At 33.4% G+C, this 138,119-nt stretch overlaps 1 protein-coding gene and 1 long non-coding RNA gene across 5 annotated transcripts; one reads left to right on the top strand and one right to left on the bottom strand.

Annotated features, from left to right (window-relative positions):
* Positions 1-3,975: 3,975 nt before the first annotated feature.
* On the bottom strand, positions 3,976-70,820 carry LOC123564767 (extracellular serine/threonine protein CG31145-like). Of its 4 annotated transcripts, none has more exons than XM_045358570.2 (10): positions 70,679-70,820; positions 50,731-51,010; positions 28,381-29,206; positions 16,591-16,715; positions 15,685-15,763; positions 10,981-11,073; positions 8,419-8,531; positions 6,799-7,089; positions 6,087-6,168; positions 3,976-5,607 (listed from the first exon to the last, which is right to left on the bottom strand). In XM_045358570.2, exons 3-10 carry the CDS (start codon positions 28,959-28,961, stop codon positions 5,325-5,327), a joined length of 1,647 nt encoding a protein of 548 aa, XP_045214505.1. In that variant the 5' UTR covers positions 28,962-29,206; positions 50,731-51,010; positions 70,679-70,820; the 3' UTR covers positions 3,976-5,324. The 4 variants fall into 4 exon arrangements, with proteins under 4 accessions (XP_045214505.1, XP_045214507.1, XP_045214504.1 ...); XM_045358572.2 differs by lacking the exon at positions 70,679-70,820 and adding an exon at positions 64,067-64,182; XM_045358569.2 differs by lacking the exons at positions 50,731-51,010; positions 70,679-70,820 and adding an exon at positions 49,918-50,229.
* Positions 70,821-119,810: 48,990 nt separating this feature from the next.
* Positions 119,811-125,901, top strand: LOC123524400 (uncharacterized). The gene is made up of 4 exons (XR_008369982.1): positions 119,811-119,942; positions 121,988-122,125; positions 122,800-122,889; positions 123,239-125,901. It is a non-coding gene; the product is annotated as an uncharacterized LOC123524400 (long non-coding RNA).
* Positions 125,902-138,119: the final 12,218 nt, after the last annotated feature.

The raw sequence follows: 138,119 nt of genomic DNA on the forward strand, positions 1-138,119 counted from the left end.
GAAATATAGTGGGAATAAATTCCAGTTTGGCTGCTATGAACTGGAAAGACATGGAACTTTCGCTGGAAGTCCCTACCCTTCACATGTCTGTTATATTTGTCTGCCTAAACGAGTTATTACTACTCTTGATACGTATCAGGCGATAGATCTTAGTTTTCTGACTTGACGTCTTAAATTTAAAATAGTCCATAGGTTTAATATGCGGGTTTATCGGCATTAAATAAGCATTTCGTCGGGGCATTATAATACTTAAATAAGGATTATAGTGACTTTTGTTATACTATATAAACTAGAAGTTTTAAGCAAGAAATGCACAGCCACATGGGATTAATGAGTCAATGGTAAGTACAATATTTACCTACGTACGAATTAAACAACAATTTCGGTATAATTGTTATACACAAGTATACAATTTTTTTACACATGTTCTTTTCTCTTTAATTTTATATCATATAGCAAAATGGCTATATGGGGCGGTTTCAGACCTTTTTCAAACAATTAAAACTGCAAAAAAACTGGAAATTAATGCAGTTTTATCAGATTTATCAGGATTCCATCCTTTTATGTTCAAAAGTCCTGTGGCTGTCTATATTAATTTTTGTCCACCGCCCTGTTGGATACAGAATGTTCTGCCCACCCTGTTAAAACAACACTGTTGCCATCCCCTTTGCTATCATTCGTCCTCTTTGCACCTCAAGGACCGGCAGTACCCTAACTTTTTTTCCTCCTGCCTTCGGTTGTTGGCATTAACAGCCCAAAATTGATTGGCAACCGAAGAGTTACTTAAATTTGTAACACGTGATCCTCGAACACTAGGGTATCACTGTTGAAAGGCTTGGAAATTGGATGATTACTGTTGAGGGTAATTAACATATTTAACATCATTTAACATATTCTGTCAGTTTTAAAGATAGAGATCATTTGATTTTAGTCATGAAACCAATTTCAAGAAAATATTTACGTGTTAAAATTGATCTTCTTAAAATCACACGTTATCTTAAAGGATAGGTAAGTATTGTATTTCTCATTTGTTTTAGTATTTATCAATGTACTGATTACCAGTTCTTGAATTTAAATTGCGAATAATCATCTTTTATTTTAAATAATTATTTCTAAAGGACCTCCGCTGCCACGTGGTTAAGGTCGCTGCCTTTCACTTGCTCTTGACCCATGTGGGTTACAAACCTCGCTTGTGACGTAGATTTGTTTTGGGTTTAACGCCGTTTTTCAACAGTATTTCGGTTATGTAGCGGCGGGCAGATAACGTAACCAGTGTTCCTGGAATTTCGTACCACTACAAACTTGTTCTCCGCGAGTAACTGCCAACTTCCCCACATCAATCAGAGGTGGAGGAAGAATGATATCAGACACAATTTCTTTTATTAAATCGTCACGGAGAACATACGGCCCGCCCGAAAATCGAACTTACAACCCCGATGGGCCCTCTCCCTATATTTCATGTGAGGAAGCCATCCAGCTGGTTTGTTGACAATTTAATCTTCTGTAGGTAGTAATATTGTAAACATTTACCTCATTTTTCAGTACGAATAAGTACCAACACCGCACCAATAAACTCACCTTAACAGAAAGAAGTCAGTCCTACATTTTACGGCCTGGCTCCTGTCAATGTTGCAGTGGTCAGTCAATATATACAAAAACTGTTAAAATGTAAATAACTGGCATATTTCTGATATCTAAAGGGTAGCATGCAAAAGCTGATAGTAAGGTAAAATGTCACTGTTGTCGTTACTTTTTAATGATATGACTGCTTCACCTTTGAATGAAATGTTATTCGTTCTGTATTTAAAGTCTGAAAATCTTTTACTCAAGGCATCGATTTGACCACAGGACAAATAAGCGCATTTTTGGAAATACTGATGCTGTTCCAATTAATGTTAACTAACATATTTGCAAACATACCAACAATAATATTTTGTTAAATCTGTAAAATAGCCATTTTTTCTGCCGGTAGGTTTTAGGAGCCATTTCTTTATATGATTATAATTACTGATAAGCAATACTAGCCTTCAATATCAATAGTTATATTTTCTTAAATTATTTCATTGTTTTACTGCTTGTATTAGATCAAGTTGTCTACCTACCCGCAGGGAGACAACTCATACGAGCTTACATTACAGAAATATTACTTTCTTAAATTGTACAATATATTGATAAAGTACGTAAAAGAGCAGAACTGTAACATCAGCGTCATTAATTACTTAGCTGCCCTCCCAACACAACTACCCGCCACTACCCATGTGTTCAAACAGTGCATATTATTCTTTCCAAACATACTGTGACAAATGTGTGGTATCTTCAACTTCGTGTATCATCTGCCTATCAGTTTCCCCTGCTCCAAATAATCAGCATAACTTTGCAGATAAAGCTCAAAGCATTCGTCTAGTGACACCATAGTATTATTGTCTCAAAAAGATACCTTGTCAATTCATAGAAGTATCAAGCACATGTGTGCAGGGTGAAGCTGTTTATAAAAGATAAATCATGTCACTATGATAAAGCCTTTGAACACTCATTTGTCACTTAAAGTGGAATTATACGCATTTTTCAAGTAAAAATACAGCACAAATAGATATGTGTGTAAAAAGGGTGCAGGAAATTATAGTTTTTAACCCAGTATACCAAACTCTTCCTGTTACCATTACGAAATAATAACTTTTGAATTATGACTTTTCTTATTTTGACTGGGGCAGTCTTTTTAAGAAAAGTCAAACTGCTTGCAGGAGTTGCTTCCCTTCAACCTCAGAAATCTCTACTTATAGGTAAGGGAGATCATTGCGTACAAGACTGAAGAAATGAACTATTTTTTATAAGTCCGATTTCTTCATTTCTAAAGCATCACTTTCAAATACTTATGCGGCATTATTGTTAATTAAACACATTTAAATGCACAGCAACCGAAAACTTGCTTTTATAAAACATTCACCAAAAACGCACTACGTGCTGTAAGATGCGCATAATGCCACTTTAACATGCCACTCTGATAATTTTAATCGCAGACAATTTTATACCACATAAATGTCATAGAATAAAATACTATTTATCTGTATTTATGTTAGGACAAAGATGGAATAGCATTAAGAACACAAGACGGGTTCTCTGTATAGCATCGACGAACAGGTACTGTTTTGAATTAGGGAGTACTTATTTACGAAGTTATCTAACTTGCATTTTTTTCATTTTGCTATAAACTGGACGAAACGTACAGCCATTGTTATTGTGATCATTTGCAAAACATTTAAAGACATCTGAATATGAATTAATACACCAATCTACCCGGAATATTGATTGGTTGACTTTAAGAACGTGTGTATCAACCTCTTTGCTTATACAGGCAGTAACAAATTGACGCATCGACCTTACTTACCGTTGTGATAGTTCGACTGAAACGTAACCACAGATTTTCCAATTTTAAGTTCGACCACTGTCTGTATTCTTTTGGCGGTTAAATCTTAACATAAACATGGCCAGTTTGCCGAACAGTTTTGATTCAGTGTCAATAAAAATGCTTCAAAATTTAGTATTAGAGAAACAAAAGTTTCGCGAAAACCTACAATGACCAACAATTTCCTTTGCTGTACAGTAATCTAAAGAGAAGTTGATAAAAGTAAATGTAATGACAATGACAGAAAGTATAGATAGCAAAATCCAAAACTTTAGATTGGATACTTTTTAGATAATCTCCATTTTTATGTTATTTTCATTTCCGGGCAGTATCTTCGTAACTTCTTTAGGTATTTTTAAGGACGGGTGGCAATGAGAGAGAGAGAGAGGGAGAGAGAGAGAGAGAGAGAGAGAGATAGAAAGAGATCAGCAAATATTTAACAGAACTAAATGACTCGCAGTGTGTATATGTTCTATATATACTTACCAACAAATGGACTTCCGTACTCCGAAAGTGACATAAAATGGAAGCATGTCGTTTAAGTTGGAAAGGGAAAGAAATCAAAATACAAGTATTGTATATTTTTTATTTATTCTAAAGTGCACCATGAATCATTGCACGATATTCTCAAAACATATTTTACATAATTTATATATAATTTATGGATTTCAAGAAATGACAGACTTTGATATTGATCATGTAAAAAGTCATGAGATCAACGTCTTCAGCGATAACGCACAAAAATATTTCTGCGTAGATTTGAAAACGTAAAATATCTGTCTCAGAGTCTAAAACATATGTAATGAAAAATTAAATTTGATATCAGATAATTTAGTTAATTTCTAATACGAATGGCCGCTTAAATTTGGTGACTTTTCTCAATTATATCGTTGTTAAAGAGGAAAACTAGTTGATACTGAGAAGTAAAAGTTTGTCCAGCAACATATGTGGTACATATCTCAAACAATGTTACTCAAGTGGACATCTTTTAAGCAACTCGTCCAGAAGTGAGATGCATAACAATATATCAGTTAGAAACATTAAGCTATCCGTGGGGCACCTGCTGTCAAACCTATGTACATTGTAAAATCAAAATATTTCCTCTATCGAGTGAGCACCAAATGCAATATAATATATGCGCGATTGGTAAAACTATTTAAGCAATGTGACCCTGGTGTTATTTTAAAAACAGACGATTAATGTTGAATTCCATCCATAAAATAGCCTTATTTTGCACTAAGAATATGTTATACCTGTACAATTTCTATACTGAGGTATTATGTATGTGTCCTGACCTCTTGTAAAATTGTGTAAAAATGTATTGCTCATTTAATGTCGTCTTTAAATACCTTCCGTTAGAGGTCAGACTAACTACAAACATCTAAAAATATGCTTTATATATCATAGTATAACAGTACTTGAAGCTTAATAAATTACAATTATCAGTTATAATCAATGTACAATTCCAAGTCCTAAAAAGAACAAAAGATCCATGAACGATGCTACACATGTAAATACCCTGTATGTCCGTGTAACAAAGGTGATATGAACAAAAATGTAAACATAAACATACAAATATTATCACTACTCTTTCTAAATAGTCATTTACTTTACATAAATAGGCAGTAACGTATCACAAATTTGACAAGACTGCTATTGTAATAAACTGAATTAAAAAAAATCCTTATTTTGTCTAATAAATACCGATTGTCTTCTTCTGTCTAACGTTAAAATTCAAAGACATGATGCATAAATCAGCAACGAATACACATATTATTTAAAAGTACGAAAACATAATCTAAAAAAAAACTAGCCCATAAACTTAGCACTTAAAATTACGATTTTTGTTTGAAAGCACTGAAGCTGAATCACAGGGTAACTCCAGACAGACTAATCGAACCATTCACTTTTTTAAAAAACTTTAAAAGAAATCATCGATAATAACGTCTGTATAAGGGTTGGTTCTAATGCAGTCGTGTACAGCAGTCAATATCTTAATCACTCTCCTGTCTAGAGCATGAGTGTGTTTTTCATTTAGAATAGGATTCACTCGATCTTTTTTCATGGAATCCCGCATTAACATACTGAGTTTTTCTGGTCCCAGATAGAGTTTGACTAGCTTCGTAAATGTAGAATATCGAATCATACAGCACTGAAAGACGGGTGCAAGGATTGACATCTCATCGTGTCCAGAGCGGCCGAATCTGAAAAGAAAATGTCTATTAGAATATATGCATACTAGCTGCTGCGTCAAAAACAACAAAGTTAACAATAGATTAGAACATCTTTTAAGTATATATAAGTGCAATTTTATATATCAATAGAGTAGTTTATCTACAACAAAATATGGATATTATGAAAATTCCTTGATCTGTAATGTTGAATTTGACACCAGCGGATTTTGCCAAGCCTTGATCCCACAAGGAGCTTGCGCCGAGTTTGATCCGGAATGGCAAAATCCACGACAACCGAATGCATAATTGCAGATCAAAGTACTGTTTTAACGACCCTTTCATTATATACATATACCTATTCATAGCGTAATATCAGTCGTTATGACTTCAAATTTAGAGAAATAAGGCTGAAAACTCGTTTGGAACGTTGAACTATTTGACGTATGGAATGTCGCGACCCCGTCATTACGCCATTTCGTATCATATATTACAAATACGCAATTACTTACCCTCGACCGTTATCCAGGTGCAAAAGGAATGTTTCATTACCGAAGTCGGTGAACGTCTCATAATGATGACGGTCCATATTACCTGGAAAAATACATGGAAAATACGTGCATGTACATATTAATTAGTGTCTATATGAAAGGTGAATCATGATTTCTGAAACAATGCCTAAAACAGCTGTAATTATTTTCATTGTCTGTGGCTGCTTCACAAATGTCCAAACTTTTATCTTTAGACCGATCATTTAGTTTACTGAAATAACAATAAAAATGCAAATGATGCTCTTGTAACCAGTCGGAACATTCCGGTATATTTCTGTCACATTTGACACAATATTCTAAGAAAATCTGTGAATTAATAAAGACAGAACAGGAACGTAAAAGGGGTGACATTCATGCCAAACAAAAAATTAGCAAACCACGTGGCCCGAGAGCAAAATGTCTCTAATAAACAAGGTTATTATTAAATAAAATCGCCAAGTTCTAAAACTGACTTCTTTCGTGACTGATAACAACTTAACTGATTCGAATTATCTGACACTCTCCTCACACTGAACACTTTTACAAAGGGAGCTTATCAACAAGTAGTATTGTTCCAATATTTAGGCTATGCATTGAAACATCTATACAGTCAATCTTTGTTTGAAGTATATAAGCTAGAATATGACCACCAAACCTAATGAATACTGGAATTATGTACGACAGTCTTACTAACCAGTAAGAAAATCAAAGATATGCATATCTATGACATCAAGTAGACGACGTCCACTGCTAAAGGGTTCCTTTTCCTGGACACGCCCACACAGGTCGTCATACAGCTCCCAATACGCTTTGCGGTGCTTGCTGTAAGACCGTTTCCATGGATTCCGCCACGTTTTACGCGGCGCTACTCGCTCTGGAGGAAGGAATGTAGCAAAGGACCCCTCTAACATCACAGGGTGGCCACAGACAGCATGACCAGTATCACAATAGTAGGAACAAGTGCCGTGAAAACACACGTTGTTAGCTGTAAGCAAAAAATAACCATTACATTACTCATTATATAGATCGCTGGTCCATAGTTAGTACTACTGACCAATTTACAGTTGAACTGAAAAAATGAAATCTGTGAAAATGCATTTAGGCTACATGTAATAAAACTTAAATGTTTTTGTATATTAATGTGATTAATACTACAGCTAATGACAGACTTCATGCATGTAACGGGTGAGCGCATTTGGAGCATTGTGTTTCGTGTCAAACTTGTCAATACATTTCACATGGTTATTTCAAATTTTAATATATGATATTGTAAACATAATACATAAAACATAAATTTGAAAATAAATGAGTATATAAAGATGAGTTGAAACAGCAAACACAAAACTGAAGTTCTATCAGTATGTAATCTAATTCAGTTCAGATATCATGAAAATTGTTCAGTATTATTTATTTCAAAACCTGTGTGTTACTGTAAATGAACAATTTTCAAATTGTCTTTATTTATCTATGGTTTTCAGGAATTTATTAAACGTAAAGAGATGAGATATGACATTTTGACTGACGCAGTTTTTGTTATGAGATTGTAAATTGTTGGCAATTGCCAATTAGATGCATTCATCACGGTGTAACCTTCATTTTTGATGTACCTCGTTAAATAACAAAATCTGACATTTTCCTTTTTTGTTCAAAGCAATATATTCAAATGCATACTCTAAATACCTATGTTATTTGAAGGCTATTCATATTTAAAGTAAAACCTGCACACTCCCGATTCAAGTTACTTTTCATTATATCTGCCATTATAGGTTTACCAATCTGAATGTACACGTTGTTCTTTTTATTCTCCTACATAATAAAAACAGACATCGTGGTTTTGACTGGCTCTTTCGAGTTACAGCGTAAACAGTTGCCCGCAAGTCGTATATTCCTCTTTAAATATACAACCAGTGATATATTTTCGCGGATGCCATATTCAGTAAATAACAGAAAAAAGTCAAACAAACTACTTTTAATACAGTAAAGAATTAGAAGGAAGTGTGAGAATTCAGAAATACATTTGTATTTCAATACGTTAAACGTGTTGCTTTTTTTCGTATATTAGCTTCTTTGAATCGAGAATAGACTAAACTAAACAAAACAAACAGGAAATATTAAGATATTTCTTGTTTTATGCGGTTTTAGATAACAATTACAGGACGAAATGTTCTACAACTACGTAGTTTTGAAACGCCATTTAGTTACATACAGGGGTTCACAGATGCTGGAAACTCCATGTTATACCCAGTGGAAAACCCCCATTCATTATGCAAGAAAGATAAGTCCCTCAGAGCTTTACAAAAAAGGTTTCCGTTACCTGGAGATATGAAAAAAGTTCTTCTTAATTTTGGCTCGGCTAGCATCTTAATTTCGCCAGTAAGATTAACCTCCCTTCCTACCGTTGGTGGAACACGATAGAAGCCAAGAATTCTGAAAATATACAGTAAGCATGACGTTAGAAACAACTTAAAACTGCTTCAAATTACTGGATAACGTTATAACGTTTTCAACAATGTACTAGTAACTAAAGCTAATCGACATCCATTCAGAGTTTTCCGGAATGAAACCAATGTATCTACATGTAAATCTTTAGTATTCATATTTATTGTTGTGTTGTAATGTAGTCTAATAAAGCTGCACAGTCTATGAAAGTTTGTACTAGGATAAACTCTTCATATAATGTTCTCGGTTAGGGTTATACAAATACCGAATTTCAACGAATAAACAATATAATCTACAGGTCATTTAATTTTTTGTCCACTGATAAAACACGCAGTTAAAATAACGATCTAAATGACATGAAAAAGCGACCTAGTTATATACCATATATTTGAATTTAAATTATCATGTTAATAAACATGTGTTTTCATAGTTGCTCTGTAATCAGACATAGTGACTAATGCAACAGAAGACACTTGTTTATTGACAATCTTTTCAAAATTACATGATTATTTTAACATGTTTGAAATTAAATACATGTCAAAGAGTAATTTAGCTATCTTGGAAAATAGCCTTACTCATTTTGACAATTTCTAGCCTCATATTCCAGTTGACCAGGGTCAGAACTCAAAGCAGAGTTATGATGTGTTCTAGAACAGCCATTTTTATACTTTTTACAAGAATGCATCAGACCATAACAGAATTAATGTTCTGAAATCGCTCAGATGTAAAACTGCAATTGTCAGAACAATTACAAACAAGAGTACTGAAAAATCTAATTAATTTACTGTTAATTATCTTATTCTGAATAGGCAGATTTTGTTTGTTTGCTTTGGATTTAACGCCGTTTCTCAACAGTATTTTAGTAGAGGAGAGCCTTGTGTGCAAGACACTGTGTAATGTTTGATTCCTGCTTTTCCCCTAGTCGTTTGTCATCATGTAAGATAATAATAATGCTAATATTTTAGCGGACCGTGGTTTCACTGTTAGCTGTGTATAGACTACAGAGTCTTATTAATGACAGACATTTGCTTACGGACTTTAAGAAAACCAACAAATACATGATTACTATGTGCTTTATTTCTTTCAGGTATCTGTATTTTGGTGATTTCTGTTGAATCTAAGGAAGACGGTCTCTGGCCAGCTTGCAAAAAGTCAAACAAATTGCCAACTGCTACAAATCTAACTGAGGTCTGTAGTGACTCAAAGAAAATACACCTCTAGAGAAATACATAAATATTGTGCCGGTGTATCTTCTTTTTTAAAACAAAATAGAGATGCACATTATGTACGACGATCGTATTTATTTTAAACAATATACTTTTATGTCTAGAAGCAAAGAATCGCTGATTTCAGACTGATTCAGTGGATGCCCGGAGAAATAAATCGTTCAAAAGGCTGCCAAGAAATATATGTTTATGTGTTAGAAAACTGGTATACAAGAAAAGCGAATAAAACATGTGAACTAAAATTGAACAGACTATATAATCTCTGGCGAGGAAGTGACTGTTACGAAGGCCCTTCATTTACTGGTCAAAGTTTGAGTTTTATCAGCCTGTCAACTACTCTAGAGCCGTATTGCATGAACAAACAAACCCAAACGTCTGTAAACACCCTTTAGCGACAAAAATTAAGTTACCAATGTTTTACGTCTCTGATATCTTGAAAGACTTGACCTTCCCCGTCATGATATTCTTGGGCTTATTTTATGAAGCCTACTTAAACAGACAAAGTTACAACTACTGAATAAAGTTTTTCATGAACGTCATTTTATGCACTCATTTTGACATTTTACTATTTGGCTTTTCTTTCAATTAGAGCCGAAGAAAAAAATAGAATAAAACTGACAAAAAATATTTAATTGCGCCTATCTGAAGTTATACATGTTATATCCTATGAAATAAAGTGTTTTAATGTCCATACCTTGGTGAAAACTAAGGACGAAGCTGATCAACATTTGGAAAGTAGCACCATGCCCACTTTAACTGTAATGTGGATTTATTCTTACCTGTCTTAGTAGAATAATAGTGCATACATATCAAATATTAAGAGACCCGCCTATTTTATCAATATATAAAACTGTAACAATGAACTTTATTTACCGACGAGTAAACGCAGTGGCCCAGTGTCTGACAACGAAAGGATCGTGAGTTCAAATCCCCGTTCCAGCTAAATAGTATTTAAGATTTGAATCAAGAGTCCCCTGTATGTGTGCTTCATACCTGGCACTCAAAAGAATTGTCGTTACCGTGAAACTTTTTGATGGTGTGTAAAAAATGAGTCCCCAGTGGCGGTTTTGCCAATGACAGTTCCAAGGCGGTGCCCCACTGTGTTCGTTTTGCCCTTGTATGTTTGCCTTGTGTGAGCGTGTGCTTTGGTCGAGTGCTTTTCCGCGTGCTGGGTTTACGTTTGGGGAGGCTGCAGTTTTAGAATTACCTACCTGTCTAAATGGAAAGCAGCAATTTCGGCATTATGTCTCTCAAAGTCAACAAAGTAGAAGTGATCAGGCAATGTCTCTTGATCTCGGGGATACCTGCAAGTGATAACAAAAGGTAAAAAAACATATGCACTATTGGTAGTGGTTTGGTGCTTTACCCAGCTTTTGGCCCAAAAATCTTAATTTACCTATAAAAAACTAGTTTACACAGCATGCAGATAAAATTAATTACTTTTAACCAGTTTATACCCTTGGATTGAAAACACAGAAGTGTTTGGAACCTTTCTTTAAGTGTCTACCTAAACTACATTATGCATTATGTACATGTTTCTTCGTGGGAGTTATGCTGGTGCGAAATTCTTAGGAATTTCATCGGAAAATCGTTCCGTTTGATACTGTTACATCTATGTGCAATTTACATATGTTATAGCCTAAGGTTAGGGCCTGATATTTCATCAAACGTTTAATTAGTCTGCAGGAACAAGACGTTACCACATAATAATTCTAAACGAACTCTGTTTATTTCGTAACGGCTTGTGAATTCTGGGTATTTGATGCACAACTGCTGTTAACAATAATTCTCTAATTAAGAAAGGTTTCGTAAGCATGTGTTCTAACGATACATAAAGCAGGCAGCAGCTGGCAAGTTTCGATAAGGATTAATTCATGGTTTTCAGTTGCTATTTTGCCAAATGATCCAAGTGTTTCAAATCATCCTTTGTTTCCTTTTGCAAATAGATAAAACAATTTATGTCCATTAGGAATAACACGGCGTTAATTGATATGACAAATCATGGTATTTTAAGATGACATTTCATTGCTAGTAATTTTATTTTCCTCATTATTTACAAAATAAGAATAACAATATGTCAACTTTTATAATAGTGTTTTTTTTCTATTTTCATTCAAGATTCAAATTTATTCAGACTTTGTATGAAAATAGAACTAATGAGACTGTTTTTGCACTGTCGTGCGACAGCTAATTATCAAAATAATTCCCATTTTTAGACATTTATATCAAAATAGATATTCAGGTGTGCAGATGAAAGCCCTGAGAGGGACACTACGTTACAAAAATGGTCTGTGTATTTTCGAACTTGAACGTTTTTTGTATATACATCTTATTTCAAAATATCTGTTTTTATACTCTATTATTTTATAAGGTCGTTATATATACTCGTTAGAAACTAAGTTATTTTAAGGGCATTCAGGATGACAGTACGCTGTTCTTAAAAGAATTACAGGCTAAAGGTGTATGCATTAAAATACAGAATTTTTTGGCTCAAGATTTTTTTTTACTGACTTTTTATGACATAATGAATACTTTGGATTCTGCACAATTTTATTAACACATTGAAGTTAAAACTGTATTTTTAGATTTATCCGATCGCCAAACTGCCGGTACTTCTGGGTTATATGTTTTAAATAGTTTTATATATATATCTTTATGCTTCTTATGTAAATGGAGATATGATGTGATGGGAAAGATCTGCCTGTCCAAATGTTAAGGCAGTGTGGCAATAATATAATTACAAATGTCTTGTTATATTGTTGCACGAATGTGAGCACGGAACATAAAATATCAGTGTTAGACCTGCTAGCTTTACGTAAAGACATCGGTTAACAGCTCACAATTTTTTTCTTTCGATTTGGCTTCATACTACTACAATTTTAAATAGCATCTGATATCTAAATAATTCTACCTTAAATTAAAATTGTAGTTCATTTTGAAGGACTATTCTACTTATTAATGATGATAACACGATTCCTTATTTACTATATGACTGTTATATATTCAACACAATTATGTTAAAGTCAAATATTTAAAAATAAACCTATGAAAATAAGTTTCTGATCTCATGTAAAAGAGCACTTATTGAATGGCGTACCGGGTCAATAGTGGAAACTTAAACAAAACGATGAAGACGAGACAATTTTCTTTACTATTAACCGGCGTGTATTATATAAACTCTTATTGTTCCTGTTATTCGGTTCAATAGCTAAAGTTTGTTTTAGCAGTCATGTGCACCCAGTAACATTTATTTAATAGGCAAATCTCTTGTTTTCCAACTGCTGCAGTTTTTTTTTTTTCGCTCTTGATTCTTCAAATAATTGAGTTCATTAACATTAATACTTGCATATTTTCTTTGAGATGTAATCTTCTGACTGTAAGCAAGATATTAGCGAACTAAATTGAAGCAGTTGCGCAGTTAACTACTGCAGAAGTTGATAGAACATAAACAATTGCCCGCAGCGCCTTCGACTGACTACATGAACAACGATAAGCTGTGTAATTCAAGATTCTTTGATGTTACAGAAACATTCAACAGAAAAAAAAAATAGTAAGATAAAACTTTATTTGAAATTAGGAATTCTTTCTCCAATTCGCATGTTTGTTGTTGAAGGATCTAATTTAACCCGTGTCTTTGAATCAATCAGTGTTCAAGTAAGCACAAAGAAGAGACTTATGTTGGAAGAACAGACGCCTGAGAAATAACATAATTGCACAAAGATTCTTTCTAATCAAAGAGGTATCCAAAAACTCAAAAGTGTGCTAATCTTGCTAGTAATGAATTACTTTGGTTTATCATACATATAAGTGGCGTAGGTGACGTTGATCATTAACGGATGTAATTTCTGAGGCAGTATTTCGAAAAGGTATGATTCCAGCAAAAAGAAAATCAACATTTAGATGTATCAAAAGTTGACACGTTGGAAGCATTGATCGTAGCAACATAGCCAGAGGCACACATTGCAAAGTAGACAATTAGAAACTGTAGTGGAAAGATACAGACAACGAGTATCAACAAGTATATTCAAGTTATATCAAATATATCAAAAATTGGGACGGGGTAAAATTGGGAAATGGTAAGTAAAATGGTACAGGAGGCATAAGCATGAGGGAGGAAATACGAATGGAAGAAACACCACAAACGTAACAAAAAAGTCATCAATTAAGTATTATCAAAGTACAGCTGATTTCCTACTAATTTAAGTTGAGTTACGAGTTGGACATCTCATTTCTACCATGATATCTTACATCATCTCATAATTTGGAAATAGAAAAAGGTAGGCATGAAAATGTCCAAAGAGAAGAAAGAAAGTGCCGAAACTGTTCTATGAATTTGATAGAGGACGAATACCATTTTTTATTAGTATGTCCAAAATACTATCAATTGCGTCGAAAAATTTTCAAGCCGTATTTTTGTAGGTGGCCTACGCTACAGAAATTTGAAACCCTCATGTCCGCTACAAATAATAAAGTACTGATCAATCTAGCAAAATATTTTTACTATGCATTAAAAGAAAGATTGTGATTTTGCATTTTCATTGCGAATCCATTTTATATATTCTATGCAATTGCCATTTTTGAATAAGTATATGTTTTGCCTATTCATTCATTTACTCATTGTTCAAAACAATTTTTATGCAATGTACTTCTTTAACATTGTCACCACATTTATTTCCTAGTAGCGCTGTATCCGAGGTAAATGTGTCTCAAATATTGATATTCGTTCATTTATTCATTTTTCAAAACAATTTTTACACAATGTACGTTTCTTTTTCTACATTGTCATTACACTTACTAGTAGCGTTTTATACGAGACAAATGTGTCTCAAATATTGATACTTCTAATAATGTGTTATTAACGGCTATTAGAATAATGTCAAATTTTTCACACTTTGTACTTGTTAAGGTGTACAATATTTCTCTGGGTAAAATTCTCACGCTTCATACTCTGTACTGGAATTGATTATCGACTATGAATTGAATGACAATTTTATGTCGAATAAACTATATGTTATGTTATGTTATGTTATGTTATTTGTATACAAATACTGCCCACAGCACTCTATACCAGCTTGAGTGTACTGTATACTAACTATGAAATGGATATACTTTGTATTAAACTTTGAAGGAACAAAAGCTTGACATAACTCCAGAGGTGTACCCCTACCTTTTACAGAGCTAAACTATGCTCCCAATGTTCGATCCCTCGTAGGCTTGAAATAAAACATATAATCAAATAATCTGGTTGTTGCTTTTTTTCTTTCTACCAGCATGAAATACTTATAAGAAAAATGGCCTCATGTGTCCTTTTCCTGCCTCGCTTCAAAGTTGTCAATGTCAATTGGACTGTTTTATTGTCCCTTATAGTTGTATCTGTTAAATTGTTCTAAGCAAAAAAAAAAAAAAAAAACTTACTGTTGACTTTTTAAAATATTTAATTCTAATTCCAGAAATTTTTTTAATGTCACACCGTAGATAATAATAAGTTGTTTTATAATAATAGTTTAAAAAACGAAAAAACCGTTCTAAGCCAAATGCTTTGCTAAGTTGAGATTTTTTACCACAATAAAAAAATGAATTTGAAGGATAAATTTGAAAATAACCAAGATCAAGAAAAATAAAGACAAGACAGTACCATCATGACTAAACCATCATTACTGTGCTCGGACAGTAGACTGTTTCACTCAGTAAACGCGTACGCTCTGGAGTAGTGGAACCTTTACGGCAACCAACAACTTCCTCAAAGTCAGAATCAGTTTTGTATTGTTTAGTGTCAACTGTACTATTTAGTGCTGATTTTATCAATTAGTGAAATTTTACCATGTAGCGAAATTGTATCGTTTGGCGAAATTGTTTCATTATAAAAGCGTCACCGTATCCATTTATATAAAGGTAAAGGTCTAATACTGGCTTACCTCATTGGTTTGAACAAAGATTGGCCCTCATCACTGAAAGTTATCATGAGCTTTAGCTGGGTACCTCCCTCTTTTAATTCTGTAAAACAATAAAAGCGCTAATACAGCATCATTAACATTTTGTTTATAATTGAATAATTTTAGATTGCTTCTGTTCTAATTCGTTTGTGAAGAAACAAGAAATTGTTCGTGAATGAATAATTAGGTCCGGATGAGCAAAAACCGCATTTGTTCCACACCTTCGTTTAAACGAAAATTCCATTTTCAAGTTTCAAGTAATTTAATTCTTGAAAACGTGTTTTTATAATTTTTCCTGACGTCATAGTATGTCTCGTTAGATCTTGAAAGAATATAGTGATACTTTTATTATATGTTGGTCAAATCTAACACGACAGAAAATAGATTAAAAATATTTAAAATACACGTGCTGGTATAGTGAATAAATCTTACAAATCTAACAGTTTCATTGCAGGAGACCGTATACAACCCTTCCGTAACCGAACATGTGGAGGTTTTATGCATAAAAATATTTGCATGCATCGTAGCTACATGCTATGTTTGATAGGCAAAGGTTGAGTATGTTGTCTATTTAATTTTTACACGTTGGAAATAAACATTTAAAAAAAATACTTAGAGAAAGGAAGACAATGAAGTAAAATATTAATAAGATAATAATAGCACTGACGCAAATAATACAAGCCGCGCCATGTGAAAACCATCATAGTGCGTTTACGCCTAGCATGGATCCAGACCAGCCCGTGTATCTGTGCAGTCTGGCCAGGGATCCCTGCTGTTCGCTAACGGTTTCTCTAATTGCATTAGGCTTTGAAAGCGAACAGCATGGATCCTGACCAGACTGCGCGGATGCTGTATTTATTTAAAATAAATGCAGCATGTAACTCTTACCTATGTCAATAATTTGTTGAGTTGACATATCTTCCATGATTCCGTCCACAGCAGGGTCATCGTCCATGTACAAGCCAAACTGGTGTATTCCTTTGTGAAACTTTTCCCAGTTGGCTAATACCGGTCTGAAAAATTAAACAACACGAAATAATGTTTCCTCAAGTTTTATTTTGTTGGGCGAGGAATAGAATCTTTTTCACGCAGTATCAAAAAATAACCGCTAATTTAGCTTCATGTGGCAGGATAATAAAGACATATTACAAGTCTGCAAAATGTCGTAAGTTCCGCCCGACACTAAAATTAATTTAATTTTAGATCATATGTCTAAAAATAACTTCATAATCAATGTCATAGCAACAATCAATTTAAAACATTTTGCAAAATGTTTCCGCATGCGTACATTTCTGATGCCGTTTAGTAAACCAGTATGAATAACAATGTGTAATAAAACGCGGTTTATATTATTCTGTTGTGTTTTATGTAAGACAGCTGTTCTCACTTTCATACAATACAAACATAAAAGGAATAGTTGATGTAATTTCAAAAATGTAAAGAGCAGCTAAAAGAAACAATTCTAGTTCAGTCGAAAAATACCAAAATACGCCTTATCTGAAATAATGCCAATAAAATATTTTAAATTCAAGATACACGAAGTGTATTTCACGAACATGAAATGTTGATGGAGAAACGTGTCTTGGTTAAGATTCTGCCAGTGTATGACAGAGTGTGAGTCAATAATTTCATTCAGCTGGCAACTTAAAACAACACATCACATTATTCCTATTTTCTCATGACACTGAAAATGTTTCTTAAACTTTCTTTATAAAATAAGTAGATTAGCTTGCTTAAATGGCAATATTTTTTTAATTATAAACACAGTACAGCATTTTGCTTGTTTCAAGAACCACCAAACCATGAACCTGAAACGGGCAAAAATAAGCAAGGCAAAGTAATATTGGTCATGGTAGGTTTGACAATTCAATACTATTGACGGTCTTCGTTTTATTAAAGGAATTGCCCCTTCAACAAAATACACATATTCTTTTGGACCAAAATTGTCAGGTGTTTGAATAAAGAGATGCGGACAAACTAGAACTGATGGGTGATACACCAAACTCTTTACAGGGGTTTCGTATCTTTCGGCTTTATTTTGCAAGAACTACATATAAAATAAGGCACAGCCACAAATGTTGTTTTTATGCTTACTTAAATGACTTATTAAATTTATAACAATCTAGCAACACTGATAATTTAAAACAGGCTAAAATTTACAATGGAAAAAAAATTGTATGATGATAAAACAAAAAAACTATTAAATATATTAGCAAGGCTAACTGTTTGTTTGTCAAATATCTCGGGATGGACAGGAAAACAGAAATAAAGGCTGGTTACATAGAGGAGCACTTCATTAACCTTTACCCTGCTAAATTTCTAAAATGGACTGGTCTATCATTCAATTTGGGCAGTACCATTGATCATCCGAAGGGGTGTTCATTGAAAATTCAGTGACCAAATAGCGAACAGTGCATACTATGACCAGCCAGCACAGATGTGCAACCTGATCTTGGTCTGCACTAGTCGCAAAGGCAAGATCAGCAAGCTATAAAGTTAACTCAGACTAAAACACGTCAGGAAAAGATCGTTACAACCATCAAAATAAAACATCATAACATCTTCTTGTATATATTTTGGTACCGTGAAGAAAACCAGTCACGTGACATTATAAATAATAAAACATAAAGAGTTCTAAAACGATAAATTTACAAGGACACTTGTTTTGCCGTATGATAAAAACATTTTGCCTGTTCTATGGGAGTGCTTACCGTTAGAAATCTTTCAGTGGAACAAGGGTTCTCAAGGAAGAAATGTTTTGTTTTGGTTTAAATTCTACCTCGGTGGGACAAATTAAGGTTCTATTAAGACTAGTTGACACGCACCGGGATAGTTTAACCATTATAAAACAGTCTTACTGGAAAAATGCGTTTTAAATGTTGTCAATTCGCTGTTGAGTTTGTGTTAAGACGTTATAATTACACTTCACTAATTTTCAAAATTAAATAAAGATTAACAAGACACCGAGTTTTAAAGTAAACAGACTATATTTGTAGTCTTATTTTGATACAGCTAATTAATGTCAACTTTTTAAGTTTCATTTAGTTTTTATTTCAACTTTGTTTAACAACACAAACAGGCTCTGTCCCGTAGCTTTATCATGTAAATTGTTTGGTGTTTTGTTACTTTATATGAACATAGTTTCGTATGAGTCTGTATAGAATGACCATACAGATGCATTTTTTGGTATGTAGTACACTACTTTATTGATCATGTATAACCACGGGGCTTGAATTAATGAAAAAATGTATGCAGACCGTTTGCTGCACCCGATTTATACATGTTTCAAAATAAAATATGTCAAATGTGTTTTAATATTAAATAACATGATCCGGATTATGTCATGAAATATTGCTGATAATTATAGGTGCTTAACCCAGGCTTAAGCTTTTTGTTTGTTTCAAAGTTAAAAATCGTTTTTTATCAGCATACCGTACAGAGGTATGACTGAATATGATTAAGTAACGTAAACATATAAACAACGTTGTATGTTTTATAATGACCACATGGAGACGTACACCTTTCAGATACTAGTAACCACGACCGTACAAAGTCATCAGTATGGTATGTAATTTCATCTTACCACTTTAAATAGGAATGGCAAAACAACTGATATCTTGGCACATCTGTAATTCAAAATTATCTTAAACTATAATTATTATATGGTTAGATGTTATGTTCGTTGGGATAAAAAAAAAAATAAAGTAACTATGTCTTTGGGATGTAGTGTCAAATCGACAGCTTTTCTCTCTAACTTGTCTGCAGCCCAAAACAAAACCCATTATATTACAGAATCTGTCTAAGATTTGTAATTAGAATTGCCTGCTAAAATAAAGACGTGTTTTGAGATTTTTGTTTGAACTTGAATTTTAAATTATAACTGAATTAGCGTAATCAGAAAATTGAGTCAGTTTGATTTTATCTTGAAAGGCTGTCTTCTAGGTAAATGTAAACAATGTAGATTATTTCTCAAAATGAAGTTCGCATATTACCGCTGGTTAGAGTGTTGGAATAATTCTGAGAGGAAATCTGACTGGTTAGAGTGTTTGAATAACTCTGAGAGAAAATCTGGCTGGTTAGAGTGCTGGAATAACTCTGAGAGGAAATCTGGCTGGTTAGAGTGCTGGAATAATTCTGAGAGGAAATCTGGCTGGTTAGAGTGCTGGAATAATTCTGAGAGGAAATCTGGCTGGTTAGAGTGCTGGAATAACTCTGAGAGGAAATCTGGCTGGTTAGAGTGCTGGAATAACTCTGAGAGGAAATCTGGCTGGTTAGAGTGCTGGAATAATTCTGAGAGGAAATCTGGCTGGTTAGAGTGTTGGAATAACTCTGAGAGGAAATCTGTCTGACTGGTTAGAATGCTGGAATAATTCTGAGAGGAAATTTGGCTGGTTAGAGTGTTGGAATAACTCTGAGAGGAAATCTGACTGGTTAGAGTGCTGGAATAATTCTGAGGGGAAATCTGACTGGTTAGAGTGCTGGAATAATTCTGAGAGGAAATCTGACTGGTTAGAGTGTTGGAATAATTCTGAGAGGAAATCTGGCTGGTTAGAGTGCTGGAATAATTCTGAGAGGAAATCTGGCTGGAAATCTGGCTGGTTAGAGTGCTGGAATAATTCTGAGAGGAAATCTGGCTGGTTAGAGTGCTGGAATAATTCTGAGAGGAAATCTGGCTGGTTAGAGTGCTGGAATAATTCTGAGAGGAAATCTGGCTGGTTAGAGTGTTGGAATAATTCTGAGAGGAAATCTGATTATAAGCTTTCTCCGAGTTCCGAGTATTCTGCTGAAACTTTGCAGAAATTTGGACATTATTAAGTTGTAAAACACAAATCATTTTTCATATACGTATTTTGTTCTACAGTAACGTTCTAATTATGCTTTTCAGTGCCATAACAGGAGCTGAAAAACACCGAGGCAGAATTGTTTTAGGAGGGTCAGGTGGAGGCAGGGGTAGAATGGTTAAAGTAAAATATTAACATTAATTTTGAACATTCTTTTAATGGATATTAGATAACAAATACTATGTATTCAGGTCTTGCTCTAGAAATATGGGATATTGTGGTATATACTAAACTGGCTTTCGGGAGGGTCCTAAGGAAAAGAAATGGAATTCTACTAGATAAATTGCTGCATTTTAAGCCATTTTCAGAAAAAAACCTCAGCATATTAGCTTTAAAAGTACGCAGTACCAGCTTGGACAACTGGAGTATAGATAGTGGTAGGATATTCGGGATCCCCTTCCCTAACCCCTAGGGAGAAATTCTGAAATTCTGCGAAACAAAATTGTGCATTTTAAATAAGTCATCGGGTCATAGAAAATCAACAAGTTGGACTGAAAGGTACACACACTACTAGTCTGCATAATATCAGTACAAGTACGGGTGAGGGCTCAACTAATCTCATAAAATCTCTTCAACACGCTACATCATGTGTACAAAGGACATAGGTGCCGTTGGAGTTTGAGGGTCCTCCCTGAGACATTTTGGAATTCTACTGGTCTAAATTGTTAATAATAAGCCACTTCAGACATAACAAATATCAACAAAATCTGACCACTCTGCATAATTGGTGGTGGGTTAGAGGTACTCCGCGAGAGGTTTTGAAATACAATAAGACAAATGTGCATTTTGAGCCATTTTAGACAAAAATGTAAGAAAAGTGACAAATTACGCGAAAAGTAAACACTTCCCGTAAATAAAGATGTCTGGGCTAACTGACTATTACACTTTGTGGAAGTTGTACAACCCACTTAGTCTCTATGTAAGACTAATTATCACCGACCAAAGTAAAGCTGATTTGCCAAAATGACATTCAATAAATCAGAACACAGGAAGCATCTGCGGTACATTCTGTATGAAGTCAATTGATCAATCAACAATAGAAAGTGCAGTTTTTCAAGTTACTGAAAGAACATGGCATTTTGTCAATGTACAAATCCGCTAACGCCTTGAACACAATATTTCAGTGTTGGGTCGTGCCGATTTACCGCTTTACTATCTTACGTCCCACTGAAGTTCTTAGACATGGATGACAAATTAAGGCGAGCTGATTTCTTTAAAAATGAAATAGTCGGATTTAGGCTTTCCTTTATATATTGTTTTCAGTGTAAATGCAAATGTTTGTCTTCTCCTTGCAAGTCTGAAAACTCGTTTTAAATGGACAAGGTTTAAAGGTGGTTAATCAGATTATTTTTAAACTTTACCAACTGATCATTTACACATATTTGTGTTCATCGAGTTTTTAATACACATCAGATTTTCACTGGAAGTATTTTTAAACTTTGATTTTCCTATCCTGGTTGTCCAACCGAGATAGTGTTATTTTAGCATAAATATAAATTGAATAAACATGTTTTGTCTAAGGAATGTTATGAATATAAGCACTACTGTATTAGAGTTGTCAAAGATATTCATTGACAAGAACATATTTTTGCCAAAATTAATTAGAAATGCAAGTTTATAAAATTATTATTACCTCCCTTTTTCTATCTTGGTTGCGCAACCAAGATGGATTTAAAATAAATTAAAAAATTCCGAAGCTACACGTTGTTTAAAAACTTGCATTTTGTTTCAGGTAGTTGAAATATTCCAATATATATATAATGCAAATGTATAACTAGAAATTATACTGCAATTAGAAGAAATAATCCACTTTTTAAACACTTTCGTATTAAAGGGAGATAATTATAAAACTTTATAAAAAGTAATAAATCATACATTTCCAATAAGGATCTAACTCTATGTAATAGGTATTTCTGTTCCTTAAATAAATCTTTAACAGAATATATGAAAACTGAAAAATGTCAGAAAATGAGATTGACCACCTTTAAGATATTTAGACTATGCCATTTGTTTCGAAAGCCTGAAAATACATACATCTAACCACTTTGTTCAGCGATAACTTTCTACTATTACATGTATAAAATCTGCTTCTTTTTCACTTAATTTAAAACCTTTGCTCAAGGGCTAGAAATACTCCATGTAATCATTAATTGCAGGACATTAACGAGGCGAATAATTTTATCTCTTGCTCCTGGGAAACAATTTTCATAGAGCTGTTGGAATATTTTAAAATCAACATCAATTCATTGTGCATTCTACGGTTATATCAAAGACGCGTTAATATATTTGGTAACATAATTATCGAACTGGTGATAAAACGCCCAATAAATGCATCATAAAGACATATTAATTTTACTTCAAAAAGGAAAATGGTGTATTAATATACCTACGCGAGACACGGTGCACTTGAGGACGTTCCCGGTAATGTTTATTAACTTGCTATTTCATGCATGAAGTAATTAAAGGAAGTCAAATAAAAACATGAGCAATTTTAAATGGAAATGAACTTAATTTGAGCCGTGCCATGGGAAAACCAACATAGTGGGTGTGCGACCAGCATGGATCCAGACCAGCCTGCGCATCCGCGCAGTCTGGTCAGGATCCATGCTGTTCGCTTTTAAAGCCTATTGGAATTGGAGAAACTGTTAGCGAACAGCATGGATCCTGACCAGACTGCGCGGATGCGCAGGCTGGTCTGGATCCATGCTGGTCGCACACCCACTATGTTGGTTTTCCCATGGCACGGCTCATTTGTTAAAGTAATAGTACGATTGCACGTGCTGCATGTTTGCATGTCATTTTAAAAGACCCGATATTTAATTTGGAAACATGCGTGGGTTATCCTTTTTTTAAGAAAACATACCGCATAAGATTGTTATTTTATTAGTGTGTGTGTTTAATAAAATCTGCCGGTATGCGTATCCATAAATGAATTATAGAGCTCTATCACTGGGTTGTATATTTCTATATCGTGATGTTTACAGCAGATTTTCCACCTGCACAAATACTAAAAGTAACGTTCTTTCCAGCAAGTGGAACTCTTGGTATGACAGGAAATCTGCAGCATGTAAACATTTTAAAACTTGATTATGGAATAGGATACTGACTAAAATCCTTAGAATGTTTTCTTTGCACCCGTATTAACATTTTTCAGCCTTTGATAATGAAGTAAACATAAAGAGAATGTAACTAAACCGTATATATGGTTCAAATCATATCACTAGGAACACTCAAGCGGTTTGTTTTAGCCACAACACAAAGGAGGTATATTTTACTTGCGTCACTAATAACCAGAACACTCAGGTGGTATGTTTTGTTTTTACTTCTTATAGCAATAACACTCGGGCGGTATGTTTTGCTTATGCCCCTTATACCCAGAGCAGTATGTTTTGTCTGGGCCCCTTATACCCATAACACTCGGGCGGTATGTTTTGTTTGTGTCCCATATACCAATATTTCTCAGGCGGTATGGTTTGTTGTGCCCCATTCACACGGTGTCTTTTAACTATCAATAAAACTCAGGTGGTATGTTTTGTTTGTGCTAGATATACCAATAATACTCCGGCGATATGTTTTGCCTGTGTCCCTTATACCTGTAACACTCCGGCGGTAACATTCCGGCGGTGTGTTTTGTATGTGCCTCTCATACCCTTAACACTCTGACGGTATGTTTGTTTGTGCCCCTGATCCATAAGATTCAGGTTGTTTGTTTTCTTGTTTCTTTATACCAATAACACCAGGCAGCATGTTTGCTTATGCCCCTATACTCATTACAGAAATTTAACTCAAACATACTTCAGGAAAATATCTGCAGCAGTATCGTAGTAGTTTTGTTGACACACTAATTTTTAAATGAGTAATGGTAGTTTCCAAAATAACTACCGATTTTGCTCTTAAAATACCTTTAACTAAGTGTCATGTGTATAATTGGTCATATGGTGTAATTTTATTTGAAAATAATAGTCATCAGAATTTGCCATGAACAATATGTTACACATTATAACTACTATTTAGCTATGATATCTGACAGCTGTCGATGTTTTTGATTAAAATAGTTTCTTGTATCAAACAAGACCCCTGCTACCTTTCGCAATTTATATACCTTACACGCTGTCGGACACTGTGCTGAGATGCAACATGTTTTGCATTTGTAATCCCGGTATATCTAGCCACGGTACAGTGGAAGCAGCATTTAACTTTTACAAAGCAAAGAACATTGCGAAATAAATCGTGGTTTTGTAGTCTTCATTTGGATATAATAACAAGAACTCAAACAAAACCTTTCCGTGACGGTTTATAATATTGCATACTTTCAAAGTAATAAAGCCAATTAAAGGTAAGGAAGCTTCAGCGGAAAACGAACGCTAAAAATAACGTGCAAACAGATTCAATCAGGTATGTGTTGTCTGGTGTAATCTATATAAGCGGTAAAATACGTTAAAATAAACTGATATAATCTAAATGTCCAGTAAAATGCACGCCATGTCAATGAAAACACGTGCGGCCAGTCGGGTGCTGCCACAATGGAAATACTCAGTCTCCGTGTCAGAAATTCTAATATAGCGTATGTATTAACTTACATATGGAAGCACATTTTTACAAGGAATATTTTACAATCTGGTGCATTAATGCAGAAATACAATAGAAATTGGTTTATTCTAGATATAAAAGAGTTGTTATTTCTTTATTATGGGAAATCATTACTGTTTAGGAATTTATCGTTTCATACTGGGAACGTTACAATTAAATTGCCATTAATGTTGGAAATATGCGTTGATATAAAATTCTAAAACATCTGATATGCAAGTAATTATGGTAATTGTTAGAATAGTTTATTTTGATATCAAAACAGTTTGATATTTTACATAGCTGGCAATGGATAACAAGACAGATAACATAATTCCTCACAGATTTAGTTTGATCCCTCCTCGACAGTCTATGTCTTTCATCATCTTCGCCTAGCAGTGAATCAAGGTTTTTCATGATGTATTTTATCAAAAGTTTAGAACAAAACAAATAATGGCACAAATGCTACGGGATTTATGCATTCAATATCAGAAGAGGTACAGAAGACAGATAGAATAAACTGTAGTATATACTCGATGCAAATAAAACACAACTTCGAACAAAATGACTACTCATTCATGCGAGGCGACTTGATGATTTTAATTCACCAATGAAAAAATTGTATCTTTTTTTTTTTTTTAAAGTACGACGAATTTTTACCTCTTCAAACCATATTTTAACGTTACATTGCTTTATCAATATACAGTTGAGTCAACAGCACGTGCTTTTTATTGACATTGGAAGCAATGGGAATGTGATACCCTATCTCTGGACACTGACAGTTCAGCCGTAATGTGACAATGCTTAACACCCCTTACTGGGACTGGCTAGTTGTGCCGTATACCAGAACTGACTTCTAGTGTTATCTGTCATTCTGCCCACTTGAGCAATGGTATTATTTTAAAGGTTATGGTACGATATTAAATGACAAATTGAACTGACAAAAACAGTGTATAAATCATGTGACGCTAAATACAGTTTAATAGTTTAATCCAGTTAACGTCATTCAGTTAATAATCCGATAAAATGATACTTGCACATTGTAATCTTGGTAAGTTTTGTTTCTTTAAATATATTCTGCCGAAATGGATTGCTCTTTTATTTTCATCATTACTGCCTTCACAAGCATTAGATTTATACATTAAGACTTCCTAGTATTACACAAATTTAAGTTTGATACAATTTTACGCCATAAATGTTAAACGATTTATTCACTGATGCCCATTTCCGGCCAGAAAGAATACGTTTCTTAATTTTGTTTTGTGAAATTATTATGGATATTTTGTGTCTCTACTTCATTTGTAATTAACTTGGGCATATTTTTTTGTTTACACTATGTTTTATGTATGTTTAAATGTCTTATTTGTTGTTGAATGTATTGTATGTTTAAATGGCTAATTTATACTTTAAATGTTATATATGATTCAAATTATCTTCAGAGAGAGAGAGAGAGAGAGAGAGAGAGAGAGAGAGAGAGAGAGAGTATAGGGTAGTTTCAATTAAAATGACAGTATAATTATTGAGATGTAACGTGACGAGACAGTGGAATGAGTCAATGAAATTGTGTAAAGTAATAAGTACTTTCTATTAAAGAGAACATATAAATAAACTATTAAAAGAATACAGTTAGAGAAAAAGAAAATACTTGTGTTGGTAGAATATTAATTCATTTCTTTCTAATTAGCGAAACGACATTGCATTATACATAGACTTAAGCTGTTAGGATATTTCCAATTAAAGCGAAAATATAAATAGAGAAGAAATACGACGAAATAAGAAAAGATTCAAAGAAAGACTTTTGTTGGGTGTATTATCTTCTAGTAAAATGGAAATATAGTTAGAAGAATGCGACATTGTATCCATACAAAGACTCACTTTGTTAGAGAACGACAATATAGTTAGACAGTCTGCATGACAAGACTGTTTCAATAAAAATGAAGATGCAAGGTTGGGTATACATTTGAACAATTACAATTCTTAGGAAAAATCACTGCCATTCTGTTATTATTGCAGTAGAAATTTTAATATGTATTGATATCAAGAATACAAAATCATTATTCATTATGTTGAAACTTTCCAAAGTGAATATATATTTTCTTTATTCAAAATGTTTCTTTTTTAACTTCGAAGTGTTTCCTTCCAATATCCGTTTGGTTATAAGGAATATAATTATCTTACATAAATTTAAAGCATTAGTTCTTAATTAACATTTCATCATTACAATTAAGATATATATAAAATTACAAGAAGATATTTCTTTAGATATTTTAAGGATTTTCTTGAATTCTAGAAGACTATACATTGTACTTTTTCGCAATGTTAGTTACATACAGTGATATTTGTACAATTGTTTCTCTTTGTACTATGACAATACGTAGATAGAAAAGAGTAAACAAGTAATTTCTGATTTGCAATAGTTCTCAAATTAACAACCCAATTTTTTGAAGAAATAATTTCATTTTTTTCATTATTATTATTAAACGTGCAACAGTGAGCCTGAAAACTGGGAAGAAACGTTGCCGTCTATGTGACCCTATACAAGTCGGATAGTATTTAAACAGCTTATACGCACGGAATTTCATTCCTAAAAAACACACATGACTTAGTCAAAAAGTTGCCATCTGTGTACTAAAAAAAAGTTGTTTGAAGTTACATTATCTGCACATTATTTGTACTTCGTTCATTAATTTTCATATTTATGACTGTTTGCAGTCTATACCCCTGTCATTAACTTTGCTATTTATGTCCTTTTAACAGCCAACTTCGCACGCATTTTCTGCAGTCTTTATTGTGATATAACTATCCTCATTTTCATATTTGATCACTCATAAAAAGATACTGTTTTCTTTTTTTCCATTTCGAGTGAAAATTGCTTTGAGGTGTAGAAAGTACAAAGAGTACTGGGTTTATTATGTCTATTGTTTGCCGTATCACAAATGTTATAATGCATACGGCTCACATTTTCATTTGCTATTCTTGTTTCGTAATATCGAGGGAATGTGCTTCAAATAAAGAACTAATTAGCTAAAATATTCAATTATTGCTTATAATTGAATATTTCTCATAGATCTGATGTACTTAGTGAACTTGTCAAAAGGTTTCTAATATCATAGTTAAAAAAGTAATAGATATAGTTTTAATAATCTAAATAATTTTCTATTCTTGAAAATAATATGTTACTTTCAACTGTAATTTTGTACATTTCTTTCAGTGGAAACAAACGAAACTAACTCAGTTAGGGACAAGTTATGATTATATAACTTAAACTTACCCGCCATTGTAGTTGATGTAAATTGGCAAACCCATGCCTTTCCGTCTTGTTCTCTTACTTTGTAACTTGAGAAAGTTTTTATATGGCACATATTTAGTCTTTTCAAAATTAAATTTTAATCCATTTGAAGTTTGTAACGTGTGTAACATTTTATCAACGTATTCATTCGTGACATTTAGATTATCAACTGCGTCTGTATCTGGCTGTTTCAATGATCTTTGGTTTGGTTGGTCAAAATGTGGATTTTCCAGATTAATACTGTCACTTTGGTCTTTTATATCTTCGTTAGTTTCATTAGCTAAATTTTTGATTTCCAAGGGGCGTTTACCCATTTCAGGACTAATATTCTCACTGGTATAATTGCTTTTATTGAGTCTTTTCCTAAATGTGAAAATATGTGGCATTTCAACCGGCTCCTCGAAGCTTCTTCTGCCATCTTGGGTGTCCAAGTTCCTTGTACGTTTGTCATGAAGGGTTGGAAGTTGGTGAAAGGTAAGAAATATTGCACAGAAAGACAGAGCTCCGCAGACCAGTATAGCTGCGCGGATTTTCAGTTTCATATTATCAACACACACACTCATTTAAATGTTTTTCGTAACATTTCACCATTTCTTCCCTCGCTGTCCTGTCATTCACTTATCATCTTTCGTCAGGAGCATCTTTGTACAATCATTTTGGTATAAGATTTTCCTGTCCTTTCACTTGTTAACTGTTAATAGTATATCAGTCAGTAGAGCTGTTTCATTTTGTTTCACTTAAATAGTTTATAAAATAATACTCCGATCTGTTGTCCTTTCACAATTTGTCTCAGCACCAATTCCACAATCTGTAATATAGCAACGTTTTCGTGAGCAATATATTTAAAAGTAAAGGGAAAAAAATCTTTATTCAAGTGTTTTCTAACTAAAAATAAAAGTCTAATTACTTCCTATCTCTGCAATAACTATACCAAGAGAGATGAGAATTAACTAAATGAAATGATTCTGAACGAGATTGTCAAAGAATATGGAGTTCTAATCAATCAGCGTAAAGAATTTATCGTCTGCTGTTATTGAACGGAAAGAGCAACTGCGCATGCTCCAGGTGGGCAGGCGATGACAAATCTGAGATGCACCATGATTGGTTGCAGATGCTTGTTGCATACTTTTTATGAGTTCCGTTCTGCATATTAAAAGGCGGAAATACTGCAGTATTATGAAAATTTGAAGTAATTATTCAAAAATACACATAAAATAACTTTCAGATTGTTCCTGTTGTAAGTAAATTATGCCATTTAACTGTCATCGGTTATTTTTTCCAAGCTGTGCTGCACATATATTATTTTCCTTACAGAATAACGTCCAAGTTATTCTTCAATAACATACTGTCCAGTTTGCTGAAAGTCCACTTCATCTTAGAAGTTTTGAAAAATCAAGGCGATTGATTTAAAAATGACAACAAAAATACCAGATATTTCACTGACCAACAACAACTTATGAAATTTAGAAATGTTCTTTTTTCTTCCTTTCATCTCGTTTAAATATTAATACCTCCAACATATATCAAAAACATGGAAATAAGTTTACAAATAGATAATGACAGTTAGTCACTTTGTACTTTTAACTGTAAGCCCGAGGATGCCTGTTCGGTCGTGCAACATGCTGGTAACCCACCTGATTTATATATTTGATTAAATATACCCTATGACTAAACTATAGCCTATGGATATTTCATATATTAAGAAATATTGAACAAATATACAGTTACAGCAAACTGTACAAACGTGTAAGTTTTGATGTAATTATCTTAACCCTTAACATGCTGGACACGATTGATTCTGCCTTTTCGACAAGTGTTTATCATGATCAGCCTGCACATCCGTACAGTGATATCCACTGTCCGCCATTCAGTCAACATCTTTTTAGTATGCACCCTTTTAACATGCACCCCTTTTAACACTAAACTGTACTGTCCAAATTGAAACAGAGACAAGTTCATTATAGAAATTTAGCAGGGTAAGGATTAACAGTGTTCAAAACCAGAAATACTTTTCCATGCGAACTTAGATAGAAGTGAAATAATTTTAGAAGTATCAAAAATAATTCGTTTTATAGGCTTTAATGCGTTAAATATTTTTTTTTTAAATAATGTCTTTACCGATAGATATGGAAATTAAAATTACTAGGATCATGAAATTAACACAAATTGTGGTTTAATAGCTACATTTCTAGACTAAATTTATTCGTTTTTACTGTATATTGTTTTTATAATGCTTGTTCACGCCATTAATTTTTATGGTAAATTCAAACACGGCTCTTTATTTCACTTCCTGTTCTCCTCTTCTAATTTTCTAAAACTATTTTAAGTTTCAACCAAGACTGTTAAGAGATATCTTGTAATTTTAATGAATATCTAAATTATTCGATTTATACATTTAATGTTTTTTGCTGTAATAATATATAACGGTTGCGGACTATTATTGAAAACTAATGTCAATACATGTATGATTCAAAGTCAAAGAAACATAGACTTCAAATTACTTCCAATATGGTCTGCTGCGGTAATGAGGTAATGAATAATTTCTAATTAGTGAACGTTAATTTCACGGCAATTAGTAATATTCAGACTTTATACATGCCTGTGTCATAACTTGTGACCATAAAAGTCTCCTTATATAGTCAGGAAAGTCACTTACTGACTATCTGTATGTTAGGTCTGACATTCAAACATCTACTAGCGTTGACATTAACTATTCTTTATGTAGAAACATTGTGTGTGAAAATCAAACCCGTGTTTAATGGATTCTGTGTGCGTTCAAACGTTTTACCCATGCATTTTAATTGCAAGTAGTTGTCAAAATTGAAGGTCATTAATTTTGATCTTAAATGTAATTATATCGTACAAGTAAAATACCATAATATAATATATGTACTTGCAGTCATAATATAATATTTGCAATCCAAATAAAATACATGCGCTCAGAATATAACACATGTAATCAAAATATAATATATCCATTCATAATAGAATACTTGCAATGAAAGTATAATACGTGCATAAATAGTATAACATATGTAATAATAATATAACACATGTAATAATACAATAATACACGCGCATATCATCAAAATAGGCCTATAATACATGCATTTATAATAATATGCACGTAACCACACAATGATACTAGCATAAAATTATATATTATGTAAGTATAGTTGATATAAACGGGCATGATTTTGCATTATATTGAAATTTCTCCAGATTTTTTTTACATTTGTTTTGAAATGAAGAAAAAACTTATTTGTTTGCAGTTGACAATAAAAGCAATAAAAAATAAATAAATGAAAATAAAGCGAATCCGTGAAGCAATATTAGTGGATAATATATATTTCATGCAGTCTGTAAAATAGTAACGGGACACTGTTTGAAAAATGATGAAATGTTCAATTGTTTTTACCACATCTTTACTGACTTTAGTATCAATCAAATAATATATTACAGAGGTATAACTCCTTAATTCGTGAAAGACTGGCTCCCTTTTCATATCTACGCCAAACTGCTTCTTGATTCTTTTGTCACAGAAACATATTCAAGTTCAAGTCTGTAACTAAGATCAAGCGATAAGCAAATTCATTAATGTCCCTTGCAAATCGAAAAATGGTACAAATAACTAATTTTATGTGGCAGGCAACAGAGAGAGGGAGAGAGGGAGAGAGAGGGATTAGCGCGACTCTTAATATGTCTACTTCTTGTAAATCTCGGAGATTATATACTAGTATGATTATTTTGATATTCCTACATTGGGTGTCGGATACATTCTGGAAAAGGAGTAATTAAGCAAGTGCAACCAGAGAAAACTGACATCAATCAAAATCCGTAATGCACTGTGTGGAATTGCTATGCCTCGATTGCTTTTATTTCTTTTTCTGACCCACAAAATCGACGGTTCTTTTTTCAAATGGGTTAGCAATCATTTTAGTTTTGATATAAACAAAAACAGAACTACGAGGAGTTATGTAACAAAAAAAAAGTTGTAACAGTAGTTTGATCTTGGGTGTTGTATTGGGCTCTCGTCCTTTCTTCCTGTGAACCAGGTCTTGAAAATTCCACTATAGTCCAACAACGCCCAAGATGGTAGACGCGTTACTGTTAAAACAATAATCCGATTGTCTGTACAGTGTTTGCATTTCAGAATAGTAGTTTTTGCAAACAAGGCATTGTATTTAGCTAGTCAAAATCGTCTTCGATATTTCCTCAAATATTTGATGTTGGCATTCCTACAGCTTTAATGGTTAGCTTTCGGGGAAAAATTCATAAGGTAGGCGGCTTTGGGCAGATCTTCATTTCTATGAAATTAATAATGATGTAATTAGATCTGCTATCGTTGGCAAATTTAATCATAGATTAATATATCATACATCTAAGTGATTCTATGTCATAATTTAAACTTTCCTAGATCTGGTTTCAATTCCGATTGGAAGTTATTAAACATCTGCATCTAAAAGGTATTGTTTTACATTTAGATAATTAAAATTCTGAAATAACGTTGAAGGATTATAATCGTAATGAGGGTTGTCGCAACATGCAGAAGCGTAATGCAGATTAAATAAAAGAACTGCTGTTCACACCAATGTACAACACCGGACAGAATGTTGAGATATCTGTAAAGGCTGCTGGTTCAGTTATAGCCGACAAACATTGTAAGGGATCTCAGGGTAGGGTTTGACTCCAATTTAGGTATGAACCTAAAGGTCAAATCAATATGACGACTGTATACGCACAGCTATATAGAACACATCAAGCACCTAACCAGTGACGCCGTCAAAATCCTTGCAAATGAAAACCATTCTGAACAATCCGCTAGATGTCTAGAACAGAGCAGCATGTATAGGATGGACGTCACAGTTTGGTACTAAAAGGAGCTGACCGACTTTCTGAGGTAGGAGAGAACAATACTACATTAGGAATCACGCCCTCGCGGCTTTCCCTGTCTATATAAGGAACATGGTAAAAGTCTTCTAGACGGCTAGGAACCGAAAATAAAAACGGCCGTTTGCATACACTGCTCCAGGACTATGGAACTCTCTGCTTATGATTTGATATGGTAACACACGGAATACTTTGAACACCCCCTAAATTGACCGAATAATCTTGTTTTATAGAAGTGTAAAAACAGTATTTATCCTGTAAGTATTATAACGTTTTACGCCTGTATTTATATTCATGTTTATTTTATATTATGTACCAGTTTATTTGCATTTGCTTGTATTGTTTTTCAAAACTATTTTGCAAAGCACTCATATACACGTATAACAAGAAAAGCGTACTTATTTACACAAGGTATGGTGATTATAATAATTAGAATACTGGAGCACCATACATGTATATACAGGGATCACTGAACCTGTGTACAGTAGTTTTATTTCTAACGTATCAAAGTATGCAGAATGTTCTCAATCTACATCTATCTAAGAATGATGTTTGTTACAGCAAGAATATGCTCGTGTATAAATTTCTATGACCAAGCTTTAATTGTGAAAAATGTCAAAGTCCTTGGGGAAATTTCATTATGTAACAGATTGTAGATAGAATCGATGATCAGTTCTATTCTACGAACTCATTATATCTTATCTTTGTGACAAATAAAATCAGAGAAATATCTGAGATTATACGTAATATATACCTTTTTATTGTAAATGTCAAGGTTATTGTATAGCCTAATGCAAAAACTAAAACTGAAAGACATGTATGTGATATCAGAGCAGGAGATATTGACCTCAAAAACTACGTAACTTGTGACATTAGGAACAGACGGCATTGAACGTTACGTATGCACGTCAAAAACTACGTAACTTGTGACATTAGGAACAGACGGCATTGAACGTTACGTATGCATGTCAAAAACTACAAAACTTGTGACATAAGGAACGTCAAATAGCTACTCTTATTTGTGTTTAATAAAAATATATGTAACCTATTTTATGACTTGAATCTACACATTAGGGAATTTCTGAAATGCATTTTATATGTACCAGAAGAACATTTTTGTCTGGAATTTTCAGTTCAATACAATTACACAACCCACCAATGTCCTTTTTATAACACTAAATTGGACACGATTAAGAAATTTTATTAGAGAGAGCCGGTTCTCATTTACTGGTTATGTACATCTCATAACTTTATAACTTGTGGCAAGTGAAATGTTTATATCAAAACCATCCTTGGTCAGGTTCCATCTGGTAAGATGGAATTATTGCACAATTTTAATCGGAAGACGCTCTATTATTTTAATCTAATTGCATTGGCAATTTACGTAAGTAATATAAAATGGTTCAAATATGATATGAAACTATCAAATGTCAGCCATATGACAAGTTCTTTTCTTCATAAAATACAGAATTAATGATATATATTGCAACCAGCCACCTGCAAAATAATTAGCTTTTCTTGATGTCAGAACTATTTTACGACACAAAACATCACTAGTGCCTATATATCCGTTCTTATTACATACTCGTTTCTATTCCCTGTTACGTTACACTGGTACCGGAATTATGTGTTTATGATATTTACATAATATTTATACGTGTAAATGCGTATGTAATAAAAAGGTTATTATCTTTGCATCTAGAAATATGCACTCGTTGATTCCGCTGAAGAACTCGTGCATATTTCCCGATACAAAGCTAATAACCTATAATTATTCCAAGGGTAAAAGTGTATGCTAAACAAATCGGCATAAATAATTTTTTAAGCACGACAAAAGCTTAAAACACAAAAGTTTTTCCCGTTTTCTTGTAAAACCTGACACCTAATTCTGCAGTTACGGTCATGTAATATGTTCAGCCTCAATCAAATAACTTTTTTTTCTGCATTTCATATACTATTTTAAGGAAAAAGGAGCATCATGGCAACTATACGTTTTACTGTCTTTTATTTATTTTTGTAATTACTGTCCTTTTAAAGTGAAACTGTCTTTAACAATTGATTTCAGTAGATTTTCCAGTTTTACACTGATATTGTGGATATTTCAACAATGTGAACCAAAGAAAAAGTTTTAAGATTTACTGAAGCTAAGATGGACAAAACGAAGGTAAATGGTCCGCTTTAAAAGCGTACGACTGTCTATTCAATTTGTTGACAAATGGAAAAGTATTGTCCTTATGTTCCCATCATTCCTTATTCAGAGTAAGTAATCAAATTTAAACATATCCTGGTAGGGCAACCAGGTTACAAGACTCAGACTTTTATATGTGAATAAATGAACACCTCGTCTGCTCTAAGCGCGATATGAATACATTTTTAAGTGCAAATCATCTGTCAAAAAGTTTCAAACACATCATCAGATCAGATTGACCAACTTTGAAATCATATTTCTCACATGTTTGGAAGAAATACAACATAACTATTTTGACTTCTATTCGCAGTCTAAGTTGGAATGTTACGGTACAAAGAACAATTGTCCCTGGGGAAATATCATTAGATAAGAGAAGATGAAAAAATTCGATGATCGGCATCAGTTCTACTGAATTAATATGCTCCTTATTACATCTACATATTGTGACAAATTAAATTGGCGCAATCAGACGATTTTATGTGATTATTAAACCCCTACTAGATCTGATTTCGCCGGAGGTAAGAAGCTAAGCATGTTCTAAAACGAAAACACCCAGAGCAAGACGCACTGTTTATACTTTACCCTGAATGCTGTTACAATTGAGAGCCTCTTTGTACACAAAATTGAATAAGTTGATTCTTTCTTCAGTGGTTGAACTGCAGCCACGACAAACTAATAAGTTCATCTGAACAGAACATTTCCTTTTCAAAAGTACCAACAATTCCATCGATACTCAAATGAATATAGTTTCTAGGTAACAGAAACGTGTCCTTTGGATAATTCTATTAGATATAAGACTGCGCATACCGCAGATAAAGACCCGCAGTTTTGCCGAATTAATGACTTTCCAATTAGCGGAATCTGAGCTGTCTGATTTAATCGTTCAAGCCTTTCTGGATCCGGTCTTCTCATACTGTATAGGAAAAAACCGGCTAAATACGACTGTCATTCAATATATAATGCATCCATTGCTAAAAATATTTTACAGTCTTTGACAAACATTAAATTTCGTTATTGGAGTTACGAAAGAATGCACCTCGAGGGAGCATAATAAAGGTTTGATAATAATTTATCTTAAATTGATATGGAGTGCTCTTCCATCTGCAAAAAAGATACATTCATTAATGGCCTAAATACTCTCCTTTCAAAAGCAATATCTGTGAAATAACTGTCATCTAGTACTGGAAAAATTATGATAAAGTTTAAACTTGATTTTTTGGAAACATGTCTACGTTGCAAAGCAATACAAAAGAAAATTATCTCGATTGTGAATGACATAATGACTTTTTTCTCTCAAGTTTATAAAAAAAATGATTATCTAAACGTGTTATTTGCAACTGTTGTTATAAAATAAATAATGCAATTTTGGTCACTGATACTAGCTTTTCGTTAAATTTGAGAATATTGCAACAGGTATTAAACTAAAAAGTTTCGTTATACTGAAATATTGTGCTAAAATACTAACCCATGGTATTCGATCATACTTTTCATGTGTTTCCTAGACAAACATCCTTCAACGTAATGCATTTACTTTAATCAAAGCTTTACAGGAAACAAGGAAACTCAGAAGAAAAATAGGTTAACAACCTGCGTAGAGTTGCATTCAATTTTTGTTTTGAATGTATCTAGAAATTAGATTTACCAGCTTATTGTTAATACTGGTAAAATTTTAAGTTATTTCCCTGCATTACAAAACAATAAGATATTATTTTGAGTAAAAATTATTCAACAATGTTCGTTTGGACAAACGAAACCAAGCGATATATACCGGCTCTGATCTCTGAAACATTTACGCTACTTTTTCATCTGATACTGTTATTTTGTTAGAAAATGAAAGTTGTAGTTACTCTTTGATAAAGTAACAGACCTATGTTCGATATATCAAACTGTATGTGAAAATCATACATAGTGAAATTACCTAGACCCAAAAACTAGATATACGTATATCTTATTTGATTAAATTTATACCCGCAGACAGCCCTTCATAATCTGTGAAATGCATTCACAGCAAAACTCAATGAGATTAAAGAATAAGATCTACGTATATCCTAATGGATCAAAGTTTCACCCCAAGACAGTACGAGTGATATATCAAGTTTTATGTAGAAATGATTCTCACTTGCCTCGGTTGTCTTGCAATGTATATCTCCAATATTTCCAATTGGTATGATCACTCAACAGAGAAAAAAAATGATTAGGCTAAATAAAAGTAAGACAGTAAAACTAGATCCAAGTATCGAATTTCTATCACATGTGATAACTCCTCATTTTATGCCGGAAAGTATATAACAGAATGAGTCTCGACCACAAATAACATGTTACACTTCACTACAGAATGGTTTACAAGAATCGAGACAAAATTTGCCAGAAGGGAAACCATTTAACAGTCGTCTGATGTGAACGAACAAATAACTTTTCTTATTGCAATTCAGCAGAAACAGCCGTGTGACAAGAAATGTAGAACTATGGAAAATAAAATACATACGAAAAGGACAAAGTGGCTTTTTTATTCAAAACGAAGAAAACGGCATAAGCCTATATATGAGCCGTGCCATGGGAAAACCAACATAGTGGCTTTGCGACCAGCATGGATCCAGACCAGCCTGCGCATCCGCGCAGTCTGGTCAGGATCCATGCTGTTCGCTGACGATTTCACTAATTGCTATAGGCTTTGAAAGCGAACAGCATGGATCCTGACCAGACTGCGCGGATGCACAGGCTGGTCTGGATCCATGCTGGTCGCAAAGCCACTATGTTGGTTTTCCCATAGCACGGCTCATATGTGAAAAATATGCATGACATTTCGAAGTCACTTATGTTTATAAAATGAGTAGTCTAAGCAAACCTTTATTATTCTAACGACCGCTGTTAATGTTGATGTGATAAGTAACGGACTCGTGGAAACGATCTCTATCTGCTACAAGAAGAGTGGCTTCCGCCAGGGAAGCTCATATTCAAACTTTATATTCGGGTATGGAGATATTCGGATATTACGTACGATTATCTTTTACACGTAAAAGTCGTGTCACCGTTAAAAGATTACTAAATTAAAAAGAAGGTCTAATTTTATTTTGATGACTGAATAGTATTTGATCCTGTCGCGTTAGAGCTATTATTTTTGATATACCTAATGCTTTACAGTAATTTGCCCATGAATGTACACAATAGTCATAATAGGTTAATCTGTCGCATTCAGCGAAAGAAACAAAGGCTGGTTTGGACGCTGCCCCATGCTTAATCATTTACTGCATAAAAAAACAAACAAGGTCCATGAAAAGTGCATACAGTCTAATAGACATGTGTGTTATTAGTAGCATAAATGAATTACTTTATAGACAAAATGACAGATTATTTATTATTACATATTAAACAATAAAATTTATTTAGAATTAATCAGCTGTCTGACATGCCGGTATGCATTTGATAAATGTTTATGAAATATGCGGTCATGTTATTAAATTTGTTATCTATTTATTTGTCTCTTCAATAAACATTCCATGAATTAAGACTGATATTTATAAACAAAAAATAAACAATAAAACATGCAATTGTAACCACGTGACTTCTAAATGTTTAAGATTATTAATACTTAATTACTGTAATTTACATAATTAAAATTTGACTTAGTTTCATTTTAAAGTAAAGGGTCTCATTTAAAACAATGCTCTTTATATTTTCATTATTAAATGAACTTCTTAAATACGGAATTAATAATTCCAGTCAGGACAAGGATCTATTTTATAATAATTAAACGGAGGAAATAAGATTATATTACATATCATTTTTTTTCAGACAGTAAAAACTACTGCATTAAATTCATCAGATCAGACGTACCTCGTTTTTTTTTTTTTTTTTTTTTTTTTTTTTGTATAAAATGTTTTTGATGACGATACATAACAAAGTGCGTTTGAATTGTGTTTGTATACACCATAACACTACTTATTAACTTATTTGCGACCAAAAGTCAAGGTCCGAAGGACTGTTGACCAGTAGGCCATATCAGGACGACATTTTTTTTACATTTGTCTGTAATTACGTTATGTCATGAAATCATTTAAGAATGTGACCTGGCGACCTTTAACATCTTACGGTTTGTTGGTAAACAGAGACCTGATGGCGCAGTACGACCATGTAAATGAGCAATAATGATGTCGTTATGGCTGAGATGCCGTCCAACCTGTAGCATTGTTATGTATGTTTAAATCACCACAGTGAATATAAATAATGATAACTAAGGAAAGCCTAAGTACGTTTCAGCTGATGTATTAACCCCAAGACCTGGTATCCACGGCTACCCTGGCATTTGTTAAAAACACCTTTATCATATTTCGGAAAAGCGGTTGCCTCGGATAGCTGTTTTTGAACAGGGATGTTGTTGAACATTGGCGTGTTATATTATATACTGGTGAATTATTTACTTTCAGTTTTTTTATTACTAAAATTGTTTTACCGTCTCCGTATCTTACTGTAAATATAATATCTAACATGCAAGCCAGATCATGCACTAAATGTTGTTGAAACCTGAGATGGACAGGGTCAGCGAGTTTTGTAAAGAAAGTGGATATGTAACCTAATATGTTACTGCAATATGGACAGTTGTTCTTGTTGTTGTCAGTAAATGACCATTTCCATGTACAACATGACAAGTTGAAAGGAGATTATACAGCAAGCACCTGCCAGTGATGAGTCAATTAACACTGAAGGACGGTTTAACTGACAGGTTATAAACAAGCATAAATTCAGCATAAAACAAACATTCGTTTCTGAAAAGGGTGCATACAAATGAGTTATAAACAAACAATTTTTCCGTAAATGACAAGTTTATATTGTCTCGTTGCTATATTGAAATTTCTGACTCATTTACTGGTTTAAACGCGCACCTTGAGTGGAATATGGGGGTGTCTTTTTTTATTTGTCAAACTATAAATAGGTTACAGACAACGTTTGTACCTTATATTGAATTAAGCAACTGCAAAACTTAACCTCAATAGGACAACAACTACAGATTAGATCATTTGAGCCGTGCCATGAGAAAACCAACATAGTGGCTTTGCGACCAGCATGGATCCAGACCAGCCTGCGCATCCGCGCAGTCTGGTCAGGATCCATGCTGTTCGCTTTCAAAGTCTATTGCTATTAGAGAAACTGTTACCGAACAGCATGGATCCTGACCAGACTGCGCGGATGCACAGGCTGGTCTGGATCCATGCTGGTCGCAAAGCCACTATGTTGGTTTTCTCATGGCACGGCTCATTTATTGACCTTCTTAACAAATAAGGTTTTACAGTTACAGAGTTCATGCGAATTAAAGGAAAATATCTGTGAAATTATTTTGAAATAAGGCCAGTGTTTCCTGACAAGATTTTTTTTTAATTTCAAGTAAATTATATATGTTTCAAATGAATGTGTACACGTAAACATGTTATATATCATAACATTATATCATTTAAATATGCACAATTCACATGGTCGTGGGAACTGTTTGTTCAATTTCAATTTAGAATAAGGCCATGCATCAAGAGCGGAAACAAATTTTGTTACACGGCTGTCTTTTTTTTTGCCACAAAAAATTAAGTGAAACTATTATTTTCAATTACGACAAAAAAAAAGTTAACTTTTAAAGTCATACCCGACTTCCGACTGATTACGTCATCCATGAGAGGCCTATTTAATCATTTAATACACATATTTTTGTACCAATGAAATAATAATTTCATCTACTCGATGACACGATAAAATAACAATTTCATTAACCCAGTGATTAGACAGAAATGTAAAAAAAACTCTGTTATAATATGATGAATATTTATGCATTATGCTATATTGCTACGTGACAAATACATAACAAATACAAATGTTTTGTCTGGAACAAACTAACGCACGCACTTCTCTTGCACAGTGTTTACATTTGAACTTCTTTTGATACGATTGCATGATAATTATCTTGAGTTCTGAAAAGAAACATACATTATCAGGTATATTTTAAATGAAGGGTGCAAAGACAAAGATTATTTCTAAAACTACAGCAAAACTATTTCCAAGTTTTAAAAAATGTATCTTTGTACGTCGGTATTTAATGGGATACAGATAAACAAATTCCAAATTAAATAAAATGCACATTTGTTATCAAAATACAAGATAAGAAGTTCTTTATATAATGCTAAGGACCTGTTAAATTACATAATCATACACCATGTGACTCGCCTCGCGGATGTACATGTATGGATTTTTCTCTCCCTAAGAATGAAATGTAACTAAAATGCAGATCTGTACATTGTGTTGTGTTGTGTTGTGTTGTGTTGTTGCGTTGCGTTGCGTTGGTATTGGTATTGGTATTGTATTGTATTGTTGGTACTGGTATTGGTATTGGCATTGGCATTGGCATTGACATTGGCATTGGCACTGGCATTGGTATTGTATTGTTGGTATTGGTATTGATATAGGTATTGTATTGTTGGTATTGGTATTGGTTTTGCATTGCATTGCATTTGACTACATCATTATAGTACTCGACAAAAAGATACAAACTAGCTTATAAATATACTTTTTAAATATAAACGATACTCATCTTTTACTAAAAAAATGTTTGAGATATTTACTTCAAATGTACAGTCTTTTGTTAAAATGATTCTAGTCTTAATTGGTACATACAGTACATATTTATACTATGTTTAGCTATACATGTATTGTGTACTATTTTAAACTTACTGTTGATGTACTGTGACACAGACATTAACCTGTTACTTTTTTTACATAAACTATATGTAATATTTTTTCACATTTTCGAATATAAAATTTGGTCTATCTTGTATATTGTTTTCTAATTTGAGCACTGACATTTGCAATAAACAACACACATATCAGGTATGAAATTGCTATTTAAATAAAACTGATTACTAGTATTCTAACCTTCATAAATAAATGCCTCACAAAATCGGCAACAATCTTAAATACCATAATTATTGTTCATTCATTACATTTAGAAAAAATATTACATGACAAGCATTTTGTAGGTCAAAGGTAACGTAATTAACAAAAAAGGCTGCATACCTTAATACAAATGGAATATGGATTTGTTAACTTAATGAAATCAATAATCGAATAATCGAATCAAATTGCCATCAGTTATATAACTTGAAATAATTATATACAATGCTGTGTCATTATAATTATATGTACTACGTACAAGTCTGTAATAAAATTATGATCTGGTCTGTTCTGTTCTGTTATCGTACGACACTTGAAAAGAACAATAATCAGATCATCACGCCCAGTGATTTAAGTATTCAGCGTTACATTTGCCTTTATCTGTCATTTATTTTTCAAGCACCCAATTTAGAAAATAGAAGACGACCAATCTACTACAATATGAACTTATTTGTTCCTTTTTGCGTGATTAGAAACAAAAATATTCCAGAATCTAAATAACTTTGAATACAGAAAATTTCAAATTCTACATAATTATGCATTGACTGGTATATTTCAAAGACAGAGTCAGTTAAAAGATATGTCATTATGCACGACATTCTCGTGAATAAGGAGAATGATTTTGTAAAAGGCCTTGCACCATGATCGATCATATAAATATTTCATACAGAAAACGGTCACGATAAAATGTAAATACTAATGAAAAAATACTGATTATTTATCATGTCGTTTATGTTTTACATAAGCTGATATTTGACAAGGAAGGCACATTTTCCCGGTGTAAACAGACATATTCATCATCTAACTACAAAAATGTGGTTTTATCCCGTTATGTTAAAGAAATAATATAGACGCTATTTTGCCGTTCATTAAAAAACATTGTTTGCAGTTTAGATGTAAATGTTTTATGTCATCAGGGCGCAGCCCGTGTGATATAGAATAACACGCCTCTGAACCACAACGAGTTAATTCCACCAAATATTTGCCTATTTCGCGCCGCTTTGACATTTGGCACTATGACGTAATAACTGTGACGTAGAATGGTAATTTAGTTGCATAATGACTTCTGGGTCGTGCTAACAAGAAAAATGTAACAACGCGTTTATTACCATTTTTTGTAAATTAGTGGTCATGTCACTGTCCTTCATTGTTCTACGTGCGTCAGTACATCTAAATTATTGAGTTTCACTATCCAAGAATACCGTAATATATTTAATTATTTGATTGGCGGACCTTATCGCTTTGAAAGCACTGTAAATAATTTTGCATTATCCATAATAAAAAACAAATATATGATAATCGACTAATCAATTACTTTGTCACGTATTTTCATGCGGTTTACCAAGATGTTTCATTTGTTCTTTACAAATAACTAAAAGAAGCATACTTGTCTTTGAAAGGATGCGTGCAGAGCTTCATCATATGTGATTTTGAATTTCGGAACAATGTGAGTGCTATGTCACGTTAATATAGCACTTGTCTTGGAGTTAGAAATTTCAGACACAACCGATAAACGTTCGGGATAGTTTCGCAAGCTCGGCTCAGCTGCATATATTCATTTGAAATATATGATAAAAGTGACAAAAGAACAATAGTTTATGCTAAAGTTACTTGTATACTAATTTGAAATATATGATAAATGCAATACTAAAGGTTAAGCCAAGGTAACTTGCTTGTCACTGATAAAAATGGATCTGGTGTAATAGTTAAATACATCTCATTTACTTTACTTATTAGATTGTTTTCATTGTTAAACCGATGAAAAGCGATGTTTTTACTATTCAAACTTTACGTTCCCGAAGTCGACATTCACCTCTAGGACACATGTTTCACTAGTGTTTACTTTACTTTACGTTTTAAAGTCGATATTCCCGACTAGAACACTCTACATTCACATCTAGAACACATGTTTCACTGGTATTTATGGGACACCATAAACATGCATATTTACCAGGCTAAGCATTACGCATCAATAGATATATTGACAAAAGGCTAGACATAGCTTACATCAAAGTAAGCATATAACAAGCAATTAATGTTTCAGCATCAAAACCTATACACACATGAGTAATATCAAGAAAATGCTGTTATTAGTTCAGCCTCGTTTTGGTGTTAATAAATGAATATAATTCTACTAGTTAAACTGTAAGAAATAAAATTCAAGTTTTATTATTTATCACAGTCTCATCAATGTACTGTATACATGGAATAAAAACATGTTCAAATGTTAAAACATGTTATATTCAAAAAACACATATAACCAATGTACATTGCCATTCAGAAACGAATCACAAGAGACTTTTAAAACTACTTATTGACATCTAAATAAACAGTCAGATTTTATAGTTAAACTAGATTGTTATTACGAATCTAAGGTTTAAATACTGCATTATAAAATACTTAGAACAAGACCAAGAGAATAGAAAACGCGTGCAAACGCGCACTATCGAAAAAACTGGTGTAAAAATCAAAATCCCTTAAGATCAGATCATAGAGGAACTGATTAACAACAGCATTGTAGGATTAACATAAAAATACTTATACATCAAAGAGAGAAAAAGAGGGTACATAATGTACATAGTTTAATGATATTTACCGTTTTTTTTTTATATTTTTGACAAATTGTGGATAGAAACTTCCTCATTACAACTTTAAAGTATAAATGTTATATATGTTATGAACATTTTTGATATATTACACGAAAAATGATAGGCAAACGTGAAATGTATGTTTTACAATTATGATTTATTCAATTGTTACAGCTGTAGCTGCCACTAATATATTCACCGCAAAACATACTTGATATAAAGGTTTCTTTTTTAAAAATATGTTTACTGTATTGTATTGTGGTCATTTATTAACAAGCTCTTTTTACTTGCAAAGTGTAAAAAAATCAGAGTATAGGCAGTTTCCTTTCAACGTGAATTAGATATTAGAATCTACATAAGTATTTATTTTCATTCTCCGTGCATAAATGTATGTACAAGGTTTGTATCATTTAGAGATTTTGAAAGCTTTACAAGTATCTAATGACAACTGTTTATATAGCCCATCAGTAAAAATATTTGAAACTTGCAGTGGAAGTGCACTTTCCCATAGCTTTATGGTTAATGCATACAGTTATAAATAACGAAAATGTTTGTTAATACTGTTACTAAGGACATAAAAATGTCTGAAAGCGGAGTTCAACGTCCCTGCAAAATGTTGAATAAGTCGGAAAAAAGAAGCCTATTTTTTGCTTGAACGTCGCACCGTCATTATAGGCCATATCGCGACTTCCCAGCTTTGATGGTGGTGGAGGAAGACCCCATGTGTCTCTCCGTGACACGAGCGGACACGTGGCTAGAACCACCGACCTTCCATAAGCCGGCTGGTGGCTTCCTCACATGAAGAATTTCAACGCCCCTAGTTAGGCTCGAACCCACACCAATGAGGGACAAGTGATTAGAAGTCAGCGGCCTTAACCACTCGGCCTTGGAGGCTTTTATTTGAATAGTATTTATTTTATATATCATATATAGGTATGGGCAACATCTAAAAAAATAATGGTACGACTGTAAATAAAACGTCGCAATCTGACATCCGTATTGAGAAGAAAAAGAATGAAGATAAGTTCGTACTTTTAATTTTAGCACATCGATTGCTCTTTTTGCTGAACTAAATATTTACTTGTCATGCAATATGTATTCATTTAAAGGTTGAACTTCCGGATTCTAATAACATCAGCACTGTAATCTCATCTACTTTAGTTTGCTGCGACTTGAATCAATTGCTAGGAAAATTATAAAAGGCAATGCTGCGACTTGAATCAATTGCTAGGAAAAGTATAAAAGCCAATGTGTGAAGAGCGGAAACCAGCTGGGTTGTGATCGCAGTGCGGATCAAAGCCATGACATCCGGATTGAGAAAAGGACCGTTTTAAAAATAGAAGTCCCAGGTTTTCTACGCTGTAACTCAAATAAGTACACACAACTTCCTTTTAATGTTTCTGTTTACTAATGGTGTAATTCACACGGCTGCACACGACTTACTTTGCATTAATAACCAGATGTAATGCAGGAAGTTTGGTCCTGTTATTTTAAGGCTTTGGCACTGGTTGTTCGGCGATATATGACCATTTTGTGTCGATTCGCCGTAAAACCCAACTCACTCTCTCACTTGGCACTGGTTGTACTTATATGCTATAATTTAAGGATCAAAATGACTTTCTTTATACAGTTGCGGCCATATTTTGTGTATAGAGCATCAATTATATTAATTTCTTGTTATTTCCTAATTTCTGGACACTTGTTACAGAATTGAATGTTTGATTAACATAGTTGAAAATATTATTGAAGACGCCCTTTTAGTTACCTCCCAATGTGACTTTGATTGTATAACTTCACACGCACCATTAAAAATAATGCGTTACTAACTGTAGTAATTATGAGTATTCTATATTTTGCCAGCTACTTTATTTGTAGTCAAAACTGAAAGAAATATATTTGCTTCTATTTTGCAAGGACTTTGAAAAAGACCTTTTATTTTGCGACATTTAAATCCGATTTAATTCAACAAATGCAACTTCGTTTTATACAGACTATGCTCATTAATTTAATTTAATAAGCGTTAGACAGATAAAGGTTATTGTCCGCTAAAATTATTCACGTGAGTCATTTTTATTTCGATTATTTTCGTCATAATTATATACTGTTGATGGTTTGTATATAACTTTTATAACAGCTTTTAAAAATGAAAATGTACATACATTTTTGTTCTCCCTGTATGGGAGTTCCGTCCAAAAATCTGTAGAACGATATGCAAATTATGATTACATCCGGAAACGCCCTCGATTATAACCGTGCTGCTATTTAAAGTTTCAACGGGAGGAATATTGAATTTATTAATCATATAATTGATAACACATAAGGTGAAATATCACTTTCAATTGCTTCAATATAGTACAATTTCTTCACACTTGGTTTACATTTTTAGTTTCATTATTTGATAAATGTCTATAAAGCTACAAATCAAATATGACATACGTTGCCAATTTTATGCTACATTTAAATTCAGTTAATAAGATCTGACATAGCATGGAAAAATGTAAAAAGTAAAACTTGATCAGGTTTAATAGTTAGTATGTACTGTTATTGAAATAAATATCAAGACACTTTTAAGCAAATTGAATAATGAGTAACATAATTTGTAGTTTATTAATAAAATGTGCAAGGAAATTATCAAATTACCGCTATTGTTCTTAATTTCATGCACCTGCATGTGGTTAACCAAACGTTTGAAGAAAATGTGCAGACTTTTATGAAATAATGAATGAAATAACCCATATTAATGTATTATTATTAATGCACTTGAAATAGAATTCAGTCACAAATAATTCTACAGCCGCGCCCTGTCTGTTGGCATTCAAACCAATTTTATGACAAAAATATCATGCTTGTTGTCAAATTATCTAACATGCAGAGGCACTTCACAAAGAATGCGCATGTGAAACAAAAAGAAGTCCATAAATTTGCACCGTAAACACACATGCCTTTTGGTGACAGCATGACAAGATATTTAGAAAGAAAACATGTGCTAATTATGTAACAATTAATTTTCTAATTAACGATGATGACACTAGACAAGTGACATCTTCTACGTATTCATTACTGTCTGTACATAAGTCGCAAGTTTAACTGATCTCATTTTTGTAATATCAGTATTACTTCTATTTATTTACAACCCTAACTCGATGAAAAAGATATGAATATAACAAAGACATTATTAATGACAGTAAAAAAACAACGCAAGCAGGCTGTCTAATATTAACATTTTTCATGTTATTCATTTGTTTTAAGAATATATAGGTTCATTCGCTCATTATGTAAATTGGAAAATGCAATATATGTAACCGTTAAGTCTTTACATGGAACCAACTTTTCATTATATGATAGCAAAACATTATTATATATATTCGAGTTCCCTTTATATGCATTCAAAACGTAATATATGGATCAGTTCTGTCTTTATATGGAATCAACTCTATTATATGACAGCAAAACATTATTATATAGATTTTCCAATTTATATAATGAGCGAATGAACCTATATATTCTTAAATCGAATGAATAACATGAAAAATGTCCATATTAGACAACCACAGCGTTCCATAAGGAAATATTTTTTCAATTTAGGGTTAGTTAATTTAGGGTTGAGTTCCTCCTTCTTTTTGATGACTTGTTATTCTACTTGTATCATGTAATATGATTGAATCTAAACATCATTTCTTATCTATAAGATGTAACTAATTAAGATTTTTTCATGATGTTCATTTCTCTTATGTCATTTAGAAATAAGAAAACCGTGTTAAATGCAGCGAAATATGTTAACGTAGCTACGAGTAGAAACCTTTGCTTTTTAGTGAAAATAATAATTGAGCCATGCCATGGGAAAACCAACATAGTGGCTTTGCGACCAGCATGGATCCAGACCAGCCTGCGCATCCGCGCAGTCTGGTCAGGATCCATGCTGTTCGCTAACAGTTTCTCCAATTCCAATAGGCTTTAAAAGCGAACAGCATGGAACCTGACCAGACTGCGCGGATGCGCAGGTTGGTCTGGATCCATGCTGGTCGCATACCCACTATGTTGGTTTTCCCATGGCACGGTTATCTTCTTAGCTTGAGTTGGTCATGCTGCCATTTCTTGATATTGTGTTATGTCTCGAATATATGCAGGCAAACAACTTTCCAATATTGCTTAAACTGTTAAATTAACTGTCCTGTTTGTTATTTAATACTGAAAATGGCCAACTTAAGATAGTGTAATTAATGAAGTGTTACCACTTGTCGAAGCATTGTTTACATTGATTAAATGGGAAACTGTGTAATACATATGTTACATTATTGTGTTAACAGTGGTGAAATGATGCAATAATATAATATTATTTAATTCAATAAAGGACTTAAATATCTAGGAGTCTTGAATGTCAACAAAATGTTTATTAGTATCATTAAATAAATAACGCAGCGGTTCGTCGGAAACATCAACACCGAACATTATTTATAAACGCCGCTTAGGTGAAAAAAAAATGCTACTTTCTACTGTACATATTTGTTTACATTTCTATCAATAAATATGCAACTTCGGTTTACTTATTCAACGTTTTACGTGAATCATAATTAACAATAATCATGATAATGTATCAATAAAGGCAATTTTATCAACCGTTTAAAGAAATATTTAGGCTTCATGCGACAGAATCAATGGTGACGGATAAAATCTACATGGGTGATTAACTTCACAAGTAAATGGGACCAATATTCCTTCGCAGACATGCTATACGAATCAGGAAAATAAGAAGTAAACTGCATTAAGGTTCATCACGGTAACAGACCATTTCAGTATAATATGCAGGAATGAATTTGCCAGGTAAATTTAACACAATTAAGTTTCTGCAAATTCCCTGAATATTTTGTTTTTATTATTTCCACAAAATAATAAAAAATAAAACAGTTTGATTTTAACTTTACTCACATGTATATCCAGGTGTTTAAACCACTATATCCAAGAAAAAAAGATAATAGACTGTGTTATTGCGCTTCCCCTGAATAGTATCTGTATTGAAACACAGTAGCTCACAGCACATATAACAAATTTACTATCATTAGCATTCACTACACTATAAATTGTTTCTCACATGGTATAAATCATTTAAAATGTGGGAAAATTTACAGGGTATAAAATCCATACGCGTATTACCGCACAATTTTGAAACGATATGAACGATACCGTCTCTCTGGCCCGCCCACGAGCGCGTTACATCAAGAGGTGCATGTTCTAGACCAACGATCATAGAAATAGAGCCAGTAACACTCTTGCTGGCACACTAAAATATCGCACGGTTCGTTAAATGTTTTACGGATGCAATATTTGTTATAATTCAGCTGTTTTATATCCATATCAAATGCACGCAAAGACCCTGAGAGGAAAGTAGATTTAGAGTTTTCTGTAGCCGCAAAACCACTTAAAAAATAAGTAAATGCAACCTGTGGTAACGATTGTTGTCCTTAACAATAGAAAGAGTCAGTTTTGCAAATTTGCGGTCTGTAAGAAAGAAATACAGGTAAAGGTAATTTCAAAATCTTATAAATTACACAAAAATACATTATTTGATTCTCAAAATATTGCTACAATGTATATGCGTTTAGAACAAATTTGTTGTAACTGTCGTAATACGACTAAATAAAAAAAATGTGTAACATCCTAATTTTATGGCAGTACGTAAAACCAGATGATCGCTACAAATTATTATTTAAACTTGTATAGGTGTAAGGTTAAAGTACTTACATTTGAAGATCACACAGAATCCTACGTTTTGTATCTCTCGCATCAATTCTGCATGTGCGTATGCATGGAATGATATTAATACACTGATCAGTCGTCACTTATGATTAATTAATCCGCATACATTTTTCTGCATCTATGATATTATTTCGGCGACTCCATTGGAATATTTTAAAATTGAATCTATCATGGTACGCCCTGGGTATACCTAGTCGCGCACATAGCAGGGTAGCCAAGTTGAACTAATCTCCCTTGATACGTATCAGAGGTAAAGATGGGGAACCTGCAATGTAAATATAATGATAACTTTGAATGAGTGATTAAGTGAGTTTTGCGACCTAGCTGACTAAATCCGCATAGATTAAATAATTTTATCATAACGAAAATCAAATATATTTTAACCTGTTTACCAAAATTATTATTGTTATGTATCGAAATGAGGAAAATTCTGTGGGTAAGTGTTAATGTAAATTTTACATTAATTACATCTTTTTCAGTGAATTATCGGAATGTTAGGGTGAGATATATCTTGTATTTTCACAGTGAAAAATATCGAATACCTTTTACACTGAACGGGTAAATTTGGCCAAAACATTGACATTGGCTTTGCCACTCATGAAAATAAACATCCTATCTATATTCCTTCCAAAAAGCATAACATGAAGAAAGTCAAATATGTGTGGTCAGTGATACTTCTACCAGTCCACTTCAAGCACATTACTAAAGTTTAGTACTAAAGGAAATGGCGCGGGCGTATGGTGGCTGATTTATGCCATTTCGTTATTTCGTTCTGTCGCAGCGGGTGAACGACAAACGTCGTTAAGGCGCCGAATAAAACGTGGCCCCGCCGAACGTCTTTATGGCGACCCGTCGAATGTTGCCCCGACAAACGGCGGAGCGTCATTCGGCGCGGGGCGACGTTTGACGGGGCGGCGTTCGGCGTGGCGCCATAACGATATTTGTTGTTCTGTCGCTGCGACAGAATGAAATAACGAAATGGCACAAATCAGCCACCATACGCCTTCTTTTCTAGTCTCCTCTAATCACATTGTGTCTATTTGGACTACCTTGTGGTGGACAGGTTATTGAATACTAATTCTTTTCTAGGTGTGGTCACAAAGGTGTAAATTAAAGCATGAGAGGTAATTTTACATTACAATGCAGAAAAAGAATGTTATATAGGAGTACTTGATCCCAACGCTAAGAATACGCTAAAGTCATGCTGTGAACTAAGTGTTTTAATAAAATAACAACTTAGATAATATTACATACGAACATAATGTCTATGTGATATGCCAGACTATAAACATCTGAAGCTGCGAGTTTATCTGAAACAGTTAGAGTACAACGAAAAGTGAACAAAAGAGAAAATAAAATCATTGTGGAAATACACAAAGGTACAATAATAGTGCTGTTAAACAGACTTTTAGAGGAGAAAAAAACAAAGTTTTAAACCTGAACGAAAATATGCCTGATATTTAAAGTTTATTGATGTAGTTCTGTTTAAAGTTCTTTTATATCCGAACAGCTGAATATTTGAAAGGGAACTTAAACATAAAAGAATAATGAAATAAAGACCGTCTTTGTATACCTTCGATTAATGCGTGGCTTTGAATCTTTTAATTTGCTTTATATAAACAAAATCAATGATATAAACATCTCTGAACAATCGTGTTTAAAGTCCCTATGTATGAAATTCATACCTTTTTTGCTTTGCTACTGAATGAGTTATTTGATTGAGGTTATTAACAAAATAAAACACTACATTGTTGTTAACATATTTTTATACATCAAATGTACAGAATAATCATCTAAAGTTGTAACTTATGTAAATGTATTTATTCTTGGGAAAATACTTTTTATGTCACTGAATAATAGCATGTTTTAATCTAAAAATTCGATAAGGAAAGGGCCTTATTCTATTTCCGCATTTTATAGTGTGTTGAAATTCGTAAATTTAGCATTGTCACAAATTTACATTACTGTACAGTAGTTTTATTTCATGTCATGTTATAATAAAAAAGTATCTACCAGGTTTTTTAAATATGTTTTCATTACAGTTATCGCATCATAGGATCAGAGATTATCAACTCACAGGTTTTATAGCCCGTTTTATTTTTATAGATCCCAAATTAACCTTTGAGTTTTTCATACCCTGCTATCTCATAACTGATAAGATCTACTTCTATACCATGTATCAGTAACGAGATCGCAATATGAAGTATATTCAAAAATAAAACGACATACAGGATGATCATGATGATGATAACAGCATTAAGGAGGATGACTGCAATGATGGTGCTGATGAAGGTGAAGATGTTTATGCTTATGTTACTGCTGCTGATGATAGCGACTACATCGTTGATGAACATGTTGAAAGTGACGATGATTGTGACCACATCGTCGATGATGATGTTGACGCTGATGATGATGATAAGTGTGACCGCGTCGCTGAAGATAATGTGTCTTTGACAATACAAACTGAGTTTATAACATCAATTAAAAGTTATGTCAAATACAAATGAAGGTTATAGTTTACAGTAAATACCCCTGTAGTCACACAGACCATAAACGGAAAAGGAAAGATAAAGTTACCAGACTGTACGTTTCTTAATATAATCTGCCTTGATACATCACTTAAATATCAAACTTCTATTTGTACGTAGGCAATATACAATAGACAGTCTCTCCATTTTTGTGCGAGATTTTCACAAGATTGTCTGGTTGTCTAGTTATATCTCAACTGTCAGAATATTGTATTTCATTGACTGTTCGAAACAGACAGGACACGGTTAAGAAAAAGAGAAACAACATGAAACAAGTTCTAATTGATTGTTTAACAAGACAGCAAAGATCTCTTTACTTGCTAAAAGCTACATTAGTCGACATATTATTCCTTTGAAACGATTGTTTTATCAGTAGACCAGGGTTATCATTAATGAATACAGATGTCAAAATATCTGCCGATCACGTATACGAGAATTATAAAGATGGGAAAGGGTTATTAGACGTAGAACACAAAACAGCTGAAATATTTTGAAAATTATATGTATTTTGTGGACTTATTTTCACAATGCATGGACATAATGATATACATATATTACTTTATATGCTCAAAGTAACCATGGCTAATAGGTGAAGTCTGATGTCTGCTATCAATTAGGATGACGGAAAACACAAGAAACTGAAGTTGCAACGAGGTTTTGATGAGTCAATAATAAATACATCATGTACATCTCCAAATTTTGATTATCGAAAGTACACGCGCCTAACCCAAATGGCAGCATTTGACTGTGACGCCTGTGAGAGACCGCATATTCACAAAAAAAGCTTCAAGGTCATTTATAACTCTACATTTTGTACTAATACACAAACTGTAACATGTATGCTATCTTGGAATTATAAAAAACATTTTATTCAGTGATATTTAATTGATTAGAATATTACGTTATTGGAACATGAAAATGTGTATTTACAGAAACAGTATGTAAATGAACTGCTGACAAATTGCTAAGCATTGCAAATTTTAAGAGAGATTTACAGGATAGACGTACCTTCATGCAGTTACATATTTATCAAATAATAATGTAGGAAACTTTAGCTACATGCACTCATACATGCCTTTGGCAACATTTTACTCTAATTCTTCTTTGATATTAATCTGTCTGCTGTATTGCAGTCTTTAATGTTCCTAAAGTCTTTTTCTGCTGTAGACAAAAGTACAAAGTTCTGCAGCTCTGGTTTTAAAATTGTACCGTTTTTTTAAATGTTACAAACTAGGACAATGACCCAACCAGAAAAGTCACATTTAAGCAAAAATATATGAACGAAGAAAAAACAAGAGACAATATCTCTCTAATACGGCAACATCCTAAGGCAATGCACAAACATAACCATATTACATCCCGAGACTTTCCAATCTGTCCTATCAAGCAAGATATGCAGTAGACTAAGACTAATTCTGATATATTCAATTCAAGTAATGGACTTTCGCATGACTTCTGATTGCGCTTTATAAAATTTTTATGCTCTGTTTATACAAGTAATAAATTCAATTGACTGCAGATTAGTCTCGGTATGTTATTGAACGACTGACTGGAGCATCGAAATTGGGTTTGAGTGCTGTTTTATTGCGAAATTTAAGTGAACTGGTGTGGTCATAAAAATGAAAGTTTAAAGTCATAAACAGAGTAAATGGTGTTTAAATTTTGCATGGTTTTAGAGAAAACGCATGCTAGTCGGTTTACAAATCATAGAGAAGCTATGTTGTCGTTGTAGATTTACTCTGTTTCGAATTCGATCTAATATCTAATATTCAGATTGTATCATTAAACATTTAATACTTAATATTTATATTGTTGTTTTTGTTTGTTTCATATTTACAATGCATAAAACTCAAACTTGATAAAAAATATGCGTAATGATAAATTTTATTGCAACTTGTCTAAATTTTAAACTTTTATGCCTTCTGTAATGATTATTTGTATTTCAAAAGCATGTCTGTCTGTCATGCAAATTTTCATTAAAACATGGCAATACTGACATGTAACTGCATTTACATATGTACAGGCACCGCGAAAGAGTGCTGCAACATTTGATCTACTATTTTACATGAAAGACGTTTCAGAATCGAAATGATAGTGCAGAACGATGTTAGACTGAATTCCCACACTCTAAATGGATTATTAGATACTCGGAATGACTCACTAGACGTCTATGCATTTCTAAGTTATTTCGCTGGACATGTCTCCCTTCCTCACCCCATACTTTAATACATTTAAAACACGGGCCCTATTTCATTTTCCTTTATACACAAAAGACAAATTATAAAGGAAATGAGCTATAACAGGTCCAAATTTTGATATATCTTAACAATTCGAACCGGTTATACGCCGCGTGTAATAATTCACTCGGGATTAATCGAGCCACGCCCTCGCGAAATTAGCCCATAGGCGTATAACCTTTTCGTATTGTTTAGATGTATCAAATCATTGCTTAAGAAATATTATAACACAAACAAGGATGTTGTCGTGGAATAAAATCATGGTCTGGAGTTCACATGCGAAGGAAATTATATCACGAGAGCTCAGCCATGGCGATATGATAATACACATCTAAACGACAAACAACGGTCTTATTCAAGAGCAAATCCCTTTTGAAATATATTATTTCGTATTTAACACAATATAAAGGATTTTTATTTACATCCTTCCGATATCCGCAAATAACTGCCTGTTTTCTTTGTTTCTTTTTTTAATTTCCAGCGCACCGACATGATGTTTGACGCTATGACGTAATAATTGTGACGTACAACCAGTGATTTTGATGCATAATAACATTCTTCGTTCAATAAGAAAAAAATGGGATCGTATTTGAATACGCTTCATACTATTTTTTAAATATTAGAGATAATGATGTTACATCATGGTTATGTTTTATTTTATGGTGGTAACAACGTCGCTGGACTATTTATGGGGTTACTTTATGTATTCAACGTTAAAAACTCTGGCCCACGCTAAGCAGTTTATTACTGCCTTTTGGACATTTAATGCATTTTTGTTGTAGTCAGGTGTAAAATGCTGTCATTTGCAAATTTAACATCGCTTTTATCCCAGAGCTTGTTTAAGTTTTAACGATATCTACGCCAAGTATCTTACATGTGACAGGGAGACATAATTCTTATAATTTTAAACATTTGCATTAACGTAACTTATATATCCCCGTGACATCGGTTTTCGACGATGCAAGGGATCATATGATTGCTAAAAATAGGAAAGGAGAATAATTAAATTGCCTACTTGTCAAGCGACAAAACAATACAAGACCTTCACTTTTTGTGGTGTTATTATCCGGAAAACTGATTTTTGCAAGTTCAATTCGGATAAAAACGGAAGTTAGTTGAAAGCACCTGCGCGCACTTTACGACTTACGTATTCGACGGTTCCCGCCAATCACGCTAAAAATCTATACCGTACATTGAATTTGGTACAAATTATCACCTATCACGAGAAACAGTTGTTGTTTTGCATTTAATCAACGTTTTAACCGTATTCAACGGTGTTTGATATATTTTCAGTGAGTTATTGGTAAGTCCTATTCAAATTTGCATTTATTAAATATTATTGATTGTTAAACTTGGGGCACCTTACATAAATCGGCTCTGCTCAGTGTTACTCATGTAGACCTTTGCACCCAACCATATCATTTATTAAGGAACACCTATTTAACAATGTAGATGGGATTTTGTTATCAATTTCTGCATGAATTGTTAACAAATAGCATGTGCAATGTAAGTACGTTTTAAAGAATGACTTAAACATTCTTAATTTATTCTGCAAGGGAGTCCTCTAAATCAGATTGTGATATTTTCACTGTATGGTATAGGCTCTTAAAAAAGCATGACACGACCAATAACAATAAAGATGGCCGTGTCTGCAGACGAACATCTAAACTATTTCCATGCTTCTAAGTGAATAAATGAGAGTGTCACTGAAGTACGAGTTTTGGGATTAAATAAAAGATGTATAAAACGGTATGTTGATATTAATTTATCATTTTACTTTCCATTATTATTCGATTAAGTCATGAAATGTGGACACATGTAGAACTTTGTTTATTCTACCAAAATACCACGTGATTACCACTTGACATGCGCGGGATATGCAAATTAAACGGAAATACCAATATCGTCGAAAACGTATGTCCGTCGGAAACGTAAGTCGTGGGGATACTGTCAAGTAGAAGTATATCATTGAATGACAGTAAATCGTTCTAAGCATAATGTAAATTAATAAATGTAAAAGGCCTACAATACATTTGTTTTCATGCCCACTGAAGCTTTAAACATATAACCTGTATTAATTTCCTTTCGCAGGCCTGAATGCGTACTTCATAATAACTACGGACAGTGTAGTCATGCACGTTTCTTTCTTCTTCTCAGTAATGTATTTGGATGGTATGTTGGAAGTTCTGAGAACGTTTCCTTATCTTTTGAATTATGACTAAGCCATATATAAACTCATTTTAGTTAAGATTTGTCTTATTGTAGCATGACCACTGAGTATTAACCTTTAGTCTGCAGTATCTTATTTCCCTATCCCATCTATCCCATTAATGTCTTTTAAACATGTACGCGTGCATTTTTTCTGCAATGAAGCCAATGTCCTAGGGAGGCATTTTACTCCTTTATTTCCCATTGGTTTAACCCAGTACTAGACCTAGAACTTTTTTTTATATATTACTATAGCATGCAGACAAATTCCCCCATTAGATAGTATCTTCTCAACGGTCTGCATATTCAAGCTCTTTTATATTGACTGAACAATCTACTTGTGTTTTCGGACCAAATAATATATATTTTTGACGCTATCATACAGAAAAAATAGACAGAATATAAACAACAAGAGTATCTTGATCTTTTCGGCTTTTGTGTGAATACCTTAACATCATGTATGGAACGCTGAGCTGTATTCGTATACACATAATTGATCAGCATGTCTTCTTGATTAGGTCGTTAATAGGAAATGGGTCCATCTTAAAACGTACGAAGCAACTTAGTGGTTCGCAAGTGTAGACCACTAACACAATTATTTAGCCCGATCCACCTAAGTATATGATCCATATTAGATACTGGTGTAGTCCAGCGGCCTTCTGGAAATACTGATGCATTCAAAGAGCCCCTACCGAGCGCTCTTTTGGAGATGCGAAGGCAATATCTTAACAACGAACCTTTTGCCATACTATCGGACGTTTATATCACTGGCGCATGTTCCTTTGATTTGCTAAGGGCGTAAAGATCATGCATTACATGCTTAATTAAGATATACAGATAGAAACGCTCACTGAAAATATGTACATTTTCTTTAAATGAATGCATCAACCCATGTATGTAAAGACTACTTCATAAAGACAATAAACGGTCTTTGTTTGCAGGTCGTCGTTATATACAAGCTATTATATCTAACAGCGGAAATGTAAGAAGTGGATTTAAGAGAGACGTGGTCGGCACTAGCAAGGGTTTGACTATATTTATTTATGCAACATGTTTTCTCATGTGTCATGTGTACTTGCGACAAAACGCGCAAGCGCAGTCAGTCATGGGATTCAAGAAGTAAATGAACATCAATAGTTAATGATTTTCGTTTGATTATTTAAAACGCCTGCATTAACTTCGTGCATGATGGATCAAAAGGATGCAGCATTTGTGCATGTATAAATAATTTCGTTTGGTTTGATTCTGTTTCTTTGTAGATGCATTTGTAAATGCAATAAATATAACAAATGTTTATGTAATGGTAGTAAATAAATGATGAATTTGTGTTTATTTCTCCTAGCTTAATGCTGCAGCTGTATATAGTTTGAATAGTTTATTGTTTTATTCTGTGACAGTTTGCATCAAAGAACGCACTTAGCGACTGGCTAGTCTCACGGTTTTTGTGAGAAGAACACCAGTTATTGGAAAAATGCAAGCCGGGCATAGTTATGAGCTTGTCTTTATTTGCGATTAACGATGAAGATATCGGTCTGTCTGCAGTTTTTTGCGGATGCTTTAAGTGAAATGACGTCATTTTGTCAAAATATATTATCACGTTATATTATCATTTTCTTTTCTTAAAATATCAGAGAAGTTGTAAAAACTCCCTAATATGGTAATATAGTAATAAGCGTTTCCTGAAAGTGATCTTAATGTCGTAAAATTCAAATCTTCGGGTATATTTTGAACATTTTCGGTTAGCTTATGCCAACAATAATGGTCTGAATGTTGACAATTCAGTCGCTTGGTGAGATAAAAGGAAATGAAATTCTAGAAGTACCCTTGCATGTACCTGTACAAAACTTCTAATCTCTCACGAAAACAATTTTTTACTGTAGGCTCTCTTTTATTTCTCTGAAATATTAACATACCGAATAAGCTAAGGTGCTGAGGAAAATGTGTATGTACGTCATTTTAATACAATGTCACGCTACCGGTTTAGCGTAGAAAGTTTTCATATGTCCCACACAGATCTGTCGTTCTTTTACATTCAAAAACAAACAACCTTTGAAAACATATGACATTTTAAGGACGCGGCAAAATGATCATCCATACCATAGATAGGACATTGGTAGAATATTATCTAGCATCACTATTACCCCTAAGTGAAAATCAACAAATCTGACGATTTTCTGTGCCGCCATCATACTTATAGTCAGCTAGATATTTCATGTAAGTATTTCAATAGATGGGCAATTTTGTGCTTTTATCCTGCATATAGCCTATAAAAATTCAGCACTAACCATTGTTTTCTTTCATTGTCATCCATCGGTTAAAATTAATGAAGTCGGAATTTTTACTTTTGTTATGTGAGCCGAACGTACGTTACTATGTTGACGTTGACGGAGATAAAAGAGGGGGCACTAAACTTGGCGAATGAGATTGGGACGCTGACGTAGTTAAGGTATATGAATCCATTCCCTGCTTCAAAATATTAGATACACATGAAATAGGTCGTTTCTTATATAACTCGTGCATGAAAATATTTACCCTGGTCATGAAATAGGAATAAAACAGAAGATTGAAATCTAAATATCTAGTTCAAGGAAAAAAGTCTCATAGAATAAATGATATAAATGATAACATTAAAGCCAATGCCCTTTGATTGTAACTACTGTAACCTATTTGTAAAATAAACACAGCGGGGACATTTTGTAACTCTTGTTCATGTTCGGTATTTACGCGGGAAATTAATGACTATAGCAGAAGTTTCGTACGAGGAGGATAACGTGTAGATCTATTCGCAGCATGTTCATATCCTCGTGCTTGCAGATAGGCATCTTATAATGATATGCCTCATGTAAAACATATTAGCAAATATTCCACTTGATTCCAAGTGATTTATGTGTTCTGTTTGAATATACATTAATGCTAGTATAGTTAACAATGGTGATGCTTACAGATTGCAATTTATGAAATTTTTATGTAAATTAGTTTGAGCCTTGAAAGCATTTTAAGCCACTACACTGAATCAGTTTCATATTAAGGCATCATGATGCAATTGGCACAAAAGAGAAAATTACTTTTGGAAATGCAGTCAACGGTGTGTATTCAAATTATGTGATGTAGTCAATGAACTGAACAAGTTAATGTCTTTACTCCTTTAAAATATTGACAAAGAAATTTATTTAGTAAAATATTCCTTGACTGTCACAGTTATGAAATTTCACTGCAGTGCATACACCGGTATCATGTGCCAGTACTGATTGTTCTACAGCTATTTTTTTTTATTCATTTTGGTTTTACGGCGCACCAACACAGTATAGGTTACAAACAGGACTACAAATTTTGGTTTCATATCTTATTTACATCGAAATAAAAACATGAGGTATGGAATCAAAATTTGCAGAGTTACAGCAAAACCAAGTGTTAAGACCCTATTATTCGCCTCTTACGATCACGCAAGGGTAAGGCAGTGGTTCCAATTCTTTTCATACACAGATCGTCCCAGAACCACATGGGGCTGTTCTACAGCTAACACCAGTTTTGGTAAATAGTCGACTGTGTGACTATATCATATACTTGTTGTATTTTGCTCAGGGAGAAATTCTCCAGCTTAATCTAAAGTTTTACATTTTTAAAACAAGTATATGACGCACAATACCTTCGAAATTGCCTTTGATGACACTAATGATCGACCAATATGTTTACTTATATCACTTCTTGGGGTCACCGTGGCAAACTGGTTAAGATCACTAACTTCAAATCACTTGCTTCACACCGATGTGGGTTCGAGCATCACCTGGATGTAGAATTCGTCATGTTAGGAAGCCATCCAGTTCTATCCAGGTGCCCTCCTGTGATGAAATAATGCCGGTAGCGGCACCTGGGGTCTTCCTCCAACATGTAAAGCTGGAAGGTCACCATATGATGACCTACAATTGTGTCGGTGCGATGTGAAACTCAACAAAGTCAAAAACAAATACATCACTTCTTATCAGCAAACGTTAAATGTACATTTTATAAAGTTTTGCAACCCTTGAATTAAATGCGTAAATGAAAATATCAACATCAATGTACATTGAAAAACGACTGATTACTGTAAATGTGAACCTTAGTGGCTATATTTACTAAGTAGAGTATATTCAAACATTTTTGGCTTACTTTTGGCTTATTTTTGGCTCATTTTTTCCACTACCGTCCATGAACAGGCTCAATCAAACCAAGCCTGCAACATTTTCGTTTTTGTCGTGTTGAGCGACCTGTGAAGTTTCAACTTTTTCTATTTTACTGTGTCAGCCGCATCATGAACCATGATATATATGTGATGCGAGAGTCAACGTTATGCCCTGTAAACGTTTGTATTGATAACTGAGTCGTACAGATGAATCTCAATTAGTGTGTATTTCTAAATTAAAGCTCTAACAATCATAAAATTAAAACCTGCAGATAGCGGCATGGTATCACAATCAAAGTGGTATTTACAACTGGAACAAAACATACATGAGCCGAACCATGAGAAAACCACCATAGTGCATTTGCGACCAGCATGGATCCAGACCAATCTGCGCAACCGCGCAGTCTGGTCAGGATCAATGCTGTCCGCTAACGGGTTCTCTAATTGCAATAGGCTTTGAAAGCGAACAGCATGAATCCTGACCAGCCTGTGCGGATGCGCAGGCTGGTCTAGATCCATGCTGGTCGCAAACACACTATGTTGGTTTTTTCATGGTGCGGCTCACATTAGTCTCTGGTTCCAAAATGGTAAGACGTTTTAGATTACAGTGTCAATCTGTTCTTATATCAACGTCTCAATATACCAGACGGCAATGATTGTACTTTTAGATATCCAATACATATCTTCATTAAAACAACTAACTTTTAGATACAGAATTTAAATTCTAGATATCCAATACATATCTTCATTAAAACAACTTACTTTTAGATACAGAATTTAAATTCTAGATATTCAATGCATATCTTCATTAATATAGCATACTTTTAGATACTAAATTTAAATAAGAACATCTTTATCAAAGGAATTTAACCTAACAATTTATATAACTAACTGCGTTTGTAAATAAATATTTACAATTAAATGTCATTAATAACAGTCTCCGTTAAAAATCCCCATTATTTTAGCAGTAACAGACGCATTATTACATATATATTCATTATATCTGGTATGCACTATTTCAAATTTAACACACGGTGCTGTGCATGCTCACAAACATATTATGTTAAGAGTAATTGTTTATGTTTTCAAATATGTCATTGCATCTGGTATATCTATAACAAAGGAAAATACTATATTTCTGTGATGGAATACGATCTACGATCCTTTTATAGACGACAAAGCAATAACAAAGACTGGAAGTATATACTCGTTTTACCGCGGTATGTATATATTGTTCCGTATTATGTTGTAGTCATTTACAGGCGTACTCAAGTGGTTAGTCGCATTTAAACACAGCCCTGTGACATTTTTCACATCTGTGTATATTCTCCTAAAGAAACATGATGGTAAAAGTTTGTTAACCTTTACCCTCTTAAATTTCTAAAATGAACTGATCCATCATTTAATTTTGGCTGTACCACTTAATCTTCAAAGAGGTGTTCCTGACAATTTACTGACTGAAAAGCGGACAGTGCTGAGTATGATCAGCCTGCACAGACGTGTAGGCTGATCTTGGTCTGCACTGGTCGCAAAGGCAAAATCACTAGCTATTGGAATATTGCCACAGAAGCTTTAAAATGTATTGCTGTTGCGCAACAAAAATATGAACTAGTATATTTGTATCGAATTGCCGCTGTGCAAAATTTTGACTTAAGTAATGAAATGTTCTAACAATACCACCATTTCTTATGCTAAATCTCGTAGTAATCATATTGCTGACAACTCTATATGAGCCGTGTCATGAGAAAATCAACATAGTGGCTTTGCGACCAGCATGGATCCAGACCAGCCTGGTCCGCGCAATCTGGACAGGATCCATGCTGTTTGCTAACAGTTTCTCTAATTGCAATAGGCTTTGAAAGCGAACAGCATGGATCCTATGTTGGTTTCCTCATGGCGCGGCTCATATAATAACTGACCAACGAGTATATAGAAATAACTAAAATGAGCATGTGCTCCAAGAAAAAGATGTAAATGAGTACACGCGAAACTTTCCGACAAACCCATTAAATCATCAAAACACTCTGACTGCCATTAAAACAAAAATCAGTTTCACTTTTAAATGTTTGTGTGAACCAATTACTTTATACGGATGACTACTGATTTCCATGATATTTTTGCTTATAATTTAAATTTGAATGTGTATATAAGTTATCTAACAAACTAATGATAAATGAAAAGCTATTTACCTTTATGTATAATTTCCTTCTATAAACTACGTCCAATTGAACAAAAGGTGCCATGAATATTTTTTTACAAACACGACAAATAAAGGGCAAAACAAAAAGAATATATACTTCATATTGACGATTGATCACTCCAACTGTGTTTGTAACATTTATAGGACGTTACGGTTTTTATATATGACTAAGACAAAATGCATTTTTGTGATCAAATATAAAAAGCGCGTGTCATAGTATTTGTAAACAAGTTGTAGTATCAAACGTTGAACGATGTACCTTTTAGTTATATACCAACAAAAGAATCCTTTCTTGGTTGGTTTCATATAAAATTCAGTTACTTCAGATCCATTTTCTAGATTTTCACTGCATCATAGAGCCATCCATACATTTGCTTCATGGGTGTTGAATAGTGTGCAGTGAATTTCAAGTCAACTGAAGTCAGGTACCCTCATATTGCCGCATTTCAGAAAGTGGTCCGCAGAATAAACACCATACTTTCTTTTGCAAGTAAACAACTCAAAAACATGTGAATATAAGCATGAAAAGTGTCTTATGTTATGCTATATACATCCCACGAGTGAAATAATGCCCATTTGGCCCAAGGTTTAAGCGCAAATGCGCAAAATAATGGAACAATTAGGATATGTTTATCTGGGACTACTTTCGACTACATCATGGAAGCATATGTTTGACTGTTATAGAACCTTTTTGGTCAAAAGTCTACATTTTACGTGTACACCCAACTCACATGCAAGTAACCCGTGCACGTATTTATCATGCATTATTATTATTAAGTTAATAAAAGAGGCTAGTTTATACAATTTTTCCAAACTGCGTAGAAGGTAATTGAATGGACACAAAGTTAAGCCATTTGAACTATGAACTGCAACTGTGACCTTGACCTTGGACCAAGTGACATGTGTTGTGCGCTATGTACATTGACATAATTAGGTAAACAATTGATGCAAGTTTTGGGAAAATTTATCAAGCGCTTAAGTCAATATGGGGCGGACACGAACTTAAGCTTTAATTGTGAGCTTGACCTAACACCTAGTGACGTGATTTGTGTGCTCTGAACAAAGTTTTGTTGAGGCTGATGATTGATAAAACTGATATACAGATTATGAAAATCTTCACGGTGCTTAAGAAATGTTTGGAACGGACAAAAATTACGGACGAACGCAGATGCATCACCCCAATATATTATCCCAATATTACCCCATTTTCGTTTTATCTAAAGGTATATGTATAGGTCTTAGTTCATGAACATTTTATAAAACTACCTTCAAAGGTTCGTTGAAATATAAATGTTCCTTACCGTATATGTGAGACCTATCTTTTGAATAATTTTAACAACATTTATATTTGTAATTTTTAGAGTATATCTAGTGCCCACTAGCCTTATTTCAATAACACGTATTGTGCGTTTTATTCGACCTGGCGGGGCGGATTTAATCTCTGACTTAAATAATGGTAATCTCAAAAAACGAGCAAAATAGGTAGAGCAATATGATTGTTTAATTCCGTAATCTTACGGTAACCAACGAATAAAATTCAACGCTTTATTGGTTACAATGTAAGGCAGATGGCCACTGACTAAGAAACAGGTTGCCGAATATACTACATATCCTGCACAATAACGCAGTGGACAGTCGCGAAAGCCCGCCCTCCAGGTCGATTAAAACGCACAATAACCATTAAAACGCACAATAACCTCACATAATACTTTTATAAATACAAAGACAAAATTTATAGCTGTCACCAAGCTCATTTGGATTTAAATATACCTCAGAATGGATAACAATGTGTCCTGAAAATTTCATGGAAAGCGGAGACCTTACACGCCACACCCTTCTTTAAAACTTGGTTGCTTACAGAGAATTGTTCTTAATATGCATCTGATAGAATTTGTGTGTGTGTTTTTCACATTGAAAAAATACGTTCAAATAAATGTTGTTCGATACGGTTAAATATAGTATATATGATTATGATGTATAAATGTTTTTCTAATTACAACAGTGCATGATTATAATTTTGACTAAACCTACTGAAATAAATTATTCAAAATTCAAATTTATTATATTAATCATAAGAAATTCCTTATTGCATAATTAAAGTGAGCATTACATTCCTTCTGGGGGCGATGCTTAATTCATTTTGTTTTGTTGTAAAAGATAATTTAGGTAATTGCAGTTTTAAATAAAATAGCAATGAAAAGTAATAATTTACACGGACGTAAACAGACTGGAAGAAATCATGTAAACACCGGTATAGTATGCACTTAGATATTTCAAACAATGATGACGCAACAACCATATTTTAGCTTCAAGATTGTCAACAATTGTCCAAAGTTTCTTCAGATTTGTCCTTTCGTTACAACTTAATATTTTCATAAGACGAGCAGTAATGAGTCCATGCAACAATTGCATTAAATTACCAAAGAATCTACTCAAGAAGTACATAATAAAATTTTAGTGATTCTATTGCAATTAGCAACTGAACTGTCTTAAAATATAACAACACTAAACATTCAATTCAATTTAATGTAAATTGAATTGATAACAAAATATACAGTAATCAGTTAATTACGTAATAGCATACAAATTAACAGGAAAGATAAAATTGGTTGTATTACATCCGAGCATAACAACAAAGTCATTCACACGTTCTCGGAAAGATCTGCAGACATTACAGGCATAAAAATAAGTTCTTTCATTAAAGATCAAAGAAATATACGATTGTGGTATTCCGTGCAACAGATGCACCGTGTTTAGCAACACCAATAACAATGCCATAAAATATTCGTTTATAATTTTTCGTAGTTGAATATGTAGCTTGAAGACATTTTCTAGCTGATTGCAATAAACAAATTCTCTTTGATACAGGCAGATAAATTAAATACTTGGGGGTATAAGCATATGTTCGATTGCTACAAATATCGTTTGATGAGTAAGTTTTTAATGATGTAAGTACAGTAGAAACAAAGAATCTTGGCTCTGTTAGGAATCAGTGCTGATCTACTAAAATGCATATTGCATATCTAGAGGCCTTTTGTACTACTTACCTGAGATGCAAGCACAATTTATTTCTTTTATATGAAAGCCTTACCTTCGCACTTAAAAACTCTTTTAAGAGTTATCATTTTATTTTGGTGCCAAAAACAATTCCAGCTGTCAAAATTTTGCTTCTTACTTCTCAATTATCCTTTAAAATTTTTGCGTGCTTTAGAAATGTCTTTGAAGGATTAAGCATTATCTTTCAATTTTGTTTTCTAAAATGAGCCGTGCCATGAGAAAATCAACATTGTGGGTTTGCGACCAGCATGGATCCAGACCAGCCTGCGCATCCATGCTGTTCGCTTTCAAAGCCTATTGCAATTAGAGAAACCGTCAGCGAACAGCATGGATCCTGACCAGACTGCGCGGATGCGCATGCTGGTCTGGATCCATGCTGGTCACAAACCCACTATGTTGATTTTCTCATGGCACGGCTCAATAATGATATTCTAAGTGCTATCAAGTTTTTTCATTCATTTATGCCATTCTCGTATTTAAATACAATATCCACACTTTCCCCTCTAACAATTTTGTCAATAAGGTAGTCAATCATATTCAAACTGATGTTACCATTAACAGATTGGTGTTATTAAGTATACAGAATGAATTTAATAATGATCGGAAATGCATCAACACGCAGCAGTCTCTATTAACAAACAAGTTGCTTACAAAGCAATCAATTGAATTATGAATATAATCGACTGGGTCCCTAATATCCGCTTTCCTTTGAAATATTATACTGATTCAATATATAGCCCACACGCAGATAACGTGTTTATAAGCGTTCTCAGTTGGACATCTCAATTTTTTATGTTTTTCTCTATCAAATTCAACAGTCCGTTTCAGAGTTTAAACTCTGAGATTTTAAAACGCCGTGCTCTCGTGCATTCATGATTTCTCTCAGTTGAGTACATCAGCTGTCGCAAGGATATGCTTCAATAGAGAAGTGTGAAATATCAATTAGCGAGCGAGAGAATGTCTGTTATAGCGATAGTTATGTTGTATTTTTGTATTCTGCATTCAATTTGCAGTTCACGAAATTTGAAATTCATTTCTGTAAAAATCATAAAAATGACAAAAAAAGAGCAATATTTACGAAAATTTAATACTTTTATTAAGTATGTTAGTAACGTTGCTAATATTTTCAATGGATGTATAAATCAATGCAAGATCAAGAAAAACATGGAAGAAACGATGTGTATTTTGATTTCATTACCGCCAACGATTGATGTAGCCAAAGATACATGTAAAAAAAAAATTCACTCTTTATGGAAAAATACTATATACATAGCCTTGGAACGAGCAACCAATTTGTATTTTAAAGGTATCCAATGTCCATCTTTCACTAAAATATTTCATCTTAAGATATTTATTCAAACATAGAAAGTCATCATCAGATACATACTTATTAGCTTGCTTCATAATTAAGAACCATGCAGTCACTGTCGACTGTAAAAAAATGTCCAGTACAGATTTATACTGTTATGGTTTTAGCTTTATGTATATTGCTGTAAATACACGCAAATCTGTTAGATTTGTACTTACATAAACTATATGTGGCTATTGTTAATAAAATTTCAAATATGAAATTTGAGTCTTGTATACCTTTCAACAAAATAAAATGTTACATATGGAGAGTCTTTATCGTGTCTAGTTTGCTTGTTAGTGTATGTATCTATAAGTAAAAGGGCATTCTTCTGATGGGGAAAGGGGCGGGGCGACACGGTTTGGTAATCGTGTATCTTAATAAACAGTTTTAAGAATTGTTCATGGCATTTTTGTTTTTGCACGGAATGCTTGACAGTTCAGGCAGTTCAGTTTCATCTGACTTTACCCTATTTTAAAATGTATTTATTTCATGGCTGCATCTTCATTTGGTACAATATTGTTTTATCATAAGCAGTCCCCGGGCCTATTTTGTATTGCCTATACTGACACGCAACATTAGTAATATTGAAACAAAATATTAGGTATAAATATAAACAAATGACAAAAAATGTAATTCCCCGGTGGCGGATTTGAAATACTTTCTCGTCACGAGCTTAGTTCCCAGGCCGTGTTGTTATTATTTGTAATTAGTGTTTCTTATATTGCTACTGCTATGAAGATATATAATGCAAATTAATTTATATCCAACAATTACCGTATGTCTTTTTCAATAGAAAATGAATTCATATAAGTATGTTTGAATACACTTCGCCTTCTTACCATTTATTATGCAGTTTTGTTTTTAATTTAGCTCTCCTGTGATATTTAAAAGAACAAGTTTTATACGCTTTATGGCCTTCGTATACTCTAGACAGCATTTTGAATTTAAAGATATTGGAGATTTTTATAGGAAAAATAGAACAAAATTGTGAATAAAAGAATAATCAAAACCATAGATTACAAACTTACATAAGAAAAGTAATGCGAACTGTCAGAAGGATTGAAGTACAAAAATGATCTTATCCTTCCACGCATTCCTTGTGCAGATAATTTAAACTAGAATGCTACTGATTATTTACATACAGTTAAAGCCAGACGATTCTTTAATACAAACGTTCATTTCAAATGCCATTTTATATTTCAATGGTTGGTTCTAAAAGTCAAACATGATAAGTATTTGTTTGTGCCTGAATACATTTCATTTCAAGATGAAGTCACTTTTGCAGAGAATATTCAATTCAATGAAAAAAAGTAAGAAAATATGCAATTTGAACAATGCTTGCTTAATGAAGTTAAATTAAGTTTTATTCGAAAAACAATATAAAATTCTAATCAATAACGTATTGATATGTTTTGTGTTCTTTGAAGTATATCCATTGTTCTTTCGATAATGATTTTCATATGCTTTTCATAAACACGAATTAATGATTTTAGTTTATTGCAAACTTGCAATATAGTGCCAAACATAAAAAGAAACTGCTACAAAGAACTGAATTCTTTAAAGCTTTTCTGGAACAGTTGGTGAAGTTTTATTAAACTCATGTACATTATTTTTTTTACACTATAACAGAAGAATAAATATAGGTTCTTATTCTGTTTAGTACTTGTAAAAAATGATGCTGACTGTTTCTAAGGAAAATAACATAAAGTTATCTGATGTGTATATTAATCAGAGGACCATATTGGCGATTCCAAAGGAATAATACTTCCATGCTCGATTTTCAGGAGTGTATAGGGGTCTCGATGTTTGAACATATATATAATACAGTTCACAGTCAGTAAAAAAGGGGAAAATTGAGATAATTCCGTATATACTGATGTTGCAGTCCAGGAAACAATGAGTGTAAACAATCATTATGTGTTTGTTTTAGGCGCTTTTTCCATAAAGATCAGAAAATAGTTTATGATAGTGATGTGTAGGTCATAAAATAATTCCTGTCTAAATGTGTAAAATCAGTGGACCTACTTCGTTCAGTACGAAACTTGACAAAAATAGGTTTGTATATATCACCGCTCTTGAACGAATAAAATGGTCTACCATGATTTATTCGCAAAATAATAAAAGAAATAGCTATTAAAATCAGCAAAGCTTTACTGAAAAGGTAATAAACTGATAGTAACAAACGATACTCACATGTGTTATCCATTGAAAAATTCCGCTATGAACTTTCATAAAAATACAGAGAAACAATCAGACAATAACCTATACATACAGAATATTTTTCCCACAGACACTTTTCATTGAATGAACAACAAATAATATGTTCCTACAACCACATAAAAGCCGTATACCTCTCACCGAATTCAAGACTTATTTTTATGAGGTAAAATACAGATATCAATTACACAAATGTTCCGTACCATAGTAAAACAAAATAAGTACTAAACAACTATTCAGAAGCATCAGATATGATGATAAAAAGTAGAGCTCTTCTGGAAGATAAAATCAGGGCAATAATTATGAGCAATTCATAAAATTTCAGTAGCGGTGCTTATACATTTTCTGTGAAATTTGTGTAATAAAATGCCAAGATAGCATGTGAACCATTTGCGCGGTCCTTTTATCGACAAGATATTCTGTCATTAAAACATAACATAAAAATACTGATTAACATTCTGTTAGAAAAAAATCACTGTGTCTTTTTCTGAAATAGTAATTAAAGATAATGGAAGTTCAAATAGGGCATTTTTCACAACCACTTTTAGGCTCATTCCTGTGCATATCGGCAAGAAATTGATCACTTGGATGTTGGTTTCCACCCGAGCAGAATCTACCACGCCTGAATTACATAAAGCGCGCATGCAAAGACTGTGGCCCAGCCTTGAAAAGTCCAGAGATTGCCTTTTTGTTTATTATCTAAACCAAAATGACTATCAACTCCTCTGAAACAAAGAACTATTTACTTACCGGGTCACGAATATTGGAGAAAGTAGTCCTGACAAAGGTATGACACGGAATCAAAATTCAAACTAGTCCAATACAGATTTTGATTTCTGCCGCATTACAGAATATTCATAGGTGTGTAATAAAGAAATGTATCTCATACTCGGATATATTTTACTTCACGGTACAAGGCATAATTATTAACTAAATTCCCCAAAGTATCTCCCGAAAGAATGTGAACCCTAAATTTGTTACACTTAAAAACTATCACACACCTGGAAACATGTAATCATATTGTTTCATAAAAATACGAGCGCAAACGTGCAATGATTTTTCCCCAGATTTTTCCAGAAATAAGGCGTTGCTTGGCAACAGCTGACAATAAGAAAAACAGGAGACAACTGTAAGTAACTGCTTTGAACAACTTGCGAGAGACAAGATTACTGTTAGGGTGTTACCAAAGATTACTGAAATGTCGTTACCAAAGATTACTGAAATGTCGGTACCAAAGTAAAAGGACGCGAACATTAAGGACAAAGGTCATACAGGTACACAAAACTCCCAAAAATAGAATATGTATGAAAAATATGAAGAATGATATCGACAAAAGAACAAAGTGGGGCATAGTTTTTGAACGTTTGGTGACAAAATTTTAAAATCTATAAGAAGATCCTGTAAGAGCAAAACCTTAGGTTACTTGATGATGTAATCTAATATTCTTACGGCAACAGAAACACTGGTTAAGTAACAAGTTAAAGGACAGATATCAGAAAGTTCTAGTGGATTCAACATGTTTAGCTTCAAGTTATATAGAAGGGGGAATTCCACAAGCCTTTGTGCGGGGCCTTCTGTTACTACATATATACTTTAATGGTATATTATAAGTTATAGACTTTTCGCTGACGATAGTTTGATAGTACGATTGTACACAGCATAAAACAAGCAAGATGATCGGCACAGTGTAGTTAAAAATAATGAAAAAAAAAGCCATGTTATTTGTAATGAAAGAAAACCATGGTCACGTGATTGAAACAACTGATGTAAATAAAACTATTCTTCCGCAAACCAACCAAACCGGGATTCCTACTTTTAGATCTACTCCAGAATGCAGTGTTTGGGATTAAAATCAGCTGAAATGGTTCCTTTCTACTGCTGAATATCAAATGAGAAAAAAAATCTTGCATGAAAATGGCTGTAGTATATCAGAGACATAGAAACGGTTGTCACCAGAAACCCTTCTCTAGCTGGTAATCTTAAAAAATATCGGCCTATACTAATAGTCCACACGGAATAAAATTCGTTTACTTAAAAAAACTCAAAGGCGGTTCTAGCGGCACCTGAATAATGATATAATTGTCTGATTATTTAGTTCTTTTCCTACTTTATAGAATGTTCTAGTAGTTATTTAACAAACATGTTGTTTTAATTAACTTCTCTTTAATATTTCTAAATTCATAGAAATGTTAGAATTGTGCAACCAACCACTGGCCCATACTCTTGACCTACTGATATTCTGTCTATTCTGAGGAACTTTATGTTAATTCGTAGAGAGCAAAATACCTTTATAACATAAAACGTACTGGCTTATTCAAGAAACAGACAGCCTTTCTATTCGAAAATGTGGCGACCAATTTAATCTGCAATTATTTAATCTTGATACAATTACATGTATAAATTAAAACTATTTGAAGCACATAACGCAATAAGATAACAATAACAATGGAAGACGCGGTTTGACAGAAAAGTAGTGAAATTAACACCACCACTCACGCCGCCTGTCACAGGTTTAAGCGAAACTTTATCCCAAAGGACCAGCTATAAGACACTGTTAGAAAGTATGGGACGAAAAGTCCAAGATAGCTTAGAATTTAGTAGCGGATGACGTGGGTTCAAGTCTCAACCGGAAGCTGAACTCTTCATCTATAACTTTGGACAAGGTCCGTGAAGTGTGTTTTACACCCTACACACTAATGAATTAGGGGAAACTTGTGAGAATGGAGTAATTTCTACAACTTGCACTTTTCTCCAAAACATCAACTAACATCTGTCTGTAGGAGTCGCACATATGGGCAACCGGTGGCGACTATAAATAGATACAAACGGTGCGAAACTGTCATACAGCTCGCAAAATTGCTCAAGAATTGCATCAATTGGAATGTAAACATGCTTCCCAACATTTTGTCCTTAAAGTTTGACTTAAACTAACGTAATGGGCCAAACGCTGACTGGCAGTAACATGAAGCTGAATAGGCACAATTAGAGCGAAATAAAACTGCTTTATTGGCGAACAATACGAACAATAAAACACAATAATATCTGTGTGGGATATTCCTCGAAACGGCGACTTTTCTGGGAAAGCCATAACGTTACTGAGGAATGATATACATGTAAGCGTCGATAATGTGTTCACTAATATAGATATTTGCATCAAACACTCAGAAAATATCACACACACACGCAACAGTGTCGTAAGGTGTATTGAATAACTTTGCAGAATAAAATGACTGCGCACAAATTCAGTATTTAAATTTATAAAGGATGATGATTCGTTAGCATAACAACGTAAAGATTACGTGCCCATGCAACAATTAGACGCAGCAATTTGAAATCAGAGGGTTATCTGTATCAGTACATGAAACATATATACAAGAAAAAGAGAAAAAAAATGACTTACCATTTCTTCTAAGAGCACACTTCAACCAAACACACATGTATCAATCACTCCATATTGACGCCTGCCACGGTGCATATTACGCTATGTTTATCTTATATTGACAAATTTGAGCGCAGATCATTTAGCCGTTAGTACTGCGGAAAAATTCTCCGATTTCCGATATTTTATCATATACCGAAGATATTCCATTGACAGGAGAATGCCCAAAGCTTGCATAATATCAGTGCCCCGTCTCATGTTTTGCATTGCAGAAAGGAGCGAATATTCCATTTTATTTTTTCAATAAAAGACGAGTAAGACTTATACGGAGTTAGCATTGTGCTTACGTACAACTGGGCTGTTAAGAATTTTCATCGGAACATTACATCAAATGTGATTAATACTGTTACAATCAATGCGATAATTTGCTCCTGTTTAAGTTACTGTAAAAAATGATAGTTTGACAAACGGACCGTTAAGTCGATTGCTCTGTGGGTCATATATTCAGAAATCCCATATCTTTGCACGTGTACGCTCGGCTGAATGATGTACTTTGATCTATTGCAAAATTTATTTTTACAGTGTCTTGTCAGTATAATGGAAACTTTAATTTTGTTTATTGTATTATTGCTATACTTTGTATCAATTTATCGTCCATATGCTGGTTCGAGTCTTTCTTTGGAATTAGTACCATACATATGCAATATCCACTGTAGCTTATAATACCTATATCGTACCCTCCTTTTGCTTTTTGGAAAATAAAATTGTGATCTGGGATACAAAAGAAGGACAAAACAGAAATACAAATGTAGCTCTGCATATAAAAATAACTAGTAGGTTTTAGTATGATGGTTTCCAGTCAAATTTTGATTTAAACCAACACCTTTCTATATTACTTGATATTTTCTTCTAGATGCATTTCAACGAATTTTCGTTATCAGGAAACCCACTAACACAAGTAGCTGACTGGCTGTTTCTGAGGAATTGTTTCAAATTAGCCAATGACAAAGCAACATATTGAGAATGATCTAGTTTTATAACCTTGGAACCTGGTTGTAATATGTGGGAGAAATATTGAAGAAAATCTAACTCACATTTGGAATAATTTAATCAGATCAAAATTTATGAGAGTTTTGCCACCGAAAATCGATCAACATCCTTGGTGGTACGGCAGGTTTTGCAATGCACCATGTAATTTTACCATCAAATGTAGTGCAATATCACAGTGCGTGACTAATTACGTCTCATAGAACTCGTTTATAATGACTATAACATACAACAAGTATATTGGATTTGTACTGGCAGGAAGGAAAAAGCAGGTACGTTGCTGTGATGGGAAGTTCGAAATACATCGTTAAAGAATTTATAGGGTGGAACAATATATATATTTATCAACGCTTAAGCATTTTATGAGTTGTACACATGACGAGCTAACATATTTATGATTAATGCTTAAAGACTTGTAATTACTGGGGTTGTTCTCCATAAATAACAAATTACTTTGAGGTTATAACACTGGAATTAGTATCTGTGTTGCTGTTCCGTGCAATTTGCATAACAATTGAGGTAGAATTTATTGTTTTGAAAGAAATAATTGGCAAACATCTGGCAATAAAAAAAGACTGCAAAGCAATACGGAACACTTTTGAAGGGGTACACATGGTAATCCTATGTTGGTACATGCAATATGTTTGGTGGGAAAACAATATATGCTAAATGACTGTTTCTTAATTGAAACACTAAAATACTATATAGGCCAGTAATGCTATAATGTGTGTAAATAAGGAAACATTCACTACTGACTGGTCATAAAGCGAGTTTCAATTCTCATAAGTTTAATATGCAATAATCAACCAAAAGATCTGTTCGAAATAATGGTTGTTCACGTTTTAGTGAATAATATACATGATTAAGATGCATTTACACAAGCGCTCGCACGCTGGCTTGCATGTATGCACACATACGCACACATACGCACGTATGCACACGTGAGTGTAATCGTAAGCCATTTAACGCTGGCTGGGGACATATTATTCCTTTATTGACTTGAACATGTATTATGTATTACGGTAGGAATTTTGCTTGAAACAGACCGAAGCTGTTGAGAACCTTAAACAATGGAGTCTTTTTTTACCTGAGCAAAAAACAATTGGCAACCTGAGAACCAGCTACCATAAAAAAGATTCTCTTTGAATAGAAGTTTTTTGCTATCAAAGTAATGCCGCCTACTATAAATGTGTCTCGGCATTGAAAGTTAAATTTAGATTATAAGGTTAGCTTTCTTGTAAAAGTTAGTGAGCGGCCCGTCTATTATGCTACTTTTCCACATAAACAAGTCTAAAAAATATGTTGCTATGCCCTGTTTTGAACAGTACCCGCATTCACTTCAAGAAAAAGGAAAATGGCACAAATACTAGAAGTGTTGAACTTTGAATAGTAATTTCTAAGGGATATGCACGAGAGCATTGTACCTTTTTTGGCATTATAACGTCTTATGGATGCATGTTTTTTTGGTTTAAATATTCCTTGTTTTACCCTCCAAAATAGGTGAAACATTAGAGGGCTTGTTGCCTCGGCTTTTTAAGATTAACATCTTATGTAAAATCATGAAACAAATGGTAAATGAACCGTACATTCGTCGTAATATAGAATGGAAATAATATCAGAATTCAGGAAATATTCCAAAGATTCAACCTGCAACGACAGCATCTACTTTTTGTGAGTCCATCGCCAAAAAAGATTTTGTCCATGTAAAGGCAGATGACAGCAAAGATGAGAGTGTCTTCCGTTTAATCGTGATTTGTTCTAAAATTTGGTAGCAAAGATGCTGAAAAAATACATGATTTAACAGCTCAACACTTCACAACAACAAAGGGCAAGTTGCTGCAGGCTGTATAAGAAATGTGTAATCTGATGTGGGTAATGTTTAACTTGGATGGAATAAAAATGTATGTGCGATTGTGAGAAGACCAGAAGATTGTTAAACCTGATTCTTTTGCAGCTTGGGTTCCAGTATCATTTCACCCGTCAACAATTGAACTACACTGAACTCTGAATGCTATACAGAAATGATTTTAATAAAGTTTTAACTTGGACCAAAACGTGCATGCTTAGTAGCTTAATAGCTGACGTTTCATTAACAAACTTTTATCCTGCATCTAAACAGCAATCTGCCAATCTTAAACTACAAAAGATCAATCAAATAATGCCCCAAAATGCATTCCAAAGTTTCTATATGCAGCCCTAATATCCTATAGTATATGGGAATTGCAGAAGGGCATTATTACAACACTACAATGACAAATTAATCTTAAGGACAAATGCAAAAGACTTGACTAATAAATTATGAATTTTCCGTCTGGATGTAAGCGTTGCAGAAAGATATCATTTTGTTACCATGGTATCGGATTTCAAATTGAACATTTCTTACAAATACATTCAGACCATTGACATTTACGTAAGTTTGTAAAATGTTCGGATATAAGTTCAACCACTCTTGTTAATAGTTATAAAGTAAACAAACTGGACCAAATGTGACAGGAATCTTGGTTTTCGTTTAGATAATTGTGTTCAGCAAGCGTCGTTTCTGTAGCGTATACATGTCTAGTCTCTTTCGAATTTCACCTGCAGTGACTTACAACCAAAACAAACGAAACGCATACTATTCTGCATACTATAGCGACATACTATTGCAAACAACTTTCGTTTAGAAAAAGTCTCTTTGAGCTAAATGAGACAGATAAGCTGGTTCTCAGTTTGCCGATTGCTTAATTCACAGAAAGGTAAAACTCCTGCATGGTTCACGAAATTTTCTGTCTTTTTTCATTGTTTTCAAATCGAGTCAAAAAATGAGTCTTACTATTTAAAAAAAAACTTCATATATAGGCGGGTTGCTGGCAGAAGGAATGATGCTCAATCACCTGCAGCACGATCTTTCAGACAGGTTGGTTATGGTGGAGGCCAATCTCAAACTCACTGTATCTTTGAGAGCCATTTATGGCCTAACCTGCCGGTGGCAAATGGCGATGTAACAAACAATAAACATTTGGGAATCAAGATTCTACCAACTAACGGACAAACAGTATTATCAGCAAACAGTATTATTTTCATAATAATCTAGTGATCGTAAAAATAAAAAGGTAAGCGCAAAGAAAACGAATGACGAAATAGTCTAAACTTAAATGATATTTTAACAGAATAAGAAAAAAGGTCACTTTTCTGAGCTCACAATAATTGATAAGGCATTTGTTTTCATGTTTATCATAATTTGTTATACTGCATACCAGAGCAACATTGCGTGTTTGCAAATTTTGTATACGATGTCGTAAATCACAATAAACCATAAATGATAGCCTGCTTCGATATTTTATATTTGCAAATTTCTGCTTTAATATGAAACAGGAATTTATTCTCTTTCTAAAAACTGCACTGTTTTTTCTTTGAAAACTATTTTAATGAAAATAAAAATAGAATATATTATTTTATACAAAAATGATAATACATTGTGTTTCACCAGTAAAGTATAATTTACATTACTCTCACATGGAATGATATATAGCTTTTTGGTTTATTTCTTAGTTTTTGTTGTTTTTTTTTTTAATAAAATGGCAAAATGAAAGAGAAAACTGTTTATTCCGAGTCTGTCCGTTAGAGGTAATAAAATGTGTAGCATCCGTCACGCCCCGTAGCACAAGATTAAGCGGAATTTTATTATAGCAAAATGGAATATTCTCCATGATCCCAAAGGACTAGAAAATATAACATCCCCAAGTCCTAGTGCGTGGAGACCTATTTACAGCCGCAACGCGGCACTTAAGGATTGCTAAAAATTCCAAAGCATTTTAGCATCAGAAAAATGCCTTTTTTATCGCAGTACAATGTAGTTAATTTCTCCCTCAATAAATCATAATTTCGTCTGGAAAGTATGGCGCCATTTGTAATAGCAATGCAGATTTGGCTTGACCTTGTGCCACACCGTGCCCCGTCTTGCCATCTACTGAACAGTGATCTCTCTTTCATCAAAGCCCATGTTAGAAAAAATCAGGAGCAGCGATATCTGGCCCTCTGTTACGCCCAGGAGGGGATAGAGGATCCCATGATCCATGCCACTTAAATGTATAATTGAATAAGTAATTGAACGATGTTGTATGGCTTGAAATGCTAAATACGATGTAGTGTCTATTCTAAAGTTGTGTGGGTATGTAAGCCTAGGTGAAGCAAGCACCGTTTTAATATGGTGGTAAACCAGTACCATTCGACTGGTTTGCCATGGGAATGACACAGAAGGTAAATAACCCGTGGGTTTTGCCATGAGCATTTTCGTAGCTGAAACCGAGTTTTGAATGTCAATATAACAACCTGGTTGTAATGAAGAATAAGGATTGTGGATTAAATACTAGTATAGATCGATGAAAATAAGCATCTCATCATTGGTCAATTGATCGGGCCTATTCGGTTGCCCAAATTTTTCTTTTAATTACATAGCAATATGCGCGCTGTCACGGTCATTTATTGCAGTCATTAATGATAATTCAGAATATGGTTTAGTGAAGAAATATCAAAAGATGCAATATCATGTAAATTATGACTTGTTGGCATACAATTAACAGCCAAACTCTGCACTAACTATACATGACTCTTCCGATTATGGAGCGTGTTTTGACCGAAATTCTCGTTTAGAAGCACATGATTGGAATTCAATGTAAATAAATTTAAAGCATCCTACTTCGCCTTCTTGCATCTCTGGCCACTGACTTTCATGCTGTCATGACTTTCCTGTTCGATGTTCTCCTCGGTCTCCGAACTGCAGTAACTTCCTCACTGTTCCGTTCCTACCGCTTTCTCTTGAGATTTTCAATTGTTCCTGCGATGGATTTCAGCTGCTAACAATAATAGTAGGACAAAAATATAAACGCACTGGCAACATTTTTTTAAAACCTTCAATTCTTTTGTTTCATGGGTGGCATTGTTGTTTCCTTGCTGTCCAAACAAAATGAAATGGCAAAATAACAATTCAAAATCAGAACGAAAACGTATTTTTAAAACAAAAGTAAAGTATATAGGCAAAATAACTCTAAGTGGTCAGCATAACTGTGCATACTACAGATTCAGTTGTCGTCAGACCTCCCTATCGTTGCAAAGATCAAGTGCAGAATCTAGGAAAGGTAAAGGTGGGCGTATATTGCAAGAAATACATCATAAGTCTGACTATTTTATTCTACTGGCAATTTTGACATGAAACGGTAAATGTTACAACTAGTCTAGCTTAATAATTTTACTTAAAAAGTTTAGTATTTCATATGGATGGTCAACGTTAATTAATAAATAAATATGGGGAAGCTGTGACGTCCTGATATTCAGATGATCGGGTTTAGAGTTTCCCTATTCTATTCATTTAAATACTGAGGACGCCTTAGCGGATTGTACGAAGGCACCGATATTATGCAAATATATTACACATTTAAGTTATATACCGACACAGCTGATACTATATGTGTAACAATAACATTTATGTAAAAAAATGATACTTTATGAAATAATCCATTTTCTCATTGTGAAGTACTGCGGAGTTATTGCTACTAGAAATTGCAAGTATTTTCTGTTTATTGAGACAAAAATGAAGACTCATGCATGGACGTGATCATTATATATACAAGCATATCAATATCTAATGCAAATCTGAATACAAGCCTAACTATATTATTTCATTGACGATTAAATATGACACGGCATGCAATAGCCTAGGAAAGTTATAGGTATCTCAATTACTGACTAAATGTATATTCATTAACTTAGTAATATACCCAAATAAATTGTACACCGACGCATTTTCTAAGAGCAATAGCTTTACAAGGAGAATTTGTTAATGTTAAAGATGTGAAAGTGTACGAAATAGTTCAAATTATTTGGATTTCGAATCGGTCTACCGACTCTTCAAACAAAGTTTGGTAAGAAATAGACTGAGAATAAAGTAACTGCCTCTCAGAGACTGTCTGTAGATGGGGTTTCCATGCCACTTATGCCATAAGCTATATATATATATATTCAATCTATTTTCTAATAGTTGTTGTCAAAGCATTTTGTCTTCTCTATGTGTTTTATTAAGCTATTATATAGTACCCAGGTCGGAACACTTTCAAACATTGAAGTTTATTTTGATTTAAGATTTGACAAAAAAAGAAGATGCTGGGAGTATTCGATTCAAACGAAGTGAATATAGCTGCTGTGTGGTTCAAATTAAGGTTGTAACTACAATATTCAAATAACGGTTTTGTTTTCGTTGAAGAGGGTCAATTGCAAAGCCAATATTCTGATATTCAACAAGTCTACTATTGCAATTCGGTCCCCCAACGTGACGTTAAAATGTTCAGCGACCGGCTATAACAAAAGTCATAGCACGCGTCGGTCAAATCGTATATCGTAAAAGCATATCGTTGGACGTGACTCATCATGTCACCAGACATGACTATTATCGTTATTATATATTATATGGCAACATTGTTATTACATGATTTTTGTTACGCTTCTGTAGTTTCATTTATACTCATTTTGCAAATAAGCATTGCGATCCTTCAATTTAAATGACCTATTTTCTCCTATTTCCTTATTCGAAATTACACATGGTACCAGTTAGAATAAAGATCGTTACATCTTTGAAAACTATACATTGTTATTTTTAACTTATATATCACCCTTTCCGTGATAAACACGTTCTAATGTGTTTTGCATACAAACACAACCACTCACTCGCGGCATGAGTGTCATCTTCTATCAGACAGATACAAAGCGATCCGACGGACAGAGTGAAGCAGAGGGAGAAAAAAATGAAGATAAAGGTATGTCCAGCTAACATTTAGTTCATTTTTATAGGCAGTCTGGTTCTTGAACGCTCAACTGTAAGCACAAATACACGATAATTCTTGTGCAGTACTGTATAAGTAGGAAATTCTATGAACAGCATTTTCAGAAATTCTAGTACCCAAGCCGAGAATCGAACCCGGCTTCTCTAAATTTACAGTCAATGTCTTTTACAACAAGAACATCAACCACACTACTGGATTAATACTTTATAAAGGAAATGTACTAGAGTGCGCATACTGAAAATAAAAAATAAAATGACGAGAGTTCATTTTGTTTCAAAGGGAAATAATCGTTTTAAATTTCAAATCAATTCTTGCAGTGGTGATGCTTCTTGTATCTCCTGGTGGAGAGTTAAACTCTAAAAAGAAAGCTGCTTGTTTATATATCATGTAAGAAAAATGTTTGTTAAACGATAATGTCAATTTGACTATGATTAGACTACTGCAATGATTTGCACTTACCCATTGTGTAGTTACTTCTAGCTTCTGCATTTCATAGTTTCCAGCAGAGAGGTAATGACAAGTTTCCTTTCTTTCCTTCTGGTAAAAGAATAGTGAAAAATCAAATACCGGCAGAATATGTTTATTCAATTTACACATAAGTTTTAAAATACCTGGTTGGGCAACCAGGTCGGTAAAGTGTTGACTTATTACAACACTCAGCTGAACAGGGAGTTCGGATAATTGTACATGTTGACTCCCAACAATTTCAAACGAATTATATCAACATTGTACCTAATACTCATCTAATATTTTACATACTATTCATCAACTCCCGTTATCTACAAGTTTGTTATATTTGACAATGCCTCATTTACGTAACGAACATTTTGATTTCAAGAGCTGCTTTACAAAACTGGGAACAGATCCTTCTACAATTTTAAAATAATGCGAATTCTGATTTATGTACATTTTGTATTTTAAACAACTCAGGTATTTAAAACCAAATTAAGATAAGTAAAACATATGTAAAGTAATTCTTCATCTATTCAAATACACTAAATATAAACTTTAAACATGTGATAAAATGTATTCCGCAAGCCTTGGTCTGAGCCAAGCACATTATGCTCTGCCAATTTTCGGACGCAGTTTTGTTTAAAATCTAGGGAATGTATAACGAAGAGCAAACAGATGTCTGAACCAGTAAACATTTGTAGTGTCAGGCAATTCCTTCTACAATATGTCTACTAACGTTTTCACTTTCATCTTCCAGAGTGTCACCAAACTTTCTCTTCATACGAAGGTAATTTACTCATATGGCCATATCACAGATATAGTGGAACCAATTATAAAGAGACGTTTTTGAAGCTGTAATACATACTTTCAATGACTGAAATGTATTCACAGAGTTTGTGTGACTGTTGAAAGCATTTGGGACTTGAATAAGGTGAATGCAGACATTATTATTTATGTTACTTATCAGAGTGGCAGAAGATCCAAAGGTCAAGGTCATGATAACATTATGTTACTTATCAGAGTGGCAGAAGTTTAGTGCTAGCTCTGGTTATTTGCCCCGCTACCCGCCCTTGAAAAAGAGAGGGTATATTGCTTTTCCTGTTGGTGCGTGTCAGTAGAGTGAACTTTTTCAGCCCAATAACTTTAAAAACCCTTAACCGTGGACACTCAAATTTGTAAGCATGATTGGGCTTATAAAATAATGACCCTGAGGGGGGCATAACTAGAGCTAGCAATAAATTTCTGCCACTCTGATAAGTAAACATATTGAACATATTGTAATCATGACCTTGACCTTTGGACCTAGTGATCTAAATTTTGCACTAAGCATGTCCTCTTCATTACATAAACAAGATGTTAGTTTAATGAAAATCATACCAGTTATTACAAAAATATGGAGCATACATAAAAAGCTATTTGATTATTTACCTTTAAGAGTGACCTTGGCTTTGGTCCTAGAGACCTTGTAAGTATACCCTGCGTGTCATCTGGATGAGGGCTGGGGTGGGAGTGGGGGGTAGTTATGTCAGCATGTGAAAATAGAAGAGATTTGTTAGTGACATTTATGCTTATATAATATTGATATCACCCTGTATTCATAGTGGCCTGTAAGAGAGATATTATATGTTTTATAAAGTACCGCATTTTTACATTATTTTAAAAATGGGTGAAGAAAATGCCCTATCAACTAAAATGAGTTCGGTGATCTGTGTTTTTTCTGCTCTTGTTTGTCTTAGAAACTAATGTTCTTCAAGCTTAGAGAATATGAAAAACCCTTATCGGTAGAAAAAAAAACGATCCTATATAGTGGTAAATTGTTTTGCTCATTGTTGGTCTGTCGGTAGATCATTTGGTTTCTGATCAGTAACTAGAGAATATTTGAGCCTACATCAAAATTCATGGGACTACTGCCTGTAGTCAGTAGATGAGTACTGTTGTTGTCGTGGTCAGTAGGTTAACTTTCATAATAATTAGTTTCCTATCTATATTTCAAGACTGCGTTGGCGTACTGCCGTCAAGGGAATATATACAAGGTAATATCTAAAAGTTGTATTTAAAAATGAAAAGTTTAATGAAGGGTAGATGAATCAGACATTTCATTTTCATTAAGGAATTTAAATAATTCAAAAACTGAAGTTTTTCGACAGGGTAACAGATTAATTAACAATATCAAAGGGGTTGGAGTGAGGGTGGTGACCGCAGCGGTCAAATTTAACGGAGAAATGGGGTCCGGGGAGTGGGTGTTCTACTTTCACATTATCTGTTGTTAGACCATTATCCCTATTTTTGTGGAATTCAAGTTAAGTGTTATTATTCTATTAGTGTAAAGTTGTTGATTTCTGCGCACAGTATACTTTCGGTCATACCGAAGAATATTCCTCCGGCCAATAATCGATAGCGGTCAAATTTCTATATAGAAATAAGAAGGGCATGTACTCATTTCACTTAATAACAAAATTGCTAAAAATAAGAAACCTTAGGTGCAAAAATATTTCTAAAGTTCAACATTTGATTCATCACACGGTATTTTTTAATTATATTTTATTTTTTATTTTTGATTCGTTCCTTACATGATGTTGAATGCCATCATTTCGTCATTTTTCCCCTTCTATTTTCCATATAAAATGTGTAAAAATCTAATACATGCGTTTCTTAAAAGCAATTTTTTGGATAAAACCATTAATATGTAAGCTTAGGTGCAAATGAATTCCTACCCTAAATAAATTTATCTTTTACTGTATTTGCAGTCGCAAAGCATGCGCAACAATCTCATATTTGCTAATATAACGGAAGATGAGCATGAAACCCTCGAGCAAACCGAGTGCAAACTTCGTCAGTTCATGGTAGATCACCTTAAATTAGCACAGGATTTGGTTAGCCAGATGAGTTTTGAACGGGTACATCGCATGGGCCAGCGTTCGAGTAGTAGCGCATTACATCGCAAAATAGTTGCAAAATTTACATTGTTTAAAGACAGAGAAATAGTGAGGCGCCAGAAAAAGGAACTTGCAGGTACCAACTTCTTTTTGCACGAGCATTTCCCACCTGAGATCGTTGCGCGTAGAAAGGCACTCATCCCCAAACTTAAGGCGGCGAAACGGGAGGGTAGGTCAGCCTGGTTGAGTTATGACACGCTCTATGTGAACGGGGCGCCAGTGCGTGATGGCCGTGAGTAGCGGTGCGGTGAGGCTGGACTATCGGTTCTATCGTGGAACATTAATGGACTGAACCGATCTAAGTTGGAAGATAGTGAATTTGTAGATAAAATATCAAAATATGACATTGTATTTCTGTTTGAATCATAGGCCAACAGCACATCTAAATTTGATATAAGTGGTTATAAGTGTTATAACTTTTATAGGAAATTTCAAAATAGGAGAGCTAAGCGTTGTAGTGGTGGCGTTGTGATTTATATAAAAGATTCAGTTAAGAAAGGAATTAAAATTGTTCAAAATCATCATGATACAATCATATGGCTCAAAGCTGATAAAACGTTTTTCAATATGAAAGACGATGTATTTATTGCAGGTGTATATATATGGGTTAAAAATTCACCTGCCTACAATTTTATTACAGATGACCTATTTACCTTATTACAAAATGACATACATATGTACGAATCACGTGGTATTGTATTGTTAACTGGCGATTGGAATGCTCGAGTAGGTAACGGGGACAGAAAGGATTACATTTTACATGATAGATTAATTGATTATATAGACGATGATACATACGGTCCAGATATGCCTTTAGGTCGAGTTTCGATGGATACTGTACATAATAACCAAGGATTAAAACTGCTTGATTTGTGTAAAGCTAATTCATTCCGCATCGCCAACGGCCGATTAGGTAGTGACTACAACGTCGGCAATTATACTTATGCTAGTACAATGGGAGCGAGCGTTATTGATTACTTGCTTTTAAGAGATTGTGATTTTTGTTGTATAAACAATTTTGAAATTGAACCGTTTTCTGTCTGGTCAGATCACGCGCCCATTTCCTTTTCAATTTTATGTAATAATGCGAATAATTGTAATGACGCTCCGTACAGCCGAACTCAAATAAAATGGAATGATGACCTACGTGATAGTTTTAGACGTGGTTTGATTTCAAAATTGCCTGCTTTGAATGATATTACTCGAGATGTTAACTTTACGTGTAGAAATGAAGCAAATTTATGTATTGTCAATTTTACAAATATTATAAAATGTGTTGCTGAACCATTATTTTGCAAACATGTAGTAGTCTCAAACAGGCCAAGGCCGAGTGATTCTTTATGTAAAAAAGCTGAATGGTTTGACAACGAGTGTTTAAATGCAAAACAGATTTATGTGTCGTCTGTTAATAAATATAATATGTGTAAAAACGATGCCAATAGGATAGAAATGTGTACTTATAAAACAACCTATAAAAATCTTATTAAGACTAAGAAACGGAGATATGAATTAAATAAAATCAGAAATATTGAAAGATTACGCCATTGCAATCCGAGAGAATTCTGGAAACATTTTTTCACGTAAAAATACGTCTAACAACAGTATTAGTATAAATGAATTTTACAAATTTTTTTCGGGTCTAAATACACAGTTGCCTAACGATAGAAATATTGATGCTGAGCAATTCTGCGATAATCATGACTTTGGAGGTAATGACTGTGTATATGATGAATTAGATATGCCAATTACTGCGTCCGAGATACAGGCGGTGATAAGTAATCTAAAAAGGAATAAGTCGTTTGCTGGTGACCAGTTATTGAATGAATATTTTATTGAATCTTGCGACATTTTGATGTCTCATCTTGTTGACATATTTAACGGTATTTTAGGCAGTGGCTTTTTCCCAGACAGTTGGATGGAAGGTATTATTGTGCCATTATTTAAGAAGAATGATCCTTCAGATGTTAATAATTATAGGGGTATTACCTTAGTTAGTTGTTTCTCTAAAATATTCACAGGTGTTTTAAACAAAAGAATAAGCAATTGGATTGAAAGTAATAATATAATTAGTGATGCGCAGTTTGGTTTCAGAAAAGGGTGTTCAACTGTTGACGCAATTTTTGTATTGAATGCTATAATTAGTAAAGTTCTTAGTGAAAATGGACGTTTAGCATGTGCATTTATTGATTTTAGTAAGGCGTTTGACAGTATCTATCGCAATGGTTTATGGTACAAACTACATCAGTTAGGTATTACTGGTAACACTTTAAGAATTATCCGTGATATGTATTCCAAGGTGAAAGCTTGTATAAGAGGTTGTAAGTCATACTCAGATTTTTTTGAATGTTCAATGGGCCTTAAACAAGGGGAGGTAATTTCTCCTCTATTATTTTCACTCTTCCTTGAGGATTTAGAGTTATAATTACTTGAGGGTGTTAACAGTGGTTTAAGCTTGGATGACATATCATTTATTTTGATGCTGTTTGCTGACGATATGGTTATCCTTGGTAAAACTCCATCTGATCTCCAACGAAGTTTAGATCTTTTAAATGTGTATTGTAAAAATTGGAATCTACAAGTCAATCCAGACAAAAGTAAGATTGTTGTATTTAGGAAGAGGGGTCCATTGAAATTAACCGAAAAATGGACGTATAATAATATGCCCTTAGAAACTGTCGATAACTTCAATTATTTGGGGACCGTATTTAATTACACTGGTACGTTTTTATTAAATCAAGAAACGCTAGCAGGGAAAGATAAAAGCTTTAAATGTTTTGTTAGCGAATACAAGTAAATTTTCCTTAAAACCTAAAACTCTATGTCAGTTATTTGACGCCTTTGTTGGCTCTACACTTAACTATGCATGCGAAGTCTGGGGTTTTGGTAAATCTAAAGAGATTGAACGAATATATCTTAAGTTTTGCAAACTATTGTTACATGTTAAAACATCATCTTGCAATATGGGTGTATATGGGGAACTGGGAAGGTATCCGCTATTTATTAATAGATATATACGCATAATTAAATATTGGTGCAAAATTATTCATTCTAAAAACATTATTGTTAAGTATTTATATGAAGCAATGTTGGATGGTTGTAATAGAGGAGTTAAAAATTGGGCTAGTAATGTTAAGATGCTGTTAGATACCTATGGTTTTTCATATATTTGGAATAATCCATTATATTATAACTTGAAATCTTTCCACTTACAGTTTAAACAACGCATAATCGACGTTTTTGTTCAAAATTGGAACAATAGCCTTTCCAACAGTCGTTCTTTGTTTGCATATAGAACTTTTAAATGTGTTTTTGAGTTTGAAAAATATTTAGATCTATTACCTAATAAATATAGAATTGCTATGTCAAGATTGAGATTATCTTCCCATCAATTACGTATTGAATCTGGACGTTATGGTGCTGATAGAATAGACCGCAATTTACGTATTTGTAACTTTTGTCATACTGGTGATATTGAAGATGAATATCATTTTATAATAATTTGTCCTTTTTACAGAGATATCAGAAAGATGTATATCAAACAATATTTCTATGTAAGACCAAGTGTTTTGAAATTTACTGAACTTATGAGCACTACACAACATTCAGCGCTCTTGAAACTTGGAAAGTTTGTATATCATGCCTTCTTATTACGTCAGTCGAATGTACTAGCTGTTGCATAGTTTCTTAGTATTATGTACGATATTGTCTTTATATAATATTACAATAACCAATAAGGATACCTATACAATGATTATTTCTTAGTTCACAATATTGTGAATCATATATCTTGTTCCATGTTATGTTATTCCAATTCAAGAAATGCTTAATTACTTACATCAATATATAATTAAATATTTTGAGTTTCAACCTCACGTATTGTTAGCTTCAGCATATTTTTGAAGGTTTACGATATTTATGATGTTCTATGTGTAAACTTGTCACTATAATTATGTTTATATGTTTTCCTGTATGTAACTAGAAACAGTATCTGTTTACGTTACAAATAATAAAATAAATTGAATTTGAATTTTAAATGATATCTATTTCATTTTTGTAAAATAAAAATTTGATTCGTTCTCAGACAGTTGATTTTCACAGATTTAGAAGAATGTTTAACTTCAGAACGAAGTTGTTGTTGTAGCGTTATGTGCAGACGACATATTAATGTCGCGTGAGCATGCGGTATCGTGATCAGTAGGTTAAAGTAAATGATTTAATCAGTTTAGTAAATTTGTGACTGAATGTTTTATTCGACACAATGAGTGTAAGTTTTAAATCAATTTTATTTCGCGAAAAATTCCTTCTGTGTTAATATCACAAATTTTACAACACGAGAAATTCAATTAAATAATGCAGTTAATATCCTAGTTCTAAAAAGAAAGAGATGCGCATTTCTTCTTATGTTGTTTTTCTTACCTTTTTCAATTTTCATTTAGACATCAGTGTCAGTTATGCCAATTACAATGTATCTCAATTAAATATGAAACAAGAAAGGATGATAACAGATAAATAGAAAAATATTTTCAAGTCAGTGCTTTAAACTGCATCAGCAATACGTATGTTTTCATGATATCAACTAACTTTTTTATGAAATTAGAAAACAATGATCATGATCATTTTTTTTTTCATTCTGTGGAAATATAATTTTACTTTCGTGACAATTTGAACTGGTTTCATTATTTTTTTCAGTTATCATGAAAATCGTCATTATGAAACTTTCATAATTGATGGTACATGTTCAATTTGAAACGATTTTACATGAATGTCATTTCTATACAGTAATGAAAGGTGGTAGAAATTGCTGATCCAAGTTTAAGTTTAAGTTTATTCAAGCAAATGTTAAGTCCCACTTATGTGGGCAGCATTAACAGCATATAATATATACAAATACATACATTTAACAAACAGTGACACATTGGAAAACGGCCATTGTTATTGTCTTCCATAATTTTTTTAACTCTAATTCGACAATACATGTATAATGAGTAATAAATGAAAATTTTAAACTACATGTATAACAGTTACTGGAGAACAGTAGCAATGAAAATTACTGTTCAGTATGATTAAAGGAAACATATTGCTGGAGAACAGTAGCAATGAACATTACTGTTATACGTATGATTAAAGGAAACATGTTGCTGGAGAACAGTAGCAATGAAAAGTACTGTTCAGTATGATTAAAGGAAACATGTTACTCGAGAACAGTAGCAATGAAAATTACTGTAATAAGTATGATTAAAGAAAACATGTTGCAAGAGAACAGTATCAGTGACAATTACTTTTATAAATATGATTAAAGGAAACATCAGATGAGTTTTTATAACAGTTTGTGTTTTTCACAATACTGATTAATGGTTAGAAACTGTAGAGTTTTAAATATGGAATATATTGTGAACTTTTAATGGAGAGAGATATCATTTATTTAACACCTTAATGAAAAGGCAAGCCTAATACCGAAAGCGAAAATGAAATTAGACCTGCAAAAGGCGTCAAATTTAAGTTTGCTCTATATACAAAATTTACAGATTTATATGGTTATGTACAAAAACAATATACTACACATTACAAATACATGTATATATGAAAATACATGTCAAAAGTTTTAAACAAACACAGATAACAAACAAACACAGAAAAAAAGACAAACAAACAAACAAACAAAACAAGATAAACTATCAATAATAGAAATTGAGGCGTATCAATTTTTTCAAATATATCAAATGATCTGTATTTGCATTTGGACACTTAAAAAGTTTACTTTCATCAGTCTTTTGTAACTATACATGTACACTTTTAAGCTGTAGTAATTGGGACATATATAACTTGACGTATTTTAAATGACATGAATACTTAGATTGGCACTTGGTGAAATAAGTGGATCTAAATAGAGTCAGTAGTATAAAGTAACTACTGTTAAATTGGTTGCATACATTGATTAGCTAATTAGCCTTTTTGAAATGCTTTATAATAATGTTGCAAAATAAACTAGCTTTTTTAAGTTTTATGGAGTTATGCGACGTAAGTTGTTCTATAAATTTTATCATGTTAGGTCTAGTATAAATATTTCTATCTATTAACTGTTTTCTTTCTGTTTTAAATAATGGACATACAAGGAAGAAATGATATTCATCACCTAAATCATTGCAAACTGTACAGTTTCTATCATTTGAGGGTATATTACTCCAAAAACCTGTTTCAATTGGTAAATTGTGGTTTCGAGTCATAAATGCCATTATTCGTTGACCTTAATGTGTGGGAAGCTTGTTAATATATGCACTCTGTTTAAATTCTGTTTTTAAGTATTTATAAATATTAGATGCAGAAGTATTATTTATATCTGACATCCATTTTTGTATAAACGTGTCTCTTAACTTTTGACCAGTGGACTTAATTAGCCACCTGCTATTTATAAAGCTTTGGCTATACCAAATACCGGAGAATCCTAGGTGACATAAGTATTGCTTAATGTTTTCTAGCCATTGTGATTTTAAATAATTATCTGAATGAAGTGTATAGACCATGGAATATATTTTTGATGCTAATTTAGTAGTTTTATCACTATCAATGTTTTCGATTACACGTGACCAGTAAGCAATGACTCTGTTTTTTATGTCAACTTCTAATGGTGTTATTCCTAGTTCCCCATAAATCATGTAAGAGGGCGTAGACTTTTTTAAGTTAAAAATATATTTATAAAATTTAAGTTGTACTTTTTCTAATATTTCCATGTTGCCAAATCCCCAAATTTCACTTCCATAAAGTAATACCGGTTTAACTGTTTTTTCAAAAAGCTCAATTTGCAAGTCGTATGGTAATGATAGGGTTTTAATTTTCCTTAACAATGCAAACATTGCCTTATTACCTTGTTCTGCTATTTTTTGCTTTGTTTTGTAAAAACTTCCCGATTTAAAAAAGTAGAGCCCAAGGTATTTGTATTCTGAGACAACCTCCAAGTCACTATTACCGATTTTGAATTTAATGTTATGTTTTGTTCTGCCTTTACTAAAAACCATAATTTTTGTTTTATTAATATTTATATTTAACTTCCATTGATCACAATATTCTTTAAATATATCTAATGCGTGCTGTAAGTCCTGTTCACTATCACTAAGTATAATTGTGTCGTCTGCATAGAGGAGTAAAAACACTTTTAAAAACGTACGTGCACCATCAACAAAATAATGTTTTGAAACTCCTTTAACATTTTTTTCATCTAAAAATAGTTCTAGATCGTTAAGAATAATAGAAAATAAAAAAGGCGATAAATTTTCACCTTGTCGTACCCCAACGAGGCAATTGAAATATGGAGATGATCCTTCCGAAGTTATCACTTTTGATTTTATATTTTGGTACAAATTGTAAATTAAGTTAAAACATTTTCCATTTATGTTTTCGTTTTTCAGTTTCATCCACAAATCAGTGCGCCATACAGAATCAAAGGCCTGCTTAAAATCCATGAAACAACAGTATGATTTTTTTCTTATCAGATTGTACAATATCAATTAAACTTTTTGATATAAATATGTTATCCACGGTGGAAATTTTTTTTCTGAACCCAGCCTGAGTTTCTGATATCAAGTTTCTACTTTCTGCATATTTATTTAATCCATTATTTATAATACAGGTAAAAAGTCTTCCAAGACAGCTAAGTAATGAAATCGGACGATAGTTTTCTGGTAACTTTGGGTCTCCTTTACTTTTATAGATGGGTTTTATTGATCCTATTGTCCAACTTTCGGGTATTATACCACTATCAAAAATAATATTAAATAATTTTGTATAGATGGGCATCATTAGAGTAAGAGACTTCTTTATTTGCTCATTTACTACTGAGTCAATACCAGGTGATTTATTATTTTTTAAGCTTCTAATAGCAGTGGTTATTTCTGAAACTGTTATTGGAACGTTTAACTCCTCGTTATGAACTTCATTGTCTAACGGTCTTTGCAAAGGATCTGAGTCAGTACAGTCTGGTATAGTATCATTAATATTTTTAAAGAAATCATAAAAATCTTGGAGTGAAGCCATTGTATTTGTCTGCGGTTTATTAGTATTTATGATGTTCCAATATTGCCTTGGATTGCTAGTTTTCAATTTTCTAAGTTTCTCAACTTTAGTCGTGTTGTGATATGTGTATGCTTTACGTAATGTTCCTTTATATTGTTTACTTACATTTTTTAAAATATCTTTGTAACATTGCGTTTTATATTTATTATACATCTTTCTTGTTTTGTGATATACATTTCTCATTTTTTCACAATTTCTATCGAACCAGAATTTGTTTTCATTATTTCTATTATGTTGTTGCACTGTTACATTTCTTTTACCAAAAGAAATTTCCGAACATGTATTAAACAGTAATGCAATATCGGATACAACGTCGTCTATTCTAACTTGTGATATATCGTGTTCGTCCATCATTCTATCGATTTTAGTTTCTATCTCAGAAATCTTTACAATATCTAAATTTTCAAGAAATTTGTGATCTGTTTTCTGGTCCCAGAGTATAGTTTGGCATTGTTTAGCAGAGGTTTTAGATACTAGTTTTTTCTCGCATAATTTAGTTTTCAGAGTAACATATACAGGACAGTGAACATCCGAGTATAAATTACAAAACTTTCAACTTGAAAATCGAAAATATTTTCAAAAACAAAAGATGTTGACAAAAAAAAGTCAACAGTCCTTGAATTTTTACAGGTTAACATAGGATTACAATAGTCATTTCCGATTCTACCGTTCAATATAAACATATCGTTATTTTTACATAGTTCTATCAAATTATTACCATAATAATTTACAGTCTGGTCAATATTTTGTCTATATAGCGGTACATCATACTGTTCAAAGTTCATAAACACATTTGTTTCTTCATTATGTATAGTTTCTAGATCAAACATGTCTAAAATATGTTCATCTATACGTATGTAATCAGTCAAATTGCCACATCGTGCATTGCAATCTCCAAACAAAAGTATATGCTTGCTACCAGCGCAATACCTAAGAATTTCTTGTTGTATCTCAAAAAAAGGATCTACATGAGAATATCTCGACCCAACAGGTGGAACATATAAAATGCCACATTTTAAATCTTCACTATAATTGCCATTAACATTTCCATATATTGCATGCGATATGGTAAAAAAATTTGATTAAATTACTCTGGCTGTTATTATCAATCTTAATGTACGGTGAAAGATGATCTTTAACCAACAAAATCATTCCTCCCGAACGGTAGCGAGACATTTTTTCTCTATTGAACATGTGCACAGAATACCCAGGAATACAAATAATATCTGTGTCATCAGTTTTTGATTCTTGCAGACCAATTACATCGAAGGTAGATATATATGAAATAAATTCAGGACAAATCAATTTCGATCTTATACCACCTACATTTAGAGATAGTATTTTTAGATCGCTTTCATGACCACTATCATGTATAAAACTGTTATTGTCATCTCTATTGTTAGAGTAATCGTAGCCGTTTTCCGAAAACCGTTAATCTTGCTGTTTCACGCCTTCCTCGGGCATTGATCGCTGATCTCCTTCAGTCTGTATAATTTGTTGCATTGGCGTAGCAACTGGGACCGAGGGAGGGAGCGGCAAATGAACAGTCACTGGCGTGGAAGGTGCCATAACGCTATCTGCCGGAGGGGGTGTCTGCGAGCAGACAGTTTTTGCACAATAAATGCTTGTTTCCATGTTCTCTTCCGCGTTCGTTAAGTCAATTGTTTCCGTCTGTTCTGACGTGTAATTGATTACATTTCCACGCATGTCGAAATCCTGATTTTTGTATGTTTGTTCATTGTCTAAAGGTGACGTTGCTTTCTTTTTACCAGCTAGAGTTCCTCTTTTGTCTTGTGGTGTTGCGTTTTGTAAAGTGCTATATCTGTTGTGTAATTGTAATGTCTCTGTATAATCATTTTCAATGTTTCCTTTCCCTGTACTACGTGTGAATACTCTTGACCATTTGTTTTGATCATTTGTGTCGTAATTTGTTTTGGCGATTGTTTGTACTACCTGTGCGCCTTCGGCGATGTTGTTGATTTTCACCCATGTTATACTTTTGTAATTGACTGTTCACACTTTTTTTAAACAAAATCGTTTTTCTCCTTTTCTGATGGAATTTACTCAGTATTGTTAATGTAAAGTTTGTCTTTCACAAGTCGCACTTTGTTATTTTTATCTTTTCGCTTTTCTTTTGCGATTTCGTACAGGGGTTTGCGTTTTTCTTCCATCGCCTGTGGAAATTGCTCGTTAACCCAAAACGACGTGTCTCTTAGTGTTTGAGGTGCCATGTTTCTAACGAACTCTTTATCTTTATAAAATGTAAATTTTGCCACAATAGGCCGCGGTCTTTTATTATTTGGTTCAAAACGCCCTAGCCGGTGTACTCTGTCAAATGAATTTTTATCAAAAATATTCATCTCTTCCTTCAAAAAAATTTTAATAACGGACTCACAATCTTCCCCGTTTTCTAGGTAATCTGTTGTTTCTGGAATACCGCCAAACAACAAGTTTTCTCTCATTGTTCGCCACTGTATATCTGTAATTTTTTCTTCTGATTTTTGAAGATTTGTATTCAACGTTTCATGTTGTGACTCAATTGCTTGAAGGCGCTGTTCAAACCGTTTCGTTTTTATGTCCATTTCACTATTGTTACCGGTAATATCATCGTACATATCACTGTAATGTTGTATTGCTTCTTCATGAGTTGAAATCCTTTGTTGTATTGTTTTAAATTCGCTTTGCATGTTAGACACTGTGCCCGTTATACAAGATATTTCCCTTTTTACACTTGAAATATCTGCAAGTTTAGCATCCATATTAATTAACTTTTGATTTTGACTAGCAATCTGCGTCTCCATTGATTGCCAGCGGCGTGTGTGTCCATCTAGTAGACTCTGTATATTCGTCATTTGCTGGTAAAGTCCCGCCGCCCACGGTGGCATATTTAATGGACCGCTACACGCCTGCGTATTTATCTGTACAGTATTATTATTTGGATTTCCTAACGGGGGACCTATTTGTTCACTCACTTGCATACCGTTATAATGGCTGTTACATTGAAATTGCAATTGTCTCTGGTTTTGAACCTGATTTTGAACCTGAGTGCTTGATACAGCTTGCATGTCATGAACATTATGTAAACCTTAAAGCGGGGGAAACTGCTGTAAATTGTTACTTGTGTTTACATTTCCTGTGTTTGTAGCCATAGTCATTCCCTGTTGTCCGTATAACAGTTCTGTAGATTGGCCGATAAGTTCAGTAGTTTTCATATTAGTGTCCATACGTGTATTGAGGGACGTCATGGGGGTCGTCGTGGTTTGGCTTTTACTAGCGCTTTGCTCTAAATGGTGCTTTTGCTTTGCTTAACTAGTCTTTCCCATTCCAATTTTACTATACAAAGTGCATGAAAGAATAGTTCTATATGTATACAATAGCAAACCTCTCACAGCCTACTATAGCCCGTCAGTTATAAATATGACAATTTTCCATTGAGTCCTTTGTTATCCTTTGTTATCACAGTTTTTATTTATATCCAGATTAATATGTGTCTCTTTTAATATTTTTCACCATTCTAGTCAAACTATCAAAAATATCCACATTTATGATCATTTTGTACATAAAACTATCAGTTAATAACACTTCAAAAGTCTAAAACTGTTAAAAATTCCGAGAGCTATTTTTTTTCAAACCGGCCGCCATTGTGTCACGTGATCACTTTCCATCCATCACGCGTAAATAACCGTTTTATTGGCCGCCAATTACCACTAAATAAGGAGCGTTAAAACAACACAGACATATACAACACTGATAAGGCTATAAATGCGTTTAGAATATAATTATAATGCCATTTTACTTTTTCGAGTCATTTTTTTAAATTATTATTTTGCGACAGTATGGTAAAATTTGTGTAGTTATTTTCACATTGAACATGGCAAAATACCTGTACCACGCTGATTGCCAATGTTTTTTTTAAAGAAGAGGAAATGATCAATTTAACCAAGGGTGACACATGTCTGCCTTTTATTTATTCTACAAACATACCATAATTTTCGATTCATTTAATTTCTTACTTTCCCGATATATAAAGAATTACTTAATTGATACATTAATATGATATTTAACCATTTTATAGTAAAAAAATAAATAAAATCTACACATGTAATAGTATAAATTGTAATCACCGGTTTAAAAAAAAACACAACTTGTATATGTATTATGGACGTGGTTGTAAAAATCTGACAAGGTCATTATCAGGATTTTAACCTGGGGTCTGAAACATTTGATAACATATACTACATGCCACACAGAAAAGAAAGAGCAGTATATACTATTACAAATCAACATGATTTTACAATGTCAATTCTATTTTTTTTATTGATATTTTGTGGCTTGAAAGACGAAAATACAAAATGACATTTAAGAAACTACATATTAAGTATTGTTATGGTAAAAATGACTTTTTTAATTTCTTACGAAATGTCCCTTCTTTTACATACTTTGTAACTAAAAGTGCATGTCAGTTATGGAAAACCTCTTGAAATGAAATAAACATCCAGGTGATAATATACCCGGAGGCAACAGCTATCGACATCGCAATGCCGGTCACCCGTTACCAATACCTTATAGCTGTTGTCTCCCCTGATATCGATTTTCTGCCATATCGGTCATGAGGTCAATTCTTCCTCATGAATATTAAGAGTATAACAGTGTTCCAGAATATAAACATGTAATGAGATGGTGATATAATGGTTAAGTATTTCTTTTAAGTAAATAAACAACAAAAGTAATTAAAGTCCTGATACGGTGTTTTCTGTAGATCTTAGGAATTTATATTGTTTTTTTTTCTTTGTCTGGTTCTTTCTTTCAATACGAATATTAAAAAAAAAAGAAATTTCTACCAAAGTTCCAAAGGACCTTCTCTTAGATTTTATTTTCAATTTAGTTATCGTGTGATATGTTTATTTCTAATTAAGAAACAGCCCAGCTACGTGATATATTTATTCGAGAGCATACTACGTATGGCATTGATTGCTAAAGGGCAACATCAAAGACATCTTATTTGCTTCAGTAGCTTTTATGACCCTTGAACAATTTTACGGTTTTGATCACCAATATGACCTATGTTTTCATCATGTCAGTTGCATAATATTGCGTTATATTACTATAATTACATCTGCTACAGTGACAAAGGGCAGCGTTCCGTACAAAATATAATAAATATCATTCGAGTCCGAGAAAAATAAATACTACAAGTAGTTGATGGAACAAAATATTTTGACAGATAAAATTGAAATTTTCAAGTGTAAGGAACACGTTTAATGTTTATTTTGCGAGTGGATCATAGACTTGAGAATGCTTGCGGACGGACCAAAATTAAGAAAAAATGCTGAAACTCAGGTATGAGGTATTATAAACTGCACAGGTATTTTTAATCAAGACATTCCTTGCAATAAAATGTGTGATCAAAATACTTTTATAATGGCAAAACAACTCGTAATATAATAATAATTTAATGTAAGTTTACATATTGTTCAACAGTCTTAATGCTACATGTAAAATGCGCATGCGCGTGAAAATCAAAACATCCGTCGAACTACTTGGCAACAAACCGCATTGTACATTCGTCTACACCAACGGCTGTGATTAAGATAAAAATATATTTCAGATCGAATCGAAACTAACGAGAAATAGACCTCACAAGTTTCTCGTAAGGTTACGATATTGATAAGACGGCCCCGACGTGCCATACATGGCCTTTATTGTTGCATATAATGCATGCAACTTAATACAAACTTGTGTAGAAATTATGCTATTTCAGATATTTTAGCTGATATGTTCAGTGTGTATCCGAACTTGTGTATCCAAATTTGTGTAGTCCAACTTAGAGATCGATTTTTACATTATAATGAACTAGGTTGGAGCTCATTTACTACCTTCAAGTCATGATGTATTAGATGACTTATCAGATGTATTTACGATGAAATTTTGCTTAATTTACAAATATGCATTTACTTTAGGTTTTGTTATTAGGCTGAGTAACTGGAAATTTCTCCGTAGCACCGATAGAAGATCGTCGTTATTTGTTGTATGCAAATATACAGAAAGATGAGCTACAAAAGGACTTATGCTGTAAAAGATTTTCACAATTTCTAATCAATCAGGCTAAAATTAAAATATTCTTTTGCAATTTTATCTTAAATTGCTAGTACGTAAATTTTACTTGTATCCATTTTTCAGCCAATGACGTTGGCGCATTGTACGCATTTCTTTTTGTTTTGTTTACAAAGTCTTCCCAAATGCCCTGTAGAGTCCAATCCTTTCCATCTGAGTAATTCTTGTTAGTCCTCTAAGAATCCGACCCAATTTATAACAATGTTATAGGGCTGCCTTAGTCTACACAGAACTTCATAGCCAGGGTTACAGTCATTGTCCGTACAGTGCCGGGTTGTCTACATTGACATTGATTCATATTCTACTCAGACACAAATTATATAAGTATTATACAGTCTATATAGCCATAATACATGTATACTTAGATTCAGATATCTTAATGCCATTATGCCATTGTCTTTGAAATGTTTATACCACTTCTCCGGATCCGGGACATGCGGTACCCATTTTAGCGTGACTTTTCGAAGAAAAAGTAGAGCTATTTCATTTAACCCAGCGTCGGCGTCGGCGTTGGCGTCGCCGTTAGTTAAAGTTTTTGATAACGTCAAATATCTCTGTTACTATCAAAGCTTTTGACTTGAAACTTATAATACTTTTTAACTATCAAAGTCTACACCAAGAGAAACAATCTCCATTACTCTGATTGAATTTTGACAGAGTTATGCCCCTTTTAAGCTTAGATTACTTTGGTTAAAGGTTTTGATAAAGTCAACTATCTCTGTTACCATCAAAGCTTTAGACTTGAAAGAATCCCCATCGGCGTCGGCGTCGCCGTTAGTTAAAGTGTTTGATAACGTCAAATATCTCTGTTACTATCAAAGCTTTTGACTTGAAACTTATAATACTTTTTAACTATCAAAGCCTACACCAAGAGAAACAATCTCCATTACTCTGTTTGAATTTTGACAGAGTTATGCCCCTTTTTTGGTTAAAGTTTTATGAAGTTTTCAGGGTATGTGCGAGGTTGGCATGCCCTAAACACGTTTAAACCCCCAGTTTCCTTTATATAGGTTACTGACGTTCCAAGGCGGTGCCCCTTTTTTCAACTGGTTTTCTGTCTGTCTTGTATTTTGTGTTGCGTATGTTGTCTTGTTTTTTGTATGCGTTTTTTTTCTCTCCTCCTTCTCCTTGCTCCCCCTGTCGCCCCCTGTTCTTGTATCTTACTTGTCTGTTTTTATATGTTAGTTGGTTGGGTGTGGTTTTGTGTTTATCTTTGGTACATGAATGTCTGCGCTATTTTGGTTTACGTTGTTGTGTAACTGTGATTAAGGAACGTGTTATTCCCTTTGTATATTCATCCTTGTTCTACTTTCACCTTCAACCTCCTCCCCCACCCCATTTCTACCCCTTACCACTTCCTCCCCCTCTATCTATATTGGGCATAAATTTATATGTACTTGTTAGATTTTTGAAGCAACCCGTCTGTAATATTTTTCCGTTACAGCTTCTTTTTGTTGTGGGTCTACTTTGCAAATGCGTGGCTCTGAGGCTGTGTTTTTAATGTTTCGTGCTTCCGAGAAATCTACCCTTAACTATTATCTTTTTCAGAGTCAAGCACTGAGAAAAGTCGAGCGCTCTGTCATCATACAGCTATTGTTGCTGTTTATATTGTACACATCTATGGCGCCCATACTTTTTAAAATGCAAAACGCAGTGAGATCGTTTGAGGTAAAAGTCGGTCATGTTTGTATTTATTTTCGTCTGATCTCAGTCTTCTTACGCTTCTTCTCTGGTTGTCCTAACTTCGTCCAGAATAGTATCGCTGTTAATAATATAGGTATAAGAGAGTGATAGCTTCTTAAAATGTTTTCTTTCTAGCCAATGACGTCTTTCTTGAAGCCAGAGACCATAGCAAGAGTCTTTTCCTTTCAAGCATCTGAACATCTCTTCAGGCTGGATTCATAGTTCCATTAACCACTCTTGGCCACTTGAGCTACAGCATACATTTGAATTGACGACATATTGCGTGGGGTTAATGCAGAAAGGAGACAAGTGCCTTCTTTATTCATATGCAGATGTCTCCTTTCTGCATTAACCCCACGAAATTTGGCGATCATGCTTTTTCCGACTGCTAGAGTAGCACCTTTCAATTGAAGAAGGTAGTTGAGTTTACGGTACACTTGAGACTGATTCATGTAAGTTTAGTGACTACGTTACCCTCTTTCATTCTTACTTGTGTAGAGTTCCAGTTTAATCAGGACCGGATAGGCTAAATGATCTACATGTATTTGAGTTTAAACTTTGATTCTAGTTATGACCACTTTACAACTATGAAAACAACAAAAATTGACTCCATTATTTTTGAAATTGAAAGCTGAAAGTTATTCTGTTTCATACTTTCTTTTACCGATTGCTTTAAATTTAGCGCGGTACTTAAGGTGTGACCGGCGGGCACGGTTAGGTATTTGATATCTTTCAAACATACTGGATATCCGAAACGCTGAATACGCCTGGACTCTTTGACGCCCCTCCTTAATACTGGTCGCTTTTCCCATTAGAGTTGATAACACCGTCGGAGAATACTAAGCAATTTCCTCCTACGGTCTTGTGTTGCAAGATAAGTCCGGGGAATATTCTAGAATCGTAACGAGCGTTTGATATAAAATTACGTAAGCGCCTTAAGTCAATAGCAAAGCTAAAATGGACACTGTACATAAGTAAATCATAAAATCCTAATGTAATAATTAAAATTTTTAGATATTTTAAAACGTTTCCCCACTTGTTTGATTTTACCCGGTGCATTCAAACATTTTATCTTTTCGTAACGTTGTTCCATGCCGGAAAAGCTTCCGTTCATAGTAAAGGACGACATAGAGAAGCATTGATAGAATACATTTAAAATGAAAGCTTACCAATTTATGCGGAGTATTAAATATCGCATGTATATAGATTGAACAATAACAACATTATAAATTTTGTCAATTTTTATTATTACAACAGATAACATTAAAAGATAAATATGTCTAGCTAAATTCTGGTTATTTATGTCCGGAAGAAAAAGAAGAACACTGAGTAAAGGTATCTTGTAAATCATTGTATTTAGATAACGGCCAAACTCAAACACTAGTGTTCTGCAAACTTTCCATATAATATTGAATTTGTTGGTCTATCTTTATATATTCAAGCTTATTTATCTGTTTCATTTTAGCTTGATACAAAGAGAGTAGTCTATTTCAATCCCTCTTCCTATATCAACCCAATTAGGTTCGAGGTTTTATATTGTATAATACATACGTGAATGGTATAATTGAAAACGATACAGGGAAAATATAAAAAGAAAAATATACTACGTAAAATCGCTAAAAGCGGAACATAATTGCACCTTAGCAGAACTCCCTAAACGGTCTTAGAGCAAATTATTTGATTCAAAAACAACCAGAAGTACTGAAGTAAACAAACAATAGACATGCCATGTGTTAACACATACTTTTTCTGAATTTTCAAAAGCACAGTTACAAATTTAAAATGGCTTATTATGTTAGTCCGATCATACTATCCCCATGAACTTAGGTGTGAGATAACTTATGTAAGATAATCAAACATGATATTTCACCATTCACTTGCGTGTCAGGAAAGGCTGTTCTATGCGAATTTAAAATGGTCAAATAGGGTGCGCTCAAAATAAAATACATTGTACAAATACAAAAATCTCTAACAAAAGAAGCACTTCATTACATTTAACGAATAAAATTTAATGATAACTGAAACAAAGTATGTGTTTTGTCGAAACGTGAATGTAAATAATAAGATGCGGGATTATCTTACCAGTAACTGGAATTTTACTACCATAGTTATTCCTAGGAAAAATTTGTGAAGATGTACAGATCATTTGAGAAACAATAAAAGCATTATAATAATAAAATAATGAAAAAACAACAGCATATATCTATCTAAAAAAAAAGAAATGCAAAAGAGGTATGGTTTAACAAGTGTTTTTTTAAACGTTCAAATATTACAGTTAATCATGTGCTTTGTTGGTGACATATATTCAAAAGTGAACAAATCGTTCAATAAAGTGTAAATCATCACATCTGTTTATAAATAGTATCTTTAAATAGCTAATTTTCAACATCAGATACCGTAAAATTAATTCATATAATATATAATATCAAAGTTACTAAAATGAGATTTAGAATAAGTAATATGGAACTAGAACTATGAATTATGTGAAAGCAAATAGTTGAATAGATACTTGATATTAAAACACACACATTACATGAAATATGCAGACATATGTGTTTTAAAATTCAAATAAAGGTAAAAACATCCAATAAACTGTAATGGATAAATGCAGTAATAATTAAAAACAAGGGAGTCATGATGACCCTAGATCGCTCACCTGAGTAATATGAGCTACATGTTTCAAATGCCAAACTGATGCTAAGATATCAATAAAATAGGTCAGTAGGCCACATTCATAGTCACTGAAAGCCAGTTTTCGATTGCTGTGCAAAACTGTATATGTCATCCAATTTTCAAGGTTGTATCTTAAGAAAAACAACAAGAAAGTAGGTCAGTAGGTCAAGGTCACAGTCAAGTGACCCTTAATTAATTAAACAGTCTAGGCAATATGATCAGATAACTTTTGAAGTAAGTTTTCCTATATAACCCATATACAAGTGACTCCCGGAGCGGAGCCTTTTTTCACCCCAGGGGCATAATTTGAACAATCTTGTTAGAGAACTAATAGGCAATACTAAAGGCATAGGCCTTGAACTTTCAGACAAGTAAATATTTAAAGTTTTTCCTATATAAGTCTATGTAAAACTTGGGACCCCAGGGCAAGGCCTCTTATCACACTTGGGGCATATTTGAACACTTTTGGTAGGAGACTACTAGGCAATGCAACATACTAATATCAAAAGCCTAGGCCTTGCAGTTTTAGGCAAGGATTTTTTAAAAATATCCTATACAAGTCTTTGTAAAATTTGGGAACCCCTGGGTGGGGCATCTTTTCACCTCAGGGACATAATTTGAATAACCTTAGTAGAGGACCACTAGGCAATGCAACATACCAAATATCAAAAGCCTAGGCCTTGCAATTTCAGACAAGAAGATTTTTAAAGTTTTATCTTGTATAAGTTTATGTAAAATATAGGACCCCGAGGCAGAGCCTCTTTTTCATCCCAGGGTAATAATTTGAACAATCTTGATAGAAGACCACAAGGCAATGCTATATACCAAATATCAACGGCCTAGGTCTTGTGGTTTCAGACAAGAAGATTTTCAAATTGGTTTTCCTATATAAGTCTATGTAAACATTGAGACCCCAGGGCGGAGCCTTTCTCCACCCCAGGGGCATACTTTGAACAGTCTTCTTAGAGGACTATTCCACAATGTCACATGCCAAATATCGAGGCTCTACGCTTTGCGGATTTGGTTGCCACGGCAACCAGATGTCTACGTGGAATTCAATTCTTTGAACAATTTTGAAAGGGAGCCACCCACAGATCATTTTAGTGTAAATCTGCCCAGTTATTGTGAAGAAGAAGATTTTTTTTAGAAATTATTGACGGACGGACGACGCACGACGCGCGACGGAGACGGACATTGAGCAGTCACAAAAGCTCACCATGAGCCTTTGGCTCAAGAAAGCTAACAACAGTTAAGTAATAGTAAGAAATAAACGTTTAAAGAGCTGAATTACTAAAGCAAATGTAAATATCCTCTATAAATGTAAACTTTAATTCTTTTAAGCCAGCTTAAATCCTTATTGTATACCAAGCAATCCTCAAAATCTCACTTAGTCTAAGTGAGACGGACTGTGGACATACAATTAAGAGTCTAACAACATCCTCTTACAATTTTTATTTTTAGTCTTAATCAGTCATCGCAGAAATACCCCGCGCTTGTAAATATCGTTAGCTTTATCTTCCGGCTTGAAGGAAATGAAAGGTTCTTCCTTTGTCCGTACCGCTCCAGTCAGCTGAAATAGCATAAAGAGTAGAATTATTCAAAACATTAATATTGATAGTATCAGAATTGTTTATCTATACAATAAAATATTACAGAATATATCATGGCGTCACAACTCTAACTGCATTATTGTCTAAAGGCAGTTCGCTGTGACGTGCCAACTTGTGTTTGGATCGTCTTAATGTTAATTAAATGTAACCATGGCGCGTTCTTCGTTGTTAACCAAGAGAGAAAAACTAGTCGGTATTTTATAGCTTAAATGATTTACCTTTATTTAATTGTCCTATGTAAACTAACAACAGTGGGGAGTTAATCACGTCTTTGGTCTTCCAATTCAATTGCTTTGGTTTGCTCAATCAGCTGATATGATTATAGATTAAGTCATCTATCCTCTAAATTCAGGCTGGTAGAGATATAAGGGTGTGTTTATATTTTTAGCTCAACTGAACTTAACTTATCTCACACAACTCAGCTTTATTCGGCAATCGGCATCTATATACATAAAACGTCATTGGCCATTTAAATATGGTACAAAAGTGAAATATGGTCAAGACAACATCAGCATATCGAACATTTCATAAGTATAAAATTACCTTAAATAGCATATAATACATTACACATAAAGTTACATAAGATACACAATCATATTCATAATGATAATTTATTTTTCATAAATGATACAGGTTACATACTATCTAAATTCGGTTGCATTTTTATGTACTAAGCAATGTTGCAAATTTCTGCTTTTTAGATAAAAATGTAATTAAATCTGCCAGTAGTAGGCACAGGTCATGGAATATTCAAACACCTTCTTCGTATACGGATATTTCTCATCGTTAAAAGTGATACTAAATCTCATCATTTCCGTTATTATTACCATTATTACACAATTGACATACATTATCATTCTATTCTTATCTATACCATTAAACCGACCTGCTTCATGATTCACCGAGTTATGTGCTGATATATAAAATATTGTATATATTTTTCTTAAACAGTCGGTTTTCTCACTAAACCTACTTGCAACAGTCTTTTGTGCGGCAAAGAAGATACACATTTGGAGAGACAAACAAGATACAAATGAGCCGCACCATGAGAAAACCAACGTAGTGCGTTTGCGACCAGCATGGATCCAGACCAGCCTGCGCATCTGCGCAGTCTGGTCACGATCCATACTGTTCGCTTTCAAAACATACTGCAATTAGAGAAACCGTTAGCGAACAGCATGGATCCTGACCAGACTGCGCGTATGCGCAGGCTGGTCTGGATCCATGTTGGTCGCAAATGCACTGTGTTGGTTTTCACATGGTGCGGCTCAAACATATACTACAAACAGATGCCTTGCCACATTAAGATACAAAACAACAGATCTAAATATAGGTATTAGCATTCCGATCATTAAACTTAGTTAATAATCATGTCAACTTACAGCGTTCCCGATAATCGCAGTTAAAGTGTACAGAATCGGATTAAGAGCTGAGTTTATAGGCAATATGAAGCATAAACTTCACCGGAAATCGCAAAACCAGATAAGGCAAGTATCCCTGTAACATATGGGAATCACATATAGTACGGGGGACAGTAAGGTCTACCATGAACACCCCGACACCACCCACCCCCAACTAGAATTTTTTTCATAGGTATCAAATTGTTTGGCAGGACCAACTCTTTCAAAATAAAAAATTCTTTTGAACTATATATGATTTCACTGTTTCCGTGGCAACCGTTCATTTTTGAAAAGGACAACTATATAGATGATTATCAGCGACATCTTGGTCAGTTTTGGTGATAAAACAATACAAATGGTGTCAAAATGGAGCTAAGACATTGGCCTTTAAATAGCAGCATTTTTATGTTAATTAACCTATTTGCATATTCATGAATATTAATGAGACTGATACAAAATGACAAAATTTTGTTTGAAAATAACATTTTCTAAGTTTAAAATCAATTTAAATGTACCAAAACAGCTTTGATCTGGCCTTAAAGTCTCTCGGTGTTTTTTAATATATTATTTTGTTACTCTTATGGTATTTTTTTTTACCCAAAACTGGATATGCTCAGCTAATTTGCATAAAATGAACCAGTGTCACAAACAACGAATGAAATTCTGAGACCACTAAAACTGAATAAAATGATGTAATTAATTGTTATCAATGAAATAACAATTCTTATGTTGTCTATATGTTCGCAGACTTAGAGATAACACTTTATTAAAGAAAAAATAAAAATGTAACATACATAACACATGTTACGTTACCATTTCAATAACCTTGTTGTAATTTATCAATTATTTAGAAAATATTCCAGAAACATAATTAATGTTATTTATTTTGTACTATAATAATACAATATGCTTCTTTACTTGTCTAGCCAGTGTGATTTTTTCCGTAACACACTTTAGAATACGTTACCACTACCATTGCTTTTAAAAAAGTTATTTAAGAAGATATTGAAGCCCAAATTGTCACATACTGATTTATTTAAACTATTAGCGGTAAATCTTTAGAAGGTTTTCTATTGTTATTTCAGAAGTTGCCTAAAATATATATTGCACCATCCATGTAACTATAATTTTAGATGGAATTTCAATAAAGCATACAATAATATCCATCTGTACGTCCATAATATTATGATCATACAGCTTATATCTGCAGTCTTCCTGTGAGTAAAAATCAAGTTTTATAAAAAAAAATTAAATTCTAGAAAAAGTAGCATTATAAGAACATATACAAAACCAACCCTAGCGCGATAGGACGAATCATAGGGTCTTGAGTCAGATATCTGAATTTGGCCTTTGCTCTCCATGACGATTCAATAAAGATATCGTGTCTGAAGTCAACAGACTTACATCTGATGATCTGTATAATACGGAAAACTTAGCACTTGTCTGTAGAGAACTTAGTAGTTCTGGTACAGAATCAAGGGACACTTGTTAGGTTAACTGCTCAATGACTGAATTTCTGTTGCAAAGCGGTGCTAAACCAAAACTAACAAATATAAGAAAATATGCAGGTATTTAAGTAAAAACTTTAGATTTAAAACTTTTGCCAAGTTGACAAAACTGTTTTAGTGATACCAAATCAAGATATAAGAAATATATAAAACTTTATAGATATGAAGTGAAGAAGACTATTGTAGTGATTTTGAAACATTTACAAGAATGACAGAATATACAAAATATTTTTTAATATTTTAAATTGTACAGACAGGGACTAAATTGTATTATGTGGTGGAATATTCCTGGATATGCCGGAACATTAAGAGAAACACTACTAAGAAAAATTTGCATTAGTCATAAAAATAAAGTTTGATTATGAATTAAGTTACGTACCAAAGGTTATGAAAAAGGCTTGACCTGTCTTTGTCAAAAGTTCAAATTGTAGCAAGAAATTCGAGAGCATGATACAAATTGCTTCAGAATCAAAATGTAATCAAATGTCATTCATAAAAAATAAAGTGATTTTTTGGGAGCCTATGATCTTCTTTTGCCAGTTGCTTTCTATTTTATAAAAAATATGTAATAAAGCAACATATTACATGTATTCATAACAGCTAACCAACAAGAGAGCAAATATGCTATATTAGGTAACATTAAATTGAAAATATCGTAAGTCACATATTAATCAAGACGTGCAGAATGTGATTCTTGTAACACTGCTGCCTCAAATTGTGTGCAGTTAATATTTTTCAGAAACATCTGATTTTAGATTCAGACTTTAACTAATACATACAATTTTACTATAACAGAACACTCTTTAAGCTAGTGCTAGGGGTGTGAGGGCAATTTCACATTTCACTACATCTAACAAACAGACACAATCAAATCAAGTCAGCTGTTATTTTGCTTGGTTGTGTTGTAATGCTTCCAAAGGACTATCTTAAAAAAATATTTGCTATCATAAAACAGTCTTTGAGTGCCATGTGATGGTTGTAAAAAGTCTCCTCATACTCAGTTTCAATGTTGTTACATTTTCTGGTCCTTCTGGACCATATTTACTAAAACAGAATTCCTCTTAAGCCAGTGCTAGTGGGCGTGAGGTGTGTTTCACACTTCATTACCTCTCATAAACAGACTTGATCCAACTGAGTTTGCTATTTATTTGATTGATTACGTTCTTGGCTTCTGAAGGATCTTCGTAAAGTCTATTGCAAAATGTCTTCAGCAACTCTGAAGTGTCGTTCAGAAGGCACTCGGTATCTTCTTAGAAGTTTTGAATAGCATTATGTAATTGTTTTCTTAAAAATTTTGGTTTTCAGACATTTAATATTGTTCACATTCTTGACAGTTTTTTTGCAATTTCATCAGTTTAAATCTGAAAATTACTTAAGGATGTACGAGCGTTTTTTTCAGGATATCCGCCATTTTGAAAAATGTTTCTTTGAATATTGGTTTCTAACAAAAGTTTTGCCAAAAATTAATGCTAAATAATTAAAATATAGCTAATAATGTACTGTTTAACCAAATATATTCTACTTTTTGCGAAAAAAAAAAATTCACCCTTATTTTTGGCTGGTATTTGTCTAAAATTGACATAAGAGTTACAATGGGCTAGGGGTAGGTAATTTCAAATATCTATTAAAGTAAATCAGGTTTGGATTTGATATTTTCCTGACTTATACATATAATGTTAAGCTATAAGTGAAATAAAAGTTTTCAAGATAGCTCTATCTATTATCTAGAAAATACAAATTAAAACAAAAAGAACAAAAATATCAAACTTCACATGTTTTTAACAGTTTTTTATTATTAAATCTCTTAGATGCACGGTGACCCCAAATTTCCATTTTAAAGGATTTTTGTGTCATTAAAGCTGCAAAATATTTTGAAAATCTTAACGTCAGAATTTTTTTGTAGATCTAAATATGTTTTTTCCATTGAAAATAAAGTGGGTGGGGTAATTACGTCAACATGTAATAACGAAAGAGATTTTTTTAGTGACATTTATGCTTATATAATACTGACATCGCCGTATATTCATATTAACTTGTAAGACTTGAAATCCCTATAAAATTAAGCGGGATATTACATGTTTTATAAAGTACCACCATTTTTTCAATTTTACAAAAATTCAGAAATGCGTAAAGAGTGGGTGGAGAAAATACCCTATGAAATTAAAACGAGTTCGGTGACCTATGTTTTTTCTTCTCTTGTTTGTCTTGGAAACTAATGTTCTTCAAGCTTACAGAGTATGAAAAAATTCTTAACGTTAGAAAAAATTCGATCCTACATCCTTAAAGTACCTGAATATTTCAATTGGTTTTTTAGTTTTTGTTCATTGCTGCTTTTCAACAGTGAATATTTTATCAATAAGCCCATAAATATCTCAATACAATGCATGTTTTTCTGAAACTCAAAAACAATATGCTTTATTTCTCACATGAGAAAATCAACACAGTATATTTGCGACCAGCATGGATCTAGACCGTCCACGCAGTCTGGTTAGGATCCATACTGTTCGCTTTCAAACCCTATTGCAATTAGAAAAACAGTTAGCGAACAGTATGGATCGGTCTGGATCCATGCTGGTCGCAAATGCACTATGTTGGTTTTCGCATGGTGCGGCTCAGTTTCACACACAGAGATATAACACGTTAAATGCATTAGTCTTCTTTACAGTACAAAGAAACTGCGAACAACTGATTGATTTCTAAAACAAAGAAATATTGATTTCCAGTTAAAACTTCATCTGGTATTCCTGTTTATTTCATGATCCGAACATGCATTGGGATTTATTTCATAACACCAAATTATGAAAACTCCTATAATAAACAAAATAAAGCAATACAAATATACAATTGTATTTCTTTATGCATTCCGTTAGGTACTTTATACTATTGTTATGAAAATACCTTCAAAATGCATCCAGATTTCTAAAAATGAAATTTTCACTCTTTAGACAACATATCGAAATGTTCCAATGAGAGCCGTTAAAATATTTTATCATCTCCAATTTTGTAAAGCAAACTATTAGGTAGATTAATTGTTGTGTTGGTACTCATCCATTATTGTTTATTGTATACTTTAATGATACCTAGGTGAATAGAGTGAAGTGGCAAACAGAAGCGAACTATTTTATCAGTCATCAACATTGATTTATATGCTGTTTTGCGTACATTTATTACCTTACAAAGGTTTATTTTCCTCAAAATCATTCTCCGAAATGCACGCTTTCATTTTATTCTGATACGCCGTGGAAACAAATATGACAATATAATTTACATATAATCTAAATAAGAGGCCATTAACATTTCTGAAAATGTTTTACAACAGGCACTCGAGTGCCACATAACACCTTGATATATTAAAAAAGTAAAGAACTAAATAAGATCGCAGGAACAACGAAAAAAGAAAAATCGGTATCAGGGTTCTAGCCATAAAGTTTGGAAGGCATGTTGCTAAGGCAATTTGAGACGCCAATGGCGGCAAACAGGAGAGTGTATGATGTATTTCCCCTCTCCTGTTGGCATACAGGGGCCTCCCTAAGAAATACTTTAGCTTTAATGACTCTTTCGGCACGTTCTGGTGCAGTTTAAAATGGAAATTTGAGTACAAAAATGTAAAAAATTAAAGGCATGTTCATCTTTTTTCCGCTATTAATATCCGTACTGCCAAGCAATACATTTTGGATATATATATATATAAAGGCATTGCGAGAATTAAGTAGTTTCTGGATAAAATTAATTTTTGAAAACTGTTTTGAAATGAAAGAAGTTCATCACTTTAGGAAATTTCATGTCGCAGATATATTACCTATCTCCTGGGATAAGAACATGATTGTGAAGTTCAACTTTATTGAACACATTAAATAAAAAATTAAGATATTTGAGCCACGCCATGGGAAAACCAACATAGTGGCTTTGCGACCAGCATGGATCCAGACCAGCCTGTGCATCCGCGCAGTCTGGTCAGGATCCATGCTGTTCGCTACCGGTTTCTCTAATTGCAATAGGCTTTGAAAGTCTTGATCCTTGCTGGTCGCAAAGCCACTATGTTGGTTTTCTCATGGCGCGGCTCATTTCTTTCTCTACAGGGTATTTTCCATAAAATTACTTTACCCTGAGGCAAACTTGACTCAATGGTACATGTGGGAAAAATCAGAGTTCGTATTATTTTTCAAGCAGCAATTCTACGAAGATTTCTGTAAAGGTCTATCTGGCAAACACTACTGGATGCACATACCATTAAACATGGTTTAAAGGTACTTTCCATATAATCGCAAGCAATCTTATCATTTGTCTATATTTTCGTTATGGTTTCAGACTATGCAAATAGCATTTTTTTTTATCTAAATTCCATTTTGTTACTTTGTAATCGCTTATTTTTCTCGGGGTACCGAAATCTATTTTTAGAATGTGAAATTGAAAGTAGACTATGATCATCAAAAGAGCGCACACTTAGCTGGCAAACAGTAACAAAATGGCTGCCCTAGCGCACAGTAAGGCTTCTGGGTAAAGAAATTCGGTACTTAACGGCGAATATACTAATATACGGCCTTATATGCAATGTAAATGTTCGTTGGGGGTATATTCAACAGCTTAAAGACAAACTGTCAGGGAATGTAACACAATTTATTGAGAATGAATAGGGTGTAGTAATCAGTTTTGTATTAGCTGTCAAGGGAGAAACGCCGTTAGTGAACATAATGAAGAGCAAACAATTACTATGCCAGGGAATATGACACCACTTACTGTACACCATTTTAAAGGTTTTTATATTGTCTTTCAAATGCTTGAACATCCAATGTTTTATCTTGGGGAAAGTACTTCTAACGGCATTCTCATAGAAGACGACATAAGGTAGAAGATTGAATGAACCACCTAAATCATACCAGAGACAAAAACCTGGGCCAAAATAAATTTGAAAGACAATAAATATCTTTAAATATCTGTAAAACGATGTATGATGAATTGCATTATATATTCCCTGAAAATGAACCTCTGCCGCACATTTTTAAGCTCCGTCGACCAATAAACGTTAGTGTTTGCAAACGGTGTTACTGCTGTTTCTGTTACTGTTGGCCAAAAAGTGGTTATCTTATAACTGTTAACGTCGACGACACTTAGTAGTTTACCATTGAAATCTTTGAAAGTACGCCGAATTTAACAGTTATCAATGTTTCACTATTGAAACCAGAATTATTAGACCATGTACAAGTAGAATTATTTTTTACTATAACGAAATTTAATTAGGGTGTGGAATGCAGCTTTAAAACCCTGTAAAATAACCATTAAAGTAGGAAAACCCGTTAATTAACCCCATTAATTCTTGCATCACTTTATTTAACAGGTTTCACAATATTAATGGGTTACATGTTAAAATACCATTAAAACACCCATTTTGACCATGAATCATGCCGATAAAAAATTTATTTGGTAGCTAAAAAAGTTAATGGCTTTAGAAAAAATAGTGAAATTCTGTATATTTTGAATTTAACAGGATTATTCATGGTCCTTAAATTTGATTTAATGCCCATTAAATGTTCAGGTTCTGTACGATTTCATTTAAGAGTAATCTTAATGGCCCTTTACAGCAATTTGATGCCCATTAAAGCTTACATTCTGTAAAATGTGATTCGTATATTTTCAGAAGCACAACAAATATTTTTGTTTTTGTTTTCGGCTTGAACTCGTCCCATTGAATGCTTATAATTCCAGTCCCATATTGTTCTAAAATGGACTTTAATCACAATAAATACATACAACGCACACATCATCTATAATATATCATGATGTATATTTAGTTGCATTAAAGTTATTTCCCCTTGATGCAGTTACGCCATTTTTTCAAATGTTTGCCAAATTGTGTTCCTACAAAAAATCGGATTTATTTCAATGAAAGTCGGATGAAAACATATTACTTTTTTGATAACATCAGTCTACATTATTTTGGTAAGGGTAAATACGTATTGATGCATGCCACTTTTCTGTTTTTTGTTTTTCCTGTCCAAATAATCAGCATTTGTATAAGAAAATGGGTGGGGTACATTATAAGATTTGTTCACACCAGTTTAAATTTTCAAATTTCCAATCCTTGTGTAGAAACTAAGGTTTATAGAGAAGTGAACAGTACACAAGATTGTAAAAATTTACAGTTTGATTTAAATTAATTTGGGGCATGCCTCCTGCTGGTTGCTGGAGACATCACAGGAGCCTGAAATTCTATCTATAATGCTCCAAAATGGCTAAATATAAAAATTACCCCTCCTATATATATAAAAAAGAACAGGAATGAAACAAAACCGTACCCCGCCCACTTTTTGTAAACAAGAAACTTCGAAAAACAGAAAGCATCTCTATACGAGCGGTCTTATTTTGAAGAGGACAAAAAAATATACTAGAAACACTGCTTACTGTAAAACTGTCTTCCTTTTAACTAACACAAAATCATCATTTTCAATACCTTTTCGTTCATCGCCGAAACCATTGCGTGACGTCACATATACATGTACCTGTTTTACAGCCTCGCAGTTAATTCGATGTACTTTCACTTCGATAAGAAATAAAGGTAAGATATTGTTTATGTTCTATATTTTATTGTTCATTTTTCCATGAATAAAAATTATATGTTTGCATTTGTTTGTCAATGTATTCAACTAATATTTTCAAAACAAAAACGTAAACAAAAGGGGAAGTAACTCCATTATTCACTGGAGGGAAATTTAAAAATTGGAAACTTCCATAGTGACTATTTTTTATTATGGCAGATAACCTGAGCGCTGCGATATGGTATGGAAATCCTGTGTTTTTTATAAAAATGTTGCATTTGACCCTTAATTAGTTATGACACATCGAAGTGAAAGTATATCGAATTAACTGCGAGGCTGTGAAACAGGTACATGTATGTGACGTCACGCAATGGTTTCGGCGATGAACGAAAAGGTATTGAAAATGATGATTTTATGTTAGTTAAAAGGAAGACAGTTTACAGTAAGCAGTGTTTCTATTATATTTTTTTGTCCTCTTCAAAATAAGACCGCTCGTATAAAGATGCTTTTCTGTTTTTCGAAGTTTCTTGTTTACAAAAAGTGGGCGGGGTACGGTTTTGTTTCATTCCTGTTCTTTTTTTATATATATAGGAGGGGTAATTTTTATATTTAGCCATTTGGAGCATTATAGATAGAATTTCAGGCTCCTGTGGAGACATACATAAAAATCCAGGTCCATCTTCATCCACGTCATCTTCTGACACTACTCCCACAAACACACTAATACATCTGAAATCTATATCTAATCATCTTTCTTTCGTTCATTTAAATGTTCAGAGCATACAGCACAAACTTGATATTCTTTATGCCGAACTGTGTGACTTTGATATTCTTGCTTTCTCTGAAACATGGTTGAGTAACTCTGGTCACAAAGGCAGAATCAGTCGTGTTTAGCATGACAAGAGTTAATTGCGTTTAATAATCTATGCTTACGTACGATTATTGTACGAAATAATGCATTTTTTTGTAATTCCTGCAATATATATACTTTTATAACTCTTCATACAAAACAATTTCAAGTTTTGCACGATATTTTACAAAACAAATAATTTAATTTCATGGCCATTTGTTGAAAAATTATTTCTTAAACATACGTCTTGCGAACAACTGCAAATAGAACTGAATATAATTTATGAATATTTTTGATAAAATACACATCTGACATATTATAAATAAAAGACAAACAGACAAAGATTATCTTTTACCACTTTGTATTCAAGAGACATATATTTCATTTCCTTTTCTCACTTTTGAATTTTTCATAATCATGTTACATAATGATCATATTATATATTATTGTTCAATTTTACAATATTATACACTGTACTAGATCAATGGTGCACATTATATGAAACAAGTAGAGCCAATACACAGCATAACTGAGCCAATATTAGAAAAGCAGGGCCAATACGAGAAAACAGGGAAATACGGAATTCAAGCATTCTGATTGGTTAAAAAGAGAGGGCCAATACGGAGAAGTCACTTTCGTTAGATTTTTAAATGATGCCATTTTGTTTTACATAAGAATTATACAGTACAATAGTTTTCATATTTTGACAAAAATATATTATCTAACATGTTCGTGTAATAACCAAGTAAGACTGAGCGGACGTACGATGTCTATACATGTACGTTTTTCTTGTAGATAAATACGATTCTTTCGGCTTATTCGTTATTGTGTACAAACAAGTTCCTGTCCTGTCCTGAGATATATATTGAGAAAATATGCAAAACTCGAATTAATTGAAAGGATGAGACTTATCTTAAACTCTGGATTATTGGTGCAATGGTAATAGCGATTCACATGCTGGTTGCGAATTCGAATGTCAGTTGTAAGCTGCAATCAACTTCGGATAAAAATAAAAGTTAAAACGAGGCATGGGGGTGTATAATATGTGACTGGTTGGTTGTATTATCTTGATCAACATATATGTGTTCAGTTTTATGGCACGTTGCCTGCAGCTTACAAAGAAATGACATTTAAAGCAGTTTCTAGCACAGTAAGATACTCACTAGAGAAAATAATAAATACGGTAAGTTCCAGTTATTGTTGATTATGTCGAGGCATATATCTCTCAAAATTATTCACACATACCTATTTACGATCCATTCTGTTTTACTGGATAAAATGATAGTGCTTAAAACATAATTTTTTATCTTGGTGTTACCGCTTATGTTCAAAAGTTGAATAATAAATTATCATTAATCAAGCGATTTCATATTGGCCTAGTTGTTTGTCCTTGGGCAGTCGTATTGGCCCTCGGCCTATGGCCTTGGGCCAATACGACAATCCTTGGAAAAATAACAAGGCCAAAATGAAATCACTTGATTAACCCTTACCCTGCTGAATATCTATTATAAGGAATGGTCCATCATTCAATTTGGGAAGTACCATTTATTATTTGAAGGGGTGTTCACTGAATATTTACTGACTGAATAGCGAACAAGGCAGACTCATTTGCCGCCAGCAGGCTAAAGGTTAATAGTACTATATTAGTTATTTAACAATGTTCTGTACAATACGGAGATATATTTGGACGAGTACACAGCTAAAAAAACCATATTGGACTTGCCGCAAGGCGAGTCCAATATGGTTTTCCCAGCTGGACACGAGTCCAGATATATATCGTATTGTACAGTACAATGTAAAATAACCTTTTTTTATTCTATATCTATTTTATCTATCAAATCATGAACGTTCATTTGCAACACGTGACCGTACAATATTATTAGTTACACTGATTGTTGGTGACAGGATACGGGATATACGCTGTCTCGATAATCCATATCAGGCGAGAGCGAAGATATGGATTTTCGAGACAGCGTATATCCCGTATCCTGTCACCAACAAGCTGTGTAACAATTTTATCTTGCCGACTACCCTTTACTTACTTGCTATAATCTAATATTTTGTAAATTACCAAAGCGGCAGCCATTTGTTTTACTCAAAATTCATATCTGAAATTTACTAGCAGGATATGGAATATATCCTGTCTCCACGTCACGTCTATTGACCAACAGAAATGCAAAGAACTTGTAGGAGGCAAGAAAAATTACCTTACTGGACGCACGTGCGTACAAAAAGCCTGTATTTTCCCGTATTTGGACGGTTCAAAAAGTCCCATGTTAAACATACGATAAAGCCCGAAACACGTGAAAATGTTCCGAATGTAAAATGGGTGAAGTAGGCGCTCTATGTACAGAGTAAGATTATGCGTCTTGAAATGAGGAAGGCAGAAATACAATATTCAGTGAATCAATTTTAATTTAAACTAAAATAAAATAGATATAGAAAAAAAAGGTTATTTAACATTGAACTGTACAATACGAGATTTGGACGAGCACTCAGCTGGGAAACCATACTGGACGATCCGCTCGGCGAGCTCAATATGGTTTTCCCAGCTGAGTACTCGTCCAAATATATCTCCGTATTGTACAGAATAATGTTAAATAACCTAATAACCCTATATCTATTTTATTTTAGCTTAATTTATAAATGTTTCTCTGAATTTTGTATTTCTGCCTGTTCTGTATTTTCCCAGCTTGGTATGAGTGCTAATACGTATTTTACAGAACAATGTTAGGCCCTAAATAACCATTTCATTCTATATTTATTTTAATTCATTTACAAATATACGTGATTCATTGCACGAATATTGTTTTACTGGTCAGAGGGAAGTAGCCAACGAGGTCTCTGATTGGTTGAAAAAGTATATGGCATTCTGCAGTATATATCTACCATGTAAAGTGATCTCCCATTGGTGCAAAATATGTTGGATGTGTTTGAAAGTGTAATCCATGATTACTGACTAAAATAATATGAAATGATGCATTTTGTATGAGAAATATGCATGTTCTATCAGTAGGGCATTTTTATGAAAAATAAAAAATAAATCATTGCAGAATTATGGGTAACCGAGTTCAAAGAGAAAGAAGTGCCCAAAAGTGATGGTGAACATATATATTTCCTGCAGTTTTTCGATAGTTCTTGGATAGTTCTTTCAACCTGAGTAGGTGGCATCAAAAGTTTAAATGTTAGGAAAGTCCCGTGAACGGAAACATTACAATGTGGGCCTATGGAAATTTAGTTGGTTCCCTACGACCCTGAGTCTCAAGACGCATAATCAAACTCTGCACATAGAGCGCCTACTTCACCCGATTTACATTCGGAACATTTTCACGCGTTTCGGACTTTATCGTAGTATACTGAATAATAGGCTTAATAACCTTTTAGAAATGTCCGGTCTTTTAAATGAAGAGCAAGCAGGTTTTCGTAAATCTTACGGAACTATCGACCATATTTTCTCTCTCAAAATGATAATTGATTTTTATCTTAGTAAAAATAAGTCGTTTTACTGTGCGTTTGTAGATTACAAAAGAAACGTTCGACTCTGTAAACAGAATCTACCCAGCAAACACACGACGTCGCAAAGACGTCTTTTTATAGTTGTTTTGGGGTCGCGACGTCGGTGACCAGAATCCGACGTTGTTCCAACGACTTTACACCGACCAAAGTCCGACATCGCTATCCCGACGTTGTTCCAACGGCTTTACAGCGACCAAAATCCGACGTCGCTAATTCCGACGTTGTTCCAACGGCTTTACACCGACCAAAGTCCGACATCGCTATCCCGACGTTGTTCCAACGGCTTTACAGCGACCAAAATCCGACATCGCTATTCCGACGTTGTAAAAACGTTGGAACAACGTCATTAGATCTACTGATACTTTAAAATATTTCAAGCTGCAAAAATAATTTCATTGCGTGAATACTTTATTGCATTTTTGTCGTTTAGCGCTATTCGTCATGTCGTGAGGTTAGTAACATTAACCATCTAACATTAACTCGAAAGAGTTCCGTCCCATGATTTCCGACATGTGTTCGAAATTGACCAATCAAAACAGGTCTAGCTCACGTGCCTTTTTGCGCCCGTTCATGTTGTTGATCGGAGTTTTGAAAATTCGTGGAAGTATTTAAAAAGCGCCCTGTACAGATTATGTCAAATCATGGCTTCTCCACCTGTAAGTATGTTGTTAGTTTTTACAGCAGTTATTTTTTGTCATGACGTTTTTAAAACTGTTGAAGTTATAGCTATAACTTATATTGTCATATATTTTCGCGGTAGGCCTATTACCGGTAATTTGTATGTTGACATTGTTGTGCTGCATGAGGATAAATTAATAATTATGCATTTTAGGCTAGAAATGGACTTACTTAAAATATCTTGCATGCGATGAAGATCAGACTGTCAACATTTTGCAGTCTTTTACTGTTTACAGTGCAAAAAATTGAACTTTCCATAAATTTTAAAGGTTTTGACAAAGGGTTTTTAGTTTATAAATTCACGTATGCTTAGTGTCTAACAGTTACATGCCATTTGTATGTTGATATCTGTCACCAAACAGCATTACTTGTTGGAAGCGGCTAGGGGTGTGGTAGTCAAACTAATTTTATGCGGGTCATGATATAGGACTAGACTAGATGGTGTTTGTAAACAAAAGTTGTAGTTTCTATTTTTAGAACTGATAAGACAGTGAGCGGCTAGACGTCCATGTTTTTTTTTTTTTGTTAACAGTGATGTTTTTCTAACTGCATCAATATTCTTAAAACACAGATTCTATCAATATTTTTTTTATCAATTCTGATCAAAATTCGATCAAGCCACCAAAAGTCTGTATATGAAAAAAGTCCCTGCCCATGGGCATCCCCCCTTCTGCATAATAACGTGCAATGCATTCACACGCCATCCACCATACAACAAGAAAATTTAACAGAAGTGCCAGTGTGAACAGGTTGTTCCATTATCTAAAGGCAACAGAAATATAGCCGGAACTATGCTTACTTGTCGCTGTCACCATATTGACTAACATAAAATCAACAGTTTTAACATTTTGTTTGTAGTCAAAGCCATTGCGTGACGTCACATGTTTTAGAGATTTCCTGAAAGAAATCGTGCCAAATAAGTTTACACATGTTGAGACAGCGACAGTCAAGTTATCACACTGTCCCGAAACAATCTGTTACGTTGTATTTGGACATCTCCATATAATATAATTTATTATAGTGCTTCACATTCATTTGATGCCTGACGATTCTCTTCAGAAGTAACATAATAGTCCAACTAATTTGATGCGATCCTAGGAAATGTTGGGATAATTCTTTTCATATGGGCAGTATCCCCACTTTCGTCAAACACTCGAAAGACCAAAATAGTTGAAGCAATTTCCGATGAAATTTTCATCGCTGCCAACGCTTTACATGCTATAGGTTTAAATGCCGATTATTTTCAAACATTAGTCATAAATTCAAAATCAAATAAACTTACATGTATTGAACGGGGATTCAATTTCTCAATGATTTATGCCAAAATTATCAAATAATATCCAAAATTACTTAGTTTCTGGTGATTTAAATGTATGTATGTACTGTACAGGATTAAAGTTTACCATGTCTCTACATGCAAATATGCGAAAACGCAAAACCAATAACTTTACATGACTGTGTACTGTGATTTATATTCCATTATTTTGGTCCTTCAAAGTTTTGACGTTTAGATCTTGCCCGTCACAAATATAAAACAATCTGAACGGCGAATTATTTTGACTAGTAACATATATGCCTCGTTCAGGAAACCTAGAATCTGTTTTACAAAGACTTTGGTATGTCTGAGTTTAGTCAGGCATAAGTTTTCATTAACCTTTACCCTGCTAAGTTTCTAAAATGAACTGATCCATCGTTCAGTTTGGACAGTACCATCTATTTTTCGAAGGGGTGTTCACTGAAAATTTACTGACTGAATAGCGAACAGTGCAGACCATGATCTGCCTGCACAGATGTGCAGGCTGATCTTGGTCTGCACTGGTCGCAAAGGCAGAATCACTTGTTGCTAGTAGACTAAAGGTTAACCGTAAACTATTTGTGAAACTGATTCAAGGTTGTTTACATCTAAAATGCAAGACAGTAAATTCTCAAAATTTATTTTATGCATGGGTGTACTGCTGTTGTGTGTGCTTAAAATGTAGATTATTACAAAGTAGCTCTAATTTGAAATTTTTGCTGTTGACAGGTTTCCATGTTGTCTGCTGTTGGAAGAACATCATGAGGGACTGTGAATAGAATCTTTATCTTCTGCTTATATACAACACTTACTCATGGGCCAGTGGCACAATTTCTAGCTGTACAAGGATATCATGGTGTTTGATAAGTAAGTAATATTGGAATAAAGTTTCCATAAATTTATTACCTGTTTTTTTCCTTCCTCTTGAATAAAATATGCGTGAACTTAACTGAAACTCATCTGAATCGTGTTTCACAAGCATTTTTGTGCATGTTTTAAATTTAGAAGAATACTTTAAGAGACTGAAAAATAATAATTATGCAAGAGTTGTATTTGTCTTGTGTCGAGTTTTTGTTGAACCCACTTACGGTGAGCTCGATATAGTCGCCACTTTCGATGTATGTGCTTGTGTCTGTCTGATTTTGTCCGGACCATAACTTATACGTGCATGAACCAATCTTGTTTATATTTGGCATGAATGTTTACCTAAGTAAGAAGGTGTGCCATGCGTAAACCCCATGTTCCTGTGTCAAAGGTCAAGGTCACAGTTAAGAGGCCTACGGTCATACTGAAGTTTGTCCAGAGCAGTTCTTCTTCATGCATAGTGGGATTTTGATGTAACTTGGCATGAATGTTTACCATTATGAGACGGAGTGACATGCGCAAGAACCAGGTCCCTAGGTCCAAGGTCCACTTGACAGCTGGCGGGCTCAACACTGCTCCTTGGCATATGTGTCTTATTGATTTAATTTTTAGTGATATAGATTCAAATTGTACCTTTTTTATTAACTTTTTATCACCAAATTCATTCTGTTTCACAGGTTGATGACAATGAAACTAATGACCATGTTAACATAAGAGGAAAAGCAAACTGGGAGAAGAAAGGACAACATTGTTTTCGATCTTGAAGGGTAAATATTTAAGAAATGATATTTGATCATACTTACGTGAGAATGGTGTTAGTAAGAATAGAAATTCTAGCATTTGAATGAACCCGTCCAATGTATTCAGGGCTCCAGAAATTTTTAAAAAAACTCAGTATGTCCGAAATGAATTCACGACATCGGCGCTATCCCACCCACTGTATTACCGTATAAACTTTGTGATAAAGTAAAGAAATTAGTATGTTATGCATTAAAAATGATACACCGTCACCTTACCATACATTTAACTTTATACATAATTCTAATATGTGTGATCATCTTCTAGTTTTTAACAAAACGTTTAAGTTTACATATGTGTTAAAATGTATATTTTCAGCCTGCGTAGACATAGGACCAGGAAGGGGAGCTAGGAGTGGGAGAAGTGCCTGTGACTGATATATGCACTATCAGATAGAAATCCAGTTCAAAAGGAAATCTGAAATAGTGAAATAGCAGAAATCATGACTTACATACTGTGTAATCTGCTCTAAAACACAAACATTTGAATTTAAAATGTGTTAAATGCAAAACAGTTCTACTTACAAAATGAATCTTTCAGTAAATTCTAAATGCAGCTGAAAAGTGATATACATGAAATGTGTGAAAACAGTGCAAGTTAAGTTTGATTTTTTGTTGTATACAAAACTGAAGAACTTGTATCCAATTCATTTTCTGGATGCACAGTGTTATTGGAATTTTTTTCAGATAATTTAAAATCCTACAAGTTGAAGAAATTTCAAATAGTATCTCGAGAAAAAAAGTTTGCACAATGAATTGTTTTTCAAAAATTTGCAGTTGTTTGTTCATTGTTTTGCCAGTCCATTACACTTAAACTTTACTTTATTTATTCTTAATATTTTTGTGAATGGATTAGATTACTCATTCACAAAATCAAGAATTTGTTGGTTAAGGTTAATGTTGTCTCAAGCTAAGTGATGGGCAGACTTTATCCATTTGTAGTGATTTTGAGAATAATAAAAATAATTTGTCACATAAATCAATATTAAATGGCCTGGCTGAAAGTTATATATGAAAAAAAATGTATTTTGTTCAGATTGTTCTACATAGAACTTTTTTGCAAGATTTTTTATTAAAATCATTTTCGGAAACTGCATAAAAGATGCCGCAATTGGACCTTTATAACTTTACTATTTGAACTATAAGAATAGCTATCCTACTCGATACGGCATCAGCTTTGCGTCACACCTTGGTTAAGTTTTTGGTACCAGTTTACATTTTGGCAAAACCTTTGGGGATAAAGGTTTGAAACTTTCAACACTTGTTATCATCACCATATCCAATTTTAGGCAAGGGCACATAACTCTATCAGGGACTTTTGTTGAATTAGGGTACCTTTTATTTCCTACTAGTTCATATTTTGTGTAAACTGTTTGACATATGACATTGAAACTTTTATCACTTGATTATTATTATACCATAGTCTGTATCTGTAGGTAAGAGTACATAACTCTTACAAGTATTTTGGCTAAATTATGACTCTTTTTGGACTTGGAAATTGGTACAATTTCTTACCAGTCCATGTTTTGTGAAAACTGTTTGATGTGTGGCTTTGAAACTTTGAACACTTGTTTATTATATGATCGCCATCTGTAAGTAAGTGTTCATAACTCTGTCAACTATTTTGGCTGAATTGTGGCCTTTTTGTACTTAGAAATTGGTTCAGTTTGCATACAAGTACCTGTTTGTCAAAACTATTTGACATATGGCTTTGAAACTTTGAACACTTACTTACTTACTATCATGATTTCCATCTATAGGCAACAGCAGATAACTCTGTCAACGAGTTTGGATAAATTATGGTCTTTTTTGGAGTTGGAAATTGGTTCAGTCAAACTTATTGGAATGATTAAGCAAGATATTCCATTAAATAACAATAAATCTTGTGCAGAATGTAGTATACTAAATTTGAAATATTGCAGAAAGTTTACATTCCTGTTGCATTTTTACCAATATCTAAATTTTATTCTCAACCGTTTTAGATCACATTTCTGTGTCAAATACACATTCTCTGCTAAACTTTTTGAAAGGAAGATGTTGAAAAATTTCACCCAAACTGTGGGTAACTTTAAGATTTTAGCTAGACTGTACAAACTATATGCAGAGCTATCCTACTTGTTTTCTGTCAGCATCTAAGATCAGATTTCACAGACCGAAGTGTGGTATCGAACCAGTATTTCTTGAATTATTTAAAGGAATTTTAGGCAGTTTCACTCATTTATGGCTATTATTCAATGCTTTTTGTTCAAACATAAAGTAATTGTGTAGGGATAACGCATGTTTTTCGTGTTACAACATCTCCAGAATCCCGAGGGATTGGTTGGTACCCAAGCCAGGTACCAATGATTCCCGAGGGATTCTGTAGATGTTATAACACGAAAATAACATGCGCTAACGCTATTCTGGCATAAAACGCAAAACCAAGTAAATGAATATATTGCCCTCAACGTCTTTAAATTCCCATGAAATGCGCGGTAAAGTTTGTTTTATCACGTTCACGTCATTTCCTTTTGAATTATTCGTTTTGGGGCCGTAATACGTTTACGCTTTGCCACGGAACGCGCATAAATAAAAAGGTGTTACAACAGCATGTGAGCGCGAGAATCTCTCTGTTAATACACGTTTTCTCTCCTGTTAAGACACCCCCGAAAAGTGACAATAACAGCAGTTTTATGCTAGAATTCAAGATAATGTTTCTTCACTTAGTATCAAGTTTTAAAATAGTTAAACATGCTGCTTCTATGACAGCTCTTGTTTGTATATGCTATGACACTTTATTACATTCAAGCAAAATGGTTGCCCATTTCCACAAGTGTTTATCATTGTATTCATTGATGAAATATTTTGTTAAAAAGCTATTGAATAGTCGATTGACTGTTGCTGTCCCTGAACAGCTCTTTTTACAGATTACATGCATCAACAAAATTTATTTTTGATTGAATGGTATATGTACTTTTTAATAAAAACATTTCAGTTGAATCATATTTAGTATGTTTTCTTACTAGACCCAGTATGTTAAGATACGTCTTGTGACTATTCTATTATTCAGTACACTTTTGTTTGAAACCATAGACTGTTGGGGTTTTTTTTTGTGCTTTTAGACGAAACAACATTGAGAAAAGATGTCATTCAAATGTAAAGAATACATCTTTCCAAAGTTGTGAAAAATATGTCGTTCCAACACTGCAGAAGACGTCAAAACACCTTTCAAAATCAAAGAAAAAACTACGTCTTTCAAACGTTGTGAAAAAGACGTCTTTCCAAGGTGGCAAAAAAGACGTCAACGCACCTTTCATTATCAACCAAAAAACAACGTTTGTCCAACGTTGTGAAAAAGACGTCTTTCCAACGTTGTGAAAAAGACGTCAACACACCTTTCATTATCAATCAAAAAACAACGTCTTTCCAACGTTGCAGAAAAGACGTCTTTCCAACGTTGTGACAAGACGTCAACGCACCTTTCATAATCAACCAAAAAACAACGTTACAACGTCAGGAAAAGACGTCATAACAACGTTGTAACAACGTGGTGTGTTTGCTGGGTATTTATGGAAAAAACTTCTAGCTCACTCAATAGATGGTAAAATTTTTAAGGTAATTTAAAATATATATGATAAGGCAAAATCCTGTGTTAAGTGTGCGCAAGGTGTTTCATCTTTCTTCACTAGTGCGACAGGTGTTCGTCAGGGTGAAAATCTCACCGATTTTGTTTTCTATCTTTCTAGTTGAACATATTTCAGGTAAATACAATGGTTTAGAACTTCTGTCAAATGCCATTAAAGATAATTGATGACACGGTAGAAGTTTACTTAAAACTATTTTTACTTCTTTATGCGGATGACACGGTTATATTTGCAGAAAATGAAAAAGATTTTCAGTCTGCATTAAATGCTATGCATAGTTACTGTTCTATGTGGAAGTTAGAAGTTAATACATCCAAAACTAAAATTCTAATGTTCTAATGTTCAGCCATCTTTTTATTTCAACAACACTAAATAAGACTTTGTAGAAGATTTTTGTTATTTAGGAGTTAAGTTTAATTACAATGGTAATTTTGGTAAAACTACCAAGCTAGAAAGGCAATGTATTCTGTTCTTCAGAAATCCAGGTCTCTTTGGTTAGACATAGATCTTCAATTACAATTATTCGATAGTATGGTCACACCTGTTCTTTTGTATGGCGTAGAAATCTGGGGTGTTAGTAACATTAAAATCATTAAGCACTTTCAGTTAAAGTTTTTAAAATTACTAAATTTACTTAATTTCAAAAAGTCAACTCCGAATGTAATGGTATTTGGTGAATTAGGATCTCTACCTATTGAATTCACTGTTAAAAACAGATTTTTAAATTTTTGGTGTAAAATTATGAATTCTAAGTCTGATAAAATATGTAGCATTTTGTACAAACTTATGTATGAACTAGACAAAAAAAATATTTACCACTCTCCTTGGATAACTTATGTCAAAAATTCACTACAAAATTTAGGTTTTGCTAACTATTGGGAAGATCAGTCCGTTTTATCCCCATTATTCTTTAAAAATGTTATTAAAATAGGATAAAAGATCAGTATGTGCAAACTTGGAATGAGCAACTGGCAAATTCAAGTAAATGTTCCACTTATAGGGCATTTTAATCTTCCTTTGAGCTTGAACACTATTTAGAAGTTTTACCAAGGAACATAGCAACATCCCTCTGTCATTTTAGCTGCAGTAATCATAAACTTCCTATAGGAAAGGGGAGTTTTATTGGTTTGAACCGTAACATGAGAGTCTGTGAACAGTGTCCCTACAATAGATTAGGAGATGAATTTCATTATTTATATGAGTGTGAATTATTCAAGTCTAATCGTAAAAAATACCTTTCCTTAATTCATAGGAGACCCAATATGTTTAATTTTGTAACACATTTTACAAGCCGTGATAAAACAGATCTTCTTAAGCTTGCAGTATTTGTCAAGTTAATAATGTCAAAAATAAAATGATCTACCACTTTTCCTCAATTTTTCCCTAATTTTTTTGTTTTTTAACTGTTTTAATCCAATAATTAAGATATTTTGAAAGTTTAACAATGTGTTTTTCTTTTTTGTCTTTTTTTACGAACATAAGCCTCAGAATGTTTAAATATTCTTGTTAAATGTTACTGTGGATAGTTTAACTGTCATTGTGCAAAATTCTAGAATGGCATTTCATTTTTCCATACTGTCTTAGAAAGTTTCAACGCATTTTACATTGTTTAATATGCTTTAACTATCATTGGGCAAGATTCTATAATTATACTTAATTTCACAATATTAATAAGTTTAAAGCTGTTTTACATTGTATCATATGCTTTACCTGTCACTGGGCAAGATTCTATAATTATACTTCTTCTCACAATACTGTATAAGAAAGTATGAAGCTGTTTTACATTGTATAATGTAACTGACTACTTTTAGCATTGTATTTCATGCCTTTCATGAACATTGTAAATGTTGATGCCCATATGGGCCAAACATAAGAAAATAAACTTGAAACTTGAAACTTGTATGTTTAACATGGGACTGTTGAACCGTCCAAATGCGTAAAAAATACAGGATTTTTGTACGCACGTGCGTCCAGTACGGTAATTTATTGTACGGTCTCGTGTTGTAAATAAACGTTCACGATTGGATAAATGGAATAGATATAGAATAATAATATATATAGTACCAAAATGTACTACACATTCGTACTGGTTCAACATTTGCATATATACATATGCTTGACCTGGTGTATTGTGGTGGTGATTAGTTCTCATAAATTCTCTCTACTTTGTTATAGTTTTAATTATTCAACTAAATAGATATAATTATATTTCAAAAAAAGGTAATTGATTTTTTCCATATTAAGAACATTATGCTACAATTTCTCAATGCAGTTTTTGCGGTCAGGGAAATTAACAGACAAACTAATTTAAATGTGATTAATAAAACACAACATTCTTGTAATATTTAAAAGTTTTGTTGAGAATTCAATATCTTATCGTGTAAAAACAGCCTATACATATGTAGTTGAAAATAGTACGTCTTTTTTACGTTCAAAACTTAAGAGTTAGGTGTTAGTACATTCTGAACGTGTATTGATTAATTTACTTCTGGTGCACTCTTATGCCGTCACCAATGTCTGTTGAATGTTTCCCCCAAACAAATATTCATTAGTGTTTCTTTCACTCAGACACGATTGAACATATATCAATTTTCATTTTATCAGGTGATGATCCCTCTTCGTCTATCATGTCGACCCCTCATCAAATGCATCAAAAAATGTGCTGAAATGGATCGCCAGGAAGTTAAACATCTACTACATTCATTGTGTTGGAAGAACCGGACATAACATGCATTTCGTGAAGAAGCTTTTAGCATGTTTACAATATCCGCATTAGATACTTGATCAAGTTTGTTTATTTGCGCTATGATATTCGTATCAGCTTACCACAATAATGTCTTTGCTAAATACGGTCGTAAAATACACGTTGAAGATATGTTTGTTTTTTCCAGCATCTGTGTCTTAAGACTTAATTTAAATTCTGTCATATTCAAAAATGAGTAGCCTGTAACTAAACGGCAGTTATTTAACAAACTGATGTTATCAATTTAATAAAACTATCTAGACATTTGGGGGTTTTTTATATTGGCATTTAAGTGTGTTGTTTTTATTCAAATTTATCAATTTACGAAAAGTTGTTATATATGAGCAAATGGCGATATGATCCAGTTATAGTGCAGAGACACTTTTGAATAATATGTCAGGGGCTTAAAATGAAGATACGAGATAGTCATTTTAAAGGCTTGTTAAACATATCTTGTCACATTAGCTGGGATGTTCATGTATGTTTACTACGATAATTGTTCTACAACTTTAATTGGTTTTCCTGGGCAATTTTTCGCCTAGCAACTTTCTTTGCCCCTATCTGACATCCTCTTTGGCAATAGTAAGAACTGAATATATTTATTACTTCTTGTTTTACCTTAACGTTTGCTTCTTGTAATCAATCAAATGGTTTAGATACATGGCATGATATAATGATAAAAGATTTTCAATACCTATTGAATTCGAGCATCGTATAATTGCTATGGTATTGAAAGATAAAAAGAAATTCTTAGATTACAAATGAATTCAGTTATTTACAATGTGGATATCCGCTCTCTGTAGCATAATACCGCCTCGGTAGCCTAGTGGTAGAGCGTCCGCTTCGAGTGCGGGAGGTCGTGGGTTTGATCCCCGGTCGCGTCATACCAAAGACGTAAAAATGGTACTAGTAGCTTCCTCGCTTGGCGCGCAGCATTAAGAGGGTAGTGCTAGAACTGGTCAGTCCGGTGTCAGTATAATGTGACTGGGTTTGGTATCATGTCACGTGTCTACGGCGTGATATTCCAGTGAGGCAGTACTATAAAGTTGGGCATTGTGCTCACTGCTACAAGCAGACACTGTCGTTTATATAACTGAAAAATTGTTGAAAAAGACGTTAAACACACACACACACACACGCTGCAGCATACTACAGTGCCCGTCATGCAAAACTGCAACATCTAGTGACGCATTACTTCACACTGCAGCATAAATGCTATAGTGTCCGTCAGGCAAAACTGCAACATCTAGTGACGCATTACTCCACACTGCAGCATAAATGCTATAGTGTCCGTCAGGCAAAACTGCAACATCTAGTGACGCATTACTTCACACTGCAGCATAAATGCTATAGTGTCCGTCAGGCAAAACTGCAACATCTAGTGACGCATTACCTCTGTATTTCATACAAAAGTTAAATTTGTATGTATACGACTTTGCTGACCTAAATATGTGTCTGTCAGACAAATTGTAGAATGGTTGATTTGTAAAAGTAACCCATTACATCTGACTGGGATATTGATGTGGTCATATCCCTCTTGCGGATCCTACCGTGTAAGTAAGAGATGACTTTCTCGCCATCCATGTATAGATGATTCAGGACAGCCATACCGTGACATTGGTATTGCCTACGGACCTGGCGGCCAGTGGCTCGTCAGCTCTATTGCATCTAGAATGGTATATGGAAAATATTTGTTTTGTTTTTTTTGTGAAAATTTAGAAGTGAGAAAAAAATATTTTCAGGGGGAATATTTTTACGTTTTACTAATGTATGATTCAAAACATATGAAAGAGATTAATTTTGTTTCAATAACAAAACACTGGCCATTTATTATATCAATGAACATAGATAGGTAAGACAAAAAAAAATACCCAAGAGCGAGAACTGTGTATATCGGCCTGTTACAGTGTATTACACACCTTTCGTGTGATTACAGCGGTAAGTAACACTGAAATTTAGATAAATAGCTGTTGAGATCCGAAAATAAAACATTTAAAGATTAAAAAATAAATCAATTTTAGATTTGAAATGTTTTGTCTGCAGTGCTGTTAATTTAGAATATGTAATAACTTGAATTATAACCAACAACAAAAATAATGCAAACACCAAACTTTAGTCTTAGACATTGTTTTGTACAGATTTCGTAGCATTTTCAGTTAGACAGTGTCATCAATCAACATGAAACATTTATTCCAAAACAATTCATTTTTAAAACACATTATACCCATTCACAAAAACTGTTACACATTATACATGTATGAAATGTAAATATATATTCATCTAAACAGAACAAGCCGTGTTGAATAAGGAGTCCGCGTCTAGCACGGAACTTCAAAACGTTAGAATTCCACTGAGTCCTTTCCGATGTGTGCAGCTTTAGTTTGAAAGAGCGGCTTGATATCGATTGCCCAGATATTAAAAGATAAAATTTGGGGAGAAAGTGTGTACAATGTACAAGACGAAGTTGCCGCTGGCCCTGTCGATGCTGAAATAAATAAATACAGTAACTTTATTTCACTTTTATTCAAAGATTTACATATTGCAATAGTTCACAAATATTTCACTGCACACTTTTAACAACATTTTTGAAATAGATAACTTATCATATAAACTCTATGGAATTTAAAACAAAAAATAATCCATAAAATGAATCCATTATTCATAACAAAGACTTAAGGCAACCTTTAATATATTTAGGTACACACAATACTTCTTATGAAACATGTTCAATGCGATCAGTCCTTCTTATGGCATTTCCGCTGAAAAATATAGTTGTGTATATACATACATTGTCAATATTGTCTGTTATATATATATATATATAGGGTAAAAAAAGATGTGGAGAAAGATGCTTAAGTCTTTACATTTTAATATTGTCTATAAACTTCTACTACTTTTGTGTGAAATGTTCACTAACTTAAATTGATGCTTTGATCGGCAATACCATAACATGTTACGTATCAAAACAATGTTGAAGAGGTTTCTTTTTAAAATGCTAGGATCTCAATTATATTCAAGAAAACATGCATATGTATATGTGTAATACTGTCTGTGTACCCAAGTGTAGGCGCTGATGCTTCATACACGTTTTCAAACATAGAATTATTAATATTGAATAGTCTATTTGGTACATTACAAGAAGACAAAATGTGATTAAGAATAAAATAACCAGAAATATACAGCTAACATAAAATACTGCCAACTATAACGACAACAACTGGTCTTTAAAACAGTTTTTTAAAATGTTCTAACTAGAGAATGTGTATTCTTACAATAGTTAATCAAGAATTAATTGTCTAACAACCAATAAATGTAAATCTCAAGATCAGGGTATAATGCAAGTGTCATAATTTTAACTTCGGCTGTTTACCTTTAATCATAACAGTTTAAGTCGATTTAGAACACAAGTTTTCGTCCAAACACTTACAACACTTACTCCTGGTCATATTTCTTTCTATGTCGTACAAGAATAAGTTCAATTTTGCAGACTTTAACTTCATACAAACGTATAAACAGCATTGGAAGAAAGAAAAAAGAAGATCTAAAACGTGTTTTGAGAACCTTGAGAGAAAGACGGGTTGTCAGTCAACAATCTTTTCTATTAAGCAATCATACAGACCTTTTAATGAACACATCAGTCAATGCTTGAGAAATGCTGCACATTACTAGGCAATACGTCATTAGTTTGCTCGGGGTTTGATTATACTTTCGCCTTCCCAAGTGGATGGTTGTAGCAAGGAAGCAATCGTGTATTAACAGAGGACTTCTTGTGCAATTAATTAAGAAATAATATAGCACAAACATATGTTGGTTGTTGTTTAAAATCATTGTTCAAGCTCAGATGCGAAAGATTTACATCACGAGCGTGCAGCCCTCGTGATATAATAAATACGTATTCAAACGACCAATGATGATTTTATTTACAATAATCACTGCTCGAGATACATTCAGATAAATTATTTTGATTCTAACATGTTTTTAAGGACTACTATACGTCCTTGATGTTATCTACCAAATATTTGCCTGTTTTGCATGTTTTCCCCAGTGCGCCTCTATGACGTTTAGCGCAACGACGTAATAACTGTTACGTATACACAGTAAATTGTTGCATAATATGCTTGTTGGTGACCGAATACGGGATATACGCTGTTGAGGAAATCTATAGCAAAGCTCGAGCCTGATATGGCTTTTCAAGACATCGTATATTCTGTATCCTGTCACCAACAAGCTTTATAACGATATTATCCTGCTGACTACCCTTTACTTCCATGTTATAATCCACACATTTTGTAAATGAACAAAGCTTCTAACAGTAAAGACTGGACTCCTGAAGTCATTTGTTTGGTCATCATGTTTTGTTTATAGTTGATTGACACCAGCCATAAAATGTACAATGAACTGTATTTTGACTGAATCACAAAACACAGACAGGTTATGATCTGCTTTTGATCAGAAACACAAAAACTTTCTGTTCCATCCTTTCGAAAATCATCAGATTTCACGATGTCAGAAATGTCTTGAAACTTCGGCGTTCATCCCTTTTCCTGTTAAATCCTTTATCCTGTGCGTAAATTAAATAATCCTACAACAAAATCTGTTTATTCGTTTGCTTTAGGATGATTTAAATTAACACAAGATTTCAACTGCCGTGTCTCCCATGCAGAGTTATTTTTCTTCTGTTTCCGCTTCACAAGCCTAAACTAAATAGGAGAATTGAACGGCAAGAAAACACTAAATTTACTCTCGGAAACGATATCTATAGGTGGAGCAAAAAATCTGACTTGATTCAATTACGCCAGTAATGCGACAGTCATTTTGTTTTAATCAAAATTCATATCGGAAAATTACTAGCAGGATATGGAATATATTTAGTCTGCACGTGACGTCTGTTGACCAATAGAAATGCAAGAAACTTGCAGAATGCGAGATAAAAGCATATAGTTGCAGGTTTTCTCAAAATCCTATAGGCAGAATTTGAGATTATTTCACATACTAGTATATGATTAATCTATCGCAATGTACTAAAGTTGTGAACTTCACAGGTGGTCCTTAGACAAATGCAGAAGAATATGTTTTGTCCCGTTTCAATACAATACCCGCATGGAATAGGTGTGTTTTTACTGCAAAACTTGTCTTCGTATTACACAGAGGAACAGAAAAATACAAATCAGAATTTCTTTGCTTTAGTTTTCATTCGTAATTTTTAACTAGCCATTTCTAATCAAATAGATGTAAAAGATGTTAAATCTATTTCACACAGGACCTAAACGTACCTGTGTAAGCATTTTTTTCTTCTGTTTTTTACCTTTACGGGTCGACATATGATTCCACTAAAATAAGCTCAAAATTAAATTATCCCTTAAAAGCATAGCGCACGTCTTATAATTACATATGTTTATTCTTTATCTTTCCTCCCATTGCAAAAATAAAGAGAAGAGCACTTTTTGTTAGAACAAAATATGGTGTTCATTTAGAAGCATTTTAAGGGAGGAAACTGTTTCCTTCAATACAACGATATTTCTAATACGAGTTAAAGATCTGAGCGTCATAGTTACACCAAGTTATCTTCTAACGCTCCTGTATAAAAATGGGCAGAGGTTATAAAATGGCTGAAATGATATCTTTGTACAATTGCACAATTCAGTTTTGTTTAAAATTCCGTACTCTCTTTAACACATATGTGTTTAAATCATAGAAATTTCATAAATGTATTATGGGCCCTTCAGGTTAACATTTTAAAAACCAAAATGAGGGTCTTTCGAAAACGCGGACAAGTTGTCGAGAGTTTTAATCATTTTAGTGTAGTTTTAAATTCGAATGGTCGTTTTTAAAGCGATCAACAGCTGATTACAGGTAAAGCCCTCAAAGCCATGAACACTCATCTGTGTAAAACAATTAATTCGAGTTTACACCAAAGACATTATGTCAGCTATTTGATACCTTTGTCACTTCAATTTAATGCTATTCATCAGATATATGAGGTCACACTAAAGGAAAAGAGTTGGAAAGAATATACTTGAAATATTAAAACAGGAGTGTCTACCAATACTGTAGGTTTTTATGGTAAGTAGGGCGATACCCACTTCTTGTTAATCGGTACATATTGGATGAAAATTTTAAATACAGACAATTGCATCTTAAAAACATGTTATCTTACTTCTCTAAAAGACTGTCAAAATAACAAGAAGAGTTAGGCGTCAAACGTAAAAAGTATACTCTATATATAATTATGGCTTTGGCGTATTTCAACTGTTTGTTCAGGACTGGAGAAATAGTGTAGTAAATAACAGTGTATTGTTTGTACATAAGTACTTTAAGCAGAAGTTTGGGTATGAGTGTCACCTGGGTCCACTGGGTAAAACGATCGAAAAGAGTTTACTCAGTTAAGAGTTAGTGCACATAACCTTGACAGGAAGGTATGGTCAAAACAAACTAGATCGTAATCAAAGAATATGCTAGTTATGTAATAAAGATGATATAGAAGATGACATCCATTTTATTCTGGTCTGTGATAAATACAAAGTTGAAGACGTTATTTGTTTACGAAGTTTTATATTAGACCGAATGTATACAAATTATTGTCATTGTTGAATTCGCAAGATCACACTGTTTTAAAAAGGACTGATATATTTCATCCGATATTCATTGAAAAGTATTCTTAATACTCTTGCCCAGTAGGAAGTGGAATTTGGACCTGTTGTTTTTATGAGGTTTACATGTAATGTTACACATTACTAGTTCGCTCGTTGGTATACATGTATTTCATAGATTTTGGTAATAATCGCTTTGTTGCTTTCTTTGCTTAGTGTTCGGGATCGGATTTGTGAACAGATGTAGCTGGGGCTTTAATTATGGATTTAACTAAACAATTGATCGGTTTCAATCTGTGATGTCTTGTTCGAACTTGTATACTCATGTTCTATGTATATCACATATATTACCCTCGTTATTTGAGGTGTAACCACAAACTACCTACATAGCTTGTACATGGTTTATGCTTGACAAACTGTATATTGTGTCCTTTTGACCTTGACATTAGCTTATATTTTCACGTTATAGATGAGGAACTGTAAAGTTTAAATCCTATAATAAATATATGTTCTGTTCTGTATCATAAGAATAATGAATGGTATTGTCAAAAGGGGGCGTTAGCAGTTTTGACTAGTATATTACAGTAAATCCCATATCAAGTCCTTACCATCAAACAAAATAAATGTTTCAAATAATTTAGGCTGCATTTACTGACTTTGTTTGGAAAATGTGACCAGAAAACGTTTTAGATAGGGCTATTTATAATCAATAAAACTAATTGTTCTCTTGTTTTTATACCGCTAACGTAAACGAAAATTTGTAAGAATACCTGTAAATTATGGTGTTGTCATATAACTATATTCATATAATGTTCAACAATCTCTCAAAATAAACCCATTCTCCGACAGAGTTCATCCGAGGCTACTGTGCAACTAGATGTCCTCAAAGATTTTCCTAGCGGAATAGAAATTTATTTTTGTTTCCATGAAGCTTAAGAGTACTTACTAAGAATAATAAGGTAAGCTATGAGGAAAAATCAGTACATTTTAAGAAATCGTTTGTAGAAAATGACCAAATAATCAAGGACATGCTTATCTAAGAGAGTATGTACAAAGCTTCAAACACGCGAAACATTCTTAAAATATTTTCATATTCTGTGCAACGGAATACAATACTGCAGAAGTATATGGTTCAATCCACGGAAAATACATGGAAAAGGGAATTAATTTATCTACAAAATAGAAACTTGTGAACATCCGATTTTATACTTTATTTTGTGAGTATGCTATTTGTAAAAAAAATCAGATGGTGTCCACCCTATGCAAGATATTTTGATATTCTTACAGATTTTCAGACATAAAGAGACAAACAATCTAATATATGATTTTGTAAAATAATAAAAGAAATACAAGTATATTTCTTTACGATACAGTGTCCGTCCTGCTGTATGACTAAAATCATCACTGGGAATCTTACATTGATCTTCTCGTCCCAAGACATTACACGCTGTGATCAGTTGTTATATGTCAGTACCTAGCTCCAACTCCGGCTTTATACATATCCTAATCCAGTTAAATGTTTTCGTCGGATGCAAAATGGTTTGAGCTTTCTTCCCATGGACTGGAAATGGAATCCTCTGTGTACTACTTCCATTCGTAAATTCAACAGATGGCCGGAACATCTAACGCAACAATTGATATTTGACAATAACATAAAAATTATCAAAGGTACTCACACTTATTATCTAGGTAAATAGGTTGATAATGACATGTCGACATTTCAAGGAAATCGAAAGATGCAGTCATATTGTTAATTCAATTTTAAAACTGTCTGAAAAAATACACAAAACTATATTGCAAATATAATCGTTTCATACGTGACCAAAATGTCTGTAAAAATGTTTACACCGATGTTATTTCATAACTTGTACTTTCTTATGCATGATTATTTTGTGACATTGTACACTCAGGAGAACTGTTGTCGGAAAATGAATAAAACTTTATGAAATGAACAGACTATTATGATCCCATGATATGATATCTGACACTGTATTGTGCTTAAAGTATTGTACATTTCATAATTACTTCTAGCTATATTGAAGATATTGACAATTATATAAAGTGTAGCGTCAGGAGTTTTGTATGTTGTGTATGCAAGTATATACTGATGATAACAGCCAAGCCGCCATTGTCTATTGTGCCTATCGTATATTAAAATCACCTTTTAAAAATAAAGCTGCTATTAGAAAAATATACTGTCAATAAGATATCAATATTTAAAGTCTCATAAGTACACATAAAAGT

This window comes from Mercenaria mercenaria, chromosome 2, assembly GCF_021730395.1.
Source record: "Mercenaria mercenaria strain notata chromosome 2, MADL_Memer_1, whole genome shotgun sequence".
Lineage (NCBI taxonomy): Eukaryota > Metazoa > Mollusca > Bivalvia > Venerida > Veneridae > Mercenaria > Mercenaria mercenaria.

Coding starts and splice junctions, on each gene's coding strand:
- LOC123564767 (XM_045358570.2), bottom strand. CDS start 28,961: ATGAGTGTGTGTGTTGATAATATGAAACTGAAAATCCGCGCAGCTATA. Junction 11,074..15,684: donor TCTTTGTTCAAACCAATGAG/GTAAGCCAGTAT, acceptor TATCACTTGCAG/GTATCCCCGAGATCAAGAGA. Junction 6,169..6,798: donor TATCTTTGATTTTCTTACTG/GTTAGTAAGACT, acceptor GTATTTTTCCAG/GTAATATGGACCGTCATCAT.